Genomic DNA, 144,179 nt, shown 5'->3' with positions numbered 1-144,179 from the left:
AGACCAAATTTGTAGGCAGACTGCTGCCAATTGTAATAGAAACTATAATTACAAAATGCTTGCTTGAAGGGACACTCAACTGCCCAAACACAAAATATATAAAAATCACTGTTTGGTAGATATATCCCAAGGGAAAACATACATTCATTTAATTATGCATTTTTTTATTGAGGGTAAATATAAAAAACATCTTGTAAAATGTGCTTTTCTCTTGTTTGTTGCCATTGCGAATCCTCCCCTTCTAACCCCACCCAGACTTCCCGAGCTGTCCAATCACAGACTTCCCAATACAACTCAATGAGAAATCCTTGCAAGGCAGGTGCTCTGAGCAAATGCTGCCTCTTGAGTTTAGCTCATGTGAGCTAACCAAACTAGCCAGGGGGTGTAAGCAGGTAAATTCATAAAAGTGTCAATATCTATTGAAATCTGCACTTCTTGAAACATTAAATAAAGAGGATACACTCTGCACACAAAGATTTTCAGAAGGCTAAAGTGCTTTAGGGATCTGGAGTGTCCCTTTAAGTACTAATTTGATAACTATGGAGGAGAAGGGGTTATGTACACAATACCACAATATTTAAAACATAGTTAATACATTAATATTCTATTAATAACTAATTTGTATCATGCATTAAAGTCACATTATAGTATGACCATTTTAACTATTTGCTTGCTGGCTACTTATCCAGATGTAGACAAATATTGTGCAGATTTGCCTACAAAAAGCCAATGAAATTATTTAGCAAATTTATGTTCTACCAGATTTATTCAGAGTGAATCTGTTTAAAATTATGTGTTTGTAAATAAGGGAATCCTGTATTTCACACCGAATGAGCACATATCTGTAGATGTGCTCATTTGGTTGTAAAAACTGAAAATTCATCCACATTTGCCCATTTAAGAATTACAAATTTGGTTGCAATTCAATTATTTTTCATCAAATTTTGCTGATGCCAACTGCATTCGGACTTAAGTGAATAAATCCCGGAGATTTCTCATTTTACTGCTAACTGTCGAGAACGTGCAAGTAAATCTTAAATTACGCCAAAGTAACTGGGCTGAGATGGAGATTTGCAATTTCACGGCCAATTTTCCACAATTCTAGATTTTGTGAATATAGACTGCCTAGAAGAACACACACAAATAAAATGTAGTTTATTCATTCAGCTACGAATTGTGGAGAATTGATTATGAAATTGCACATTTCAAGCCAAAATGGCTGAATTGTAAAAATGTGGCTTACAAGATCTTCACTCCAATGGAGGCACAGCCCTCTTGCACTCCAATGGAGGTATAAACTGTGGGCTTTCACACCTCCTCACAAAGGCACAACCTATTGGTTCTTGCACAACTATCGATGTTCAGCCTGTGATGTACGGCCTGCTGGATCTTGCTCAACCATGTATGGATGCACGGCCATTAGGCTCCCGTACCCCCACGTAAGCAGGGCCATGAGTTCTTACACCGTCACAGAGGCAAGGTTTTGGCCTGACATGCAGCTATGGTTTGCACGCTCTTTCAATTACCTGGAGGCATGGTTTGTGTGTTTTTGCATGCAGACAGTGACATTATTTCAACTTCAGAGGACCATAGCACGTGCCAAAATACTGGTGCAAGAGTGTCCATGGAGGCACGGTCTAGATGCTTTTGTCGCAACATGACGTCTCTATGCACGCATGTTCTTGCAACATCACAGAGGCAATTTCTACAGGCTATTAGCCCATATGATGGCAAACCTGAATCACTATGTGTCTGTTTGAAATAACATTAAGGCAATGTGCACAGACACCAACAGGAGTAAAAATACAGAAAATGCTGCCACATTCACAACAGAGACAGAGCAGTCTGAAACAGGAGCATGGTAACGGGGCTCAACATCGGTTCCATTATCACCTTGCAATCACATTTACAGCGGGTCTTAACAAACACTATTTACAGCTGCAGATCTGCAGCACAGTCAGCATCATAGATCAAACAGTTTATTCCTAGCACAGCAGCAGCCCCTCTGCTGAGGGCTTCCATAAACTGGCCTCTTTGGTAACAAGCATGATAAAATGGATCATTCCTTTGGGAATCCCTCTGCTTGCTCCCTGGCAGGCCCAGTACATGGGATGAAACATGACCAATCCTTTGCTAATCAGCAACAGGAAACCTTGCGCCAGCCCTTGCCATTTATTCTGCAATCCGTTATACAGAGAACATTCTGCTTGTTGTAGTACCCTTTTACCAAACCCACGTCGTTGACAAATCAACTTTTTTTTATATGAACATAGAAAAATACGAATTCTTGCATGAAATGCCTGGTTCCGCTAAAATATTAATTTCACAAATGCATAATTTCTTAATTCAGTACTGGGAGCAGATCAGAGCGATTTGTTCTTATTATTTTATAGTCAAATATAATTATTGCATTATAAGAGTACTAAAGGACACAACAGTAGGTGTTCAGACAACCAGCAAACTACAACTCCAATGAGCCTTTCCTAATAATTTGCAGTGTGCTCGGCTGTTGATGTGGGAGTTGTAGTTCATGAATTGATTCTCTCCACCGTGGGCCTTTTCATCGCGTGAGTTCCTAACTATCTTAACCCTGCATTTTTGGTATCATGTGCGAGATATGTATAAAAAATGTCTGTTCTGAAAAGTGGTGGTGGTGGTCACCAATGTAACGTGCCTGCTGGTTCCACTGGTTTCCATGGCGATTGCTCCACTTCTTGTACTGTAGACCATCTTTCAGAATGTGACACTGGATTATCATAAAGACTTGATGAAAACGTATATATCTGTAAACATTTTTTTTGATACTTTTATTTTTTTTTATTTCTTTAGGGCAAATCTTGTATCAGTTTTAAATTAACGCAACATGATCGACACTTCAATCTGCCAAGGTTGCACAACCACAAAAGTTACCCTGTTCCGGAGAGTGACAGTGGCTACATTAAGTAAAAAGGGTTGTGTGTAACGTTGTCAGGTTCACGGAGTACAGTTGGCCCATTAGCTACTATTATTAATAATAACTCATTTAAGACCTTCCTCAGTCTGTTTTTTTCCCTTTGCCTTACAGCTTTCTCCATCCTATCTTCCTGGAATGTCTCCCTTGTTCCATATTCTGATACCTTCCCTCCCTCCCCAGCAGCGAAACAGGAAAACGAACAAGGATGAAGAAGGAAAAAGCAACAAAAAAAAATCAAAGCTGCACATATTGAATCCAGATGGTTTCTGTGCTCAATACACCCTCCACCCCCTTTGCCTGCAATTTAATTAAATTCCCCCAGACAGCCAGAGATTTTTTTTCCCTTTTTTTTTTTTTAAATGATCAAATTTCCCTGGCTCCACTCCTAAAATGCCCCTTCTCCCCACCCTTCTGATAAATGGCCAAATGCATTCTTCCTGTAATCACTACTGCCAAAGCCCAAGTAGGGCAGCTCACTCCCAGAATCCTCTGCTAGGGAGAGTTCTGAGGTCTAGTGGCAGGCACATTGTTCCCAAAAGACATGAGCCTCTTTTACTTTAACCCTTTCACCCCCACCCTGTTACGGGAATAGGCAGAGATCAGAAAAAGTCTTTACGGAAGTATCGGCTTTGTTATTAGTTCAATATAATTATTAATATATTTTTTTACCATAATTTTTGGAGTCATTATGAGCGACTCGGATGTTAAGTTCGTTGGACACACAGGATCCGTCCTTTTTGAGATCAGTGAGTTTGAAATGAAGCGTCTCTGTGTAGTCTGGGCTCCAGCATCATCTGTAAACAGAGTTGTGAACTAATGAAAAGCGTAGAAGCAAAATCAAATATACAGTTTTAAATGTTCCCAAAAGCCTCAAGTTCACTTAAGGTTCAACGCAGGACCTGATGGCAGACAGAAAACACCTGACCTGTGAAAATCGACTCTGGGATACGAAGACTTTCTTGGCAATAAAATGATGCTACTGACTGTCGGTGAAAGGGTTAATCCTTCCATTTCTAGAGAGACCAGAAAAACATTACACAAGGCTGAGATCACTGCAACGTTTATCTGGAATTACAAAAATCAGTTGGGGAAAAAAAAGGCATCCTCCCTGGCTTAAAGGGGTGGGCAGAGAATTATATTGGATATATATATATATATATATACATATACATATACATATATGAAAGGGCTGTCTAGGGGGAAGATTTAAAAACTGGAGTGCTCCGAAAAGTGGTGCAAAGTTGTTAAAGAGGAACTATCACTACGTCAATTTTAACACAACCTAATAGCTAAATAAGATAATTTTTTTTAAAAATGTTCTATAGTTGTACATATATAGGAAAAAGCCCAGCTGTATGTAGCATTCATATGCTGCAGAATCACCGATTAATAACTTGATGCTTCTCCTGCAGGGCAGTATTTATCTTGTATATGTAGAAGCGGTATGTGCCCAGAAAAATGCAGGATAGCTCAGAAACCTGGTCTGCATTGCGACTTATCCACTTTTAGAACTTTGCAGTATTTTTTTTTTTTTTATCACAACAGTTGTATACATTTTCTTCTAATGGTTTAGACAGAGAGAAGGAACGGACCCGCTAAAGTACACTGCCGCGATATAAATTACATTTCACTTCATCTAAAGCAGCCTTCGGTGTAATGAAAGATGTATTTAATGGAAAAAGGATTGAAAAACGAATTAATTTCGATGATCCCCAGAGCACTATTTGGCATCACTGAGAGTACGAAATTGTTCCTGACCTCACTGTTTTCTGCAAGTTCAGCACCTACCTGAAAAACAATCATGCAATATATCACTACATGGGGCAGCTGCGAACTATATACATCGTCATAGGAGGGACACTTTGGATTTAAGGGGTGTGGTTTCCAGTGTGAACTGGGGCAGAACTCTTACAGAAATAATTTTAGACTTAAAACTGGTTAAGTTGTTCAGTCATTAAGAGTAAGAATAAGGTATTATGTCCTGAACGACATGGGCTTTAGCCCCTTAAGGACACATGACATGGGTGACATGTCATGATTCCCTTTTATTCCAGAAGTTTGGTCCTTAAGGGGTTAACGATGTTAGGATGTTAGGATGTAATGACATGTCCTAACGTCTGTGCCCACACCACCCCCGAGTTATTCTCACATACTCATGCCGGATCCGATTGGGGGACCACCTGGCAACCCAGGCAGTCCCCCAGCAGGTAATTGGTTGTGATCTGAGTCATGTGACAGCCTGTCGCCGTGATCACTGATACAATGTCAATAATTTGTATCATGGACTGTGACACTGTAATGTGTGTGAAAAAAAACACATGTTCGATTCTATCAGACAGCCACTAGAGGGACTTCAGGGTTCTTAAAATCCGAAAAAGTGTTTCAAACAACTCTGGACGTCTTCACGCTATGCATGAGCACCTCCAGCGTCGCCGGAATCCCTATAGGAAAGCACTGAATAATGCTTTCCTATGGGGAGGTCTAATGCAAACGCTGCAATTGCCACGCATGCGCATTAGGTCTCCCCCACCGGCTGACATCAGCGGGGGAGGAGCACGGGGGGCGGAGCCTGACCCAGCGCCGAGGGACATGGGATGGGGGTGGGAGGCAGAGGGGCACTGCAGGATTCTACAGTGCCAGGAAATCGGATATGTTTTCCTGGCACTGTAGAGTCCCTTTCTAGTTTATGTTACCCTATTCCAGTTTTATCTTACCTGAGCTTATGGCTGCAAAAAGTAATTTGTATGCCAGCCAACATCTCGCTGCCAATTCATTTTTGTACGAATACAATTTCGTCTGAAAACTCTGTTTTTTATCGTATTCGTTTACTAAAACGTAAATGAAAGCCCTAGAAACGGAATATAAACGAAACAAAAGAGCAAATGCCGAATGCATTACTTTTCGTTACGTTCGTTTAATAGACTCTGTGCTGCAGGGGAATAAACCCCCACAGCACGGAGAAATAACAGTGCGCAATAAAACCAAGGAGGGAGCCGGCAGCGCTACCAGCTCCCTCCTTGTAATAAATAACTATTCCTACCACCGCCCCCCTGCATTAAAACCTATGGGGGTCACTATGACCCCCATATTAATAAAAGGGAGGTTAAATCCTCCCGCATGCCCCTACTTGCGGCATGCCCCTAATAAATAAAAACTCACTCCCCTCCCCAATAAAAATACCATACCTACCCACCTCACCCTAATAATAGTGAGGGGGGGGGGAGGAATAAACTAACCCTGTAAAATAAAAGTGGGATTTTATTTATTAGGCTCAGAGCACTTTGACTGGGTGGTTTAAGAGGTAAATGAAGAGACTGACAGGTAAGTCTCTACATTTACCTGTCAGAGCACTCTGATTGGTTGGCTTGAAATCTGACCAATCAGAGTGCTCTGTGTCATTTTACACAGCGTGTGAAAGTTCTTTAGAATTTTCCCATGCTGTGTAATATGACTCATAACACTGTGATTGGTTGCTTTTCAGAGCGCTCTGAGCCCTGTGGAGCTCATTCTGCGCCATGCCCTCCATGGGTGAAGATGGATTATATTTTTACCATCTGGATTTTTTTGTTTTGGCGTATTATTATTTTTTTGCGCTCTGGTTTTTTTTTTTTTTTTTTGATAAATTCTTTATTTATGAAGAGTTCAGATTTTTTTTTGGGGGGGTAGGGGTACAGAAGAGAAAAAGGAGGGGGTTGACAATAACGGTTTGTTTCATACATTATTTGCAGTGGTTGTTCTTGTTGTTCAAAATACAATACAACTGTTTATAGAGTTAGTTTTTGGGCGTTTGTTCATTGGCCCAGTGTTACAGATGTGTTTCGTATCGTCTTTTCTTTGTCTAATGGTTGGGGTGGGGTACAAAAAGAAAAGAAGGGGGGGGATTGGATATCCTAATATTTTGTCCTTTTGTCTATGCTCTGATGTCGTATCCTCTTACTGATTTGTGGGTCGGGTTTGTCTGGCATCTGGTGTGTGTGTGAGTTTGTGGGGGATTAGCTTAGGTAATTAGGTTGTAGCACTTCTCTGTAGTGTCTGTGGATTTTGGAGGGTTTGGGTTGGGGGGTGTGAGTCTGATGTTTGTTTGTCACTGCGTCTGTGGTGGGTTTTTGTAGCCTTTTGGAAGGTTGTGCGTGTAATCGTATGTGGTGACGGTTGATCGTGTGTGTGGGTGTTGGTTCTTGTTGGAGTTTCGTTTCGAGGTGTTTTGAGGTGTCATTGTGTGTCCTGTGGGATGGGTCTTTTTGTGCTGATCTCCCCTGGTTAGTGGGAGGGTGTTTGTTGTGTAGTGGTCCTCCTCGTGAGTTCACTTTCTCTTCCTTTCTTATGTGTGGGCTCGGGGTGAGTGCGCCCTTGGTTATTGTCTTTGCGGTTTCGGGTGTAGGTCTTTATCAATTAAGCACTCTCCGTAGAGGGGGTTTGTGGGTTTTGTGAGTGGTGGGTTAGGTTGTGTTTTGAAGGTGGTGGTGGGTGCGTGTGTTTCGCCAACTGGTGGGGATTGTTCCCTTCTTATTTCTTATGGCAGGGTTGGGAATTCATAGAACCAGGGGTCCCAGATCTTGTTGTGGTGTTTTGTAGTGTCATGGATTAAAGCGGACATTTCGTCCATTTTTATAGTGTCTTTGATTTTCCGCTTAATTGTGTCCATTGTTGGGGTATCTGGGCTACCCCATTTTTCTGCGATTGCTCTTCTGGTGGCCAGAGCTATTTTGGCGATGAGTTTGTTTTGGGCCCGTGGTGTGTCTGCCAGGGGTTTGGACAGGAGCCATATCCATGGGTCCAGCGGGATGTTAGTGTGTAAGATCTGTGAAACCATAGTAGCAATTTGGTGCCATAGTTGTGCTGTGTGGGGGCATTCCCACCACATGTGAAGGTACGTTCCCTTCTGTCCGCAGCCCTTCCAGCATGAGTCGTTATCTGACCTGCCCATCTGCTTGAGTCTTAAGGGGGTGAGGTACCACCTCATGAGGGTCTTGTAAGCCTGCTCTTTATGGTTAACGCAAATTGAGATGGTAGCTATAGCTTCCCAAATGTCGGCCCAGTCTGATGGGTCTTCTGCCGGGCCTAAGTCCCTCTCCCAAGCCGACACGTACGTGAGTGCTCCGTCTTTGGTGTGTTGTATTATGTGTGAGTATATCTCTGAGATTTGGCCTTTACGTGCTGGGGTTTGTAGGCATTGTTTTTCAAAGAGTGTCTGCTTTCTGGTCCCTCCCTGAGTTATTGTCGGGGTTTCTAGAAAGCTTTTTATTTGTATGTGGCGAAACATGTCAAAGGTGCGAAAAGGAGTGTTTTGTGGAAGTTCTGCGAATGGGATCGGGCGGCCGTCTTTGTAAAAGTGTTGTAGTCTTGTGAGGTCATTATCTTTGAAGCGGGTAAAGTCTTTGGGCGTCATGCCCGGTGGGAATTGAGTGTTCCGGAGTATGGGGGTTAGCGGGGAAATTTGGGTTGTCAGGCCATGTTTGTGTACGATTTTATCCCATACCTTAATAGTATTAAGGATTGCGGGTGATGTTTGAGGGAGGGGGGGTCTCGCTGGTTTGGGCAGCCATATATACATTGAGGGGAAGTCCCTGCCAAAGATATTGTGTTCCAGGTCGACCCATCTCTTTGCCCCTGGTGGAACGTGCCAGTTCTGTGCTTGTGCCAGCTGTGCAGCCTGATAATAATGAGCGAGGTGCGGGAGGCCCAGACCTCCTTGTTTGTTGGGTACATATAGGGTCTGTCTTTTTATTCTAGCGCGTCTGTTGGCCCATATAAATTTATCGATCTTTGACTGCAGCTGTTTGAAGTCTATGGGGCGTATTGGGATCGGAAGAGTTTGGAATAGGTATAAAAGTCACGGTAGGGCGTTCATCTTGACAGACGCCAACCGTCCTAGCCAGGATATCGGCATGTCTTGCCATCTATCTATGTCGCGGGTGATGTTTTGAATTGTAGGTGTGTAGTTCAGGTCATAGCAAAGGGAAAGGTCTGCCGGGATGGTTATACCCAGGTATTTAATGTGATTGAGAGTAAGGTCGAATGGATATATGTTGTGTATAGCTGTTTTAGTGGTGGGGTCTATGTGTATTGGTAGTACCTCCGTTTTGTTAATGTTGAGTTTATATCCCGAGACCTTGGCGTAGGCATGCAGGGCGTCTAAGAGTGGTGGTAGGGATGTGACTGGTTCTGTAATTGTTAGGAGCAGGTCGTCTGCGTACGCCGCCGTTTTGTATTCTTCCCCACGTATCGTCATTCCTTTTATGTCCCTATGAAGTCTGAGGATTTGTAGGAGTGGTTCTAGGGACAGAGCGAAAAGTACTGGGGAAAGTGGGCATCCCTGGCGAGTACCGTTATGGATTGTGAAGGTTGGAGGGCGTGTGAGTGGGAGGAGGAGGTGTGCTTGTGGTGAGGCATAAAGCACGTGCAGGGCATTCATGAATTTTTGTGGGAGTCCAAATTTTTCTAGTGTGGCGAATAGGAAGGGCCATAGGAGCCTATCAAATGCCTTTTCGGCGTCTAGTGATAGGAAGAGGGCTGGGGTGTGTGTCTTGTGGGCTGACCAGATGAGGTTGTATGTCCGTCTCGTGTTGTCGCTTGCCTGTCGTGTCGGTATGAAGCCCACTTGATCTGGGTTTATTAGTGTGGTTAGGTTGGGGCTTAGGCGGTCTGCTAGGATTTTGGTGAATATTTTAATATCCACATTTAGGAGTGAGATTGGTCGGTAATGTCCAGGGTCGAGGTTAGTTTTGTTGGGTTTAGGTAGGAGGCATATATTCGCCTGTAGCATTTCATTCGGCAGTTGGTCTCCCTGTAGTATGGTGTTATATAATGTGCATAGGTGTGGTATCAGATTGGGTGCGAATGTCTTGTAATATAGCCCAGTGAACCCATCTGGACCTGGGCTTTTGTTGGGCTTTAGCTCTTTTATCGTTCTTGCGAGTTCTTCTGGTGTTATGGGGTTGGCTAGGGTCTGTGCCGTTTCTGTTGCTAGGGAGGGTAGTGGTATTTGGGCTAGGTATTGATCTATTAGTATTTTGGTCAGCGTTGGGTGGTGTCGTGTTTCAGGGGTGTGGTCATATAGGGTTCTGAAGTATTCTTGAAAGACTCTGGCGATTCTGTCTGGGTCCTCTGTGGTGTCCCCATTTGGAGTTGTTATTTTATGTATTTGTTTGTGTTCGTTTCTTCTTTTGAGTCTGCGGGCGAGTAGTGTGTCGGCTTTGTTAGCTTTGTCGTAGTATAATTGTTTTGTCCAGAGTATCGCTTTGGCCGAGTCTTTCGCCATGTGTTCTTTTATCTCTGTCTGGCATTTTTTAATTTGTTCGTTGAGTTCTTGTGTTGGGTCTATTTTGTGTTTGGCCTCCAGGGTTCGTAGGGTCTGTAATGTTTGTTCGAGATGGGCTACCTGCTTTTTTTTGTGTATTGTTGCTTGGTTAATTAAGGCTCCTCTGATTACGGCTTTGTGTGCCGCCCATAGATTACCTTCGGAGCTTGCTGTGCCTTTGTTGATTTGGAAGTATTCCGTTATGGCTTTGTCAATTGTTTGTCTGATTTGTGGATTGTGTAGGAGGAGTGGGTTTAGGCGCCACGTCCAGGGTCTCGCCGTTCCGGGTAGGTTGAGCGTTAGTGTTATGTCTGCATGATCAGACCATGTGATGGGGCCTATTGCTGTGTTTTTGATCATGGGTGCTAGAGATGGTGATGCTAGAAAGAGGTCTATGCGGGAGTGTGATTGGTGTGGGTGCGAAAAAAAGGTGTAGTCTAGAGCTGTGGGGTGTTGAGCTCTCCATGTGTCTATGAGGCGTGTGCGTGAAATGAATGCTGAGAGTAGTTTGTCTGCGTTCGCTGTTGGTGGTCTATTTTGTCTGCAGGTTTGTGAGCGGCGTCGGTCTACCTTTGGTGATGGGGTAGCGTTGAAGTCGCCACCGATTATGGAGTGGTGAGAGGGAAAGAGGGCTAGGTGAGCCTGTATTGTGTGCCAGAATGCGTTGGTTGGGGCGTTTGGCGCGTATAGGGTGGTGAACGCATAGGATTGTGTGCCTATCTTCCCTGCAACTGTGAGGTATCGGCCTTGAGGGTCCGCTACAGTCTTCTGTATAGAGAGGGGGCAGGATTTTCTTAGCACTATGGCTACCCCGTTATGTTTCTCTTGCGGAGAGCTGGCAAAGTGGTTAACTTTGTAGTGTCGGCTCAGGAGGGGGAACTGTTTGGCTCGAGTGTAGTGCGTTTCCTGCAGTAGGAGTACGTCGGCTTTGGTTCTATTTGCCCATCTTATAAGTTGGTGTCTCTTAGAGGGGTTGTTTAGACCTTTGCAGTTGATTGATAGGCAGGTCAGAGTGGCTGGCATGCTGGTTGGTGCTGCAATAGACCTTAGCGTGTGGGTTATCTGTCTGCGGGGGGTTGTTTTGGGTTGTGGTGTGTGGGTTGTGGATGGGGGGGGTTGGGGTGGGGTGTGGGTGAGAAGCGCTGTTTTGGGGGAGTGTTTGTGTGGGGTTAGGAAGGTTGAACCAATGGGGTGGGTGGGGGAAGGTGTTGGGTGGGGCCTGGTCTTACCAGTCCGTTGCCAGGCGTCGAGTGGGCGGTGTGGGTCGGTGTTGTTGGTGTTTGAGTTTTGTGTATGGATTTGTTGTTGCCTGTATGTTTTGGTGTGTGCCAAGTGTAGGTAGTTGTGTTTGGTTGTTAGAGTTTGTGGGGAGGAAGGTAGTGTGACCGTGTGTCTCCTTCCCCTCTTCCCCGGGCACGAGGTGTCATCTCTACGGGTACGGTGTGTTTGTGGCGGGTTGTATGATTATGTGCTATGTTGGTGCCGGGTAGTCTTCCGGGTTGTATGTATGGTAGGGTTCTGGAGTTATGCTTTTTGTGTGTGTGTTTTTGTCCTGTCTGGGGTGGGGTCTTTGTTGAGTCGGCGTATGTGTTCTGGGATTTACGTTTATGGTGGTTATAAACGTTTGTTGTTATCCTCATGATGGTGGAACTCTTGTGTGGGTGGTCGTGCTATGGCTGTCGGGTGTGTGTGCAGTCGGGTGCGATTTGGTGTGTTCGTAGTTATGGCCTGTAGGCTTTGCTGACTAACCTGTCTGTGTCTATTTTTCATTGTAAGTCCCAGTTTGCATGCTGGTGTGCTGTCTTCAGGGTATCAGGTTTTCATGAAGCAACGGTGTAGCACTGGTAACATAACTTTAACAAGAGTAAACATAAACATAAACAACATGTCATCGAAACTTTTAAACATCACATATATAGTAGGTTCTTAGCATCCTAGCATCATGTGCTCGGGGTGGGTGTTTAGGTCCTGTGTAGGCTGTGGCGGGGTGGACCGTCCCTACTGCCCGGTTCCCGGGTTTCCCTTTTTTGTGGGGGGGTCATCAACCCTTTACAGTTTGGGTGTTTGTCGTGCAGCTGCACTTTAGAAATGCATGTTACCCCTTAGAAATCTAGCAAGTGGGTGCTTCGCGTCAAGTGTCGGGGGTTAACCCCTTGTTGGTTCGTGGGGTTTGTATGCTGCCCTGCGTTTCTCCGGGGTGGTGCCCTTCTCCCCCCGGCACCCCCTTGCTATAGAGCACCCTGTAGTGTCTTACGTATTGGTTTGAGTGTGATCATTATGAGCAGTAATATAGACCTTGGTGTATAGTGGTCCCACATTGGGGTATGACAGTATTTCTCTGGTGTGTTGTCCTGCGTTTTGCCGGGGTGGTGTCCACCCTTTTTCGGCACCCCTTGTCTTAAGTGTACCTGGTAGTGGCAACTGTATTGGTTTGATTGCGTCAGTCGCAATTATTAACCTGTGCATTGATAAATATTAGCCCGGTATTGGGGTATAGCTGTATATTAACTGGTAAGCCATCTAGTGTGTTGTCTGGGTGTTGCCCGCCTCCCTCCGGCATCCATTGCCTTGAGTATACCCTGTGGTGGCAACCGTATTGATTCATTGGTGTCAGTTGGGGTTCTTAGTATAAACCTTGTTGAACAGTATCCCAGGATTGGTGTATAGCATTATTGTACCGGCATGTTACCCCTCATTTAGTCGGGGTGGTACCATCTTCTCCCCGTTACCCCCCCGCCTTAAGTATACCCTGTGGTGGCAATCTTGCTGGCTCGGTTGTGTCAGAAGTGGGCCTGAGCATAAACATAAACATAACTATATGTGAACATTAAACCTTAACCCCATATTGGGGTATAACAGCGTGTTATAACATTGATACTACCGGTCTTGGAGTTATTAATGGAGTCCTTTTACCCGGTCCTTGGCGTGGGTGCCTGGGCTCAGGTAGAATAAAATGAAGGAGTCCTATGCGCACCAAGTGCTGTTGTTCAGGTGTCCTTTTGTGGATGATCTTGCGAGGCCGATGAGGCGTTCTTCTTTGACTGTGTGCGCGCCATGTTTGCGCGGGAATCAGTTCGTCGGTTTCGGCTTTCGTTTGCGGTAATTCGGGTGTCTGTCGTCGGGTATCGTAGTTGTAATCCCAGATGAGTCGCGAAATCCCGCATGTCGGAGACTTGGTGGAGGGAGTAAGTTTGATCCCCTTTTTTTACCGTGATTCGGAAGGGGTGCCCCCACGTGTATCGCCAGCCGGCTTCCAGTAGGGCCGTAGTGAGGGGCTTAAGATCCCGGCGTTTTCTTAGTGTTGAAGGGGCCAAGTCCTGGTAAAATTGGAGCTGTTGTCCCTGGTAAGTTGGTGGGTGATCTCTCGCTGCTTTCATAAGCTGTTCTTTCACCGGGAAATGTAGCAATTTGACGATGATGTCCCTTGGTGTATTTGAGTTAGGGAATGGGGGCCTCAATGCCCTGCGGGCTCTTTCGATGTAGATGTCTGGCCCTGGGGTGTCTGGTAGTAGGGACTGGAATATTGCTGTGATGGTGGGGAGTATGGCCTCCGGCAGGACAGATTCCACCAGGCCTCTGATGCGTATATTTTGCCTGCGAGATCTGTTATTTAGATCCTCCATTCCGTCTTCTAGAAATAGGATTCTGTCTTTCAGCATCCCTATGTCTTTGCTGTGATCTAGCACCTGGGTTTGTGTTTCTTTAAGCGCTCTTTCTGTGTCGCCGGTGCGTGAGGCCAGTGCCTCTATGTCACCTTTGAGGCCTGCAATTTGTTTTTCAAGAGCTGCTGTGGTGTAGGCTTTGATGTCTGCCGACGTTTCTTTCAGCATTAGCCGCAGGTCCTCTTTGGTGAGGGGTGTCGAGTGGGTGCTCTCGTGTTCGCTCTCTTCAGAGTCTGAACCGGAGTTTCCCTGGCTCTGGGCCCAAGATGGCTGCCGGTCTTCCTTTGCCCGGAACATCGTGGCCACGGATGGTGTCGAATCCTTTTTCTTTTTTGCTCCCCCCATGAAGGTAAGTGTTATCGTTGGTTGTGGGTAGTTTGGCACCTGTTTAGCACTTTTGTGGAGGCTGATGGATGCGGATTTCGTGCCCGGGGTGAGAGAGCTGAGGGAACACACGTCCTACTCCATTGACAGTTAGGCTCCGCCCCCCGGTTTTTCTTTTTTTTTAACAGTTGCAACGCGTATTATGGATTTTTATTTGGCCTTTTTTGGGGCTAAAGAAAGAAAAGAAAAGAAGACATCAAATGGTAAGTATGACATTTTATTTTACAGGGTTAGTTTATTGCCACCCCTTCACTATTATTAGGGTGAGGGGGGTAGGTAGGGTTTTTTTTATTGGGGGGGAGCGACTAGGGGCTTGGGGACACCTAGTCACTGTATTATTTGTGGTCTCCACCCACCGGTCATGGGTGGGGACCTGGGTGGGACATTAGGCCCCCCCTAATTATTTATTTAAATAGGGTCCCCACCTGCCGCTCATGGGTGGGGACCAGGGGGGACTTTATGTCCCCCCTTTAATTAATTAGGGTCCCCACCCGCCACATGGGTGGGGACCTGAGGGGGACATTAGGTCCCCCCATTGTTTATTTAGTGTCCCCACCCGCCGCTCAGGGGTGACATTAGGTCCTCCCGTTTATATTAATAGCCCCCACCTGCGGGTCACTATGTCCCGATCACTATGCCCCCCCATTTTAGTTACTTTTGTTCCCCACCATGCGGAGTTTTTGTGGAACGGTTTCACCGAGGGCTTCAGGATCCCCTTCAAAGCTAAAGGTCCGAGTGGGGTAAGCGCAAATCTTAAGTCAGTACAGGAACACCCGGGGGTGGTGGGGGAAAAGTTGTTGAAGGAAGTCTCCTTGGGAAGGATGGCGGGTCCGTTTGCGGCCCCGCCATTGGCGGATCTGCGGATATCCCCTTTGGGTGTGGTTCCCAAGAAAGAACCGGGTAAATTCCGTATGATTCATCATTTGTCGCACCCAAAAGGGGGTTCGGTAAATGATGACATTGACGAGAACCTGTGCTCGGTCTCCTATACATCATTCGACAAAGCCGTCGAGCTGGTACGGAGAGCAGGTCGGGGGGCGTTAATGGCGAAGGTGGATGTCGAGGCAGCGTTTCGGCTGCTCCCCATTCATCCGGAGTGTCATCACCTCTTAGGTTGTCATTTCGAGGGCGGGTTCTTTGTAGATTTGTGCTTGCCTATGGGTTGCTCTGTGTCATGTGCCTATTTCGAGAAGTTTAGCACGTTCTTGGAATGGGTGGTGCGCAAAGAGTCGGCGGGGGGATCAGTGGTGCACTATCTTGATGATTTTTTGTGTGTCGGCCCTCGAAATTCGGGTAGGTGCGGTCAGCTGTTGGGGATTCTGCAGTGGGTGGCGCACTCCTTCGAGGTGCCTTTAGCTGCGGATAAGACGGTGGGCCCCACTACGTGCATTTGTTTTTTGGGTCTGGAAATTGACTCGTGTGCCGGGGAGTGCAGGTTGCCGGTAGACTGCAGACTTTGCGACATGTGGTAGGCACGGCCGCAGGGGCAAGGAAGGTTACGTTGCGGGGTCTGCAATCACTTCTAGGGAGCCTTAACTTTGCATGCAGGGTCATTCCTATGGGGAGGATATTCTGTAGGAGGTTAGCTCAGGCAACAAGTGGGGCGCGGCGGCCGTCTCACTATATTAGGGTGTCTGCCGACATGAGAGAGGACCTAGAGGTGTGGGAACATTTCTTGTGCAACTTTAATGGGACGGTGTTTTTTAGGGAGCCGTCTGTGTCGTCTGAGGCTATAGGGTTGTTTACTGACGCGTCGGGCAGTATTGGTTTTGGTGCTTATTTGGCCGGGGAATGGTGCGCGGAGGGGTGGCCAGACGTGTGGTTGTCATCCCCACTTATCAGAAACCTGGCGTTTCTGGAACTGTTTCCCGTGGTGGTCGCGGTATCGCTCTGGGGAGGGGAACTGGCCAACAAAAGGGTCACCTTTCATTCAGACAACATGTCAGTAGTGCAGGCGATTAATAGCCTGTCTGCTAGCTCGCCACCAGTGGTGCGTTTGTTGCGGCGGTTGGTTTTGCTTTGTATGTCATCTAACATTGTGTTCAAGGCTAGGCACATTCCAGGGTGTAAGAATGTGGTGGCTGACGCTCTATCTCGTTTGCAGTGGGAACGTTTTTGGGGAGCGGCTCCTGGTGCAACGAAGGTGGGGCGGGCGTGCCCAGTCGAAATGTGGCAACTCGGGATGGCCTGCTTGGGGAGTGCATAAGGAAGTCGCTGGCGCCAAGCACCTGGTCGGCGTATGTTAAGGTCTGGAAGGTGTGGGAGGAGACGGTGAATCAGGTAGGGGGGGAGCTTTCTGTGGAGCGGAGACTGGATGTTTTGTTGTGGATTCTTTGCCAGTTATTCGTTAAGCAGGCCTCTCCGGCCATGGTCGACAGACACATGTCGGCCCTGGCGTTTTTATTTAAGTTCAATGGATGGGAAGACGTTACTAAACATTTCTTGGTTCGGCAGGCTATCAAGGGCTTCAGGAGAGGGAAGAAAACGGCTGACTCAAGGCGGCCGGTGTCCTTTGGGATACTTCAAGGTTTGGTGGAGCTGCTGCCCTCGATATGCCGCTCGCCATTTGAGGTTGAATTATTCGCAGGTGCCTTTGTGTGGGCCTTTTTTGGGGCTTTTCGGGTCAGTGAACTGGTGAGTGGGAACAAGGCAGGGGTTGGGTTTCTGCAACAAGAAGACGTGGTGATCTACGCTGACAGGGTGAGTATCAGACTGTGCAGGTCAAAAACTGACGTTTTTGGAAAGGGTTGCACGGTGGTCCAGTATGGGTTGCCAGGGTCCAAGGTGTGCCCGGTGCTACGGGGAGCGAGTTATTTGGCGCTCCGACCAGAGGGTAAGGGCTGTTTTTTCATACACGCTGACGGGTCGGCGTTGTCACGTTTCCAGTTTACCAGGGTCTTCCGGATAGGTCTGGGGAGGTTGGGCCTGGAGCCCATGCAGTTCGGTACTCATTCGTTTCGTATTGGGGCCGCAACGGAGGCGGCGAGGTTGGGTTTGGGTGACGATAGGATTAAAAGGATTGGTAGATGGGAATCCTTGCGTTTCCGATCGTATGTGAGACCCGACAGGTTGGTGTGAAATGAAACTTAAAAAAGAAAAAAAAAAAAAAAAAAAAAGTGCATGAAAATAAACTGAGTGGTGAGGGGTTGGTAACGGGACTGTGAGTTGGAGGACGAGGTACTAACTTTTGTTTCGTTTCAGGTTGGACAGTGTGGGTGATCGGCCATTCGTTTGTGTATTGGGCACAGAAGAGAGCTGCAGCTAGAAGGAGCGGAACACAGCTGGGCTTTCCTCGGGAGCGGGTGGCGATCTCATGGTTTGGTTTTAGGGGATTTAACTGGCAAGGTTTGAGCAGTGTTTTGTTCAGGAAATTGTATGGGGGAGCAAAGCCTGATGTGGTAGTGTTGCATGGCGGGGGGAACGATTTAGGGCTCGTCCCTCAGAGGGAGTTAGTGAGGCGGATGAAGAGGGACATGGATCGGCTGGTGGGGCTGGTCCCTGGCATTGTAGTGGTGTGGTCGGAGATGGTTCCCCGATTTGCGTGGAGGCACGCTAGGGACCTGGCTGCGGTAGCCCGCTGCAGGGGCAAGGTGAATAGGGCGATGTCAGCATTTATTAGGCGTTTGGGGGGTGTAGTTGTCCGGCACAAGGAGTTGGAGGGCATGTTGCCCGGTTATTTCAGGAGGGACGGGGTTCATTTGTCAGATGTAGGGATTGACATACTGAACCTGGGCTTTCAAGAAGGTATTGATAGGGCCCTGTTTTTGTGTAGTGGGGGTCGCGCATGTCCTTAAGGGGTCAAGGCATGTGCTATGGCGGAACAGGGCATGGTAAAGTCGGAAGTTGGCTGGAATTGGAAGTGGATAGGCCAAGGCCTAGGCCGGAGTAGGCCAGGTGGATAAGAGTGTTGGTAGGTTCAAGCTCTTCGGTGGCTACGAACCTAGGGGGTAGGGGTGTCTGGGTACACCCCTACAGTAACGTTTGGTTGGGGCCTCTTTGGTAGGCCGTGTGTTATAAGTTAAATGTTATTGAAATGTTATTTATTGTTTAAGTGCTAGGGTCATTGTCAGGGGTATTGTATGGGGGGATAGTAACGAAATGTCAGAAATGACAATGACCCTAAATTTGTTAATTTGTTTAAGATTTAATAAAAGCTGTGGACGTTATACTCCAACAGAATAACTGGTGTCCGAGTCTTATTAAAGGTAATTCAAACTAACACCTGCCGAATAACGACAGTGCCTATGTCAAGTTTACAGGGACTGACCTAATCCCATAGACTCCTGTCCAGTAGAGGATTATGTAAAAAGTAGTTTATCCCCATAAAGCAGTTCTAGTCACCAGGAAAGATAATCGGATGGGCTTTATAACATGGCCATACCATGGCTTTAATCTCTGCCTTACGGAGAGAGACGTCCTTTTTGATATAGGCAACATAGAACGAAGTGCCCTGGCTGTTTGTCTGACAGCCTTCGTGGGCTGTTTTATAGTGGCAGACATTTTTACAAATTGTTTTCGCTATAAACCAATATTTGACATGCGTGGGCTCCAGGTGCTCTAAGCCCATTGCCCGTTACAGTAATTTTAAGTGCTTATGGTGCTTAGACGGACCTTTTAATTACCCTTAGTCCAGTCTAAAGGAAGGCTGCATTACAAAGTGTTTTATAGCGATTTGAATATATAACATCTTGGCACACATTATGAAATCCAGGAGATGTTTCCCTAGGATCCAAACACTGCTAATTCTTGGTATCTTACATTATGAGCTGGAATGTATCAAAAAGCCAATACATTTTGAATGATATTTTTGTTAATCCAAATAATGATACAGTACTTACAAGCTTAATATGACGAACTGGTACTTTAGATAGAGATGGCTCTGTCGGAATTGGTACTTTCTCAATTTGGTACTTGTCTCTAAAAGGGCCATTCCAGACCCCTAAAGTATTTTAGCTCGCTGTCCTCTATTTTTTGTTTTGCAAAAAGTGCTAATTTCAATAGAACGCGGAACGCAGAGTCTAGTATATAATGGAAAGCACCAGTCTTATAATACAGGAAAGTGATGGCTAACTTTAGCAGAAGGAAGTTTAAGTCTGTTTCCTTTTATGCTGTCTTGCTAAGCATATTGATAAATGTAGTTGCAAAAACATCCCGGATGAGCAAGGTACTCAACGCTGACATAGGACTTGCTATCACAGCATTCTGTTTTCAGAACACTAAAATCTCAACTAAAACGAAACGCAATTCACTAAACAGTGAATGACCGTAATCGGCAAAAATTCTCCGACTGATCTATAATCACAACTTGGCTGAGTTAACCTGGATTTTGCAACTCGGTTGAACGTCATTCACTGTTTAGTGAATAATCCCCTTTGGTGTTCTGCAATCAGCATGCAGGCTATAGTGTTTCAATAATTAATCATCAGACTGCAATCTGTAGAAAGGCGGTTGGTGGGATTGTGCTTAGACCAGTGGTTACAGAATGCTATGAAAAAGCCAGTATCTGTCAGCTCTTTTTTTCCTGGGGGTAATCTGTCCTTTGCCCAGGAAATGCCTATGTCAGAAAGACAGGCATGTGGTGAGGCCTAAAGGCCGTGCTCAGAACAAAATCATATCACACCTCTCGTTCTAAACAAAACGCAGACATAGCCGTTCTCCGCCATCCTTGCTGCATTTACATTTCATGGGTTACTGCTTGCTGACAGCTGTATAAGTTATTCGAGAGTAACATTATACGGCGTTAAAACAGTATTATTGCATTTATTTTAATCAAATTACCTTAAAAGCCTTCAAACGTTCATTGTGGATTTCCTCTTTTCCTTTGTGGGTGCTGTTCTGCCTAGACAAAACCAAGAGTGTTTTCTAGCATGTTAACCCCATCATTATCAATGTGAATAGATGTAGTTGTAGTCTAATACAATAATATAATAAATACTTCCATTTATCTTCAGCACTGTGTAATCTCGAGTTAATGCAAAAAACATAATGACAGCCTCTATATGCATAGTCCAGGAACTGGCATTGCTCAATATGTACAGGGCTCCTGAAAAGCATTATCTAGGAAAGAAAAGTCAGAGTTGGCTATAGGCATATATTAGGGCACATGTTTCCTGAAATGTTTTTTTTTTTTAGTACGGAGCTCAAAATCCAGCAAAACTTGGCTATAGTACAGATTGTAAGGTATCACTTGCGCTTTTTAGTTGAAACCCACAAGGTGAATTATTAGCAAGGCAAGTAAAAGAGTTTTGCTTGCATTGTAGATCGCGGATCAGCTATAAACAACTTAAAAAATAGAAAGTGGGAGAAAACACAAAACCATGTGCGTATAACACCAAATATATAAAAAAAGATATATATAAAACAAATCTTGACTCAATTTTGTCATAAGGATTTTCATTTGATGTAATGTGTTGCTTTGTGAATAACCTTGTTAAATGTTTTACCTACATACAGTCAACATACTTGCATACTACTGAAATTTGGGAATCTGAATTCCCAAACATACCAACAGATTCTTTACAAATATCAAAACAAAGGGTAGTTGGACATATTTATTTACATTTATCACACTTACAGGGACACTATAGGCACTCAGACCACTTAATCTCCCCTCCTCCCGGGCTCCCCATAAATATAGAGCATGTTTCACCAGCTGCTTGAGATTCTCACTCAATTACCTCTTCATTCCCTTTGTATTTTACCAATAGCTGCTCTCTCTGTTAACTCTTTTAGCAATCACCTCCAAATTTCCCCTGCTACCTCTTGTCTCAAATCCCCATTGTATCCTTTAGATTGTAAGCTCACAGGCCATCTAGCTAAGCACTTTGTATAAAAGAGCTCCAATGGATAGATATCAGCTTACGGGCAGGGCTCTCTCTACCTCTTGTATTTGTCTGTGTATATTGTACGTTCTCCACTAATTGTACAGCGCTGCAGAATCTGTTGGCGCTTTATAAATAGCAGTAATAAATAAATAAATAAATAAATCTCTGTGTGCCGGTCCCTCTCGTTTTAACCATCCAATGTAAAACATTGCCAATTTCCAGGAACAGCAATGTTTACATTGCAGAGTTTAAATGCCTCTGGTCACGGGAGATGGGGAAGTTGGCACTCGGGAACAGAACCAGACTTAAAAAGAGGGCTCGGGTCACCTGTCCAAAGGAGCTGGTGGCTGCCTCACCCCCACCTTAGCTTGTTGCTCTTACCTGAACCACCATATAGGGAGGGTCCGAAAGGGAAGATGGGAACTAGGACCTACATAGGAGCTAACCAGATGGCAACCTGTAGGGCCACCTGACCTACCATCTCACCAGGAGGCATGTTTACTGCAGGGAATCAAGAACTAGGGGCCACAACACTATAACACGTTAAAATGACCCCGCTCACTGCACACGAACACATGGTTCTACAGAATACACACCGAAACCACCCACGTTGCCCGAACATATGTTATTTTTCTATTTTATATTGTTACGTAACGTTTCATGAAACTTGTTGTATAAACATGACTTGTTCATCGCTGCCCTGCGTGGCTATACTGTTAAATGTACATTTACTTATCAAGGACCTGCGAGTCCTACCTCTATGCTGCATTCCAATTGCTAATGGAAACACAAAAAGAAAATCCAATAAAATTCGATGTACAAATAAAATGACTCCGGTGGCTGTGACGCTGACAGCCACTAGAGGTGCTTTCACAAAAATATCCGAGTTAAACACAGCTATTCCAATCAAATGGTCTCAATAGATGGTCTCAACAAAGAGCATTTGATTAGACAGTAGTCATCAATCTTGATGACTTTGGTGAAAGAGGATCACGCTGCAGACTTGATTACAGTTTAGTTTAGGGTGATTTTTAAACTTTTATTTTACTAAAAAAAAATGTTTTTTTAATTACTTTATAAATCTAAAGTTATAATAGAATACATTTTTTATTAGACTGTTTAAGCTAAAGTGGCTTTTGTTGATGCTCTCAAATATATCTATCCTTCACCTGTGTGTTCTTTTTCCCTTTAATAATTTTTGTTGAAGCTCTTGACAAATTACCTGTTTTGGACAACCATGGTAACCAAGTCTGGAATTTTTTTTTACAACAACCACCAGGGGCAAAAAAAATGAAAATTAAGATGGTCATATACCTCTCTATCTTAGTACACATGGTGATAAGAAGTCACAATGGAGCCCTGTATGCTGGGTCACTATAAAAGACAACTAAGTCCGCAAAAGGCTCATTCACTCTATATCTGCCAAGCTCCCTCCCTGTGATTTTCCTGTTTTTGCGACCCCCTTGTTCATAGTTGTTTTCTTTTTAAAGTCCAAACCCAGAGCACCCCTCCCTTCTCTTCTGGCTTCGAACCATTTGAGGGGTGGCAGAAGCCCAGCAAGGGAGTTGGACCATTAGACGCAGCAAACAACCCTGGATCTTAGCTGCTGCGTGCTCAGCATATGTTACAGGAAGGAACTATTTTAGTCATAAGCACTTGAAAGAGAAGCGGGTCTGCTCTCCCTAGGGGAGGCAGTAAGAATGCAGGAGGCCCAAGACACAAGCCTTCACTTCAACTGGTGAGGAGCAACGTTATATGGCAAGTCTTGTACGGACGACTTTCTGCTCGTTACTCTGCAGATTTCTCTCCCAGTATAACACCATCTGTACATGGTACAATATTCACCTCCTCTAAACGGAATAGTTAACACAACATTCTTTTTAATATGCGGTTTTCTACCACAATCTAAATACTTTCCCAACCAGCACATTTCAGAACATATCTGAGATTACATCAACTCTGGGCAAATTGGAATGCTTGATTTGGCTGGACAGGCCAAGAAGCAGTTGAGTGCTTAATACGTCTGGTGGCACCTTGGTGATTTACTCCAATAAACCTGGGACCAACTTGGCAGATCTCAATCTTCTAAACACAGCAGAACTCGGGATCCAATAACGAGTCAATTGGCAGCTCCCAAGATCAGCATCTTTGGAGGAAATTACCGTGAACTAAATTGCAATAAAATACTTCTTAGTTTAATTTCAGAGCTCACTCAACACTGAAGTCAATTAATTTACTGAATACTTATTGAATACCAGTAATATTGCAATTGGTAGCCTTGGGCATCTGCAGCACTACTCCTGCTTAATTCCCTGAGGCATATAGGTAGTTAAAGGGAAACAAACCAATACAAATAAATAATCCCATTGTACAGCGCTACGGAATCTGATGGCGCTATATAAAAAATGTAAATAATAATATCAATAATAATATCTATATATATACCTTTACATGCAGGACACTATGCGTGCAGCACAAGTTTAAATTAGAAAATTACTACGTTTTACAATTCTGTACACAATAGCAGACACTGGCACCCTCTGCTGGCAGATGTGGTGTACAACTGGTCTTATGTTGTACTTCAAATTATGGTGGGGAAATCATAAAATCACGTATTAAATTATCGTTACATTGATGTCTCCTCATGAGCTGTTAGCAATGTCCAAACAATCACAATGCAACAGTTCCGATATGTTTTAACATCGCTTTCACCATTATTGGATCGATGAAAAAGACCCTATACTTAAAGGGACACTATTGTCACCAGAATAACTATAGCTTAATGTACATGTTCTGGTGCGTATAGTATGTATTTGGCAGTGTTTACATTACTGTCTAAGGACACTTCTAGTGGCAGTCACTCAGACGGCCTCTAGAGGTGCTTCCTGGGTCAGTGCTGCACTGACGATCAGTGTCTTTATGCTCTGCATGGAGACACTAAACTTTCCCAACAGATGCATTGATTCAATGCATCTCTGTGAGAGGATTCTAATTGACTAGCGTGGCACTTGGCTAAGTGAAAATATTCCTATGAGAAAACGTTGGATTGGCTGAAATCATCAAATTTGATGATCTCAGCAAAGGAGGCAGAACCAGCCTGAACCGGACGCACACGTCGCCGGAAATAAAGAAAGTTCTTTAACTTTTTATTTTTAACTATTATGTGAATAAATAATAAACATATATATATGTATTCACTTTAATTTTTACGTTTTTAAATTTCCACTAGATAGCACTTTCTTTTAGCTGGCAAGCTGTGTCAATTCATTGAGTTCCACAATAGTCAACACGAGATAATTTGAAATGTATTGTGGCCAATGTTTGGGCAATATGGATGTTTATTAAAGCTGTATTCTGAAATGCTGCCCTTATCGTCAAGCTAGGCAATTAACATTATTCATCCTCTAGATGTTTACTGTCCCTTTCATTTCATCGTCATAGTATCAATTCTCTATTTACATATGTTAGGTCTGTTTGCATACTTACTAATTAATCAGTGAAACCACGGGGAGACTAGGGATTAGCTGAGCGATCCCAACTGCTTGTGTCAACAGTCAGGTCCTGGAAGAGGGATCAGTTCCCTGGTAGAACCTACAAGAGGGACACTCAAATTAATTACCATATATTAAGTTGTTTGTTTTTGTACCCATATCCATCATTTCATACAGGGCTAGGAATTTTCTGTATAATTCTGGGATTTCAAGATTTTACAACCCGCAGTCACAGATTAGGAAAACACACATGGAGTTTACACCTTAAATAGAAAATTGTACTGAACTGATAATCAAAATTTAGGGCAATGTAATTATTGTGGAAATGCATTGAGGGCTGAAGAATGTTTTAAGTGCAAATATGTTGGCTTAAAGGGACACTCCACACACCCAAAGCACTTTAGCTTGCTGAAGTGATTTATGTTTTAAGAGTGTGTCCTCTTTTTCATTTTACAAAAAGTGTAGGTTTCAACAGAAATTGGCACTTTTAATAATTAACCTTGTTACACCTCCATGGCTGTCAATCAGACAACAGGTCCTTTTACTTCCTGGTTTGGTTAGCTGAGTAGAGCTAAATTTGAGAGGCAGAGACAGAAAGTCTGGGTGGAGTTAGAAGGGTAGGGCTTGCAAAGACTGCAGGCATGGGATCTGCAGCTTTTAGAAGCAGTTTTTCGATATACACCCAATGAAAATGCATGCATGAAAAAAAATATATATTAAAAACATTTTGCCACTGGAGTGTTAGTTTAAAATCTGCAATATGACAAACTCTTCAGTGGGTTATGAGTCAGACAACCATGCCTACCAAATACATCGTTGATAGTTGAAGGGTTACTCCAGCTCCACGTGCAGTGCGCGACAGATGTAATGTTTGCACAGAATTAACCTTACACAGCCTGGAGTAAAGTTCCGAGCTGCCTAAACTACGTGTGTCAGGGGTGTAACTAGATCATGGCACAAAAGTGCAAATATTGTACAGCGCTGCAGAATATGTTGGCATTTTATAAATGCCAGTAATAAATAAATAAATATCTCAGTATGTGCAGCCTTTCAAGCAGATTCCTTCCACCATGACCACTTCTAAAAGCAAATGTGTCATGGTGGCTGCAGTAACCCTTTAAATTGGGCGGGTATAAACCCTTATAGAAATTCATTAAAGGGACACTCACTTCATTTTAATTGTGATTTTTGGGGCACATAACACATATGCAGCCGCTGCACCCTTGCACATGAAAACGGGGTACAGTAGATCATACTCCTGCAGTCTCCCTGGTCAATTTACCGCCATGTAGGATTAAAATCACTTTCTTTATGCAGCCCTAGTCACACGACCCCTGGCTGAGACTCACACAGCCTCCCTACACACTTGCTGGAATCTTTTTGAGAGTCACAGCCTAGGGAGGTATGGATTGGGCTGCATAAACCAAGTGATTTAACTCTAAACACGAGACCATTGTGCAGTGAGACTGCAGAGGCATGATTTATACTTCAAAACTGATTTATTAAGCGAAAGTTGTTTTGATACTTAAAGGGATTCTATAGGGTAAGGAATACAATGTTGGGGGCTAATGCGCATGCGTGGCGAGCGTATTAAGCCCTTCCCATAGGAAAGCATTGTTTCAATGCTTTTCTATGGGAATTTTACTGACTCTAGATGTCCTCTGGCAGGGCATGAGGACATCCAGTGTTAGTTTGGCAACTAAAAGTCGCTTAACCACCAGGACGTGCCTCTGGTGGCTGTCTGATAGCCACTAGAGGCAGTCTTATTCCTTCAATGTAATCATTTCCGTTTCTCAAAAAACTGCAATGATTTACATTACATTGCAGGACTAAACGGGACAGGGACACTGCACCCAGACCACTTCAATGAGCTCAAGTGGTCTGGGTGCATATAGTGTCCTTTAAAGAGCATCCCTTTTTAAAAAAAAAACATTTTTACAGGTCAGCTCCACACACATAAAGCATTTCAGCTTGCTTAAAGGTACACTACAGAGTTTGGAATACAAATCTGTATTCCTAATGTTATAATGTCCCTTTTCCAAGTGGTATTGGGTGTTTGTTTGCCTCTAGGCAAATAAAGGGTTAAACTCCCCTTTTACTTATATTGTTCCACTTAGTTATCCTCCCCCAGAAACAATACAGAGGTGGCATGGCCTACTCCACGATGGTCCAATCCTACGCTCCTCAAAGAGGAGCACTGCAGACTTAATGCGCATGCGCTGTGACTGCCACACACGCATTCAAACTATCCTATAGGAAAGCAGTGAATCAAGGCTTTCCTACGGAGCTTCCAAGTAACGCGAGTATGGTTTATGCGTTTCAGTGCAGCAGAAGACCCTCTACTGGCTGCAACACTGACACCCACTAGAGGTGGGTAAACATCACAGTTTCTCACGCACCCAGGCCACTTCATTAAAGCTTTGCAATCAGTGTTCCCCCCATATATCCCCAAAGAGAATATGCAATAAAAAAAAAAAGAAAAACACGTTTTATTATATCTACTAAATTATTTAAAAAAAAAAAAATAACATATTTTTAATTAAAAGTTCTGCAAGGGGTGCCTAGTAATCTAAATACCAAAAGTAACATAACGTCTGTCCTATTGTGCTAAGTGAGAGATTTTTATTTATTTATTTTTCCCCTTCTTTGCTTTCTTTACCATTTCCCTTAGTTTAATAGTTTTTTTTTAGATAAATATATATTTATTATGTTATATTATAAATGTTCAACAAAAAGTATTTGAAAATAATGTTCCTTGAAACCCCCACAGCCTCCTGTTAGCCATGCAGAGGGATACAGGGCCATGGCTAGCACTCCTGCCTCTGATAAGCCACACAGAGAGAGAGCAGCCTGCATTGCCACCCTTTACACAGGCACTCTGCAGCTCTCTATCACACTCTGCTGGACAGACCGACCCACAGCTAGCGACTCTCTACCCCACCCTTCTCCCATCCCTCTCTATGGTACGATTACAAAGTCCTCCAGCCACTCCCTCCCCTCTGCTGGTTGCTACACGTCCGCTTCCGGTTTGGTTGCCAGGGACAGCAGGTGAGGTGGAGCGTTGCTATTTCTTTCATTCTTTCAGATACGGTCTGGGACATAAAATGACACGCACGGCGAGGGATATAAAACCACGAGCTATTTATCATCGTTCGATCGCCTTCCCTTTAAATCCCAGGTTCGGAGAGAGCTGACGTCATCAGAGGCGTGACGTCACGGCAGTGGGCTCTGCAGTGCTTATAGTTGTAGGTAAAGATGGCCGTGGAGGCCAGCCATGCCTGCTGTGTTATAGTTGCTGCAGGTAGGGTGTCTGGTTACATCACCCATGGCTCACTCTGGGCACCAAGTGGGTAGGGGGCTGCCATGTTATCTTGGGCATAAAACAGACATGGCACCATGGATACCATACCCACACACCCAGTGCTGCAGTGCAGAGCATGTTTCATTCACAGCCTGCAGTATGGCAAGGCATGCCATTACCAGGGAGGAGTCACACAGGTGGCCACAAAATTGAGATATATTGAGGTATATTATTATTATTATCGCCATTTGTATAGCGCCAACAGATTCCGTAGCGCTTTACGATATATGTTACTGCAGTACCTGCATTACAAAAAATATTTTAAAAAATGCCAAAGTTCCTTTTGTGTTGCATGCACCTCCCACTGCAGCTCAAAACATGTATATAGCATTATACAAGAAATGAAAGATTGAGGACAGCACAACCAAATGCTATGTGCACAAGTGCTACAGGAATGTATTGAAGGAGAAAGTGTATAATACAGGAGTCTTTTTGGGTTACCCCCTTTGTCAGTGCATAATGTCCTTACTGTTCCTTCACATATTAAAGGACCACTATGGTGCCAGGAAAACATACTCGTTTTCATGGCACTATAGGGTCTCTAGGTCCCCCCTCCTCCCCCCGACCCTTAGGGTCCCCCTCCTGCCGGGCTCTAGGGTGAAGAAGGGGTTAAACACTCACCTTTCTCCAGCGCCGGGCTCCCTCGGCGGTGGGGACTCTCCACCTCCTTTCCCGTCATCGGCTGAATGCTCATGCGCAGCAAGAGCCACGCATGCATTCAGCCAGTCTCATAGGAAATCATTCTCAATGCTTTCCTATGGACGCTGGCGTCACAGTGAGAAGCACGGAAGCGCCTCTAGCGGCTGTCAATGAGACAGCCACTAGAGGCTGGTTTAACCCATAGGTAAACATGCAGCAGAAAGGGTTAATCCTAGATGGACCTGGCACCCAGACCACTTCATTAAGCTGAAGTGGTCTGGGTGCCTATAGTGGTCCTTTAACGGACTTGATAGGCTTATTGGATTCACGCGTTATACTTTATACTACCTACCTTTCAACAGCAGGACAGTAACGAGGCTGGGACCACTGTTTGCTTTCCTAGATGTTATCTCTGATCAGATGTGAAATGTACAGTAAAAGTTGAAATGTGCTTATACAAAACAAGGTGATGATTGTAGGGAATATCATTGCTTCCTTAAAGAGAAATATAATCAGTTTAGTAGAAATACCCTTAATGAAAACACGCATGCATTTACTGGCAATTAAGCATTTGTTTTATTGGGGGTTTATCTAGAATAGCTTACAGAAGCTGCAGATCTCTTGTCTGCACCAGTTGTAAGCTGTCGGTTTCTGACCCAGCCCAGATTTTCCGTGGCTGGGCTTGAATTCCCTGTCCCTTGAGTTTAGCTCCCCTGAGCTAAACAACTAGGAAGTAGCAGGATCAGTTGTCTGATTGATAGGCAGGATGGCGTATCAAGGTTCATATATAAAATTGTCTATTTCTACAGGAATCTGCACTTTTTGTAAAATAAAAAAAAAAACAGGATACACTCTTCAGACAGAAAGCACTTCAGCGGTCTGGAGTGTCCTTTTAAATAGCACACAGTATACCAGTAGCCCAGCTTGAGCAAATTACCCTGGAGCCTGTCATCCAGACTGGTATATGCGTGCATCAGCTGGACACATCACTAGTTACTCATATTGTCACTTGCAAACACCACATCAGCCTAACCCCTCTTACCCAGCAGCAAACATTCCAAAGTTGGCAAATATATTACTTTATGGAACTCCTTTTTATATCCTGTCAATCAATATGTTTACTTTAAGTCTAAAGTAATATTTGTCCAGGAAACGTGGTGGAACTGACAACCAGAGCTTTAGAGTCGATAACAATTTCACAAACAAAATCCTGGAAGTGCAAACTGACTGGTGATAGAGCATAAGTACATACATATACCTCTTGTGACTCTTTTTTTGGATGAATATAGGCATGCCCCACAAGTATAAGAGCAAACATTTTGGTTTTTTTTCAGTACAAGAAAGACAAAAAAACTAAACTGGCACAGCAAGTATCATAGGCACGTTTTCTATTGCTTAGGGTTAAGAATTGGGCTTATTAACCTGTTTGTTATGGCAATTTAAAGGGAAATATCACTTATATGAAAATTACATAATTGAATTAAACATTAAAAGTGATCTATAACTTGTGTTAATCTTTGTCACGTATTACTCTTTTTCTTTTAAATTTATAGTAAAGATTTAGCAAATGACATCAGTCCAAGCACACCTTGCATTAAAGGAAGATAATGAAACATTTTCACTTTTGTTACAGAATCTGATTCCTCTGACATCATGCCATTCCTCCATGGTTTTCGGAGGATTATCTTTGAATATCAACCTCTGGTGGATGAGATCCTCAGAGCCGTGGGCATCCGTGACCCAGAGCAGCCAGAGGTCAGCGTCGCTAGTGAAAGGTAACAGAAGCTCATTGGTTCGTTTGTAAAGACATTTTAATAATCTAGTCCTTAGTTATCTGCATTCTCTTTTTCTGCTTGGTGGCAGCTACCTGGTGGGAGATGGTGACAGGTTTGCAGCTCTGAATGAATTGCTTGAAAAACTTTCCCAGTCTGCATTTTACAAGGAGGGTGTGAGCTGTTCACTGTTGAAGGTGGCTGAGCTAGGGTCTGTACCTGCAGCTGCAATCCTCCTACAGAATGGTGCGGATCTCAGCTTTGAAGGTAAATCTCATGCTTTGCCTTATCCTATTTCCTATTCAAGCCTGCATTTATTCTTTGAGATGATCTTCTATTCGTTTTTAGTTCTTTAAAATCAGATCAGCCTTCAGTTAAAATGAAATGAATTATCTGCACAACACTAAAGCATTTCGAATATAAACCTATATTCCTAATGCTTGATTGTGCCTGTCCCTAGGTATATTCAGTCCCTCACACCCTGTTTGCTGAGGGGAGAGTTGGTCGCCAGGGCACTCCTGGCACCATAACTACTAAAGTTATGATGTTTGGAATTTTCCTTTAAATCCGAATAGCAAAAGGTAGTCCAAAGTCGTTGATCTGGAAATTTTCTCCAACATGGTGATAATCACAACTTGGCTTTTTTTTTTTTGCCTATTTTTCACAATTTGAATTTTAGTTTGCTGCAATTTAGTGTATAGCGAGTAAGTGATAAAAGTCCTATTTTGATATTGAAATGGATGCTGACACCTACAGAGTTATTGACTTAATCAGGAGATGACTATTTAAAAATGCAGCTTTGTTATTCTGACCTTACTTTTTCAGTGCCCTTATTTGTTCAGTGCATAACCCTGCTAGAAACTAAATTCCTTTAGACAAAAAAACTACCCTCTTTTTATTTTTGGAATTATTTTTATTATTTTTTTTTAAATGTATTACGTATTTATTTACTACAAATTTGTAACCTGTGTCACAAGACAAAGGGAAGCAGAGATTCAAAAGAGACATTCTAGTGCCTTTTTACGTAAACAAAGCAATGTTTTTTTTTTAATTTGCATTTCAAAAGTAGATCTGAATGTTTTCAGGAAATCTGCAGGCATCAAACTGTATCTACTGATCCTTGCAACCACGAAAGGCTGATTTCCTGAAGAAAGCCCTGAAGTAGTTGGGGGAGAAATGTTCCCTTATTACATATGGAGTTTTTCTCCATTGTTTATAAACGATTATATATAAACACCAACGTGTGTGTGTGTGTATGCAAGGGTCACTCTAGGCACCACAACCACTTAATCTCATTAAAATGGCTATCATCTCTGGAGCTCTCTGGTGGGATGTCCCACTGCTTAGTGTTAAATTGGTCTTGATCAGTTTGATACAGAGTGAGACTCCAATGGCCCTAACTCTGTATCAGCCATAACAATTCACACAGGTGATTGGCAGCCGTGATAGGCTGACAATCTCAGCCTATCACCTAATCTCAGCTGACAATCTCAGCCTGTCACAGCCACCAGTCGCTGCTCGGGCTAAAGTGGAAGCACCTGGGATCCTCATTCAGTCTTAAACAGTTTTGACACTGGACTGCATTAGGGGGCACCAGGCACGATAACTACTTCAATGTGCGTAGAGTGTCCCTTTAAAATAATCTATAAAGTTGCCAGAAACCTTTTTGTATGATATAAAACTCAAATTATGCTTTCCCACCCCTAATCTAAAGCAAAAGAACATCTCGGTGGTATTAACCCCTTAAGGACACATGACATGTGTGACATGTCATGATTCCCTTTTATTCCAGAAGTTTGGTCCTTAAGGGGTTAAAGTCTAATTGATTAAGATACAGCATTTTTTTTTATAGATTTTTTGGTGTTCACACTGCATTGCTTCACTCAGTGATCGTATCCATTGTGCCTTTTGCAGATCCTGTAACATATTACACAGCTTTGCATATTGCTGTCCTCCGGAACCAGCCAGACATGGTGGAGCTGCTAATACAGAGCGGAGCTGATATTAACAAAAGGGACAGGGTGAGAATTAGACCTTTTTTATAGTGCATTATTATTATTTTAATCTGCAAAATATTGATTATATTACTATATTGTAAAGGTGTCTAATATTGACGACTATCAATTTCTGTCTGCTTGAAAATGCTTTGACAGGAAATCGGACTTATAACACAATAACCACTGTGAGCTGTAGTGGTTTTGGTGATTAGAACATCCTTGTAATATTGGAATGTTGGTTTGATGGTATTGTTGAATAATAATGCTTGGCATACAATAATTTTCGATATGCAGATCCACGAAAGCAGCCCTTTGGATTTGGCTAGTGAGGAACCAGAGCGGCTTCCGTGTTTACAGAGGCTACTCCAACTTGGCGCGGATGTAAACGCAGCTGATAGAAATGGTTAGTACCACTAAGTACCAAAGATTAAACTGAATCTGAGGCTATGCAGGCAGGGAAAGACAGGGGGAAACCTTTTCTCTCCACTTGCACCCTGTTCCTTATTTGCAGCCATCTGTTTTTACCATCCTCTTATTTTTCTTTTAGCCATCTGTAAATTAATTTCAACCCCATCCCCACCTGAGTCACCTTAATGACTTTAACTTAATTTCAACTCAAGCCCTACAATCTTTTCTTAACTTTAAGCAAAACATTATTCAAATACTGACCTACCCCTCTTTTTAATGTTGTGATGGACCGCCTGGCACCCCGACCGGGTACCTCTGTCAATCGCTGCTTCCTAGTACTTGCAAGCACCATACCCACCGTAAACCCCACAAACCATTGCAGCTTGGTTGGGGTCTCGCTGTCCTCCACCCACCCTGGACCCAAGACCAAGATCCAGCTTCCAGTGGGTAGACCATTCCTAGTACAGAGAGGCTGCTCTTACAAGAGCAAATGTCGTGATCCAAGAGAGTATAGTGATTATAGCAATCCCCAGAGTGTGAATATAGCTCTTCAATCCCCTAAACATGAGCCTAGACTTCATGAAGGGTAAAACAAATCTTGTTTAATGGTAGCCACAACTGGCCTTTTATTACAGTCCCCATGCAATGGGCACTCCCCCCTGGACTTGAGAGTAAACCACAGTAGAAACAAAAAAAAATCACATTGGTTCTCAGGTCCAGGACACTCCCATACAAAATAGGTCAATCCCTCCCCTATGCCTGGGAGATAATTGAGTCAAGCATTATACTAAACTCAATTATCTCTAAACACAAAAAATACACATTTTTACAAAAAAACCCAAATAACTTAAAACACACAAAATCCTCACAAAAGTTACATCCCCTGGTAGCCCTGATCTGGGTGACCAACATATCCAAAAATCACCAGATCAGTTCAGGAATTTCCTGGAAGTCTTAATTTTGACCGGCTGCCCGCATGGTCCCATGCCCAAAACCGTTCCAGAGAAACCGGGCTTGTGGTCGGTCTAGTTAGGTAGTTTAAAAACGAACAAACAACCAAACAGAGTCAATAGTCTTACCCTGGAGCTTGATCCCCTTGTTCGTGGGAACGTTTCCACCAAACAGCGCTTTTTTAAGTGTTGTGGAACCGAACACAGGCGATGCTGGAAGTCCAGTGGTGTTCGGGAGTTTCTGTGTCCGTTTTCAGTTTCATGAGATTCATGCCCAAACACCGCTGCCTGCTTTCATGCAAACAAGATGGCCGCCACCTCGTGGTCGTCCGTAGGAATTGCGGCCACCCAGACGAACACTTAAAACACTGCGGTGGAAATTGCTACAAAGTAGCAATTAGGCTTAACAAGCTCCAGGATGGTCTCCAGTTTGTGCGGTTGTTCGGTTCCTGAACCAAGTCTGTTCACATAGTTTTTTTTTTAAAAGGCCCATAGTCTCTTGGTAAGAGGCTGGCCAGCAGGCCCCTCCAAGAACACGTGACGAGGCTCAGTTAATCACAAATGTATTATATAGATAAATCATTAATTTGATTTTCTTTAAAAACACTGCATTTTAACGATCCTACTGCACTTACACACAAGTAAGAAGCAATCCGGAATCTTTCATTCTGATCTCTTGGGTTTGATCATATCCCATGAACTTCTGTCCAGGATAACATTATGGTATAAGTAGTTTCTCCCAGCAGCTGGTCAAGTCATGATAAAGGATGAGTGGAACTGCTTTAAAAACTTATAGCAGTCATACTGTGGGGACGCCGTTTAGTTAACTGGGCCTGAGCTCTAAGAGAGAGAGATCAGTCCACATATACCTCACACACAACTTGGATAACATTAACACTGGCACTGAGAGTTCCAGCTCCCTTATTAATATTACAAATGTTACTTTTATTTATTCATTTATTTTTAATTGTAAGCTTTTTTTTTTTTTATTTGGCAGGAAAAACTGCATTATTGCATGCGTTGGCCAGTAGCGATGGAGTTCAAATACACAATATTGAAAATATCCGGCTACTGCTGGAGGGAGGTAAGCATTCTGAATTTAATTATACCTTCTGTGTTCTGTTAATGCAAGAAGCTAGGTTACCACAATGCATAGCAGGTGGGTTACAAGAAAGAAATAGAGAGTTGCGTGTGGACCCCATCACAAACATGAGGACTTCAGATTTCTGTTTGGTATTGTTGGGCAACCTCTGGCTCCTATATACCAGGGTTCTCATTATCCCCTACCATTTGGGCTTTAAAATACTGTCCCTTTCCTGTCACTAGTGATGTCGGAGGGGGGAAAAGGTTCTGTCTATGGAGGATCCTCCAGTCTCCATAGATCTGTGTTGTACTCTTGCGCAAGATAGAGAGTGGAACGCTGACAATGGCACTTGGCAGCTGAAGCTCCAGGAGCTGAAGAGGACTGACAGGAAGAAGTTGGCGGTGGCTGCGAGGGACAGGTTCAGGTAAGTACAACCCTTCCCCTGCCCCCTCCAGCTGCCACACTGCCTGCAAAGCAGTCACCATCACGGCTCTTTGAAAATTATGCAAATAACCCGGACGGTGATGGAGCTACTTTAAGTATTTCTTTTGAAGATGTTGCTACCTTTTCCAAGTCTGAATTACACAGAAGTAGCCTTATGTAATGGGGATCAGGAGGGACCTGACAGTCAGATGGAAATTGTAGTGTATTCTTTACATTCAGAGTTATTCTAAATCATTCAAAGGGTATGGAATAATCCTTGGAGTTCTAGGAAATCCAGCAAAGAACTTTTAACTAGTACACTTTCAATTTCCTATCTGAGTATGGATGGATTCTGAAACCAGGATGTCCCATCTAATTCCTTCTCGAAGGGTTTTGTTTGTAGGTCTGATGGTGGGTTCAGTTAAAATTAAGGTGAGGTATTTCTACCTACAAAAAAAACTGAAGAAAATCTACTAGGAAATATTCTTATCATTACAAAGAAAATAAGTGTTTCTATAAGGAGAGCAAAAAATGATACATTTCTGCATCAGGATCTCATTTTCTTTATCCACATGGGCACTCATCACCACCAATCCTTCAGAAGAAGGTTGTGGACTTTATTTAGGTTCAAATTGCATCTAAGCTAATCACCAAATCTTAAGAAGCTGCAGGCAATTTGGTATGTTCTAGTTCATTTCAAGAGGCAGATCAAGCAATAAGTAGTTTCAGTCAGTTTGCAGATCCTTTTTAATGTGCTTTTGCAAACCAGTTTAGCATAGCTGTCCACCTGTAAAGAAGATTGTGCTTTGAGTTTGTTGGATTCTTAAACAATTACTGGATTCCATCTGGTAGTCAATATTTTAACCTGTGGAACCATATCCCATTAAACCTTTGACATTGAAAACTGTATTCCTGGTAGCTGTCTCTTCAACGACACAGATGGGAGAATAACAAGGTTTCATCTCTACCTTCTTACATCGTTTTTCACGAGAAAAAAGTGGTTCTCCGCCTCCAACTTGACCATTTTCTGTCCATTGAATTTAAAGGATACTTTGGTCACCAAAACAAATTTAGCTTATGGAAGCAGTTTTGGTGTATAGATCAAGTCCGTGCAGTTTCACAGTTCTTTGCCATTTAGGAGTTATTCAGACCTAGTCACACCTCTCTGTATGTGACTTACACAATCTTCCTAAACATTTCCTGTAAAGAGTCATCTAACATTTACATTTCCTTTATTGCACCAGTCTGTTTAATTTAGAATTTCTTATCTCCTGCCCTGTTAATAGCCCTCTACAGCCTGCAGGAGCCTCCTGTGTGTGATTAAATATCAATTTACAGAATAGGAAATACAAAATTCTAAAGTTAATTAACATTTGATTGAAAATGTAACTATCTTATTAATGCATACTGTTTGTCATAGCCAGTGGAGGTGTGGATAGGGCTGCATGGACCAAAATAAAAGTGATTTAACTCCTAATTGGCAGAGAATTGAGCAGTCTGACTGCAAGGGCATGATCTATACATCAAAACAGCTTCATTAAGCTAAACTTGTTTTGATGCCTATAGTATCCCTTTTAAGGAACTGATTTATATGGCTTAATGCTTTTAAGGTCAGCTTCATCAGGTCCGCCGCCACTTCCTGTACAATGAAGGCTCCAGCTACTCCGAATTTAGATTGTCTTCCTTTCACACATTTTCCAGATATTATCATCTGGGCCTCAGAAGGTACTGGGTTCTAGGTGTTACAGGTGATGGTTTGAATATTCGAGAAGTCCTGACCCTCACATTTGTGCTGGCAAGATCCCAACATAAGTACTGCTGAGCGCACAATGGGGGAAAATTAATTTTACTTATCATCCTTTTTCATGAGTATTTGAGGCAATACTAGTTTCCTTCCTTAATGATTTATTTAAATTATTTGCAGCATATGTGTATTTTGTATGGCTAGTAGTCTGCAGGTCAAGGGGCTCTGTTTACTGCTCAGGGTAGCTATCGGTAAGTGTATCATTCTCTTTAATTTGTGGAAGAATTGCCTGTCCAGTCCCTAAGAGAGGAAAGGGTTACCCAAACTTAAGCACAGCCCAAAACACTCAGGGAAAAATTAATTTATGATGGGTAAAATTCTGTTTTCTGGTGACTGAATCACTTTACATATATTATACTTTGTGACGTTTACATCAGTTTCTGCTTCTCTGGCATTTGTGTTCTCCCGCAATGCCGAATAGCACCCCACATTGTCTCTGACATTGTGAAAGCCATATTTGAAGTTTTGGCTATGCCTTATGGGAACAGGGATGTAAATTGTATTGCGATTTTTGCCAGCAGAAGATATGTTCTACTCCTAAAATCATGGGCCGTCTTGCATAGAGATTTGTAGAAAAGAGACGGACAATCTCCTTACTTCTTGTATCTGTATATTTGTGTATATCCCGTTGTCTGTAACCCAACCAATTATCATTTGCTTAATTTGATATGACTGCTTTTTAGGAATTGTTTTTAAAATAGAAAAAGTGATTATTTATTATTATTATTGCCATTTATATAGCGCCAACAGATTCCGTAGCGCTTTACAATATTATGAGAGGGGATTTAACTATAAATAGGACAATTACAAATAAACTTACAGGAACAATAGGTTGAAGAGGACCCTGCTCAAACGAGCTTACATTCTATAGGAGGTGGGGTGTAAAACACATTAGGACAGGAATTTGCAATCAATAAGGTGGGGGCTGCCCTTTAGGAGAGGGCAAGAGACAGGTATGTGAGGTAGGGGTTAGTCTTGGAGGCCATAAGCTTTCCTAAAGAGATGGGTGATCATGTTATCATGTTTCTTTTATCCAATTCCATTTTTATTTTCAGGATCTGATGTGAAGGCCACCACAAAGGATTACGATACCGTATTCACTTGCATTATATTCTTATTGGGAGAGACTGTAGGTTCTGACATAGAGGAAGCCAAACTCATCAATCATTTCTGTTTTCGAGTAACTCAGCTCCTGATGGCTCACGGGGCAGATCCCAGCGATTGTCCGTCACATGAGTCTCTCACTCACACATGCCTGAAGAATTTCAAGATCCACTTTCCACTGCTGCGTTTCCTGTTGGAATCAGGGGCTTCTTACAATTGCTCTCAACACGGCCCTTCGTGCTGGTCTGGCTGCCACATAGTCTTGGACAGATTGTGTAGTTACCTTGGCAGCTGCGAGGACTGCGATTCAGTGGACCTGCTGCAAAAAGCAGAATGTGCATTGGACCTTATGGTAGCACATTCTCCCCACATCAAACTCCCCAGAAACTTTGAAATAAACACAGCGAGTTGTAAAAATCATGCTGAGAAAGTGACCGCTTTGCAACATTCCCTAAAACAAATGGAGCAGTCTTTCCCTACACTGAAACACTTGTGTAGGGTGTACATTCGGCAGAGGCTCTGGCCCTGGCCCGTTGATGTCAAAGTAAAAGCCCTACCCCTTCCAGACCGACTAAAATGGTATCTTCTCCTCAACCACACAGCTTCCTGTTCAAATGAGGAAGATTTGTAAATTGAAAGGAACACATCAATCATTGTTCTGTAACTCATCACTGTCAATATATTCTTGCCCTTACCTATACCCACTGGCATTTGCAAACAAGTTGCCTAGCTGTAACATAAAAAATAATCTGTGCATGTGTCTGCCACTTTTCAAATCCAAAACAGAAGAGGATAAAATAAACTATTCCAATAAACCTCTACCCTGGGAGTAAAGTTTTATGGATATTTTTTTTGTTTGTTTAACTAATGTTAATTACCTTTTTTCATTAAAAGGGATTTTAAAGGTAAAGTGAAAGCATCCCCTTTAAGCACCCTATTTTTTATTCCTCCACATTTTCACACTAGAACAGCCTGATAGCTTCCAAGTGTATAAAAGAGTCGTTATTGAAGTGTTGATCTCTTCCCGGGTGTACCTTCAAGGCAGTAGCCAAAATTCCTAGCTGCACTGCTGGATTGCAATGGATGACTAAACATGTCCGAAAGGAGCAGCAGTGTGACGTGGAATTGCAGCTAAACAAACTATAGCCTGTACATTTATGTGCGTTTGCTAGCTTTTCTTGATATGGGTTCATTCACCATAATATTTCTTCAATCTGAGCATTAGCCCCCTGCCTATAGTGAATTAATGTTATGTTGGTAATTGTGAAAAATGAATTAAAAAGATCTTAAAGCACTCAGTCAATAAGAATCAGTATCTGATACTGTATCTTCTACTGGCCTTGTTGCAACCACCAACCTTTTTTTTTTTTTTTTTCTGTCTTCACAATTCTAGAGTTAAATTCCCTCTTTCCTGGTAGTCTATATTGTGATTTAGCTCGCAACATTTGTATCTATGGCATTATCAAAAATACATCACTCAGTGACTTCTCATTAAAATTTCTTAAGTAGGGCATATTTGATGGTGTTTTTAATTTTAAAAAGTAATTGTAATTTTTGTTTAACCCCTTAAGGACACATGACATGTGTGACATGTCATGATTCCCTTTTATTCAAGAAGTTTGGTCCTTAAGGGGTTAAAGGGACACTCCGGACACCATAATAATCTAAATTACGTTATTATGGTGCCAGGAGGCCACCGGGTGCACACTTACCTTAAGGGGTTAAACTGTTCTCGAATGGTCTAATCCCAAAGGTTGCCTCCAGCACCTATCTCCAGGTCCCCCAGACTGTAACCAGGCATCCTTCAGAGTCTGAGTTACAGGACGCATGGAGGGATGCCGCTTACTGGCGTGGTCCGCTGCCGTTCTAAGCCAATTAGTAGCTTCCCATTCATAATAAAAAGGTACATAGCTGGAGTCAACCTCTGGGGTTACACCGTTCAAGAACGATTTACTTTAAGTTAAAAGTGTGCTCCATTTAGATGAAGTTGTTATGGTGACCAAAGTGTTCCTTTAAACAGATATGTTAACTTACTGAAGTGATTATTGTGCAAAGTTCCTGTCCTTGCAACTATTCTTTGAAAAAATGTTTAATTCTGAACATAAATACCTTCCTTTCTATGTGTACATGGCTGACTCACAGGGCTGTAAATCAGCCAGGTTGAATATTCTTTTCTTGGCTGGCAATATCAGGAAGGAAAACAAACAAGCCACTCTGTTGGGAATTTATGTCCCATTAAATCGAGTTCAAGAAGTTGCCTGTCCCTGCTGGACTACTGCATGCTCAGTGATATTTTAGCTGCAGCTGATGGAAGTTAAAATATGCATCTAATGTAACAGCATAGTGAGGCAACTACTTGCTTAACAGTTCACCGGGTTTTTTTTTTTTATGATTTGAGTTTTAGTCCACATTAGGTTTATATAAGAAGTAATTATTTGAATGGACACTTAAAAAAAATGGATACTTAAAACAGTGCTTCAACTATTAAAGCTCTAACCCAGGGATCCTCAAACTGTGGCCCTCCAGATGTTGCTGAACTACAACTCCCATGATTCTTTGAATTGCATAGATAGCCAGGGAATCATGGGAGTTGTAGTTCAGCAACATCTGGGGGGCCAGAGTTTGAGGACCCCTGCTAACCTATGAATTTGTCTTGTTACATGAATCATCTAAGCTTACACTCTAGACTGGAGATTGGTCCTCAAATGAGAAGTATTTGATTGGATATGGTCTAGCACTAAAAAAAAAAGTAATTTAACAAACAAAATCTGTTTTGGGAGACATTTGAACCCTGGTGAATATCATGCTTCCTATGGGAAGTAATCGATTAGATAATTCCCAGCTTTCAAAGATTTTCTGAGCAAAAATGGGGGTGGGGGGGAATTTCCATTAGTGGCTGAGGCCAGTTCGGTATGCACATAACACACACATATACTTAACTTTTATGCTGGAATGTGGCAGCTATCCCCAAAGACTCTGAACCAAAAATATACACAGATGAAATCATTGGGGCCCCACCTGTCAATCTGAAATACCAAAATGCACAATACTGTTATTTAACCCCTTAAGGACCGGACTTTTTTTGCGATGTTGTACATTTGCGACCAGGCATCTTTTTACACTTTTGTGGTGTTTGTGTTTAGCTGTAATTTTCCGCTCTCTCATTTACTGTTCATATACAAATTATATATTGTTTTTTTCAGGACAAAAGGGGCTTTCTTTACATACCATTATTTATATAATCTCATGTAATTTAATTTAAAAAAAATGAAAAAATATGATGAAAAATTGAAAAAAATACATGTTTTTTGACTTTTATGTGAAAAATCTTTTATTCATCTACAAAAGCGAATGAAAAAAACTGCTAAATAGATTCAAAATTTTGTCCTGAGTTTAAAAATACCCAGTGTTTACATGCTTTTTGCTATTTTTTTGCATGTTATAGGGCTATAAGTACAAGTAGGATATTGCGGTTTCAAAACATATATTTTTAAACTGTATCAATAGTGACATTGTAACACTATTATCTGTCATAAATCGCTGAATAACACCCCACATGTACATATTTTTTTTTAAAGTAGACAACCCAGGGTATTCAATATGGGGTATGTCCAGACTTTTTTAGTAGCCACTTAGTCGCAAACACTGGCCAAAGTTAGCGTTCATATTTGTTTGTGTGTGAAAAAAGTAAAAAACTAAATTGAACGCTAATTTTGGCCAGTGTTTGTGACCAAGTGGTTACTAAAAAAGACTGGTCATACCCCATTTGCAATACCTTGGGTTGTCTTCTTTCGCAAATGGTATGCCATCATGGGGGTAATTCTCATTCCTGGGCTACCATACGCTCTCAAAGGCAACGTAACCAACCTGGTCATTTTCAATGTAAAAATATTTGACCCATATATTTGACCCTGTAACTTTCAAAAACGCTATAAAACCTGTACATGGGGGGTACTGTTATACTCAGGAGACTTTGCTGAACACAAATATTAGTGTTTCAAAACTGGAAAATGTATCACAACAATTATATCATCAGTAAACGTGCTGTTTATGTGTGAAAAATGCAAAAAAAGTCACTTTCACTGACAATATCATCGCTGTGATATGTTTTACTGTTTTGAATCACTAATATTTGTGTTCAGCAAAGTCTCCCGAGTAAAACAGTACCCCCCATGTACAGGTTTTAGGGTGTCGTAGAACGTTACAGGGTAAAATACAGTGCTAGCAAATTAAATTCTCTAGACTTTTGGCCTGGGTTGGCAGGCAGGTCCCTTAAATTGCAATCAATAAAATAACTTAATTATGTAAAAATATTACAGAAATACGCACGTAGAATTTAAATATATATGCATATTTATATATTTGAAGTCTACGTGTATATTTATATAATTATTTATGTCATTTTGTATATGGACATATGAATAGTTCGTATTCTTTTTATTTATTTATATATACATAGATATATATATACAATTTCATTCTAAGTGTATTTTGATATAAATATATATAAATATCAAAATACAGTTAGAATAACATTTCGTATAGATATATAATTTTTTTTTTTTATTATTTTTAATTTTTTTAATTTAAATTATTTATTATTCGTATTTTATAATAATATATATATACAATATATATATATATAGTTATTATATATATACGTGTGTAAATTAATTATAAGTGTATTTTTATATTAATATATGTACATATTAATATAAAAATACACTTAGCATGACATTATATATATGATATATAGACATATATTATATAGGTATAATATATGTCTATATATCATATATATATACACATATATAATAATATTTTTTTTTTATTACCTTTCACTTTAAATTTTTTTATGATTTTACAGTTGCAGGGAGACTGCCTGTCAGCACAGACAGTCCCCCTGCAGGCAGAGACTAGGACACCTATTGTGACCATGTGGTCGCCCTGTTGGGCGATCACATGGCCCCAGGGGTCCTAATCCGCCATGGGGAGACTGTCTGGGCTGCAGGCAGTCTCCCCACAACGGGAGCACCGCCGATCGCCGCCGGGGGAACGACGGCGATCGGGTAAGTACATTTTAAATTTAGGACGGTTCAGGACCGTCGTCGGTCGGCAACGCAAAAATGCCGATGACGGTCCTGAACCGTCTTGCGTCCTTAAGGGGTTAAAATACCGGTCATGGACGTGTATTTTACATCATTTGTTAATAAATTTGAAAACAACTACACCTAAATACCTCGTGCTGAAGTGAGTGAATTCTGATGGTGAAAGGTGAAGTGGATACTTACATCCCTCCATCTACATCGTGGGGAGGCACCAGTTGTGCTATTAGTTTACCACATCTGGTTAGTGCAATTAGTTTATACCTGTGATTTTTAAATAACGGTATAAAGCTATATGCTGTTTCTTTGGTCTTTTAGATTCAGAGCTGGTACCCTAATTGTTTTATCTGTATGTATCTAATGAAAGGTAAGTCTGTTGGTTGCTTAAGTAATATTTGTGCCAATTTGAGAAAATGCATGATTCCATTAATCATGTAAAATAAAGAAATAAGCAGCATTTTTTGACATTGAGTTTCCCTTTAAAGGCTTACTTCAGCCACTGTGACCACTTCTGCTTTTATATGTGGTCATGGTGCAAGCAATCTGTATGGGCAGTATTTCAGCATGAAACACTATATATAAAGAAAAATCTGTCATTTTGTGAAGGGGTGTAATTACACCTCCGGCACATGTAATTTGGTCAGCCCAGAACTCTGTTACAGATAGATTATTGTGAGTCCTGTGCAAAAATGAAATCCGTCGGCTGCACGTCTTCATGTCGGTGACAGACATAATCAGGTTCTTCCCTTGCAGGCAGACTATGAGCGCACCTGAAAGCAGAAGCCAGTTCAAACTGTGTGTACCTAATAACTGCTCAATATAATGTTCTAACCTCCCTCCTTTATGCCAGACCCTAAAACAGCCCTCAGTGAATGGGAGGAGGGCAGGCTTTAGCAGCTCATGTGTGGGGTAAAGTGGTTCAACAATGCTTCTATGAGCATTTTATTAAACCATGGGCGAAAACTAGTGTCATGAGAAGGCGGGGAAACAATCATGGAGACATTGGCTCAGCACTTGGCTCAAAGTATGTTTATTTTTAGGTGTACCCTATAGGGCATTTTGACTTTAAAAACAAATTTGGAGTCACCCTATAAGTATGGTTGTTGTTTTTTTGTTTTCACTCCCTTAATCATCACTGTAGCATATGTCGAGTTGAAATAGGCAGAGAATGTGAGCAAAAGCGGCACTGTCTGGGGACTTTGCCGAATTTGTACCTGGTCGTGACATGACCGCTTGTGGCCGGGGAGGGGGCAGGTAAAGATGAGTTTACTTACATGAACCTGTCCCACGCGGGCGCCGCCATCTTAGTCCTGTGTGGTCCTTTTCGGCACCAACATTACTGCTGTACTCTCGCGCATGCGTGAGTACAGCATTGAGGTCTATGGAGGTCCATAGGCACAGCTGCAGCATTTGACTCTTAGACTCTGCCTTGTGTCTAAGAAAGTAAGGCGGAGGAGAAATACAGAGACAAAGTATTCCTTACTTTCTCTCTGTATATCTATTGACTGGGTTGGAATTTCGGTGAAACACAAACCTGTATTCCTAACGCTATAGTGTCCTGCTACCTATCTAGTTTCTCTGCCCCCTCCCTTTACTATGTGAGGGTTTCAAAGGTAAGTATTACTTTTCAGCCCACGGCGCTCAGGTCTCCTCACTGCTTCCCACTGGGGGAAGCATTGAGAGGCTAGTACGCATGCGGGCAAAAAGCTGCATTGCGACACTCACATTCTGCTCTATGACCAGCATTTGATCTATAATCAAGTTTAACTTCTAACCAGTGTTAATTTTGGCTGGAAATTTCGGTTTAGTTGTAGTCGTATTTTAGTCATCTAGTTTTAGTTGACTAAATCTCCAGTAGATTTTAGTTGACAAGACTAAAATCTAATGGGTTTAGCTAAAGCCTCGATCTCTTGCCCCTTCCCTAGCCCATCTAGGCGTCTCTCTCCCAAGCCCCTGTCTCTCTTTTGCCCCCCCTTCCCAATCCCTCTGTGGCTCTTTGCACCCCCAGCCCCTCTGTGTGTCTTTCCATATCCCCATTTGGGGGTCTCTTCCTCCCAGCACATTGTCTCTTTCTCCCCCACGTGTCTCACATCCTCTCCTCCCTGCCCCATGTGTCTTACCCATCAGTGTTAAGTTTGGAGACACATTTTAATTTAGGGTTAGTCTTTTGACTAAAAAGCCATTTTAGTTTTAGTCGTATTTTAGTCATCTGAATTGTTTTAGTCGACTAAATCTCAAATTATAACTAACAGAGGAAGCTCCTTTAGTGGCCATCAGCAAGGCAGGCAGTAGAGGCATGTTAAACCTGCAATGTAAACATTGCTGTTCCAAAACAACATCAATGTTCTACATTGCAGGCTTGAACAAGCAGGGGGCAGGGCCGGCGTGTCCTATAGGCGACTTAGGCAGTCGCCTAGGGCGCACTGGCCCGGGGGCGCTAGATTTAGGTGACTGGCAGCAGGGAAGCTACCTCCTGCCGGTCACTCAATGCTGGTCAATGTAGCGTGTAGCGGGCTACGGGACAGGAACTTCTGTTTCCTGTACCCGGCCGCCGGCAGAATGACAGGAAGCGCTCACTCAGTGGAAACGCTCACTCAAACGACCACTGAGGGGGTGGTGGGGGAAAGGACCACTGAGGGGGGGAGGAGGGGTAAAGGACCACTGAGGGGGGGAGGAGGGGTAAAGGACCACTGAGGAAGAGGGGGAAAGGACCACTGAAGAGTGGAAGGACCACTAAGGGGGTTGGGAGAGTGGGGCAGATGGAGGACCACTGAGGGGGAGGAAGGGGAAAGGACCACTAAGGAGGTGGGGGGGAGGACGGTAAGAACCACTGAGGGGTGGGGGAGGGGGGGAGAGGGTAAGAACCACTAAGGGTTTTGGGAGAGTGGAGGACCACTAAGGGGGTGGGGGGAGATGTTAACCACTAAAGGGGGGGAGTGAGAAGGGGGGACTGCAGAGGGACAGGGGGCAAGGGAGATCACTATTAAAAAAATTAAAAATAAAGAGCTGCTCCCCTCTCAGTTCCTATCCTACCCCACAAACCCTCTCTTTTACACTACACACATATACAATGCATCCCTACTCACACACAGACACACGGAACACACAATGCATCCCTTACACGCGCGCACACACACAAACAAACAGACACACACTGCATTTAATTACATACACAGAAACACATCTTGCATCCCTTACACACACACACCTTGAAACATACAATGCATGTGAGAGAACTTATGGGTGGGCCTTGTAGGCCTTCTCACGGTCAGACCCCGGGGGCCCAGATCTTGTTAATTGTTGTGAGTGCTGTTACAGTCTCCAGAGAGCCTCTTCTACACCAGACCTGTGGAGCCAGACTGCAGCCTGAGACCATCATCATCCTCTTGTCCTCATCTGGTTGTAAGTAGGCATCCAGTATATTATTAGTGACACTAATCTCTAATTTACCTCACATTAAAGGGACACTATAGTCACCAGAACCATTACAGCTTAATGAAGTGGTTCTGGTGTCTATAGCCTGCGCCTGCAGGCGTTTTAATGTAAATGTTACACTTAAAGTGCAGAAATCAGTTAAAGTGCTGAAAATGATTTCGTTTCTCAAATATTTCTCACATTACCTAGGTAATCTGCACATTACCTACTAGGCACTCCTTAAAGTGCAAAAAAATCATTCTGTCCTCCATCTCTCTGAGGGGCTCACATCTCTGGAGGACACCATGGTGTGTACAGGCTGCTGTTCTGTTCTTGTCTGGACCACATAGTCACATACCTCTTCAGTTATCCCAAACTGGTAAGAAACGAGGAGCCCCCACCACCACAAGAAAGCGAGCTCTTTGGTCTCATTCTCCTCAATGAGAGAAGTATTTCTCGGACGTACGGAGCAGCATTGTTAGTAGCCAGCCCCCCTTTGAGAAGCAACAAGCCATGCGTCTATGCTTTGAGAATTAGATGGTGGAGGGCATTGAAAGGAACTTGCTCACAAAAAGAATCGACACAGGCTCACACAGAATCTTTCTGCCTTCAGACGAGAAGTGAATTACTCTGCAGAGACTGCACTGAAAGGGTGAAACAGGTTCTGCTGCTAGGACGTTTTGTAAGAAATAATTTCCTCTTTACCGAGGGAAAGAAACAAACTTTTTCACTGAAAGGGTGAAACATGGTTCTGCAAGGACGTTTTGTAATAAATAATTTCCTCTTTACCCGAGGAGAAAGAAACTAAATTTTGCACTTTATCTAGACAGAAGCAGTTAATGTGCACATTACCTAGGTAAAGTGCGGAAAACTCTTGATTCCTCACTTTAACTGAGCAAATCAGTTAATTTGCAGATTAACTAGTTAATGTGCACATTAACTGATTTCTCACTTTAACTGTAACATAAACACACACTGCCTTTTCAGATAAAAGACACTTTGTGCAGAACTGGCGTTGTCTTATATGGCAGAACATATGGGGGAGGCGGGGGGAAACTTGCACCGGCCCGGCACAGGGGTAGTGCACCCAGACCACTTCATTGAAATTAAAGCGGCACTATCACGCCGAACTCAGGATCTGTTATTCATTTCTTCCTATCTGCTCTGGTTTTCTTTAAAACTTAAGACAAAGTAGGGACTATTTCTCTTCTGGAAGTTTCCTACGCCATGACCAGCGGAGGAGCAAAGTGTGCTTCATTTTCGGTGGTCAGAGAAATTTTCCCATAATTCTTAGCTTTCCTCCCTGTTCCTACAATGCTTCCTGTCAGTATTGCCGAACGTCCTGTCACTTATACAGAATGCTGGCAAAACTGCCGAATTGCATCCTAACAGAATGAGAACAGTTTTTCCATTTGTGTTAAAACGCAATTCGGGACTTTGTTTGTATCGGAATTTAAATCGAATGAATGAAACTCCGATCCTATTCGTGCTGTGGCTGCATCTTGCAGCCGCTTAGTAAATAACTCCGTAATTCCTACGGTATCAGGGAGCTATCTACCAAAAGGCCTAAATTGCCTTTCAGCCACATTTACTAATACTAAGTAAAGATTTCTATTAAACAGTGAGCAGCCTGTGGAGAGCCGGGTGAAGGCCCCTAAATTTGAATGTGGGGGGGGACCTACTGTCTTAATAAGGACAGTAGCCCCCCCCTCCCCCCCCAAATTCTTTTTTAGGACCCCCACCCGCTGCGCTGGGGTGGGGGCTGGGGGGGAGACCCCTTTTTTTTTTACAACAGGGACTTCATCTACCCACACAAAGATGGCGGCGCCCAGAATATAGATTAGGGCAGAAAATAAAGATAAAAAATAGGTAATTTGGGGGTGACTAAGGGGTCAGTTAGATGTAGTGGGGTCGGGAGGGGGGATTTAAAAAAAAAAAAAAAAAAACGGGATTCAGCCATGACAGTGCTGCTTTAGGTAGTCTGGGTGCCAGGAGGCCTCTGTGAGCACTCTTACCTTAAGGGGATAAATTGTTCTCAAACGGTTTAACCACAAAGTTTGCCTCCAGCGCCAAACTGCATGGAAGTGCAGAGTGTTTCCTGTAAATGATGGACCCATCTTAGATGGATCCATCAAAGAATTAATCATGAATTCACAAATAATAAAAGAAATCGAGTTGCAACATAAAACACCAGCCAACAATAAAAGACATTTTTCAAAAACACACTAAGTGGTAAAATTCTGATGAAAAAGAAAAATCCCAAATTATGTTGACAGATAACCAACCATTTACAATGACTGACTTGAAGCACTTGATGTCCATAGCTGAGCCAAGATACTCACTGAAGAATGAAAAGTATAACAGAAATGAAATGCCGGTAAAGATTCAAGGTGGTTCAGAAAGTAAAAACTATGCTGTAACCAGAGAATGTTGGTAAATCACTCTTATTCATTACTGACTGCTAGTCCGGATTAATAGAGTCACTAATGACTCTTACGTGTCACTTCATTGGCAATGGGTGGACAAAAAGGCCGTTGGTGTTGAAATACAAAGGTGATGCAAGGATCCCACACATTCAAGATATACGTTTCTAGGCATGCTTGATGACTAGGGGATAAGCAAAGATCGAATGATGATTGTGCTTAGAGAAAGAGGAGCAAACATGGTGAAAGGAATGAGACTTGCTGAGATTTCAGACCTCAGCTGCATGGCACACACCCTGTAACTTGTGGTAAATAATGGTCTCTCAAGCTAGAGAACTGTGATTGACATTGTTGCCATGCTAAAGAACCGGGCAAGCCATTGCCACCATTCGTCATTGCCAAGCAACGACTGAAGAGCATTCAAGAAGACCTTGGCCTGCCCAAAACCAACCAGATTCCATCCAACACAATGGAACACAACACTCCACGTGCTGCAAAGGATTCTTGAACAGAACCAAGCTCTTAGCATCTTTTCAGGTGAACATGGAGGATATTCTTGTCCTAATGCTGATCAGTGGGACATTGTAGCCAATCTCTTTGAGACCCTCCTCCCAATAGAAGTGACACTAGAGGTAAGTCATCACAACTCATCTTTATCGTCTGTGATTCCACGTGTGAGAGAGCTGAAGATAGTTTATTAAGAAAATGAAGGGCCCACTACACGTGGCATTAAAGCACTCAGGCAGGTCATGAGGGACAGCTTCAAAATGTCATTTTGAGAAACATGAAGAGAATAAAAATATGGTGGTGGCATGTCTTGTAGTTCCTCGATACAAAAATCATGCTTTGTCTTCTGATAACGTATTGGTCAAGTCAAAAGTATGGCTCACAGAAGATATTCAATAGGAGGTGCAGGTTCTTCTTACTGGAAAGTCATGCTACAAGCCTGGAAGAGCAGGATGCTACAGAAACAAATTCCCAAAATGAAAACATGCGGGGAAAAAACAAGAGTCTTCATCGTGGCCAAATTGATGCCATGTTCAATGTTTTATTGGGGCCTTGTGTGGGGGATTTTCTAACTGTACCAAAGTAACCCATAATGATGAGCTCCATCTCTGTTTGAAGAAACCAGTGATTGATAGAAGAAAGGGCAATCCACTTCAGTGGTGGAAGGAAAATGAGGCATGCCTCAAAATACTTGCTTCTTATACCAGAAGATACCTTTGTTCTCCACCCTCTTCTGTACCAAGTGAGGGTGTTTTCAGTGAAGTGGCTGCAATATATGAAAGAAACAGAAGTAATTTAACAAGAGAATATGCTGAAATTTTGTGCTTTCTGCATTCCAACGTAGTCCTACTTAACTGGGAGTATTTTAAAACAAATTCTATAGTTTTAGATTAGATTAGCTTAGTTCTAAATCCTGGCTCGCCTTCTCACCTGGAAGCTATTCTGCAGTCTCCAAAAGCATGGTGGCAGGTCTGACAAAGCCTCCATCCCTTAATCCAGAACCAAGCCTGCAGGGTCGACTCATCATAAGCTGACTGAGCTGGACTGCTCCGGGGACTGGTCCTGTTCCGTGTACCCATCTCTTATATTTGTATGGTATGGCTATATTGCCATAGTTATGACCGCATTGTCTCAATTGTTATTATTTTTATTGTTTAGTTTTATTATGCCCATGTCTGGTTGGTTCTATAATTTTTATTGATGCAGAGTGCAAACCCAGAGCCCTTCACTTTACTCGGATATAATAAGTTGGCTGAGCCACATTACTCGACAGTTAAAGGGACTCTCCAGTACCAGGAAAACATATTAGTTTTCCTGGCACTGCAGGACCCTCCGGTGCCCCTCTACCTTCCACCCCAAGTTGCTGAAGGGGTTAAAACCCCTTCAGTGACTTACTGGAGTCCAGCGCCGATGTCACTCGGCGCTGGGTCAGGCTCCGCCTACGCCCTCCAATGTCCGCACACACGCATTAGACCTCCCCATAGGAAAGCATTGAATAATGCTTTCATGGCTTTACTATGGGGATTTCAGCGGCGCTGGAGGTCCTCACATAGCGTGAGGACGTCCAGCGTTGTTTTAAACCACTTTTTGTGTTCTATGAACACGGAAGTCTACTCTAGTGGCTGTCTAGTAGAAGTGGTCTGGGTGCCTAGAGTGTCCCTTTAACTTTTAATCTTTATCATATCACATGTGTTTAAAGGGATACTATAGTGCTAGGAATACAAACTTACTCGCACCCCCTTAGTCAGGGACGTATTAGTCACGAGGCAAACAAGGCATTTGCCTTGGGCGGCATTTTCCAGGGGGCGGCAAAAAAAGCCGCCCCCAAATGCAGAGGGCAAATGTCTTCTTGGCCTTGCGGCTAACTAAAAATCCGGACGGGATGCTGGCCGGCTGGGCGGCGCTGGCGAGGGAGCACTTTCCCCTGAGCTCTCTGCTCAGCTCCCTCGTGCGCCCCAGAGTGATGCCGGGAGCCGGAATATGACGTCATATTGCGGCTCCCGGCATCACTCTGCTTCGCGCGAGGGAGCTGAGCAGAGAGCTCACTAATCAGTGCTCCCTCGCCAGCGCCGCCCAGCAGCCACTGGACCCCAGGGAAAGGGAGAACCCCCAAAGGTAAGGAGGCTGAGGAGGTTGAATTAAAAAAAAAAAAAAAAAAGGGAGTGTGTTAATGTGAGTGTGTGTGTTGAGTATATGGGCATTTTGCTGTAATGCAAAATTGGGAAAGACTGTAAGCTTTACTCACACTAATTACATTAGTATCTATTTGTAAAGACTGGCTGCTTTATTTCCACAAAGTGCTCCAGTGTGAACCTCCACACAAATTGTGCAAATCTGAAATGTCTGTGGCTTTGTCTAACAGTTCCAGGTTGCCTGTGTAAATTTTGTTCAAGTTTTGTATCTACACAGACTGTTAGTGTGTGTGTGTGTGTGTCTGTGTGTTAGTGAGTGAGTGTGTGTTTGTCAGGGAGTGTGTCTGTTAGGGAGTGTGTTACTGTGTGTGTGTGTGTCTGTTAGTGAATGTGTCTGCTAGTGAGTGTGTATGTCTGTTAGCTAGTGTATGCGTGTCTGTCAGTGAATGTGTGTGTGTGTATTTAGAAGGCAGGGAAGGAGGCGTCCGAGTTTTGTCATGCCTAGGGCAGCACAAAACCAGGATACACCACTGCCCTTAGTGTAAGGCTTAATAAAGCCTTTCTGTAATAACCCAATTCCAGCGCCGATCTCCCTCGGCGCTGGGTCTGCACTCCGATCCCTCCGCTATCACCCCATGTGGGGGCAATAATGCACAGCGAATGCTGCAAACGCATTAGGCCCTCTCCATAGGAAAGCATTGCTGCACCCCGCTTTCCTATGGGGATTTGACTGACGCTGGATGTCCTCATGCACAGCGTGTAGATGTCTGTGGCCCAATTGTCTATTTTGCTATATAACAGATTGCAGCAAAACAACGATGATTCAATACATACTTATTAAAAATATAAAATGTATGGACTGGATCATCTTTGCTTTGCTGCAATATGGCATTCATATTTTGTGGATTTACATTGCCACTCAATATAAGAAAGGTGTACACACACAAAAAAAACCCCAAGCAATAAACATGTTCAGGTAATGGCAGATTTGTGTAGAAATCGTTTTGCCTACTCAACAGAATATCGGTACCAGTTATCGTCAAGAAAGGCAACTAATAATCACTATTAGCTATGGAAGAATTATATTGGTTGATTCTTTTTTTTTTTTTTTTAAAGTAGAAAGCAGTAAGGTTTTTACTACTTCATCTTGAGGATCATCCTTTCCGTCACCAGACAGTGAAATAAAAGGTCTCAAGATTTGAAGAGGGACCTTTAACGTGATCAGATTATTGAAAACTGGAATCTGCTAGTATAACCCATAAGGGGACACTGGAGGCACCATAACTATTTCATCTCATTAAATTGGTTACAGTTCCTGAATCCCCCTGGTGCTGTCCCTCTATTCAGTTAAGCCATTTTCAAGCAGTTTAACACTGGACAAGTGTCCCTGGCTTCCTATACCCAGTCCCCATTAGAGGCATGGCTAAGGCAGAGATTACGAACTTTATTACAGCCATACCAAATCATACCAGCATTGGCACTCTCTGCCAATCACAGCCACCCACTGCTGCTCAGGCTTAAAAGGAACACTGTAGGCACTTTGACAACTTTATATTAATAAAGTTGTCAAAGTACCAGCAGTGCTGTCCCTCTCAAAGCCCTCTAGGTAATTAGAGGGCTTAGAAGCGCGGCCTCAAGGCACACTTTCAAGCCTTCTTGGTATGACATTGGACTGGCACGCCTCCAGGATGACGTCATTGAAACAGGACGCAGCAGCGCCAAGGGAGACTCGGCACTAGAAAAAGGTGAGTGATTTGTTTTATGAATCAGAGAGCAGATTTAAGTTAAGTGTATACCTGTCCAAAGAAACCAGAAGCAGAATGAAGGTCCAGCTCTAAATACTATATAACTATAAGTGGCAGAGGATTTAGCAGACACTGCAGGGGTATGATCTATACAGTAAACTTGCTTCATTAAACTAAAGCATTTATGCCTATAGTGTCCCTTTAAGAAGCACACTTATTTCATTTACTTTCTAACAAGCAATAGTCCAATTTATCCCTTAAAATCCAGCACTTATACCAAACACCCAAAATACTCTGTATCCATGTAGCACTTGTTACAAATACTTGCTTTCTACCGGGAGAGATTTGGCTATTTTTTGCATTAGAAGCAGCATCTTAATTCACGCTTGCAGATATTCCACATACCATCAATCGGTGCGATGCAATCACACTGTAAACTCGCACATAACATTTCATTTAGCAGGGTGCACCTGAGAATGCTTTCCTTACATTATTTTTAAATTTAATATGAGGTGAATATTTATTAAGTGCTTAAAGGGACACTTCACTGAACAAATACAAAATAAATTTAAAACTCACTGTTTAGTAGATATACCCCATATGAAGACGTGCATTTATTTAATCATTCCTTTTTTCATTGGGGATATATCTAAAATCAACTTGCAAACTGCAAATCTCGTCTGCTGCCTTTGCAAGCTCTCCCCTTCTAACCCCGCCCAGACTTTCTGTGGCTGTCCAATCACAAACATCCCAATACAGCTCAATGAGAAGTCTTTGTAAGTCAGGTGCTCTGGGAAATTGCTGTCTTTTGAGGTCAGCTGCATTAAGTTAACGAAACCAGGAAGTAGCATTACCTGGTGTCTGCTTGAAAGCCATGGGGGTGTAACCAGCTTCATTTATAAAAGTGTCAATTTCTAATGAAATCTGCAATTGCTCTTCACACAAAGCGTTTCAGCAAGCTTAAGTTGTTTAGGGGTCTGGAGTGTCCCTTTAAACACAAGTGTCATTTTTATTTATCCAAACTCAATGAGTTGTGTGGGGGAAGATGGAGTGTGTGTGTGGCTTGCAGTATGGGCAGCTGTGAGTTGTGGATAGCTGCAACTAGTGTGTCAGTGTATTGAAGCTGTTTGTTCCAGTCTCCCCATTCATTGCAATAATTGGTAAATAAACCAAAAAGCTCCCTGTCTCTTGCCTATGATACCAGTTTCCTGGTGGTCCAGAATGATCTATGATCACGGCCCTGCTCTCTGGCGAACCAGTGCGGTATGTGACGCAGCTCCCAGGTGATCCAGTGAGCAGAGCTTGTGGTATACTCTTCCAGTGAATGCAGATCACTGTAGCAGCTCCTTCTGGTCTGTGAGGCAACACATCAAAAGCAATGAGGTAGTGTAGGTCCTGTCCAGGAGATCTTATGGCCCTGTCAGCCGGCACTTCAGCAGCATCAGGGTGTTCCTGGTCACACCGATATTCTCTGTGTACATGTCTATGTCCCCCAATATCATATTACATATCCGCAATATTACTAAAAATGTACTTACACGCTTGTGTATAAATGTGACCTTTTACACTTTACAAATTACACTTTAGGAAATTAAGGAAATAAATCAAGGGCCAGTGTATACATTTTAGCAAAGGAAAAATAATTTATATTAAAATATTTTTCATCAATTTCAATCTTTGTATTGACCTTGTATGCATGCCAGCCATTGCTTTACAAATGACGACTGACCCACTAAAATAAGCCTTTCTTTTACAGTGACAAGATAATGGCACATTTTCTTTTTTTTGGGGGGGGGGGGGGGGGGGGGGGGGGGGGGGGAGAGAGACAAAAGCAAGTCCAAACATCTTCATTTAAAATTTGTTTAAACACAGGAATGAGTAAACGGTCTCTGTATTGTATGGCTAAGTGCTTCGCATTGTCCTGAAGGGACATCTGGACGCAGAAAGTGCTCTACAGGATTAAGTTTCTTAATGTTCTGCCAAGCGACTGATTGCTCCCCTGTTATGACACAAATCTGTGCCAGCTCTGCCCGTAACGTTGCAGTGAAGTCTTTTATTGGCTCATTTCAGTTCATTCCTGGCCCAGAGCTCCATATTTTCAGTATTTTGGCCAGTGTACCAGACATTTTTGCGATTCAGCATGCTGCAGATATCTTTTTTTTTTTCTGTTCTTTTTCAGGAACCATAAGATTATTTTTTTATTAATTTAAAAATAAAAAAAAACAGACAAGTCTTGGAAACGATTTTCCAATAGCTTATCTCATAGCAATGGAGAACACATGATAGATTTCTTCAGGGAAATTCTCTTGTTTCTCTTGGGCCAACAAAGAGAGGCCAGCCTGTTTAATGATCTTTCTCAAAACGTCCATATCTCTGCAGATGCTGCTGTCCACATCATCCAAGATGACACCTTCCTGAGTTATGTTGTCTTTGATGACAATAATGCCATTCGGCTGTAGGCCAGATTTGCATCTCTTCAAGAACTCCACCAGGTGAGCGTCTGTCAAATGTCCTGCCGCAGAAAAGATGGGTTAAAAAAAAATAAAAAATCAGATGAATATAAAACAAAGTGGCAAAAATAAACATGAGATCTTTGAACTGGATGTTGACAATAGAAAAGAGACATCTGTCTCCTTACCAATAACCCACTGTATCCAGATTAAATCGTAGCGATTTGGCTCTGGTGTGAACTCTTGTAGGCCACAGCAGTAGAAGTTCCCGATTCGTTTTGCATCTTCACCAAGATAACTCTTCGCTTTGCTTAAAAAATCATCTGTAATGTCCACCATGTCCACCGACTTGAAGACGGGTAACAAAAGACGCTTTGTGATCCGGCCAATTCCTGCGCCACAGTCCAGAGCGTACGATGTTCCAATCTTGTGTGATCCATCCTACAGAATTTTCAAGTGAGAAACTGTTTTTAGTTTGACAGCTGTTATCGCAGTGTTTTCTCTTAAGCTCCACTGCTACTAGAATATGAAAGCACTACAATGTATCTTCTCAATATATGTTTCCTTAAAGCAACAGTATATGAATCCAGACCACTTTACTCAATGAAGTGGTCTTGGTGCCGTATGCCCCCACCCACCCCCTGTTTTAACCCTGCAGCTTAAATCATTGCTGTTCTGCGGGAACAATAATTTCTTTGCAGGGTTAACTTGCCTGTCCGTCAATATGACAGCTAGAGACGCTCTCATGAAAGATTAAAATCCTGCTATTTTAATCAAATGATTGGTACAGGGCTGCATTTTGCCGTACATGCCTATGGAAAAGCATTGGATTGGCCGAGATCATCAACCTTGATGATCTTAGCCAAAGAGGTGGAATTTTACCAAGGGGACTGTCAGTGCGACGGAGAAAATACCTTTAACTCCACTAATAAAAGTACATATTACCATGTACGTATTTTTGCATAAAATTAAATATAAAATAATATATTGTAAACAGTAATGTCACTCATGGAATCTGTATTTTTGTGAATACCCTTCCTAGATGGCAGCAAAACTTAAAACATTTAATATCGTCACATAACTGATAACAGTTCATGGACTTGCTCTTTTGTTCTATAAATAAAAGTTAAAGTAAAATAAACAAAACAAGTTTACTTACCTGACCATAGCTCCTCCCACCCTCTTGTCAATCAAGAAGATGTAGTTTTACATTGCTAATGCCTGTTTCAAGATGTGCACACACTGTGCAATTTCCCACTTCCGATCCAATAAGCAAGACGGCAATTGGGGACATAACCGATAAACTTCTCCCACCAAAATGGGAGATTCTCTTGATTGGTGGAGACTATTGGTGGTCTGGGAACCATGCATATCAGTAGTGTTTACATGGATGAATATACCAAATATAAAATAAATCCAAAAATTGGAAAAAGAAAAAAAAAAAAGCCCCCAAAAAATGTAATAAAGCACTAATTTGAGTTATTACCCTACAGACGCAAGATATGGTTTAAACTTCTAATTTTAATTCTATAATCCATGAGTGCCTGTAAAGAAATTAAGTCTATGACCAAGTTCAGCGAATTGAAAAATGTGAAATTCTGTCCCGGGAAATTAGACTGTGTTTTAGATAGAACAGTCTGTCCCAGTAATCACTCAAGTGCCCTTGGATTACACAGCTGAGCAAGCAGAATGTGCATTTGATTCAGCCATCTAATTTTAACAGTTTAGAATCTAAAACACCAGACGTTAGCAACGGGTGGAGACATACTCACTCGAATAAACCTTTGCAGAAACTTTTTGGAACCGCTGAGATCTATACTGGATATGTGACCGTATCCTCCCAGCATTCCGTCCACAGTGGCTGGGACATCTTTCCAGTACTTTTTGGCTTTGCAATAAAATTGAGACTCATCTTCCACTAGTTCAGTCGACATGATTTAAAAATCTGTTACATACAAAAAAAAATAAAAAATAATAAATGTTGGACATTGTCCATGTAAAGGAAAGCGGATTTTAAATCATGCTGCATTTTAGTTTTCTGACAGTCAGGTCTGTTCACATTGAAGAATACGGATCCTTGCGTACTTTGCGGTACGCGCAATCAGAAAGGGCTCGGGCTTTGGTTTTAGTTTCAGATAAAAAACAAAAACAACAACAAATCTACTGCATACCTGGCAAGCTTTGGTTCTTTAACTTCTCGAAAAACTTGCTTAGCTGATGAGGTTTGGTCGGTCCTGTGGTGCACCATTAATATAAAGGCATTAAGAGTTTCAACCTGACCCCGTGAGTAAGTGCTTGCCGTATTTAAACAGAGGGTTAGATTTCACTGTGCCAGAGTGTTTCGGAGTCTGCAATGCAGAGAATTAACTGACAGCTTATTAATGGGACCGTCACCCTCCCCACCCCACCACACCTCTATTTTTACAACTCAATGGTTTACACCACTTGCTGACAAGCAAGGCGTACATGAGTAAAATGCAGTTCAGGAACTTTTAGGAGCAACATGATAAGCTCTGGTGGAGCTGTAAAATGCTAGGCAACTTTCTGAAACACAGTGAAGTAAGCAGTGATTAGTTCAGGATTCACATAATACGTCACTGAGATGCTAAAGAGCACAAACAGCCTATGTGTGTGACCTTAGTGAGGTTAGGGGATATTAGCGGTTCCATCTGTTAAAGTTAGCAAAGGGACACAAACAGTCAGCAAAGCTCCCTAAAAATAGTGATTATCTTGCATTACAGTGTTCACACATACCTTCCACGTTACTGTTCCAGATATAGAAACTATCAAGTGTTAGATGGAGAAAAAAAATGATAATATATAAATGGAAAGGAATCTATAGGCTTTGAATAGCAGCAGCCAACTGAGCTTTTGTTTGTCAGTTTAGGGAATGCAAATCTATTTTGTGCTGTATTTAGAGGAATGAGATCAGACCAGGAATTGTTCCAGTAAAGGGGAATGACTGCTAGTCTCAGTATAGCCTGGTATGGAATGAGAGATTATCTGATGATATAAATGTACTTGGATGGGCACCGGGAGGGTGGGTGTACGTAGCCATGGTATTGCATAGTGTATTGAATGGGTGATTTTAGCGATCATTCAAATTACAATGTAATCAAATGTTGCCACAAGCATAGAACTGGTAATATAGTTTAGCTAAGCACTTTGTATAAAAAAGCTTCAATGGCTAGATCTCAGCTTACGGTTAGAGCCATCTCTACCTTTTGTATTTGTTTGTGTATATTGTCCATTCTCCCCTAATTGTACAGCGCTGCGGAATATGTTGGCACTTCATAAATACTAGTAATAAATATAACAAATGAACCGAAATAGGGGATATACTTGCAATTCCCCAGAAGCTACAATGCTGTAATGCGCTTAATATTTAATTATACTGTTTCAGATAGAACTGCCACTAAAGTCAGTACTGCAGAGGGCATATAACTAGTAGTATCTGGGGCAGGTGGTTACCCCAAAATAAACAATTTAGAGGGCTGTCTGACCAGCTGTTGAATCAGATTAGAAAATAGTTGAGGGTCAAACAAGCCACCATACTGAACAAATTCAACATATGGACACATTTGCTGTTATCCTATATATATACAGCAGGCAGGAGTACAGCAGAGGGAATGCTCAGCTCCTAATGTGGGAGTGTAGGAATAAACAGTGGGCACAACTTAATTATTATTGTACATATTCAGCGGTGAACACACTTATTGTGGATGAATAACAGAGGACTAACCTGATTATTTATCTCAATATACAACAGCATGTGCAAATTGTTATAGAGTGGGCATTGACTAAAATATATATTAATATAGCATCATGCACAGTCTCTGTAGCAGCAGGCAGAGTAGAGGTTATTAAGGAGTACAGATTTGGGCACACTGGAGCGAGCTGAGTGGGCAAACAGCAGCATTATACAGTGGCTGTTATTGGGGTGTAGCACTTGGCACACTAGCGGGTATTAGGGAGTATGACAGTCCACACACAGTAATGGGTCTTGGGGTGTATGACAATGGGCACACAAACTTTGATTGGGGGTCAACAGTGGGCACACAGTAGATGTTATTTGGGTGTAGCAGTGGGAATGTAGTAGCTGTTATTAGGGTACAATATCTGTTACTGGTATTATAGCAGTGGGCACACAGTAGCGGTTATTGGGGTTATAGCAGTGGGCACACAGCATCGGTTATTGGGGTACAGTATCTGTTGGGGTTATAGCTGTGGGCACACCGTAGCGGTTATTGGGGTTATAGCAGTGGGCACACAGCATCGGTTATTGGGATACAGTATCTGTTGGGGTTATAGCTGTGGGCACACCGTAGCGGTTATTGGGGTTATAGCAGTGGGCACACAGCATCGGTTATTGGGATACAGTATCTGTTGGGGTTAGAGCTGTGGGCACACAGCTGTTCTTGGGGTTATGGCAGTGGCCACACAGTAGCGGTAATTGGGGTTATAGCAATAGGCAAACAGTAGATGTTATTGGGGTACAGTAGCTGTTGGGGTTATAGCAGTAGGCACACAGCAGCGGCTATTGGGGTTATAGCAGTGGGCACACAGCAGTCATTATTGGAAAACAGTAGCTGTTATTAGGGTTATAGCTGGGCACACAGCAGCGTTATTGGGAAACAGTAGCTGTTATTCGAGTTATAGCTGGGCACACAGTAGCTGTTATTGGGGTACAGCAGAGGGCACACAGTAGCGGTTATTGAGTACAGTAACTGCAATTGGGTTTATAGCAGTGGGCACACAGTAGCGGTTATTGGGGTACAGACGCTTTTAATGGGATCTAGCAGAGGGCACACAGTAGCGGTTATTGGGTACTGTAGCTGCTATTGGGGTTATACCAGTGGGCACACAGTAGCGGTTATTGGGGTACAGTAGCTGTTATTTAGGTTATAGCAGCGGGACACAGTAGCTGTTATTGGGGTACAGTAGCTGTTATTTGGGTTATAGCAGTGGGACACAGTAGCGGTTATTGGGGTACAGTAGCTGTTATTTGGGTTATAGCAGCAGGACACAGTAGCTGTTATTGGAGTGTAACACTGGGCACACAGTAGCTGTTATTGGGGTGTAACACTGGGCACACAGTAGCTGTTATTGGGGTGTAACACTGGGCACACAGTAGCTGTTATTGGGGTGTAACACTGGGCACACAGTAGCTGTTATTGGGGTGTAACACTGGGCACACAGTAGCTGTTATTGGGGTGTAACACTGGGCACACAGTAGCTGTTATTGGGGTGTAACACTGGGCACACAGTAGCTGTTATTGGGGTGTAACACTGGGCACACAGTAGCTGTTATTGGGGTGTAACACTGGGCACACAGTGGAGGTATACTAGTTATTAGAGTGTAGCAGTGGGTACACTGTATCTGTTATTGGGGTGTAACACTGGGCACACTGTATCTGTTATTGGGGTGCAGTGTCAGTTATTGGGGTGTACTAGTTATTAGAGTGTAGCAGTTAGTACTGATTACATGTTATATTGAGTGTATATGGTTCTTGAGGTGCAGTGCCAGTTATTGGGGTACACTGTATCTGTAATTGGGGTACACTGTATCTGTAAGTGGGGTACACTGTATCTGTAATTGGGGTGCAGTGTCAGTTATTGGGGTGTACTAGTTATTAGAGTGTAGCAGTGGGTACACTGTATCTGTTATTGGGGTGCAGTGTCAGTTATTGGGGTGTACTAGTTATTAGAGTGTAGCAGTGGGTACACTGTATCTGTTATTGGGGTGCAGTGTCAGTTATTGGGGTGTACTAGTTATTAGAGTGTCGCAGTTAGTACTGATTACATGTTATATTGAGTGTATATAGTTCTTGGGGTGCAGTGCCAGTTATTGGGGTACACTGTATCTGTAATTGGGGTTATAGCTGTAGTTATAAATCCCGCCTCTTCACCGCCCGGAACCCCCAGCACTCACCGTGACCCGCCGCCCGCCAGGCCCAGCGACTAATGAGTCCTAGGGGGCGCATGCAAACTCAACACCGCCAACACTTCCGGTCTCCGAACTCCCTGACCAATCACATCGCCCGCAGGCAAAGTAACCAATCACATTTCAACTGCCAACAAGCCAAGCGACCAATCGGACAATCTGCTCCTGGAGTGGCACGGGAACCGTCCAATCAGAGAGGAACCGGCTACAGAGTGCCAGGCTGGCCAATGCCGAATGGAGCTCCGGCTCTCAGTGTACTGCACTTCGCAGTCTCACGCTGACAGCTCGCCTATTCACTAAACAGCGAACTCAGAGCACAGTCACAAAAACCTCCGGAAAAAAAAAATCTCAGAGTCAGCTATGTTTTCAGATGGGCTGCTGTTGTCTTAACCCCTTAAGGACACATGACATGTGTGACATGTCATAATTCCCTTTTATTCTCGAAGTTTGGTCATTAAGGGGTTAAAGGGACAGTTTTGGCACCATAACCACTTCATCTAAATTAAGTTGTTATGGTGCCAGGAGGATCCCGGGCGCACTCTTACCTTCAGGGGTAAACTGTTCGCGAACGTTTTGTGAATGGGGAGTCACTGATCTGGTGGTGCTCTCAGCCAATCAGCGGCACCCCCGCGCTTCCTAAAAACTGAGATTTCAGAAGCCGGATGCCGTCTGGGGGGAGTTGAGATCGGCACTGGAGGCTCACTTTGGGGTTAAGCCATTCAGGAACGGTTTAACCCCTTGAGGTAAGAGCGTGCCCGGGGGCCTCCTGGCGCTATAACAACTTAATTAAGATTATTATTATTATTTTATTCTTTATATAGAGCCAGCAAATTCTGTAGCGCTGTATAATGGGATGAAGTTATTATGGTGCCTGGAGTGTTTCTTTAAATTTGAAATTCACCTTGAAGTCACTTTGAATTCTCACTTTAGCAAATATCTCTGTTAGACCTATTTAACCCCTTAAAACCGGAGGGTGTACTATTACGCCCTATTCTAAGTGTCTCTAAACGCTGCAGGGCGTAATAGTACGCCCTCCGTTTTTTTTTTTAATTACCCGGTCGCCGGCGATTCCACTCTGGCGATCGCGGTTGGACTCCCAGGAAGCCCCCCGCGGCAGATCCGTCCTCCTGCAGCCCCTCCGGCCATGGGAGAGTGAGGTCCTTGCGAGGTAGTCTCCCTGCTGGCTGGAAATAAAATAAATTAAAGTTAAAATAGTGTAAAAAAAAATATATATATACTTAGATCATATATATAAATATATATATATATATATGATCTAAGTATATATATACAGATATACACACACACACACACATACACTGTCTAGGTGTATTTTACTATTAATATATATATATATATATATATATATACAGGGAGTGCAGAATTATTAGGCAAATGAGTATTTTGACCACATCATCCTCTTTATGCATGTTGTCTTACTCCAAGCTGTATAGGCTTGAAAGCCTACTACCAATTAAGCATATTAGGTGATGTGCATCTCTGTAATGAGAAGGGGTGTGGTCTAATGACATCAACACCCTATATCAGGTGTGCATAATTATTAGGCAACTTCCTTTCCTTTGGCAAAATGGGTCAAAAGAAGGACTTGACAGGCTCAGAAAAGTCAAAAATAGTGAGATATCTTGCAGAGGGATGCAGCACTCTTAAAATTGCAAAGCTTCTGAAGCGTGATCATCGAACAATCAAGCGTTTCATTCAAAATAGTCAACAGGGTCGCAAGAAGCGTGTGGAAAAACCAAGGCGCAAAATAACTGCCCATGAACTGAGAAAAGTCAAGCGTGCAGCTGCCAAGATGCCACTTGCCACCAGTTTGGCCATATTTCAGAGCTGCAACATCACTGGAGTGCCCAAAAGCACAAGGTGTGCAATACTCAGAGACATGGCCAAGGTAAGAAAGGCTGAAAGACGACCACCACTGAACAAGACACACAAGCTGAAACGTCAAGACTGGGCCAAGAAATATCTCAAGACTGATTTTTCTAAGGTTTTATGGACTGATGAAATGAGAGTGAGTCTTGATGGGCCAGATGGATGGGCCCGTGGCTGGATTGGTAAAGGGCAGAGAGCTCCAGTCTGACTCAGACGCCAGCAAGGTGGAGGTGGAGTACTGGTTTGGGCTGGTATCATCAAAGATGAGCTTGTGGGGCCTTTTCGGGTTGAGGATGGAGTCAAGCTCAACTCCCAGTCCTACTGCCAGTTTCTGGAAGACACCTTCTTCAAGCAGTGGTACAGGAAGAAGTCTGCATCCTTCAAGAAAAACATGATTTTCATGCAGGACAATGCTCCATCACACGCGTCCAAGTACTCCACAGCGTGGCTGGCAAGAAAGGGTATAAAAGAAGAAAATCTAATGACATGGCCTCCTTGTTCACCTGATCTGAACCCCATTGAGAACCTGTGGTCCATCATCAAATGTGAGATTTACAAGGAGGGAAAACAGTACACCTCTCTGAACAGTGTCTGGGAGGCTGTGGTTGCTTCTGCACGCAATGTTGATGGTGAACAGATCAAAACACTGACAGAATCCATGGATGGCAGGCTTTTGAGTGTCCTTGCAAAGAAAGGCGGCTATATTGGTCACTGATTTGTTTTTGTTTTGTTTTTGAATGTCAGAAATGTATATTTGTGAATGTTGAGATGTTATATTGGTTTCACTGGTAAAAATAAATAATTGAAATGGGTATATATTTGTTTTTTGTTAAGTTGCCTAATAATCATGCACAGTAATAGTCACCTGCACACACAGATATCCCCCTAAAATAGCTAAAACTAAAAACAAACTAAAATCTACTTCCAAAAATATTCAGCTTTGATATTAATGAGTTTTTGGGGTTCATTGAGAACATGGTTGTTGTTCAATAATAAAATTAATCCTCAAAAATACAACTTGCCTAATAATTCTGCACTCCCTGTGTATATATATATATAATTATATATATATTTATATATAATATAAAAAAAAGTAAATACGTTAAAAAATAAAATAAATAATTAAAAATAAATAACTAAAAAATATATAGATGTGTGTTATTTCGTTCTAACTGTATTGTGATATTAATATATATATTTATATCAAAATACACATAGAACTAAATAATATATATATATCTATATACATAAATATATACGTATATATCACTATATATATATATACCTATATATAAATAAAAATATTTTTAAAAATTATATATATATATATACATATATATATACACATACGCATATATATACATATATTAATTCTACATATATATTTATGTCATATTTTTACATAATTAGGTATCTTAATTAATTACAATTACCGGGACCTGCCTGACAACCCATGCCGAAAGTATAGGGAATTTAATTTGCTAGCACTATATTTAACCCTATAACTTTCCAAGACACCATAAAACCTGTACATGGGGGGTACTGTTTTACTCGGGAGACTTCGCTTGAACACAAATATTAGTGTTTCAAAACAGTAAAATGTATTACAACGATGATATCGCCAGTAAAAGTGAAGTTTTTTGCATTTTTCTCACACAAACAGCACTTACACGGACGATATTATTGCTGTGATACTTGTTACTGTTTTAAAACACAAATATTTGTGTTCAGTGAAGTCTCCCGAGTACAACAGTACCCCTCATGTACAGGTTTTATGGTGTTTTCAAAAATTACAGCGTCAAATATAAGGCTTGTGTTTCATTTTTTTCACATTAAAATTCGCCATATTGGTTACGTTGCCTTTGAGACCCTATGGTAGCCCAAGAATGAAAATAACCCCTATGATGGCATACCATTTGCAATAGTAGACAACCCAAGGTATTGCAAATGGGGTATGTACAGTCTTTTTTAGTAGCCACTTATTCACAAACACTGGCCAAAATTGGCGTTTTTTGAATTTTTCACACACAAACAAATACTAACGCTAACTTTGGCCAGTGTTTGTAACCAAATGGCTACTAAAAAAGACTGCACATACCCCATTTGTAATACCTTGGGTTGTCTACTATTGCAAATGGTATGCCATTATGGGTGTAAATTTAATTCCTGGGCTACTATACATTCTCAAAGGCAACGTAACCAATCTGGCAAATTTCAATTTCAAATGTAACGTGCTATATTTGACCCTGTAACTTCCCAAAACACCATAAAACCTGTACATAGGGAGTACTGTTTTACACGTGAGACTTTGCTGAATACAAATATGTGTATTTTATTGCAGTAAAAGCAAACAGTATTATGACATTGACAGTTAAAATGTCATGTAGAAGAAAAATAAATTCTTATTTTCTCCCATTTTTTTCATATTAAATTATGTTTCATAGCGAATTATTTGATATTAAATGAAAGCCCTGTTTCCCCTAAATAAAATGATATATAATACGGGTGGGTGCATTTAATATGAAAGAGGTGAATTACGGTTGGACAGACATATAGCGCAAATGCCAGGTTTTGTCTACGTTTTGTTTTGTTCACAATGTGTACATTTGGCTCAGTCCTTAAGGGGTTAAAGCTGCTTGAGAAACTATTCCAGTCCTGCTAGACTATTTTGCATATTTGTAAATGTCCTGGGATACCCCCTTCGTGTATACTTTTTTTTGTTGTTGTCTCTCTGCAATCAGTGCCCCTTACACCGTTTTGTTGGAGACACTAAAACAGTTGCTCAAATTTGTATACCCATACATACTCACACAAAAACATTCATACGAACACATTTGTATATATTCCAAGTGTCCCTATTTTAAGCCCAAATCCCTCCCTCTTTTTTATAAGCTCCACTTTGTTGTTGTGTCTGAATGTATAACAGAGCTCCACAGCAATAATACTCAACATAATGTGTCTTTAAACTACAATCTTTCTACAGTCTTTAGAAATCAGCTCCTTTAAATAAGATCCATTGTCCTTGTTCTGAATTAAATTTTATTTGTATACATTGTATAAATTGTTATTAGTAAGTCACCTAAAATTTCTAAGAAATAGCCCAGCCACTTTCACACCCTCTTTCACTATTTGTTTGTTTTTCTTCTACATATTTGATCATTAGTGAATTTTCAGACAACAAAAATCACAGTGCAGTATACAATTGTTTTCTACTGAAGTAATTGGGGTGTAACACTGGGCACACAGTAGAGATATACTAGTTATTAAAGTGTAGCAGTTAGTACTGATTACATGTTATATTAAGTGTATTTGGCGGGTACACTGTAGCTGTTATTGGGGTTACAGCAGTGGGTACACATTAGCTGTTTTTTGGGTTATAGCAGTGGGAACACAGTGAGGCAGTATACCTTTTCGAGGATGGGTTTTTACCGCCTGTGGTCGCCCCTTCCTAGTTGTGCCCAACCCTAGGGTGATTAAAGCTGCTAGCCAGTGACTATAGTCGCTTGCAGAAGGGCAATAGTGGTATCACCCAAACAAACACTAGTTGAGACTTAGTGAAGGGTGAAATAGAAATGTTTATTGCAGGCAAGATACACAGTATTTATGCACAGACCGTGCAGGGGTCTCTATCTACAGCAATACAAAACATAAGCCCACCCCAGCATCGCTGTGTCTGGGAGATAATGGTATCTCCCGGACACAGGAAGTTGAACACACAAAACCCCCCAAAATATATACCATAAAGCCCACACATGCCATACATCCCCGTACAGCTCCTGGTCCCAGCTATGATCCCTGCAAATTATCAGAGCGATCGGATGTACAGAGCCCAAAAAAATCGTCATATAAAGTCTGGGCTTGAGGCTCTGTACATACCCGAAAAAAGCTCCACAGAACCACTTGGTTTCGGACGGTGATTCAAATTTCATGCCTAAGCCACGCGGCGGCCAATCAGGAGAAAGGGCGCAAACCAATTTGCACCAATCGGCGCTCAGGGAGGCCGATCAGAGGGTAATTGCTGTGTATGCTTTGATCGTCGTCTGAACATCCTTCCAGAATTTTAATATGTGGCATGACTGAAAACAATGTAAACGTGTACCCCTCTCCTTTTGACATCTCCAGCAAATTGGGGATGCATTTGGAAATGCGTGTGCCAATCTATGTGGAGTCATGTACCAGTTCATGGATAGCTTATAATGTATTTCCCAGTTGTGTAAGCAATTAGAGGCTCTAGTCATTTGAACTAATAATCTTCCCCAGTCTTCCACATCAAAGCTTTTATTGAACTTTGTTTCCTAATTAACCATGTATGAGAGTTTAGGTGGTCCGATTGTACTTTGAATAGCCCTATAGCACAGTGACATTTGTTTCCTTGGCACCTTAAATTCCGCCCCACGCTCTAAGGTTATCCTGCTCATGTCCGCCAACTACCGCCAATTCTGTAAAGGATTTAAACCCTTATTTATTTAAGATTTGGTTGACCCTGGTGATGCCCACAGTCCTCCAGCCTTGTGAATGTAAATCCACAGTGCACACTGCCAACGTTGTTATTGGCGCAAATAGTATGGGCTGCAGCGGATGCAAACACCCAGCCACATGTCTTTTCCACTTGAATAATGTGAGTTTAGTTTGGGGTGTACAATCTGGAAGCGAGGTGCGGTTCCTATCCCATTGTTGGGAGACATGTGTCTGCAGCTTGGCCCACTCACACACACTTTCTGACAGACACACATTAACAGGCACACTGACAAACACTCTTAATGACAGACACACACTCACTAACAGACAGACACTCACACACACAGTGACAGACACACAAACACAGTCACTGAAAGACAGACACACACACACACACACTCACTGACAGCCACACTGACACACACTTTCAATTACACTCTCACTGATTTGAAACACACTCACTGACAGACACACTCACAAATTAATTTTATTTATTATTTTCTTAGGTTCATCCAGCCTCCGAACCTCTGGGAGAGCTGGTGTGAGTCCTCGCCCTGGGGACCGGTGGCTCCTGTAATCTCTTGCTCCCTAGCACTCTGTATAGTGACATCATATTCTGGCTCCTGGCATCACCGCAGGGTGCGTGAGGCAGTAGTGATGAACTGGAATAACACAAATATCAATTCTCCTTTGCAGCGTGCCTCCACTCTCCCCATCATTATATTTTGTCAGAGTAGCCACCTGCCGTCCAGGTAAGCAGGGGCCTACTCAGCCTTAGTGAATAAGAGCCCACTTCAGGGATGTCCTGAGATGGCCAGCCAGCCACATACTGGACCCCCTGTGACTGGCACTTGCGACCGCTGTAGTTCCGCTATTGGCTTTCGCCTCTTGGCGTCCCTACCTTCTGGCGTCGCACTCCTTTTTTTTTATCTTAGTGATGGGCTTTTGATTGTGAGCTATGTCTTCTAATGAACAAACAAAAATATTATAACGAAATAAAATATTAAAAACATTGTCCCTATTATATTAAATGTCCACAATATTTTTGTTTTATTTAATTGTCAACCATTAATCTTTTCTGCTGTAAGAACAATTGTAATCATTGCTCATATTTTATTAGAAATGGTTTAAAGGTTTTGTTGCCATAGCAGCAGTAAAAAAAAAAAAAAAACGTAAACGCTTCCTTATTTTTATTTGTTTAAGACATTTGCAGAACGAATTATTTTACATAACTGTTTAATTTCCTTTGCTGTAACTGCCATGGCACTCGGCTAATGTTTTGCCTGCGAGCGAGACTAATAATACTTGCCAACTGCCCTGGATGTGACAGCACAGCTCTAACTGGCAACCCCTGTCCCACCAACTTAGATTATGTGTTTGTATCCCAGTTTCCAAGTGCACAAAAAAAATCCCTCAAAACTGGAGCAATGCAGCCACTGTCAAGGTGTAGCGGTACTTACCCTCTCCAGGGGCCGGGCAAGGTCCTCCTTCTCCGCCGCACGCCGTCCTGCTTCTGAAGGGGAGGCATGCACGGACCATGAGAAGCAGCCACGTACTGGTACTGGGAGCGCGCCGTGCATAGCGGGCGCGCATTTAAAGGGACAGCGGGAGCAAAAAAATAAAAAGTTATCCCATTGGCCCATGTCATTCCACATTCCCCATACTCTCACGTATTGGGGGTGTGGATATGACAAGGGCCAATCAAATCAATCTAATAGGTATTTATACTCACCTTTCCCTTAGCTCCCTGCCCTATCGTGGTTTCTGGTTCAGTTCCCTTTAGTGCTTGTATCGTTCAGTTGTGGTTTTTTGGTGCTAGACCTTGGCTTTGTTCCTGACTCCGTTTTCTCTTTATCCTTGCTTGTCTTGTTCGCCGGTTTGCTCTCCTGTGTACCAGTCCTTGGCTTGTTCTAGTTTACGCTGTCTCTCTGCCCCCTTGAACTTGGCTCGTTCTGGACTCTGTCTTCTTGTCCTCGTCTAGTCCGGCCATTCTAAGGTACGGTAAGACGTTTCTTGTTTTCTTGCCTCTAGACTATCTGGACTATTCTTGCGTGTTGGGGTATATTACCGTGACACAAGGTCACGATACAAGATCCAACACGCTAAATTTAAGTCAGTAAATAGAATACTGAAAAGTGGACAGAGAGTGTAATACTAATTCTTACTGAGGTTGGACATAACCCAACAACAGGCCTTAGAGGGGCAAAAGGTAAAAGGAAAGTCAAATTGAAAACCGTGATTAAAGAAGCCAGGGGTTCACAGAGATGATAACATAGACCTGGGGAGGAAATACAGAGAACAGAAAGAGGGAAAACCAGCTGGGTCATTAACATGAATGGTTATCTGAGAATTGTATAAATGTTTAACGGGCAATAAAATGCAATAAGACGGTGGGGCACCCGTGAAGGCAGCTAAAGAACAGAATTCTGTTTCTATTTGGACGGAATTCAAATGTGCCCAAATGTTCTTCCTCACATGCATAAAAATGGATGATATTGTATGTTGAGCGTTTAGTGTCGGAATTCTGCCATAGGTAAGTGAAACAGTGGCGGCCATGTACAGATATTCTTTGCAATGTTTAGCACATATCTGGGTGCTTGTCTGGGTAATTTTCTCCCAACATGCGCACATTAATGTGACATCACTGATAAATCCCAGTTACACAGCACATACTATATACACGCTCCAGATGAGCTCTGACCCCACCTTGTCCAAAAGACATTTTACATGAGCATCCTAAGTACTATAACCACTACAACCCACTAATTTCGACCAGCTTGTCCTTGCAGTCTGGACTCGTTTTCCAGATCACTACTTCCACATTAGTGATAGCAATTCTGTCAATCTTTGGAGAGTTTCAGCTAATTCTCCTTTAGCCAATGAATTCCATTCAGTTGGAAAAATTCATATAAAGGAGAACTTCTTGTTTAGCCATATCGGAGACGGGGATTGCAGCCCCCCCAGGGGACCCAAATTAGTGTGAAACTGTTTGTAAAAGAATATACTCTTGACAATGGGCTGGCGCTAGGGAACTCCTGGCACTTTACGCTCTACAGTAGGCTGTAGTGGTTATGGTGTGTAGAGTAAGCCTTTTTTTTTTAGCAAAACTGAGAGTTGTGCATCACTGGTATGGTCCACTGGTAAATTTTGAGATAAAAACCTGTCATTCTTTTTTTTACTAAAAAAAAATAATACAATTTCCAATTATTTTCCAAAAAGAGTAGTAGACACCTGGATCAGCCTTCCAGTGGAAGTAATGAAGGCTAACACAATGAAGGAATGTAAGAATGTTTGGGATGTATAAAGAATAAGAGGTTTAAAAAAAAGTCCAGAATCTCATCATGAGCAGATTAGATGGGTTTATTATTATTATTGTTATTTTTTTATCTACCATTAAATTATACTGTGTTAGAGTTTCATGTTATTAAACTTTCTCCTGTGTAGAGTCCTACATTTAGCAGTTTAAAGCAATGTGAAGCTTACTTTGGATTGGAAACTCTTTGTCCACTATTTGCAACCATGACAGCAGAGTACAACACAATCACACCCCATAACTGGCTATCACACCCACTGGCATTTAACACCTGAAAACAGAAAAATGAACAGAGGATGGAATCGAACACTAAAAGGATTGGAATAGGGAGAAAAATAGCCCCTTTAACAACCTGCCAGCAAAAAAAAGAAAAAATTTGTAAAAATGCAGACAGGTACATTTTTGTTACCAATCAGCGAAGAAACAGCTTGACAGGTAGGTAACAAAAAACAATGAATACAGTGGTTCTCAAGTTTTGCAACACCCGTGGTAACTTGAAACCTTAGCCTAAACTGTCAGAAATTCAAAGAGAATTTTAGATATTAGATGAAAATTGCTGAAATGAACAAAATTAATCACTTGAACATTTTTCCTGTACCGTAAAATCTGAAATTAATTTAGAATTCCTGATAATTCACACTTTGGTGAATAACCTTGTATATATTTTCATGGTCTGATTGTAAGTTTACACTAAGACGTTTATTAACAGATATTTCAATTTAACTGAAGATCTGCCTTGCGAAATTGAGGATAAAACAGTAGCATTGTAAAGAATTGTGTTAATGAGTTTTCAAGTCATCATAAATCTTGCTGTTTGGTGAATATAAGTGTTTTTTGTGTTTGTTTTGTGACTGCATTTTAAATGTTGCATGCAATGCTTTGGCTAAGTTGTCCTGAACGTAGTTCTGGTTTGTTAACAAGGTTTCTGGGTTAGTGTTTTAATTTTAATGCTCTAGAGCAGGCTTCGCCAAACTTCCGGCCCTCCAGATGTTGCTGAACTACAACTCCCATGATTCTAAGCCTATCTATTTAATTCACAGAATCATAGGAGTTGTAGTTTAGCAACATCTGGAGGGCCAGAGTTTGGGGAAGCCTGCTCTAGAGGGTTAATTCAAGCACCATTACCACTACAGTAATTTGAAGTGGTCATGGCGCCTGGAATCTGTATTTACACAATTTGATGTGAAGCTCTGCACATACAGAAATTAACCCCTTAGCTGCCAGATGTGTAACTCCACCTTTGGCAGCTAACCAAATAGGAACAGGCTTTCAAGATACACGATGAAGGCCTTTCACAGTCGAAACGTCAGCAGTCACAGCAGGCTGGCATCAGACAGACAATGGTGGCACGATCGCATCTATGCCACCCTTGTCCTGCTCTCAGTTAGAGGCCATCTACCCTGACGTTTTTTTTTTTTTTAAATTCATTATTTTTAATATGAGCCAAAGAGGCAGTACATGCATCAAATGTAATCTGTAATAAACATATATGTGGTGCTGTAAAGGTTCAAAAGGTACCATCACAGGGATACAAAACAGAAGGCATTAATGCTAAACAATTACGTGAGCCAACCTAAGTGGGCAAAGTCGTTTATCACAATATCATGCGCCATCTTGACTGTGCCGATGGCTCACATTAGTTTTAACTAATATTTAAATGATAAACTAGGATGAATAGGGAAGGGGAATGAAGAGGGGACCGGAATACCCACCGCGATGGGGATCTTACATTGAAATCATGCTCCCTAACTATAAAGATGCACCATATTCATGCCACAGTGTCCACAGTTTTTCAAAAGAAGGTACAGTGTTATATAATGGTGCCATCAAGTGGTCCATCCATTACGTGATTTTCTTGAAGCTCTGCCCTCACTTCATTTATTAGTGGAACTGACGTCCCTGGCCAATTGCAATATTTTTTTAATGTGCTCTGGAAATTACACTATTGAATTCTACATAGAAAATCACCTATAAAATGTGTTAACCTATTTTTTGCACGTAATGCTTCCTTGTCTTTTACATTTTTATTAAAGATTTAGCGATTGACGTCACAATCCAGTTTCATCTAAGCACAATCAGAGCACACAAGTATTGGAGAAGCCGATACAGAAACATTGTTTAATTTCTCCTCTTGTCTGGATCCTTATAACAGAGGACAGAGCTTATAACAAGGATTGACAGGGAGCTAAGGTGGAGGCGCTCAGTTCAATGATAAAGATATGTGGATTTCTACATTTATTTTATATTTTTCACATTTGGATCTTCTGTAAAGCGGATAAGTCACCGTCTGGGGTCTTGCAAAGATCCAGAAACAGGGACATTGCCCCAAAGGGTCCGGTGGCCGGAGGGGGGGAGGTACCTGAACCACCTGTCACCGCCATCCTCTTCCGTCTGCTCCACTTCAGCTGATGTGAGTGCTGTACTCTTGCGCATGCACGTTTGAAGTCTATGGAGAGACCATTAGATCCTCCATGGAAAGAGTTTAATTTCCCTGCAGCGGTCAATGATGACGGCTAGGGGAAATTACAAGTTTGACGGCGGTAGCTCAGCCTGGTCTAAAGCTTTGTCAGCTGTAGGAAAAACACTGAGACAAAGTAGTCCTTATCTTGTCCACGGTAAGATGTGAAATCTTTTTAGTATTGCTTAACAACTTTCTGGATCCCACCAGGCTCTCTGCACTACATCAGGACTTCTCTAACAGTAAAATACAGATATCTCTTTAGATCAAAGCAGGACCGCACTCATTGACTGAGAACATCAGCTGAGCACTCTTGGACAGTGAGTGTTTTTGAACTGGGCCTGCTTTGCTCTAAAGAGAATTCTGGCTTCTCCTGCTGAAGACGAATAGATGCTCTGGACACATCACAGGCGCCTAGTAAAATTCACGTGAATTGTCAAATCACATTTTCACATCTTACCGTGTGATGGCTCTAAAGCACTCTCGGTGCCATAACCACCACAGCAGGATCTAATGGTTCTGGTGCTTGGAGTGTTCTTTTAACTTTCTCGTTGACTAATAATACCATACGTTACATATATTTTGGACTCAAGCAAGGCATGCAAAGAAATTGCTTGTGGGTATCACTCTTCTCATTGTTTTTCATCTCTTCCCTTTCCCAGATTAAAAATAAAAAAGTTGTATAATGCAGCCTAGACATAAGAAGAAAGCAAGACTGGTGACCCACAGAAGTAATCATGTTGACAGATGTCTCTGGAAATAACATAAAAGGTTTGGATGGATTCTACAATGAATTGCGTAGAAAATATCCGAACACTTTCAATCTTGCCACTGACCTGGGAAAAGGAGACAAAGCGATACAAAGGCTCCCACAACTTGACAATGCAGGATCCCACACATCAGTTGGGGTTCCACCAAAATTTCCAAATCCACTTCCTCCTCAAAGATGGTCTCCTGATAGCTTCCTCTACAAAGTACAGTCTCAGAAAACTAAATTTGGACAAAGACAAGAAGAAGAAACGTCTCATTCCAATGGTTTATCAGTCATTATTCAAGATAAAACTGTTTCTGTTCCATCATGGAGAAGAAGAGATTACGTGGGAATCCACAGTCAAGGCTCTTTTCGACTTCCCAGTCTCAGGAGTCAAGTTGAACAAAATAAAGTGGAACTGAAGAGTAGACTTAACACCACAAAAAGTGAGAATGAGCCAAAGAGTGACCACCAAAGTACATCATCCAGGCTAAATGGTATTGCCAAAGCAGAATCCTCCGTTTCAACCAAGAACATTTCCGACAAAGACATCCTTCAAAGTCAACCGAGACCCTCTCCAGTTAAGTCAGATCCTTTGGGAACTATCATGAAAGAACTTCTACCCAACAAACCAGGCAGAATAATAAATGATCAACCTAGAACTAACAGGAACACTTATCACAATAATGGTAAAACGCCTTCATTATGCATAACCTTTCGTGTCCTTGACTAGCATATTAGGTGATAGAGCTTATAGCTACTAATTATATTAAATTTATGTTCTTTAGTAGCTATAATTAGCTATCCAGTTCAACACACGGCTGTTGTAATTATTATCATATTTTAAGAAATAAACCAACAGAAATCTCATAGAAATACAGAATTAGAGTGATAGAAAAATTTAATTGCAGACCAACTGTATTTTAGAAACGGTGTTGGTACGCAAAAGTATTCTTATATTTTCTAAATAAAAATAGTTAAAAGAATTATTTTACCAAATTTGGAGCGTTGTGTGGTACAAAGCAGAGAGGGGAAAATTCAGGAAGACTGCGATTATAATGTATTCAGAATTCTTATATACATTCTACTTGATTTTGCTGTAATGCAAAAATAGTTTGGAGTAGGTGACTGAAGTCCCTAAAAAAAAAAGTTAGGTAATCCCCTTCTGCATGTGAGTCAGAACACTGATTGCCTCTTCCAATGTACAGCTCAGGTGCAAATGCGAATTGCAAGTGGCACCTGTGCCTCACAATGTTTATCGCATTAGAGACAGGGGTCCTGAAACGTCTGTATTTTGGATGCTCTGTGAAAAGACTTGGGCTACACTCGTGGGCCCCTATAGCTAAGCTGCGCTTTGTGGATGAATACTTTGAACCTATACCGTTGCACATCAGATTGATCCCACCTATAACCGTAGTCCAGAACCAAAATGCAGTCAATTTCTCTCCGCACAAGAGATACAGCAATCCCAGACGATCATTTTGGTCTTCTTTAAGTGTAGCTGAACTGGGAAGGATCTCCAAGTTAATTATGCTTCCGGTTTGGCTACTTTGGTCCTAAATCTGAAATTCACATTGACATCATTTTAAATTCCAATTGCTGACCCATAGCTGTGTACAATCCATTTATGAATGTTATACCATGCAGGTATTGGTACAGTATGTAGAATGTTGAATATGCAGTAATGCTGTTTTAAACACTATGTTATTCTATTTTATTCTCTCTCCTATTTCCAGTTGGCTCTATGTCAGACAGTGACTCTGGCAAGTCTGCATGTGCACCACTTAAAATATTCAGGTAACAGTCTCTTGCTTAAAGCATAGTAGATGTTAAAGTAGACAGTGTAAAAAAACACATAAAAATAGTTAAAATGGGTGATAATACAAACTGAATATTAAAGGGACATTATAAGCACCACATCAATTTTAGCTCAATGAAGCAGTTTTGGTGTATAGATTATGCCCCTGCAGTTTCACCGCTCAATTATCTGCCATTTAGGAGTTAAATCAGTTTGCTTATGTAGCTTTAGTCACAACTCTCTGCATGTGGCTTACACAACCTTCCTAATCACTTCCTGTAAAGAGAGATCCAATGTTTAAACTTCCTGTAACGTGCATTCTGTATCATTTGGAATTCCTTATCTCCTGCTCTGTTAATAGCCTTCTAGACCCCAGAGAAGCCTCCTGTGTGTGATTACAGTTTCAATTTACAGAGCAGGAGATAAAAACTTCTAAAGTAAGTTAGCATCTGATTGAAAATTAAACACTTTTTTAATGCAGGCGCTGTGTGTCACAAATAGGAGAGGTGTGACCAGTGCTGCATGGACAGGAACAAAATTGATTTAACTCCTAAATGGCAGAGAATTGAACAGTGAGACTGCAGGGGCATGATCTTTACACCAAAACTGTTTTGTTAAGCTAAAGTTGTTTTGCTGCCTATAGTATCCCTTTAAACACTTTATTGGACAAACCATTTATCGTTCATCCATTTATATTTAGGACTCTTTCATTATATATTAATATATTCCCTTTTTTTGCTCTTTGCTTTTGCAGTAATTTATTCTATGTTTAAAATGGATTTGACATTTTTTTTATTAATATATTGAAAATGAAAATATTGTCAAAATTCTGTTTGCATTTAGGTGTTTTTCTTTTTAAAATTTGTCTTTTTTTTTTTAATTATTGATTTGTAAATGTATGGACTGCTTTGCCTTGTGTGTTAACGAAGGCTCAGTCAGAATATATTTAAGTTCCATGCATGAGCGCTGTCCCTTTATTTCACATTGCATTTATTTAGTTATAGTCAGCCCGAGGCTAGCCAACAATAAACCTACAGTTACAGAACAGGAACAAATAATTATATTGCAACCAGAAATAGAAGTCCATAATTGTCCTTACATTTACACAACAGTAATTTAACCCCTTAAGGACCAAACTTCTGGAATAAAAGGGAATCATGACATGTCACACATGTCATGTGTCCTTAAGGGGTTAAAATGGAAACTATTACAAAAAATAGAGAGAATAGCAATATATAACTTTATTACGAACAAAGGACAATAGCCAGTTTATATGTTCATTAAAATTGTGACATTTTTTGTGAATATTTCTGTTACCTGGTTTTGTTTTTCCTTATTGAAATTTACACCTAAAAAATGGGATCTAAGGTATCAGTAAATGTTTAACATAAGAAAACAAACAACATAATATTAAAACTGCAAAAACATGTTGCATATTTAATACAAAAAATAAAGGGGAATGTTAAATCGTTTTGATGGGAATTGTTCTGTGCTAATTGTTATTAGCATGATATTTTAGCAATTATTTGACCTTTTTGGTAGTGTAAAACATCACCCTTTAGGAATATTATGTGATTTTTTTTTTTTTTACATTGTTTCGCAATTTTTAGTATATTTTTAACTGTCTTTTAGATTTTGGGGAAGAAAAGGAGAAGAACATTTTGTAACATATAGCATATAAAAATGTTAAAAGTAGCTTATTTTTCCAGAGATACTTAAAAATAAAAAAAAATAATACAAATATAAAAAGTATTTTTTTAATTTGTTCATTTGTTGTAAAAAATGTAATGTGTTCAATTTTATATTGTACAAACCAAGCCATGCATTTTACTTATATATTGTAGGGAACATTTGACATTATTTACTGCTCCTCTGCGTATGTGCAGAACTTCATTTTTTCAGCTCACTAATGGAAAAAAGAATTAGTAGTAGTGATGGGAGTGAGCGCAGGACTTATCTTTTTGTATTTGTATTTACTTTGTATCACACAGCCTGGTTACAATGCTGCTGCCCATCCCATGTGTTCCCTATTATGGGTTAATAAGTAAATAGGGGTGTATATAAAAAATACCCCTCTCTGTCTCATTAGAGATATCTTTGCCAGAAGCTCAAGGAAGCAGGCTGAAGGGTCAGTGTTAGGACCCGCTTTAGGGGGGTCTGCCTTGACGTTGGCAGGCGGGCATTCCCTCCAATGGCCATTGGAGCAACTAAATGACCTCCATTTGTCTAAATATACATAGGGATTAAGGAGAGAGCGCAGGTAACTTTTTCTTTTCACTATATATTGGGGCTGATGTGTACTGTAGTCATTGCTGCCATCCCAGAAGTGATGGGAGTAAGCGCAGGACTTATCTTTTTGTATTAGAATTAGTAAGGCTTTAGTTAATTTATCCTCTTTTGCATAATTTACATGTAAATATATACTTGTGTTTTTAAGACCAAAATCAAGGAGTCCTCATGGTCCTCCAGCCTCAAGTGATATTATCAAGAAGTTCTCAGCCAAACCCAAGTCGACACATGGACCAGTGAGAGCTAACCATGGGGTTACTTCTGAAACACAAGTCCTCACTGCTAAGTGTGTGAAAGAGTGAGTATGGGCCGCCTGGTTTGCGCATATATAAAATTGCTTTTCTCACCCCTCTGAGTGGTATTTTGTTGTAATTCTCTTTCGAGTCCTCTGCCTCTACTGGGAGTCTGATAGTTCTGCCCAGTATCTTTTCTGTTCCTAGAACTGCACTCTTCTGGACAGAGATCTCAGATATCCCACCTGAAATCTGCTGAAGCTTCTCTACCAACTTTGGGTTCACACCTTCGAGTGCTCCTATCACAATTGGGACTACTGTTGCCTTCACTTTCCACATCCTTTGTAGCTGAACCTTTGGTATTTGTCTTCCTTCTCATTTCCCTTCTTCTTGATGTTATGGTCATTGGGTATTGCCACATCCACCACCATTTCAGTCTTCCGTTTATTGTCTACCACCACCATACCTGGTTGGCATACATATAGATGTCCATATTTATTATAGAATATTATAAGGTGAAGTGCACCAGTAGTCAAAATACTCACATCCATGTAGGCCCAATTTTTTTTCCAGGGAAGTATTAATACATAAGGGGACACCCCAAGCACCATAGCCACTACATTTGTTCATTCTAGTATCCTCAGTACTGGAATGCAAGCCGTATCGAATCTTGTAGGAGAGGGAGTCAATTTGATGCTGCCATTAGAGTAGATTCTTCCACAATTCTTGGTTTAGTAAATTAGCCTGCAAGTCTTGAAAAAAGCTGCCCTAAAACATGACTTGATAAAGAAAATCAGAAGAAAATACTCTCATATATTGTTGTATTCACTTTCTTTCTTCATCCCACAGAATGGAACCTGGAAATATTTTAGAAAAGATTTATCTGGGCGAGTCAAGGAAAAGTGAATCAGTCCGCTCCAAAGAGAATATACAGCCAAAGTTAGCTGCTCCTCGGGTGCGCTTTGAAGATGAATCTGAACAAGAAGCAGAGACTCGTTACAAGGAAAGATGTCTTCTGGAAAAGAAAGAACCCTCCAGAAATGAAATGAAAGATGTAGAGAGTTATCCGATGTATGTGCAAGAAAGAGTTAAGAAAGCAGACTTTAGTCAAATTACTTCTAGATCTCCACAATATGAAAAACAACAGATAATGGGGAATCAAACAGTAAATGTACCTTACAGACGTCAACCATTCCCACCGAGTGTAGCCAAGAAAGTTTTAATTGACATTCCAACAAGTGGTCATCCCATTAAGCGATCACTCCGAGTTGAGGTGTCTCCACCTGGAAAAAGTATGATGGATAAACCAATGTCTCCAAGATCTCATAAAGAGACAGCTTCCCTTGAAGGAATCACCATGTGTTTTTCCAGCACTGATGGACAATGGAAGGGACAGGAAGAGATGGTCTACAGGAAATCCATAGAGGAAAACAGAATCCATAGGAGCACCTCATCAATGGAAACCATAGAGAGTGGAATAACTGAGGGTACTGGTTTGTTTTGTTCTTATATATCACATAAATATCTTGATATAAAAATGAGATGTCCACTCTTGCAGAAGGTGACAAATTATTTTTTGAAATATTCTAAAACCTTCTTATAGGTTCATTAGGACATTATAGTCACCAAAACAACTTTAACCGAATGAAGCAGTTTTGGTGTATAGTCTCACTGTTCAATTTCTAGTGATTATTTTTTACAGTGAACTACAAAACCTTTTTTCAAAAGGAGGATATTCTTGTTGACGTAATAGAATTACTACTTTTTCTTGCCCAGTTTCTTTAGAATCCAACAAAAAGAGGATGGAATGGGGTGGTTCTGGATCTTCAATAAGCAGTGGGATGCCAGAACTCTCTTCTGTTGAAAACCATGATACCAAACTGGTTCACCAAGCACGGGGAGTTCACCTATCCAAAAATCTGCAGAAAGGTATAGTATCCTGTTTGCAAATACTCTGCAGGTATTGATAAACCAAAGACTGTAAATATTGTTATATTGCTAATTGTAAGCCAAAATATTCAACAAATTAGGTTATTCTGTAAAGTGTGAACAGTCAGACAGTCAAATGTCAATCTAACTGGATCTTTGGTTTAATCAGTATCAGTAAACAGCATAGCGCGCCCATATCATACATATTACTACAAACACAACAACCCTCAGGATTGGGGTTATATCAGTTATCATAAGACAAATTAGACATTCACATAGAGATTCTTCCCGGAGGTAGTCCTCTGCAGCTCACACGTTGGTTGGGTGATCAAAGTCTTCCTTAGCGCAGATCACTCTCACTCATCCATAGCTATGTAGCGATTTCTTGAGAATCAGAGCTCCACCACCGGGTTTCCTAGCATGCACTTTGATTCATTTTAAGAAACAGGATGGAACAGAACAATAAAAGGGATCTGCATCAAAGGGAGGTGTCCTACACACAAGGCCACCATGTTTCATCATAGAGTGATGACACTTTGCCTTTTCTTAATTGATCAGTATCAGTATGCCTCTCCCCTCACACATAGCCTCCCCCTGACAGCTTTCATACACATAAAGTTACACACACTCACACACCTTATATCACACATGGAGTTATTCTCACACACTTCCAGTCACACACATGCAGGAGCAACACAAAAACTCCCATCCATCATGCAGCCCCCATACCTCATATTACACATACAGCCACACTCACGTACAAAACTCATATGACAAACAGAACCTCCCCACAACCCACACAGTCTACTCACAATTTCCATCACACACTCACATGCCACCATTCTAACACATCTCCCAGTACACATTTGTAGCCATTTGAACACATTCCCATCTCACATAGGAGAGGTTGGTAAAGGAGACTGCTGGTGGGAAAGGTGAAATTGGTGGAGGGGAACTGATGGAGTTAGGATGAAAAAGCCTGATGGGAAGGAGAAAATGCAGAATATTGAGAATGGGCCTGGGAGATGTAAGACTGGGAACAGCGAGTTAGTAGTGTGTGGAGATTGGGAAATGAAGGCAAGAACAGCGTGAATTTGGAAAATGTCTGAGAGCTGGAGATAGCAGAGAGAAAAACAAAGAGACGGCCGAATTAAAGGAGCTATGGGATTCACAAGGGAGCAGTGGACATTATTCACTGCACTGGCAACAAAATTATACAAAACACCCAGGCAATAAGGCTCCCAGGATCTGCGTGAAGAAATTATGAACAGAAATTCACACTATTTAAGCTGACCTTTTTTGGAAAATTTATTTTTTTAGCAGAATACGATTCTCAAAAATCTGAAAAATACTCTTTTATTGTAATAGACTTTCCTTGAGTTATTTAGTTATCTAGATTGTATATTCAACAATATAATGGCCACTAAATATATATTCCCTGAAAAGTGAGTTTAAATAATAAGATGCGCAAAATAAATATTATCAACAAACATCAACAAATATTATCAAGAAACATTGTTTTGAATTGCTTTTTATTAAAGGGACACTATAGGCACCCAGACCACTTCAGCTCAATGAAGTGGTCTGGGTGCCAGGTCTCCCAGGTTTTAACTCTTCAGATGTAAACATAGCAGTTTCAGAGAAACGGCTATGTTTACATTGCAGGGTTAATCCAGCCTCTAGTGGCTGTCTTCCTGACATCCACTAGAGGCGCTTCCCCGACGCCCAATGCGAAAAATCGCATTGAGCATGCAGAACGTTCATAGGAAAGCATTGAGAAATGCTTTCCTATGGGTGTTTTTAATGCGCGTGCGTCGGAGAGGGAGGAGAGGTCACCAGCGCTGAGGGAGCCCGGCGCTGGATAAAGGTAAGTGGCTGAAGGGGTTTTAACCCCTTCAGCCCAGCGGGAGGGGGCCCACGAGGATGGGGGGACCCTAAGGAATATATAGTGTCAGGAAAACGGATTTGATACTACACACATTAAAGGGAAACTCCAGTGCCAGAAAAACGATCCGTTTTTCTGGCACTGGAGGGTCCCTCTCCCTCCCACCCACCAATCCCCGGTTACTGAAGGGGTGAAAACCCCTTCAGTCACTTACCAGGGGCAGCGACAGGTCCCACGTCGCTGCTTCCTCCTCCCCCGCCGCTCCTCCTTCTGGTTACGTCGGCCGGTGGGCGAGACTGATCTCGCCCGCCGGCCGAGGAGACCTAATGCGCATGCGCGGCAATGCCGCGCATGCGCATTAGCGCACCCCATAGGAAAGCATTGAAAAGGAATTTCAATGCTTCCCTATGGGGAATAGAGCGACGCTGGAGGTCCTCACACAGCGTGAGGACGTCCAGCGACGCTCTAGCACAGAAAACCTGTGCTATGAAGCAGGAAGTGTCCTCTAGTGGCTGTCTAATAGACAGCCACTAGGGGAGGACTTAACCCTGCAAGGTAAATATTGCAGTTTTAAAAAAACTGCAATAATTACACTTGCAGGGTTAAGGGTAGTGGGAGTTGGCACCCAGACCACTCCAATGAGCTGAAGTGGTCTGGGTGCCTGGAGTGTCCCTTTAATTATACAATGTATATTACAATAAATATATGAATAAACTTTCACTATGAAATAAATATGGATAATATCTATGAAATATATTCTTTGTGCAGGAATATTGTTTACCGTAGATAGCCTTGAGAATTGCAGAGTTTCTATAGCAGTTGCGAAGGTTTTTAACAAGGAGGCAATTTAAACTAGAGTCTTACAATCTCAATACAATGAGGTCAATGCTAGTAAATATCACCTTACTCTGATCTGTGCAGAAATGCTCTTTTGCCATAAATAATTCCGTACAACCTATTTCATAAAAGCGCTTGCCACATTGTGTATTGTGCATACTATCACGGTTATTTACTAAAAGAAGAATTCAAAGTTAATTTCAAATTCAAAGACAAAATACAGGTGATACTCGAAAAACTAGAATATCGTGCAAAAGTAAATTTATTTTTTTAGTAATGCAACGTAAAAGGGGAAACTGATATATGAGATAGACGCATTACACGCAAAGCAAGATAGTTGAAGCCGTGATTTGTCATAAGTGCGATGATTATGGCTTACAGCGCATGAAAACCCCAATTCCACAATCTCAGTAAATTAGAATATTACATGCAATCAATAAAACAAGGAGTGTACATAGAACAATATCGGGCCTCTGAAAAGTATAAGCATGCATTTGGACTCAGTACTTGGTTTGGGCCTCTTTTGCAGCAATTACTGCCTCAATGCGGCGTGGAATGGAAGCTATCAGCCTGTGGCACTGCTGAGGTGTTATGGAAGACCAGGATGCTTCAATAGCGGCCTTCAGCTCTTCTGCATTGTTCGGTCTCATGTCTCATCTTTCTCTTGGCAATGCCTCATAGATTCTCTAAGGGGTTTAGGTCAGGCAAGTTTGCTGGCCAATCAAGCACAGTAATCCCACGGTCATTGAACCAGGCTTTGGTGCTTTTGGCAGTCTGGGCAGTTGCCAGGTCCTGCTGGAAAAAGAAGTCAGCATCCCCATAAAGCTCGTCTGTGGAAGGAAGCATGAAGTGCTCCAAAATCTCCTGGTAGACGGCTGCGGAGTGGCAGATCCGGGGTGGTGGTGTTATGGCTTACTTAGCTGATTAGAGTGGGACACTGTGAGCCTAGAATATTGCACCTTTTCACAATATTCTAATTTACTGAGATTGTGGATTTGGGGTTTTCATGAGCTGTAAGCCATAATCATCGCACTTATGACAAATCACGGCTTGAACTATCTCGCTTTGCATGTAATGCGTCTATCTCATATATTAGTTTCCCCTTTTACGTTGCATTACTGAAATAAATGAACTTTTGCACGATATTCTAAGTTTTTGAATATCACATGTAGCCGAACTGAAGACAGGATTGACTTGGATAATTTTTCTAAGTCAGCTATTTTGGCCTATATGTCAAAATTTACTTTGAATTACCTTTAATTTTTTTCTAGGTTACATAGTAACATAGCTGAAAAAAGAGACTTGCGTCCATCAAGTTCCCATTTGATTTTTACTGTTGATCCAAAAGAAGGCAAAAAAAAAAGAACCAGTTTGACGCACTTCCAACTTTGCAACAAGCTAGGGAAAAAATTCCTTCTTGACCTCAGATTGGCAGTCAGATTTATCCTTGGCTCAAGATGCTATTACCCTACATTGAAAAAATGATATCCTTGAATATTCTGTTTTTACAAGTATGCATCTAGTAGCTGTTTGAACATTTGTATGGACTCTGATAAAACCACTTCTTCAGGCAGAGAATTCCACATCCTTATTGTTCTTACAGTAAAAAAATCCTTTTCTTTGCCTTAGACAAAATCTTCTTTCTTCCAGTCTAAACGCATGACCTCGTGTCCTATGTAAAGTCCGGTTTGTGAATTCTCATTTAGTATATAACCCTGTATGTGTGTATGGCAGCAGTGCTGTACTGTCTATTCCTAATATGTATGTGTCACAGCATTGATGGAAAGGCTGATTAATAACAAAATCAGGTTGTCCGAGCTCTCACACAAAAGTGGGACCAAAATGTTTCAACATCTGCTGTAATTAAAATGTATTTTATGTATCTATCCTACTACCGACATAATTAATGGGAAGCGTTATATCATTTTCAGACATAATGATACTAGTGAGATGTCTGAAAATGTTGTATATATATATATATATATATATATATATATATATATATATAATATAATGTCATTTTTCATTGTTTAATTTTCTCATATTTTCCCAAAAGGTGCTGGAGAAATGTCTTTTTACAGCAAGATGAAGAAGAGCTTACATGTCAGAATGAGGTTGAACTCTGATACCAAAAAGTTGAGCGGAAGTAGCCAATCAGAAGGCAGTGATTTTCTGGAACTCGGCTCTCAACACAGCAGTCTTCTAGAATCGGATCTGGAGCTGCATCATTCTTCAAAGGATAGCAGGTAAAAATTTAATTCCTATTCACAATTTAGAATAAGTGTCTCCCATGTTCACACTAGATATTACCAAATCTCTTCTAGAGCAAACACTCCTTTTGATCCAACTTGGCTATTTGGTCGAAAATGACTGCAATTCATTTGTGTGAATTCACTGTTTATTGAATAAACACCATATGATTTGCCCTGGAATAAACTGGACCTTTATTACAATTAAAATGACACATGAAGTATTTTTATAAGTAAAATATTCCAACAAAACCCATACCTTTAGATTTTTTTAGTATATAGGTATTCAAATATCAAAGATATGTCTTTGGTTTTTACTGTATGTATTGGGGCTGATGTGTACTATGGCCGTTGCTGCCGCCCAGGAGTGATGGGAGTTTGAGCGCAGGACTTGTTTTTTTTCTATAGGTATTCAAATATGCCTACTAACCCCAGTACTTACATCCCATGTATTAGGGGTAGGTAATCTTTTAAAAAGCACTGTGAAATTCCTTGGTGTTCCGGTCCTGTTTTGTTTTTTTAAACTAACTATGTTGCCATATGTCTTGGGTATGGGTCCAGCAGATGCTCTGTAGGGATGCATTTGTGGTTATGTGGACCATGTTATGATGTGTATGTGCATGCGCAGTTTGTGGTATTCTTGTATTTGTGGTAGCTCTCCAATGCACACTGCCAGGGCACACAGTTATACATCACAGTTGCACATGCAGATGTACATTTGTATACAAAGATGGGTTGCTAGAATAGTTTTAATTGAGGGCTTAGTGGGGGAAAGCGGGGATATTTAGTTGTTTTGGGGGGGGGGGGGGGGGAGGGCTGTTGTGGGAGCAAGGTGGGGAGACAGAAAGCCATTGACCGTTTAAAGGACCACTATAGGCACCCAGACCACTTCAGCTCAATGTAGTGGTCTGAGTGCCAGGTACCCCTAGTTTTAACCCTGCAGCTGAAAACATAGCAGTTTCAGAGAAACTGCTATGTTTACACTCCAGGGTTAATCCAGCCTCTAGTGGCTCTCTCCCTGACAGCCACTAGAGGTGAGTAAATCTCACTAAGATGATGCTGGATGTCCTCACGGAGTCCAGCGTCAAATAAGATCCCCATAGGAAAGCATTGAGTAATGCTTTCCTATGGGCGGATTTGAATATGAGTGCGCCTCTGGCCGTGCATGCGCATTCGGCTCCACTCGGGAGCTGGCGTTGGCAGAGGGAGGAGAGGTCACCAACGCCGAGGGAGCCCGGCGCTGCATTAAGGTAAGTGGCTGAAGGGGTCTTCACCCCTTCAGCCAAGTGGGAGGGGGGCCCCGAGGGAGGGGGGGACCTATTAACCCTATAGTGCCAGAAAAACATTTTTTTTAATTGATATGCTTTCCTGAAGAAGTGAGTTTTCAGTGATTTTTGAAGGATATTTGACATATTTGCCATCATTCCTACTGAATGTATCTAGTACTATATAAATCCTAATAACAATAACCCCACAATATATTTTATACCTACTCATTGGCTAAAAAAAGTAATATGAATGAGAAATGTCAGGCACTTGTCTGTCAGGACACTTATTAAATACATTCTCAATCAGTGAGTCTATTTATATTAATAAGTATTTTCGTATAAAGATGCTTCAGCTTGTGCCACGTTTCTGTCAGAATATGAAGATATAACAAACAGTGCTTTCTGAAAAATGAGATGTGGTCAGATAATAGCATTCACATAAAAACTGAATAACTTGTCAAATAAAGCTGTTCCCACCATTTTCCTCCTGAGAGATAGGCTTCAGAGAACATTCTATTTATTATACTACTACTTATTGATTATAACTTATTATAGCCTAGTTCTGACATCACTGCTCATTGATTATAAGTTATTACAGGCTAATTCTGACATCACTGCTTACTGATAGTGTCATTTCAGGCTACTTCTGACATCACTGCTCACTGATTATGTTATTACAGGCTAGTTCTGACATCACTGCTCATTGATTATAAGTTATTACAGGCTAGTTCTGACATCACTGCTCACTGATTATGTTATAACAAGCTCGTTCAGACATCACCGTTCCTTAATTATGATTATGTTAAAGTGGCACTGTCGCCCACCCTCGAAAAGTTAATATTTCATAAACATAGAATCTTATGAAATACTCATATTGACTGTGTCTCACTGAAATTCCAACCTAGTCAAGAGATATACACAGACAGTATGGACTACTGAGACATCGTACAGACTACGGATGGATTTGCCACAAGGCAACCAACTAGCCTATTCTCCTGCTGTGTGGGAAGATTTCCCCCTACTCCAGCGCTGAATAGAGGGAGGGGAAAGCTCCTCGCTTGTGATATATTGGAGTGGAAACGCTCTAGTGCATTTTCCATCACAGCCCGGAACGAGCTGTCTGCATCCACTGGGGGTGCATACACGCTGCATCTCCCACTGGACTGCCAGGGAACAGCATTCTCCCTTCCCTGGCCCAAACTTTGCTTCAGGGAAGGGGGGGAGAATATACTTATATTCAACACTCGTCACCTCCACCACAGGTGACGACCCCACTAAAGCCCCTGTTATCCCAGTATAGTCCCTATTACCACAGTATTTCCCCCTTCATCCCATCACAGCCCCTGTTCCAACACTTTAGCCCCTACACCCCCACCACACCCCCTGTCACTACACTTTAACCACTATCCATCCCACAATAGTTCCTAAGGTATACATTGTCTATAACAATCTCTTGGTAGGCTGAACTTGATTGACACATTTCTCTTTTCAGCCTATATAACTATGAAACCAAGACTTTTACAGAAAACACGGTAGATTGGAGGGAATTTCGGGAGAGGGAGGGGGCAATATGGATAAATATCACACAGAGACCTCACAGAATAACACTGTACTGTAAATCAGGGTATGTGTGATGAGCCTCAATTTCGGCGCCTATGTATGAATGGTAACAATGGATGTACAAGTTATCTGTTATTACTAGATCCCATATTTTAAAACACTAATTGCTGATCGCTGCAGAAATCTTCTTAGGAACACGATCACAGCTGTTGCATGTTTTTACAGGGTGCCTAATACTTTAAAATCCGCCTTTGGCTAAAAGACCAGCCTCAGTGCAGTTATAATATGCGACAGCAGAGCGTGAAGTTACATGATTTTTTTGTTGCTGACTATTTATCCCTATTGTCAATCCTATTGTTATTTTGTCTAGTAATGGTCTCCGCATTGACTAATACTAGCAGGTATTGTTATAAACCACTAGCTGATGAATTCTTGGCTTTTCCAAAGCATGTTTCACACTGATGCGCTACGGAATCTGATGGCGCTATATAAATAATAAAATAATAATAATAATGTTCTGTTTCTCTTTAGAAATAGTATCTTCTCTGTTTGTGTAATATTCATTCTTACGTCACTTTCATTCCAAGGCTTTAAAGTCGTCTAAGAAAAATTCACCTTGAATAACAATCTTACTCAACCATAATGTTACCAAATGCAAGTCAGGAATTTCACCACGTACAAGACAAAATCTCAGGGCCGGATTAAGAGCCCAGTGGGCCTGGTGCTGACAATTATGAAGGGCCTAATTACAGAATCTTATCAACAGAAAACCCTAAAACAGTCATACCTGTCCTCTAACACTCGCTGGTCCACTCCTCTCCTAACCTTCTTACTAGCTTGCAGAAGCTCCTGTTATACAGTCTGGGACAGTGGAAAGGTGTATGTAGTGAGTGTAGAACAAAGGGAACATACCACAGTGTTAGAGAGACTGAAGCAGTAGGAGCGTTCACATACTGCCAGGGGCGTACCTAGAGCATTTGGCACCCGGGGCGGACCCTGAGTGTGGCATCCCCCCCCCCCCCCATAATAAAAATGTAAGAAAACACCCACAATTTTTTACTGTTTGAATGTGCGCGCAGCTCTTGCCGCGCATGTGCATGTGGCTCCACTCGGGAGCTGACGTCGGCGGGGGAGAAGAGGTCACCAGCGCCGAGGGAGCCCGGGTGCTGGATTAAGGTAAGTGGCTGAAGGGGTTCTAACCCCTTAAAACCCATTCAGCCACTTACCTTTCTCCAGCGTCGGGCTCCCTCGGCGCTGGTGACCTCTCCTCCCCCTGCCGACGTCAGATCCGAAGAGCCGCGTGCGCATTCAAACTGCCCATAGGAAAGCATTACTCAATGCTTTCCAATGGACGTCCAGGGTCTTCTCACAGTGAGTTTTACAGTGAGAATTGCGGAAGCGCCTCTAGCGGCTGTCAGTGAGACAGCCACTAGAGGTTGGATTAACCCTCAGTGAAACATATGTTTTCAGCTGCAGGGTTAAAACTAGAGGGACCTGGCACCTAGACCACTTCATTGAGCTGATCCTTAGAAATAGCATAGGAAAGGGATTTGGGTTCAAATGATGAAGCGGCTAGGGCAGAGGTTTTGTAGAAGGGGGCCAGGGCAGGGGTTTTGTATAAATGTGCCATTTTTGTAGAAGGGGGAAGACCAGTGCTTTAGTAGAAAAGGGCTGGTGAGAAACTTCTAGAAAACTCCTCCCCTGCCTCTTTGTACAAAGCCCCTGGTCTCGCCCCTTCTAGAAAACCCCTGCCCTTCGCCCTTCATATAAAAACCCTGGACACTGATCACATAAATTTCATACACGCCCTACACATAAAAACCCTGCACACCCCCCTTAATTAAAAAAAAAAAGCTGCACACCCCCTTAATTAAAATAAATCCTGCACACCCCATAATAAAAACCCTGTACACCCCCTTAATAAAAACAAAAATCTGCAGTGCACATCCTCCCTTAATAAAATACTGCAACCCCCTTAATTAAAAAAAAACTGCACCCCCCCTTTAATAAAACCTACCCCCCTAAACAAACCTTCCCCCGTGCTGCACCCCCTTTAATTAATCCACACCCCCTTTAATTAATCCACACCCCTTTAATTAATCCACCCCCTCTTTAATTAATCCACACCCTTCTTTAATTAATCCACCCCTTTTATTAAACCTCCACACCCCCTTTAATTAATCCACACCCCCTTTAATTAATCCATACCCCCCTTTAATGAATCCACCCCCCTTTATTTAAACCTCCCTGTTTAATTATTTAATTAATCCACCCCCCTTTAATTAATCCACCCCCTCTAATTAATCCACCCCCTCTAATTAATCCACCCGCTCTAATTAATCCACCCCCTCTAATTAATCCACCCCTCTAATTAATCCACCCCCTCTAATTAATCCACCCCCTCTAATTAATCCACCCCCTTTAATTAATGCACCCCCTTTAATTATTCCACACCCTCTAATTAATCCACCCCCCTCTTTAATTAATCCACCCCCTTTAATTAATCCACCCCCTTTAATTAATCCACCCCCTCTAATTAATCCACCCTCCCTCTAATTAATCCACCCTCCCTCTTTAATTAATCCACCCCCTCTAATTAATCCACCCCCTCTTTAATTAATCCACCCCCTCTAATTAATCCACCCCCCTCTTTAATTAATCCACCCCCCTCTTTAATTAATGCACCCCCTCTTTAATTAATCCACAACCCTTTAATTAATTCAGCCCCAGACATAAAATAACTACTTACATTTTGATGATGCCTTCCTCGCCTCCGAGTCCAACCACTGGGTGCCTCACCGCCCGGATATTGGATCCATCCGCTGAAGATCCGTGAAGGCGGACTGACGGCGCTGGGCACGTCGTCATCACGTTGCGCAACGCCGCCGCCCACAACGCTCCTCCCCCTCCTCCTCATAGAAGAAGGAAGTCCCGCCGGGCCGCAAAGGTGCTGCGGCTGTGCGCAGCGTAATGATGGGGGGTGACACATGACACTGGAAGTCATGGCACCTCCCTAGTCAGTGGCACCTGGGGCGGGCCCCCCCCCCTTAGTACGCCACTGCATACTGCGCAAAGTCAGTTTTACCATAACTAATTTCATTGTCAGCCAGTCCACACCCGTTGTATTCCCCTACATCCGTCTTAAGTTTCCATACTTAAGCAAGAGCATATGAAGAGGAGTAAAAAAAAAAAAATGTAAAAAACAATATACCTTTAAAAAAAAAAAAAAAAAAAAAAAATGGTCCTATTCCATGGACATGGGCCTGGAACTGCAGCTCCATCAGCCCCTGTGTTAATCCGGTCCTGATTATAGCCCTTATAATCAAACATCAGCCCCTATCTCTCACTGCAGCCCCTATCCATACTACGACCTCCAATTCCCCACTACAGCCCCTACTCCCCCACTTCACACTAGTTAGTGGCGAAACGCGCGTCAAGACAGTTTCATATGAGGGTGGCTTTGATCTGGGGATGATGCTGCAGCTTTTCTAACGATACTTTGGATTGCCACCCCAAATTTATTTTAACAATTATTCTATTTCTATTTTATTTTGCTATATTTTTTCTCCTCTTTTATCACTTACTACTTAGTTATCTCTTTTCAGACAGTCAAGAAGTTGGGTTAGAATTTACTTAAGGGGTACCCTCGAAAGCACGATAGTTAGTATTTAACTTCAGTTATCTTAGGGGTGCCCACAAAGGCACAATAGGGATTTTAACGTCCTACCCTCTGTATCTAGACATTCGATACATTTTATAACTCTTTTCTCCCCTTGCCTTTTCTGTCTTGATATTTGCTTGGTAGTTACACTGTATCTGCAGTGGCTACGAAATTCACGGCAGTTACACTGTATCTTAAAATAGCTACTATACTTACTACGCTTACACGCTTGTTAGATTTTGTGTTATATATCATCTAATTAAGTATTTTGTTTTTAGACTCACAACGCTCACTGAGCCTTTTTTGGTCCAAATAATTTTTTGCACTTTTTTCTGGATTCCTTTTAGTTATGCTAACAAATGTGAAGTTTTAATTGTATATATCTTAGATTACTTTGGGTTGCTTCCTATTATGAAAGTTAGAATTGGAGCGAATTATCTCCACTTTCCTTTCATATAACAGTTATATTGGCAATACAAATCCCACACAGGTGGAAATTAAGGAGCACTCCCTCTAATTACCACAGCAGCAGCACACACACAAGGAAAGGAATAATAACAGCAAGATAAAAAATAAAAAAAAAAGAGGGAACAAGTTTTAAATAATAAACAGCAAACAAATAAAAATATTGTTACAATTGCACTTGTAAAAGGGTGGGATATATTAGGCAGGAAGTGAACAGTCAGTTCTTGAATTTCATGTTTTGGAAGTAAGAAAAATGGACAAGCGAAAAGATCTGAGTGACTTTGACAAAGAGACAAATAGTGATGGCTAGACGACTGGCGCAGAGTATCTAAAAAAACGGCAAGTTCTGTGGAGTGTTTTCCGTATGCAGTGATTAGTATCTACTAAAAGTGGTGCAAGGAAGGAAAGCCAGCGTCCGAGTCATGGGTGCACAAGGCTCACTGATGCAAGGGGGGGGGGTGAAGGCTATTCCTTCTGGTCCAATCTCACAGAGAGCAACTGTAGCTCAAATTGCTGAAAAACTTAATGGTGGCCATGATTGAAAGGTGTCAGAACACACAGTGCATCGCAGTTTGCTGTGCGTATCAGCAAAACGGTCAGAGTGCTTTCAATTTCAATTAAAGAAGGATGCCTGGTCTGATGAACTGTCTTTTAGTAGAGGTCGATGGCCGGGTGTGTGCGTCATTAACCTGGGGAAGAGATGAAAACAGGATGCACTATGGGAAGAAGGCAGGCTGACAGAGACAGTTTTATGCTCTGGGCAATGCTCTGCTGGGAAACCTTGCAGAGGCGGCTCTCTAATTAGGCGGTTTAGGCGGCCGCCTAAGGCCTCGCGCTGGCTGGGGCCTCGCGGCCGCCTAAACCGCCTGTTGGCAGAGTGTGTCAGGTCCTCGGTCAGTGACCGAAGACCTGACACCAGGAGGGGGCCCGGCGGCTTGCCCGGTATGCCGCCGGGTGCGAGGCCCCTCCTGGCTGCCGGCCAGCCACCGCAGACACTGGTCTGCAGCTCCGCAGTGTGCAGAGCTGCAGACCATGTGACTCGCGAGAATTGGCCAATCAGAGCGTTGCCGCGGGTTACCACGGCAACGCTCTGAAATCTCGCGAGATTACACGGTCTGCAGCTCTGCGGAGCTGCAGACCGGAAGTAATGGCCACCGGACCACCAGGGAGTCCACTGGACCACCAGGGAAAGGTAGGCTCTCCCTCCCCATCACCCCCCACCACCATCACCACCCCCAGCCGTACCCCCCACAGCCTCACCACCCCCATCACCCTCAGCCTCACTCACCATCACCCCCCACCACCCTCAGCCTCACCCCCCCTACCCTCACCATCACCCCCCACCACCTTCAGCCTCACCCCCCCACCCTCACCATCACCCCCACCACCCTCAGCCTCACTCATCATCACCCCCCACCACCCTCACCATCACCCCCCACCACCCTCAGCATCACCCCCCCACCCTCTCAACCTCACACCCCTCCACCCTCAGCCTCACACCCCACCACCCTCAGCCTCACCCCCCCCACCCTCAGCCTCACCCCCACCACCCTCAGCATCACCCCCACCACCCTCAGCCTCACCCCCCCACCATCACCACCCTCACCCTCCGCCTCACCCCCCCACCATCACCATCACCCCCACCACCCTCAGCCTCACCCCCCCCCCCTCACCATCACCACCCTCGGCCTCACTCACCATCACCCCCACTACCCTCACCATCACCCCCACCACCCTCAGCCTCACCCCACCTACCCTCACCATCACCCCCCACCACCCTCAGCCTCACCCCCCCCCACCCCCCTCAGCCTCACTCACCACCCTCAGCCTCACCCCCCCATCCTCACCATCACCCCCCACCACCCTCAGCCTCACCCCCCACCACCCTCAGCCTCACCCCCCCACCCTCAGCCTCACCCCCCACCACCCTCAGCCTCACCCCCCACCACCCTCAGCCTCACCCCCCACCACCCTCAGCATCACCCCCACCACTCTCAGCCTCACACCCCACCACCCTCAGCCTCACCCCCACCACCCTCAGCTTTACCCCCCACCACCCTCAGCCTCACCCTCACCACCATCACCACCCCCAGCCTCACCCTCACCCCCCACAGCCTCACCACCCCATCACCAACCATCACCCCTCACCACCCTCAGCATCACCACCCCCACCACCCTCATCATCACCCCCCACCACCCTCAGCCTCACCCCCCCACCCTCACCATCACCCCCCACCACCCTCAGCCTCACCCCCCCTACCCTCACCATCACCCCCACCACCCTCAGCCTCACCACCCCCACCCCCCTCAGCCTCACCACCCTCAGCCTCACCCCCCACCACCCTCAGCCTCACCCCCCACCACCCTCAGCCTCACCCCCCACCACCCTCAGCCTCACCACCCCCAACCACCCTCAGCCTCACCACCGCCCACCCCCCTCAGCCTCATCACCCCCCTCAGGCTCACCACCCCCCACCACCCTCAGCATCACCCCCCACCACCCTCAGCATCACCCCCCGCCACCCTCAGCATCACCCCTCCGCCACCCTCAGCATCACCCCCCCGCCACCCTCAGCATCACCCCTCCGCCACCCTCAGCATCACCCCCCCGCCACCCTCAGCATCACCCCCCACCACCCTCAGCATCACCCCCCCGCCACCCTCAGCATCACCCCCCCGCCACCCTCAGCATCACCCCCTCACCACCCTCAGCATCACCCCCCACCACCCTCAGCATAACCCTCCGTCACCACCCTCAGCCTCACCCCACTCACCATCACCCCCTCCTTCTCACATCACCCCCTCTCACATTACCCCCTCTCACTCTCACATTTCTCACTCTCACTTTACCCCCCTCACTCTCACTTTACCCCCCTCACTCTCACATTACCCCCCCTCACTCTCACATTACCCCCTCTCACATTACCATCACCCCCATCCCTCTCACATTACCATCACCCCCCGCTCCCTCTCACCATCGCACCCCCGCTCCCTCTCACCATCGCACCCCCGCTCCCTCTCACCATCGCACCCTCTCACCATCGCACCCCTTCTCCACTTCAAGCAGCTACCCCATACACATAGGGTCTCAGACAAAAACGCAAACATGCTCACAGAGACATACATTCAGACACACAAGGATACTCTCTGTCAGACACACTCTCAGACACATACACAGGTAGACAGCGCATCAATGTGTATATGTGACACTTTTTTGTTAGTGGGGCCTCATGTTTGCGTTTCGCCTAAGGCCTCATAAAGTCTAGAGCCGCCTCTGAAACCTTGGGATCCTGGCATTCATGTGTACGTTACTTTGACACTTACCACCTACCTAGAGATGGTTGCTGACCACGTACACCCCTTCATGGCAATGGTGTTTCCCTAATGGCATTGCTAATTTTGTAGCAAATCAATGTAAATTTACCTTGTAACGCCCCCCTGGTTGTTAATCAGGCAAACAGTCCTGTTACAGTGTTAACTCAGTGGACCTAAACTAATTAGGCAGCAATTGCCCTCAGCACCTCCCTTGCAAAGGCTTCTCTTTGAGCTGCATTGGGAATGCTGTGATTGGATCTGCAGTTTTGCAGTTTGTTTAAGATACCCCCCAATGAAAAAAAAAAAGTGTATAATTAACCCCTTAAGGACACATGCATGACATGTGTGACATGTCATGATTCCCTTTTATTCCAGAAGTTTGGTCCTTAAGGGGTTAAATGCACGACAGTTTTTTTTTAGTGTACAGGTCACATCACAGTACAGCGTTTCACAGTGCCAAACAGTGGTCTGTGACTCTTTCTGTCTGTCTGTCTGTCTGCCTGCCTGCTTGCTTTATAGCATATAAGTGCAGAACATTGAATGTACCCCTTTATCCAAACACAACCCCTTCATGTTATGTTTACCGGTTAACATTGTAAAGCGTTTCATTATCTGTTCTCTAAAAATCGTGAGATGACTTTTAAGGCGACAGACAATTGTTTTTTTGTTTTTTTTTTATGGCATTGTAATATAAATTCTAGCTAACCGTGGGTACTCTGCTTTATTTAACTCATAAAATCTATACAAGTTAGATTTTCACTTGTTATATATTTTCCCATCTTCCTGACACCCCCACCTCTATTTCCAGCCTTGGGCTTTAAGAAGCTTTGAAACAGGATTATATGAAGTTAACCAAATTCTTCCTCAGCACAAGGGGCAGCTAATAAGCTCAGTATGAAGGGTTTAATCATTTCCTATTCATGTAAAATCCACTGTCATTCTCCTTAGTGGAGAAGGAACATATCCCTGTAATATGAAGCATGGCACAGAGGGATTTAGTTGATCCATATTCCCTTTCTGTACATAAACGAGGACACTTTATACTGCTATTTGTAAGGAAATAACATAGCTGTTGAAACAATTTAGTTGTTTTTATGTTCACACTTCTGGGTTGCATGTTCTCTCCCCGGTAGGACTAATTATCTTTTTTTTAATCCTTCTAAGCCTAATAAGATAAATACCAGTAATAAAAACAACATCAATGATGCAGTTGTCAATTTTGTTGAATTAGAAAATGTGTTCTTAAATGTTTTGAAGAAAAAAAAAAAAGGTTGTCGTTCAATGAAAATCTCATCCTTTTAGAGCGTCACGATTCACACCAACCAGTCCTGTTTTAATGAAAGAAAAAATGCCGGATAATACAACCAAGCAGAAGAAGAAAATGGAAATAACCTCGAGGGCTGGCACAGAAAGTGCAGACCCACCATCCCCAGCTAAGGTGAATTTGGAAATATTCAAAGACATTTCTACATACCACCCACCATTCCCTATTTAGGAGGGACAGTCCCCATTTTGAGCCCAAATCTTAATGTTCCTCTTTTCAATCCCATTGACCTTCTTTTCTTAGAGCTCCATTTTGTTGGTGTGTCTGAGGGTATAACAGAGCTCTACGGCAATAAAATTCACAGTGATGTGTCCAATGGTGTATTTTGGATCTGTGCTGCCCTAAACATAAAGGAACTCGGCACCCCCTAATTTAAATTTGCCCCACTCCTTCCTGTCAAGGTCACACCTCTTCCTGTTAAAGTCTAACACACACTTTGACTGACAGACACACACTCTCAGATACACTGACATACACAATCACTCACTCACAGACACACACTGACACCCACACACAATGACGCAGACATACACACACACACACACTCACTAACAGGCACAACACAGGCTCCCTCACAGACACACACAGTCACTTACACACACACACACATTCACTAACAGACGCACACAATCACTTAGACACACAGGCTTACTCACAGACACACACTGACGAATATACACACATTCACTGACAGACACACACACTGACAGATATACATACACAGACCCACTGACAGAAAGACACACACACACTGACAGCTAGACACACACACACACATTTTTCCCCAACACTCACAGATTGTTATTTTTTTAATTTTAATTTAAATCCACCCAGCCTCCCTACCTTTGGGAAAGCTGGGTGGATTTTTTTTTTACCTGGACGTGCTGCGAGGGAGGGAGCGCTGATTTATGAACTCTCCTTGCTCGCGTGCCGCAGAGTGATGTCGGGAGCTGGAGTGACGTCATATTTTGGCTCCCGGCATCACTGCGCAGAGTTATACCACCCATCTGGCGCTCAACTAGCCACCTGCCCTGGGGGGCCCAAAGGTGGCCAGTCGGCCAGCTCTTAGGCCCGCTTAAAACAAGGCTACCAAGACATAAGTCTGGGCATTTGGCGGCTGCGTTATTTGCCTGGAAAGTGCCACCCAAGGCAAATGTCTTGTTAGCCTTGCAGAAGATATGTGTCTTCAATTTACAATGAACATGTTTAGAGATCAGTCTGTGTAAATAAGGTACATTGCTCTTGTTCCAAGTTACATTTTTGTTGCATAAATTATTTTTAGACAGTCACCTATAATTTCTCAGAGCTGCCCGCCCCTGGTCAAACCCCCACTCACCACCCTGAAATGCGAGACAATAAGGTGGTTGGCTATTGGAGAGAATAAATTGAAGTTGAAGGTCTACTTTTTAGAAAGGCTCTAGTTTTATCGATTGGTATATCGATTGATATCGTTTCGAGAAATCCCTGTGCTTATTGTTGTCATGGATACCGCAGTTAAAGCATGGGCAGCATCGGCAATGTATATACACACTGGTTGTAGTTTTTATAACTATCTGGTTTCTCTTTGGGAATAACATGGTTAATGCTACTATTTGTTAACAAGCTGTTTTTTTTTTTGTTTTAGGCTTCTTTTTTTCACATGAAGAGGATGACATCGTTCCTAAAGAAAGGCCGGGCCAAAGATTACCAGGTCCACGTACCAACTCCTCCACCACAGGACTCCAAGTAAAAATCTAAGAAATTAGATTCATAGGGAATTGTGTAATATTGTATCACTGATTTTAAAGGTTTAAAGGAACGCTCCCACCTCCATAACATCTTCATCCCATTTAAAGGGACACTGTAGGCATAAAAACAACATTCGATCTCTCTTTTTAGGAAATGTTTAGGAAGACTGTGCTAGTCACTTGCAGGGAGGTGTGACTAGCAGTGGTGCATTTAGGATTTGTGCTGCCCTAGGCAGAACGGTGCTCGGGTACCCCCCTCCCGCCCCCCTAATTAAAATTTTCCCCACCCCTTCCTGTCAAGGTCACACTTTGACTGACAGACGCTCACTCACTGACAAGCGCACACTCACTGACAAACGCATGCACTCATTGACAGACGCATACACTCATTGACAGACACACACTCTCATATACACTGAGAGACAATGACATACACACACACTGACAGATGCACACTCTCACTGACAGACGCACACTCTCACTGACAGACGCACGCACTGACAGATGCACGCACTCACTGACTGACACATACACACTCACTGACCGACACAGACACACACACTTACAGACACACACACACATTCACTTACAGACACACAGACACTTACAGACACACACACACATACTTACAGACACATAAACACACACACACTTACAGACACATACACTTACCGACACATACACACACTTACAGACACATAAACACATATACATTTCTCCCAACACTCACAAATTATTATTTTTTTAATTTAATTTGAAATCCACCCAGCCTCCCTCGGAGAGCTGGAGTGGATTACTTACCTGTCCAGTAGGGCTGCTGGTCGGGCAGGCAGGGTGTGGATAGGCTGAGTAGGCGGTGAGGGAGCTTTAATCTTCATGCTCAGCTTCCTTGTGTGCCGCTTAGTGATGCCGGGAGCCAGAGTGACGTCATATTCCGGCTCCCAGCTTCATTAAGTGGCTGTCAGGATCGGGACAGGGATCCAACACGCAGAGTACAAACAGTAGCCAGATACGTATACCGGACCTTAGAATGGCCGGACTAACGTAAGTAGTACCGTATAGAATGGTCAAAGACAAGCCGAGGTCGAGGGTAACAGAAGACAGGTAAGCGAGAGACAAGCCGAATCAAGGGTAACAGAGATAAGCAGAGTAAGGTAAACAAGCCGGGTCAAAACCAAAAGGGATAATAGAATACACAAGCACTGAGTGACTAGAACAAGCTAGAACCACGACAGGGCAATGAGCTAATGAAGGAAGCTCTGTTAAATACCCTGTTCAGAGCAGTAACCACACCTCCGAGACGTCCTGATTGGTCCTGCAGCAATTGACTGACAGGTCGATCCGGGGGAGTGTCCTGATGATGACTTCCTGCCTAGATGGTGTAAAAGGCAGTCACTCCCTCGCGGCCGGCCTTGCATGACCGGATAGACCGCGGGGAAGGGAGTCATCAGACCGTCTGGATGGTGGAACAGCTAAGTCTCTACCTCTTTTGGAGGTAGAGATCACAGGTACCCTGACAGTACCCCCCCTCTCAGATACGCCCACCGGGCGGAATGAACCGGGACGAGATGGGAAGCGAGAGTGATACGCCCTGCGGAGACGGGGAGCATGAACATCCTCCTGAGGTACCCAACTCCTCTCCTCAGGACCATATCCCTTCCAATCAACCAGATATTGTACTCTCCCCCGGGAGATTCGAGAATCAATAATAGAGTTGACCTCATACTCCTCCTGACCCTCCACCTGAACGGAGCGAGGAGGGGCTATTGTGGAGGAAAATCTGTTACATATGAGTGGTTTCTGCAATGAAACGTGAAACGAGTTCGGAATGCGTAAGGTATTAGGAAGAGTTAAACCGGATTGATACGGGTCAGCACCCTGTAGGGTCCAATATACCGAGGAGCGAACTTCATGGAGGGCACTTTTAAACGGATGTTCCTCGTGCTCAGCCATACCCTATCACCTGGAACAAAGACCGGAGCCGCCCTTCTACGTTTATCAGCGTGTTTCTTGACCAACATAGAGTTGTGCACAAGGATTTGTCGAGTTTGATCCCACAACTTCCTCAAATTGGCAACATGAACATCAACCGATGGCACCCCCTGGGAAGGAGAATCCGAAGGAAGAATAGACGGATGAAAACCATAATTCATGAGATTGTTGTGTGCAAACTCCGCCCAAGGAATCAAACCGACCCAATCATCCTGGTGTTCAGAAACAAAGCATCGTAAATATTGTTCAATTTTCTGGTTGGTACGTTCAGCAGCTCCGTTAGACTGAGGATGATAGGCAGAAGAAAAGTTTAATTTAATACCAAGTTGAGAGCAGAAGGACCTCCAAAAGCGGGAAACAAATTGGGAGCCTCTGTCCGATACAATTTGAGAGGGTATCCCATGTAGGCGAAAAATCTCCTTGGCGAATATCTCTGCCAATTCGGGAGAAGACGGAAGTTTAGGCAGGGGAATGAAGTGTGCCATCCTAGTAAACCTGTCAACCACGGTGAGGATAACAGTCTGTCTTTTAGAGATAGGTAGATCGACAATAAAGTCCATGGCCAAACAGGACCATGGTTTCTCTGGAACCTCCAAGGGTTGCAGGAGTCCACATGGAAGCGTATGGGGTTGTTTGGTTTTAGTACAAACTTCACATGCAGCGATGAACTCCTCAACATCCCTCCGTAAAGTAGACCACCAGAAGTCCTTAGAGATCAAGGCGTAAGTTTTGCGAATACCAGGATGTCCCGCCATCTTGCTATTATGTAAACACTGTAAAAGTTCCAGTTGAAAAGCAGGAGGAACGAAATGACGACCCGCAGGGGTCTGTTTAGGTGCGAGATGTTGCAACTTAATGATCTCGGCCAGTAATGGAGAATGAATCCTGAGATTCATATTAGCAATGATATTGCACTTCGGAACTATAGAAGAAAGAACTGGTTCAGGTACAGTAGAAGGTTCATATTGGCGAGATAATGCATCGGCTTTAGAGTTTTTAGAACCAGGTCTGTAAGTCAGTACATAATTGAAGTGAGTCAGGAATAAGGACCAACGAGCTTGTCTAGAGGATAAGCGCTTAGCTTCCCCAATATATGACAAGTTTTTGTGGTCTGTCAAAATCGTAATAGGGTGTAGGGTCCCCTCCAACAAATGTCTCCACTCCTTTAACCCCTTAAGGACACATGACGTGTGTGACACGTCATGATTCCCTTTTATTCCAGAAGTTTGGTCCTTAAGGGGTTAAGGCTTTAATGACTGCTAACAGTTCCCTGTCTCCGATGTCATATCTGCTCTCAGCCCCAGAAAGTTTCCTGGAAAAAAAACCACACGGGTGTAATGGTTTATCTACCGCTAATCTTTGTGACAGAACCGCACCTACTCCTGTCTCAGAGGCATCGACCTCGAGTAGAAACGGCAAAGTCGTATCAGGATGGACTAATATTGGAGCAGAAGCAAAAAGTTCTTTGAGCCTCTTGAAAGCAGCGAGAGCTTCAGGAGTACATGTCTTAGTTTCTGCCCCCTGTTTGGTCATATTGGTAATGGGCGCAATAATAGACGAGTAACCCTTAATGAAGCGCCTATAATAATTGGAGAAACCAATAAACCTCTGAATAGCCTTGAGTCCCTTAGGTAATGGCCAATCTAAAATAGACTGGAGTTTGTCAGGGTCCATCTTAAAACCTTCCCCAGAAATCACGTAACCAAGAAAATCTATCTGAGACTGATCAAAGCTGCATTTTTCCAATTTACAGTATAGACCATGTTGCAGAAGTTTCTGTAATACCGCTCTGACCTGTCTATGGTGAGTTTCAATCTCCCTAGAGTGTATCAGTATGTCGTCTAGGTAGACAATGACACAATCATGTTGAAACTCCCTAAGTACCTCATTAATCAGATCCTGAAATACTGCAGGAGCATTGCAAAGTCCAAACGGCATAACTGTGTATTCATAGTGACCGTACCGAGTATTGAACGCCGCCATCCACTCGTGTCCCTGCTGGACTCTCACCAAATTATATGCCCCTCTGAGATCTAACTTGGTGAAGATTTTGGAGCCCTTAAGACGATCAAATAACTCGGTAATAAGTGGAATAGGATAGGCATTTCTGACAGTTATTTTATTCAAGCCTCGGTAATCGATACAAGGTCTCAGCGTGCCATCCTTTTTCTTAACGAAAAAGAACCCAGCCCCGGCCGGGGAAGAAGACCTCCTAATGAATCCCTTTTCTAAGTTCTCCCGAATATACTCCTCTAGAACTAAGTTTTCCTGAACAGACAAAGGATATACATGGCCCCTCAGAGGCATAGTCCCAGGTAGGAGCTTAATTTTACAATCAAATGGCCTGTGTGGCGGCAAAGAATCGGCATTCTTCTTGTCAAATACTGCCTTTAAGTCTAGGTAAAGGTCTGGTATCTGTCTTTCTGTGGACTGAATAGGAGTCTCAGGTATGTTAACATTAGCTAATGGAGAAACCTTGCATAAACACCTATCCTGGCAACCCTGGCCCCACGAGAGTATCTCCCCTAACTCCCAATCGATAATAGGGTTATGTTTCTTCAACCATGGGTACCCCAGAACTATGGGAACGGAAGGGGATGAAATGAGCAAAAGAGATAAATTCTCCACGTGTAGGATACCAACATTTAAACTAATGGGTATGGTTTCACGAAAGATAACAGGGTCTAGTAGTGGTCTACCATCTATGGCCTCAACGGCCAAGGGTGTCTCCCTTAGCTGGGATGGGAAATTGTTCTTAATAGCAAAGGCTTGGTCGATAAAATTCTCAGCAGCACCGGAATCTATCAATGCCATAGCCCTTACTACTTCCTTCTCCCAAGTTAAGGAAACTGGTAGCAGAAGCCTGTGATCTTTATAATAAGGAGTAGAGGACAAAATAGAAACACCCAAGGCTTGTCCTCTAGAGAGACTTAGGTGCAAGCGTTTCCCGGACGGTTAGGACAGTTCGAGAGTAAATGACCCTTGGCTCCACAATACATACACAAACCCTCTCTTCTCCTGTACTGTCTTTCCTCCTCAGAGAGGCAGGTATAACCTATCTGCATAGGTTCAGGAAGCAAAGATACCGTGGAGTCAGGACTTGGAAAAGCGGGGGCTAACCTAAAAGAAGGTCTCCGGTTCCTCTCTCGAGTGTTCTGTCTCTCTCTTAAACGTTCATCTATACGAGAGATGAACGAAATTAAATCTTCTAAATTCTCAGGGAGTTCTCTGGTAGCAACCTCATCAAGGATTACTTCAGATAGGCCATTCAAAAATACATCCATATACGCCTGCTCATTCCACTTGACTTCTGACGCCAGAGACCTGAACTCTAGTGCATAATCCACCAGTGTTCGGTTCTCCTGTCTCAGGCGCAACAGTAATCTGGCTGCATTAACCTTTCTACCTGGAGGATCAAATGTTCTTCTAAAAGCAGCTACAAATGCGTTATAGTTATACACTAATGGGTTATCGTTCTCCCATAGTGGGTTGGCCCATCTCAGAGCTTTCTCAATAAGTAGGGTGATAATAAATCATACCTTTGCCCTATCTGTAGGATAAGAGCGGGGTTGCAATTCAAAGTGGATACTAATTTGGTTTAAAAAACCACGACACTTCTCAGGAGCCCCACCATAGCGTACTGGGGGGGTAATGCGAGAAGAAGCACCCACTGTGGCTACCTCTAGACCTAAACTGACAGGAGAAACAGGGGTATTACGTATCTCCTCTGGTGGGTTATTGGCATGAGATAATAGAGCCTGTAGCGCAAGCGCCATCTGATCCATTCTGTGATCCATGGCTTCAAACCTAGGATCAGGAGAAGCCAGCTGACTGTTTGTACTTGCAGGATCCATTGGCCCTGTCGTAATGTCAGGATCGGGACAGGGATCCAACACGCAGAGTACAAACAGTAGCCAGATACGTATACCGGACCTTAGAATGGCCGGACTAACGTAAGTAGTACCGTATAGAATGGTCAAAGACAAGCCGAGGTCGAGGGTAACAGAAGACAGGTAAGCGAGAGACAAGCCGAATCAAGGGTAACAGAGATAAGCAGAGTAAGGTAAACAAGCCGGGTCAAAACCAAAAGGGATAATAGAATACACAAGCACTGAGTGACTAGAACAAGCTAGAACCACGACAGGGCAATGAGCTAATGAAGGAAGCTCTGTTAAATACCCTGTTCAGAGCAGTAACCACACCTCCGAGACGTCCTGATTGGTCCTGCAGCAATTGACTGACAGGTCGATCCGGGGGAGTGTCCTGATGATGACTTCCTGCCTAGATGGTGTAAAAGGCAGTCACTCCCTCGCGGCCGGCCTTGCATGACCGGATAGACCGCGGGGAAGGGAGTCATCAGACCGTCTGGATGGTGGAACAGCTAAGTCTCTACCTCTTTTGGAGGTAGAGACCACAGGTACCCTGACAGTGGCACGGAGGGAGCTGAGCAGGAAGAGCTCAGGTGAGTATGCTCCCTCGCTGCCCGCTGTCAGCCTCGGGGGTGTTCAAAAGTGGGCAGCCAGCCAACTCTTAAGCCCCCCAGAACACGAGGCAAACAAGGGAGATGTCTGGGCGTTTGGGGGCAGATGCCTTGTTTGCCTCGCGATAGACACGTCCCTGGTGATTAGGGCTGTATAAAAAAGTGATCTAACTCCTAAATGGCAGCGAATTGAGCAGTGAGACTGCAGGGGCATGATCTATACACCTAAACTGTTTGGGTGCCTTTAGTGTCCCTTTACGTTAACGGTTTAACACCTATGTTGGTCCTCTGTAGCCGAAAAAAGCTGCCCCTGGCATGTTTCCTCTGCTCCTTTGCAGTATGAGGACGGTTTTGACAGGCGATTAGTTAAGAGTGTCACTGACCTTCTCAGCCTATTACTGGTCTCCCATTGAGAGCAGCCATATATACTATTTTCTCAAAAGACGGCTGTGATAGAGAGAGCAAGGACGACTATATAGTGTTTACCCATCCGCGTCCATCTACAGCCAAGGGCAGCATGTAAGCGTATAACAGTTCTCAAAGCAATTAATTATATAATATAGCTTAAAGGAACACTCCAAGCACCATAACCACTACAGTGCCCTGGTACGTCCCAAAGTGAGTAGTCAAACTGTTTGCTAATGGTTTGATTTCTTACCTGGGATATATTTAATTGAACCTAGCATGACAAGTACATCTGTCATGGTCCGAATTTGGATATTTCTCTTTTGGTTCTCTCTCATTTTCGTTTTTTTCCACTAATGTGTGAATTTTAAAAAATGCAGGTCAATTGAAAAGTAATTTTAAATTTTACTCCAAAATTGGTGTATTCGAAAAAATTCTGCAGTCAGCAGTGGTTTCAGTTACCGTAATTAATTTTGGCATAATATTTTAAATTTAGTTTGGATTCGCTTTGAATTCCAAACAGTACACATTAGTGAATATGTTCTAGACATACTCGCTCTCTCTTTCTCTATCCCTCTCTTTTTTATTTAAAGAAACTTTGTGCTTGGCCCGTACAAACGTCATTTAAATAAAGAGCTATCTCTGTAGCAGACAAAACCAGATTGAATGGACTACAAGAGAGCAACACGGATGTCATATGGAACTAATGACTTATCCCAAATATAATATGCAGATTTCAAACATATAGAAAACTGAAACTCAAAGCATGTTTTGCAGCAAGTATGATCGTATTTTCTTGCATTCTTTTATATGTTTTATCCACTTTACCAGGCCGCCTTTACAAAGGATGGCGAACACCAATGCAAACAAGATTAAGACTGAAAACGAGCATACAAAACTCTCCAGTGAAGGAGCTGCAAGGCTGCTCACTATTCACCCAGATTCCAGCAGGGTGGTGGAGCTGCAACGGCCCAAGAATGGATTCCGCGGCCTGTATCTTGCTAAGAATAGCGAGCACCGTGATGCAGGTGAGAAGATACTTAGCGTCCCCTTGTGTAATCCTGCTTATCAGCTCCACACATGCTTAGATACATCGTTCATGGTCTCTTACATTCCCTGACACAGGAGCCGGATAACCGTGCAGAGGTTGTGTGACGGTCACTGTTCTTATTTACAGGCAACTTCAAATCATTTTTTAAAAAATATATGTATTTACTCTTTTTACAAGCTGCCATTATTTTATAATAAAATAATATAATTTGTTTGGAATAAAAAATTATGATACAAAATTAACCTCTTCAATGAAACATGGCGTCTAAATTGACATACCTATGGACTTAAAGGGACACTCCAAACCTGCAAAGCACTTTAAGTTGATGAAGTGCTTTATGTGTCTAGAGTGTGTCCTTTTTTACCATTTAAAAGAAAAATCATATATCAATAGAAACTGGTACTTTTCTGAATTAACCTTGTTATCCCTCCCCTCAAGGCTGTCAATCAGACAACTGTCCTGTTACTTCCTGGTTGTTTAGTTCAGTGGAGCTAAACTCAAGAGGCAGGTCATTGCCCAGAGCACCTGCCTTGCAAAGACGTATCATTGAGAGAAGTCTGTGATTGGACAATCACAGAAAGTCTAGGCTGGGTTAGAAGGGAAGGGCTGGCAAAGGCAGCAGGCAAGAGATTTGCAGCTTTTGCAAGCTGTTTTTAGATATGTACCCAAATAATAAAATGCATAATTAATGCATGCATATTTTAATTGGGGGTATATTTACTAAACAGTGATTTTTATTTTTGTATTCGGGCAGTGGAGTGTCCTTTTAATTATGCAACTAAACAGTGAAATAATCTGATAGTGTGGGGGTCTCAGTTGATAACACTATAAATTCTAACAACTGTAGTGTGGTAGTACAACCACCAGTATACACGTCTCATGTGTTTAATGTTCCCTATGTTTGTAAGTTGTATGGAGGACAGTCTGGTAAATTTAAATATCGGGGGTAATCAAAGCAATGATCAGAAAATATGGCACCCCACAATTATTTTCATCACTCACTAACAACCTTAAGATGTTCCGACCATCTTAATAAATTTAGATCTACTTTCAATAATAGAGAATACTGTGTAAAGGAAGCATTGAACAACTGGAAATTTAATTTTATGTCTGACACCTCCAGTGGCCATATGTGGTATTACAGCAAGCACAATTGCTCCCAATTCTTCACTCATGTTATAGATCAGCGATGGGGAAACTATAACATGAATGCCACAGCTGGCACCTAAAGGCCTCTATGTTGGCACGCAAGACATAAACATGCCACATCTTTTTTATAAACACTCTTCGGACACACTGAGTTATCCCCCCATTCTGGGTTAGGACTATGCTAGGACTACATTTTTTACAATAAACTTTCCTGACTATTTGTGTATTGCAACCTTGTAGTTGGTACATCACACTTTTGATTCACAATTAAATTGCCATTTATTATCAGTAGTATTCCAGCAGAATTAACCCTCTACACAGGGATGTTGAACATGCGGCCCCCCCAGATGTTGCTGAACTACAACTCCCATGATTCTTTCAATGAAACAGATAGCCAGGGAATCATGGGAGTTGTAGTTCAGCAACATCTGGGGGTCCGCATGTTCGACATCCCTGCGTGACCTTGGTGTGTCAGTTTTCGATAAGGACAGTTTTTCCACCTTGTTCCCGTTGAGATTCCTACCTGGATTTATGTGTCCTATTGAAACAACTCCTATTTGGTTGATTATAAGATGTAGATTATAATTTATTTTTCTAAATTATATTGATCACTTGATCAAAATTGTTTTGTTTCCTCTTTAATGTTTATAAAATAAGTGTTAAAATGATCATTGTAAAAAAACTGTTCATCTATGTTTTAATTGGCTTGATGAATACAAACAACACTTTTGATGGTGTGATCGTTTAAATAAATATTCGGCTTTTCTAAAACCGCGCACATGCTAACGAAATGTGCTTTGAATGCCAGCGCTCTGTCAGAGATAGCGCCGTAGGTTATTTTTTTTATTCCTGACGGCTGAACTCAGATGTTTGAGACGCATGCTTAGGAATCTCGTAGCAGAGCCCAGCACGAAATATAGGGGTTGTGTATATAGGTGTTCTAAAATCGGAACAATCAGCAGGAACATTCCATTCGTTTCCATAGTGATTTTTCCACTTATAGAACTTTTAACATTATACACAACCCCCACGGAAATATCTGATTGAAGTAATGGAAAGGACATGTAACCTTGTGTCCAAGGATCCAGTTAGGGGTACTACATGTATATTTTAGTTATACCCTTGAATAAATCTGAGTCACGTCACCTTAATAGGTAACAGCTGCTAATGAAATGAAATGAAGCATGCTGGATTTGAATATTGTTCATGCTAATCCCAGGTAATGAGACCCTGCAGGCTTTTTTACCATCTCCGTTCTAACAAGGGACTAAAATATACCCAGCGCTACATCCTCAAAAGGCCGTTACTGTGGTAGCCAAATGTTGCCTAGCAACCGCAATGGAAACAAGGGATTGGAAGAGACATTGAGGTGAAGGACAATGTTGCCTGTTTGTGGACGCGATGTGTTACTCTCCTAAAAGTAGATATATTTATAATTTGATTTTCATGGTATAGTACAGTAATGGCTTATCTCGTGCTGCAGATTTTTTGCGAAGCACAGCTTAAGGCTGGCTGAGAATTCTGGGGAATGTAGTTTGCAAACAAGTGCAGTTCCAAGATTAGCCATCATGTGTTCAGGCCAACGGCAATTCAGGAACTCTCAGTGCCATGTAATCACCGAACCCCTTCAGTGCAATTTATAGCTAAAAAAAAATTATGTACAGAATAGCTCTGTAGGGACAGAATTTTTTTTTTTTTTCCACTTTAGCCGTTTTAATCTGAAATGTGATATTCTTCATTATCAGTTAAAGGGACACTATAGGCACTCAGACCACATCATTTAAATGAAGTGGTATGGATGCCATGTCCTCCCCACCCCTCCCCTCCTTTTTGCCATACGAGAATCGGCTTTAGCAGAGTAAAACTTTCTATCAGATGGTCTAATAGAGATCATCTGATTGGTGAAACATGGTGTTTTGCTGCGCATGCGCACTAGCCTCCCTATACTTTTTTATGGCAAAGCATTGGATTGGCTGAGATCATTGATCTTGATGATCTCAGCCAAGGAACTGGGATGGCAGCTTGGAAACACAGAGAGAGGCTGGGGACGGGGAGAAAGGCACACACAAACAAGCTGGGGGAGAAAGAGACACACAAATGTGCTGGGGGAGAAAGACACACAGGGGCTGAGGAAAGTAAGAAACGCACTTAGGGGAAAAAATGGTGAATAAGATATACTAAAGGGGGTAAGACATTCAAAAGAGTGGATAAAATACACAAAAAAGGGTAAGAAAGTTAAGAGGGGAATTAAGGGACACACAGGTGAAGATGCATTTGAGAACTGGGGAAGGGGACCAAAAATCCTTGCACTGGCCATGCACCTGTCAGTTAAACTAGAAGCAGCGTTGGGGTCACAGAGCACCGCAGATTGTGTAGTGCGCATAATCCCTCCTCGACCCTGTGTGTGAAGTCATGCGTAAGGGTCAGAGGGAAGGAAGACAGAAGCGCACCAGTATTAACCCAGTATTAACATGCATTAAATAGCTAAAAGGCCATATTTTCTCTCGGTGAAATGAGTGCGGCCCACGCACCCAAACATATCTGATGAAGTTGCCCACTGCAGAAACACAGCTGCCCTATATACACAAACTCTATATCTCCTGCTGTGAGATTCCAAAGCATGTGTCTCAAACATCTCAGTTCACCTTTCAGTAACAAAATAAAAACCTGCTGAGCTATATCTCATCTATGCCTGCCTACACACTGTCCTAATTCCATTCCTCCCAATGTTGGAGCGCACGCTGTTTTAGGACACATATCTTATAGCAATGCATCCTAAGAAGCTTTTATTTGAGAACGCAATTTCAACATAACTATTAATCTGACAATCTCAGCCAATGAATGTCCCTAAATGTTGCACAAAATCGATATTACTAAAGTGGAACAAGATCTCCTGCTTTAGTGATATCGAAGAGATGGGAAGGACCCCAGGAACCTGAGAGACCCAGGTACGTGTCAAACAGTTCAAAAATGGTTTAATTCTTTACCATGGGATGGCACCATAATCACTACAGTGGGCTGTAGAAGTTATGTTGCATGTGGTGCGCCTTTAACTGATACTTGCTATCTTTGTATTTGTGGCTGACTGTACCTTCACTCCAGTGGTTCCCAAACTTTTTAGGTCCACAGCGCCCTTAATATTGCAGTATTTTTCCAGGGCACCCCAAGTCAAAATTTCTAGGTTGCATATCTGTACAGCGCTGCGGCATTTACTGGCGTTATAGTGCAATGTACAGTGTAGGTGTTTAAAGGGGTGCTTGTATATAGTTATTGTGTTTTAATACAGGGGTGTGTTTGTATGTAATGTTTGATTGCAGCGGTGTGTCTGAATGTAATGTTCACTTATAAATGCGGATGTACATTTGTGTGACACATTTGTGTTTGAGTGAAGGAGTGTGTTTGTATTTTTTTTTTGTTTGAATGCAGGGGTGTGTGTATGTAATATTTGAGTTAGATTGCAAGAGTGTGCTTGTATGTTGTGCTGGTGTTTAACTGCATGTGTATGTATGCACATATACTACCACACACATATATATATACTTATTATTATTATTATTATTGCAATTTATATAGCGCCAACAGATTCCGTAGCGCTTTACAATATTATGAGAGGGGATTTAACTATAAATAGGACAATTACAAATAAACTTACAGGAAACAATAGGTTGAACAGGACCCTGCTCGATCGAGCTTACATTCTACTTACACAGATATTCATGCACATTAACACACAGATGCATATAAATACACCGACACATGCACACAAATTCATATAGACACCGACACATACACATAGATAGATACAAACCGACATATACAAACATGCACCCTGACACACACAAACATTGATACATGCCCACACCATGAGACAGATAAACATGCTGACATACAAAAACACACACCCTGACACAAAGATGCACATACACAGATGTGTGCGCAGGCACCGAAGCTCACTGATATATATATATATATACACAGAGGCACACCCTAACACACACACACACACTCACAAACACCCTGACACACACCCCCCGCACACTCATACTCACTCACACACTCATACACATACACACACTCATACTCACACACACTAAAACTCATACACACACACACGCTCACACTCCCCTCATGCTGCGGCTGCCTACTCCCGCGCTGTCTCCCTGCAGGATGCTGAGAGGAAGTGACATGCTGTAATTTCCTCCCAGCCGGCCGACATTACAAGGCTCTGGTCTTAAAGGACTGCGGCACCAGACCAGGCCCCTGTTCAGCAGTAATGTTTCCCCGGTGCTATAATCATATCACTGGGGAAACATTCCGCTGCACCCCTGTGTGCACGTCACGGAGCCCCAGCACACAGTTTGGGAACCGCTGCTTTACACTATAATAAATGTGTTTAGAAAGAAGTCTGTGTAAATATGATACATTGTTCTTGTTCTAAGTTACATTGTATATGCATACATTTTTATTAGTTAAAGGACCACTCTAGTGCCAGGAAAGCATACTCGTTTTCCTGGCACTAGAGTGCCCTGAGGGTGCCCCCACCCTCAGGGACCCCCTCCCGCCCGGCTCTGGAAAGGGGAAAAGGGGTAAAACTTACCTTTTTCCAGCGCTGGGCGGAGAGCTCTCCTCCTCCTCTCCGCCTCCGTTCCTCCCCGTCGGCTGAATGCGCACGCGCGGCAAGAGCTGCGCGCGCATTCAGCCGGTCACATAGGAAAGCATTCATAATGCTTTCCTATGGACGCTGGCGTGCTCTCACTGTGATTTTCACAGTGAGAATCACGCAAGCGCCTCTAGCGGCTGTCAGTGAGACAGCCACTAGAGGAAATAGGGGAAGGCTTAACTAATTGATAAACATAGCAGTTTCTCTGAAACTGCTATGTTTATAAAACAATTAGTTAACCCTAGCTGGACCTGGCACCCAGACCACTTCATTAAGCTGAAGTGGTCTGGGTGCCTAGAGTGGTCCTTTAAACCCAAAAATAAGCGGAGGAATCCCAAATGATTTTAAATCTTTTTTACATTTTTATTAGTAACTGTCTTCTAAAATTTCCCAGAACTGCTCAGCCCCATGGTAATACCCCCACTCACAACCCTAAAATGATAGTGCCCCTCTTTATCCATTTAAAATGGTGGGAGTAATGCCTATGTTTTTAATTATGTATTACTATTTGTTTTTCCTTTCTCTTGTTCCTGTCCCACTTAGTCCTGCCATGTAAAATATTGCAGTTTCTGAGAAGACTCCCTCTAGTGGCTGTTAATCAGAAAGCCACTAGAAGCACTTCCTGGGTTCTAACGGACTCCAGGTTGGCTAAACGATGTTGGACGTCCTCTCACGTTCTGCATGAGGACATCCAGCGTCAGTGAAATCCACCTAGGTAAGCTTTGAAGCAATGCTTTCCTATGGGAAGGGTCTAACGCGCTTGTGGCGCTTGTCGTGCATGCGCATCAGGCCTCCCTGTCGGATAACATTGGAGGAGGTGGAGTACCAGCCCACAGCCAATGGACATCAGTGCGGGAATCGGGTGAATAAGTAAAGAGTTTTTAACCTTTTGCATGCTGGGAGTGGGGGGATGAGGGAGGGGGGTGACCGGGGGGCACTATAATTTGTATTCCTAACACTATAGAATCACTTTAATATTAGGCATTGTAGTTTTCTCCCTGCAGTGATTTTATTGGTGTTAGCTGTACAAATATGTACTACAGGGTACCAAGTCTTATGCTTAATAAAAGTAGAAGATAGGGATTCCTAAATCAATTCAAATCCCAAACCATTTAATCGCCCCCTGAGGTATTAAAATGAAAAAATTCATCATTAAGACAACCATGAGAGTGAATATGTAACAGCAGATAGACTACGAATTTCACTGATACACTTTATGTCTTAGGCTGTCAACTCACATACATCTGATTTTTAAAGGAACACTGTAGGTACCTTAACTCATTTAAGTGGTTATGGTGCCTGGACTCCCCATGTGCCATGCCATGTATTTTTTTTTTTTTTTACACTATATAACCAATGAGTATGGACGTGGAAAGCTTAAAAGCACACCCCAAGTTCTGTAACCTATACAGATATATGATGAAGTGTTTGGGTGCTGATTCCACTTTTTTTGTTTGTAAAACATTTTTGAGCACTCCTTAATTGCTAACGTGATGACGATGAAGTTTCACTTCGACTTTATTTGTTCAAATTTGTCCAACCACAGACAACATCACAGCAATAATGGACTGCCAGCACTGGGCTGAGAACCACTGCACTTAATTAGGTTAAAAAAAGCAAAAGTAAAATATAGACAGAATATGGTTTATTCAGTAAACAGTGAATGGTGATGAATCACACTGGACAAAGTCAGGTAGTTTCGCAGCTTGGCTATTTGGTTTTTATTTGCTCAGAATACATTGTCTAACAAATAAACAATTTTGGTCTTTCACAACATGAAAAGAAAAAAAATATGCATAAAATATCGACTGAAAATGTCCTTTAAAAACGTGTGCATGCGACTTTCATATGGCAACCATGAACTGGGGGAATTCAGCCTTGTAAACAAAACCATATCTCAGATAAAGGGTTTAACTTTGACTGCTTGCTGAACCAAGCAGGCTGCTGTGCGAGTCCATCTATTGCTCAGGGTTGATCTCTAGGGAATGCTGCCTTAAATAGGTTGCTAGTTAAAAGCCCATATGTAACGAGTTAGTCGTTCCTTTCCCATTTTATGCATCAAATTTATTAACCGAGCTCTTTGTCAAAGGCTTGACCTGCTAGCAACTAGTAAAGTATTATAAAATCTATAGGTATTGCAATTTTTAGAGGCGTCTCTCTGTCTGTCAGTCTATCTCTTCATCCATGTTCCTATGACAATTGAGGGATTATCCCATATGTTAGGAATATACTGTGTTTTATTTGACACTGCTCTCAGCCAATCAGTGGTGCCCTAGGGTCTCCATTTGTGAACAGTTTAGCCCCTAAAGGTAAGCTGGCACCATAACAACTTCGTTCCAATGTTATGATACCTGAAGTGTTAATATATCTTATTTTATTAAGGTATTCGTTTTTTTTGTTTTTTTTATGGTTTAAGGCAGGGGTGCCCAAAAGATAGATCCCCATATGTTGTAGAACTAGAACTCACATGATGCTTTACATGCCTTTAGCATGACAAAGCATCATGGAAACTGTAGTTTTAAAAGATCTTTGGACACCCCTGGTTTACAGGAACATGATAGTGTTAGAAATAAAAACCTTTACTCCTAAAGCTACAATGCCTTTGTCTCTAGCTCTTTACAGCCCCTGTCCCTTTCAGAATTATACCATTATGAAATACTCATTTTGGAGAGGCGGGAGGGTGACAGTGTTGCTTTAAATATGGCAATTCCATACCTCCCAACTCCAACATCCTGCGAATTGAGATGCCAGTGGGAGAAGGAAAAGGGGTGGGCCACTGACGCAATTGTGTCACTCCCTCTGCCCCCGTAGGGGGCCCGGAAAATGGGTGGGTCCATCAGTCAGGACAGCACACTGAGGGCAGACCCTACAGGGAACACACTTTCAGCGCTCCCTGCAGGGTCCTAGTGCTCTAATCATAGCGCAAGTGTGTCTATTAATGCACTCTGTGACGGAACGCTGGCACTCCGACTGAGTACCTCCGCCAATTGATGCTCCTAGTGCTTGCTGAGGACTCCTAACATTCCACCAGACACCTTAAGCACTGCAGACCCCACTTCCAGCAATGCAGCTGCACCAGGGTCTCACCGTCCTCCACCCACCCTGGACCCAAGACCAGGATCCAGTTTCCAGTGGGTAGACCTCTCCTAATCCAGAGAGCGTATCAGGAACAAGCTCTTACAAGAGCTTATACTCAGGGGAGTATTGTGCTATAGCAATCCCCAAGAGTGTAGTTATCCCATCCCCCAAGCATGAGCCAAGGCTTCAAGAAAGGTGGTTTGGTTTTTCCATGGAAGTCACTTTTTAACGTGTTTTTGCAGGGCCCATACTCCTGGGGCAAGAGGCTGGCAAGCAGGCCCCTCCAAGTACCAGTGGCGAGGTTACTTTCACCACACACTCTATGAATGTTGGGTACAGTTCCCTGGTGTCCCCAAAAGCCACTTTTCTTGCAAATTCAAGACAGTTGGGAGGCGTGTAATACCACATTAGGATAGCAAATAAGGGAGTTATTCTTCATTTTGATCTTTAGCTGTTTAGTAGGTAACTCCCTTCTTTTGCACCCTTATGTGTGATTTCCATTATTTAAGGATAGCAAATTAGGGTTCTATTTAGCAGATAGATGGTGTCTTCAAATATGATAATCCCACATAAATATAGCAAATAAGGGAGTTATCTACTAGACAGTTCAAAGATCAAAATTAAGAGGTGTCATTAGCCAACCAGAACAAAGATTCAGTGCATTCTGTGTACTTTAATGTCTCTTTAAGCTTACTACACAGAGGCAGCCATCGTTTTTGCCCCTCTTTTAGCAGATCCCCCATATTACTATAAGAGATATTTAAAATCTCCCTATGTCACGAGGGCTCATTTTAGGAGAGCTAATGGAAGCTACCTAGTCTCTGGGTTTCCTGTAGATGTAGTACATGTGGGGAGCAGAGCCTGGTGAACAGACAGCAGGTAGCAGTCAGACCGTTTCAAAATGGTTTGACTACTTACAATGGGGGGTTGCCAGGGCACTTCTAGCGCCATAATTACTCCAGCATGCCATAGTGGTTATGGTGCTTAGAGTGTGTGTTCCTTTAATGAGGGGTGGCAGTAATCTTACGGTAAAAGGGAACTCTCTAGTGTTTAAAACAAATGTATTTATTAGAGTGTTTATTTAAAGAAGGTCCTGCTTAATTATTCACTAACTGGTCCTAAGTTTACACTCCGCCTTCTAAACCTAAATCCAAGGGGTATGGTTATGTTTTTTTTGTTGAAAAGCCTCTAAATGTTATAAATAAAACTATAATTGTACTGCAAATATGAGATGCTGAGTGCCTCCCGAAACACTTATAAACTGTGAACAATATTGTGAGTGTGCAAGTCTTTGTAAAAACTAGTAGAGGCATTATGAACAAATCAATTCATTTAATAAAGAAATTTCAGTCAGGTAATAGTTAGTGGCAGTGTTAATATGAGAGAAGATGTCCAAAAACAACAACAGATCATGTAAAAAGTAGTTTTGGAAATGTAATTTGACTCACGTTTTAAAGAGCATCTTCCTGCTCTGTACCCTATACATCATATAATGTTAGGAGTTCTATTAGCACTTACACAAATGTTAAAGAAGAGGTTAGACAGATTCCAATATTGGTGATTTTAAAAATATAACAAACTAAATAAAATATATGAAGACTTACAATGTAAAATGTCTGATGTAATGTTGAAAATGTTGAAAAAAAGGAAAATGTCCACTGTAAATAAAATTGAAGTCTTGGTGCCACATTCTTGATCACACCATGGTGGCTTGGCAGTAAACATGGATTCTGGTTCCAGTTTTCCTGGTTTATGGGTTAATCCCACAATGCTTTGCACCAACCAATGATGGCTTCCAAGGGAGCTGTTACATTGTTTTGAAATACACATTATAAGTCAGCTTCAGAAACTGAGATTATGTAGAAAAATCTCAAACAGGATTTTCGTAAAGATTATCAAAAAGTATTTAAAGGAACACTATAGGGTCAGAAACACTGTCATGTATTCCTGGCCCTATAGTGTTTAAACTACCATCAAGCCCACCTGGCCCCCCTAAATATATTAAAAGCTTACCTTTATTCTAGTCTGCTGCTGGCTCTGGCCCTGATCTTCCTGCTTGGCTGACATCATCAGAAGTTATGTTCTGAGCCAATCACAACACTTTCACATAGGATTGGCTGAGCTTGTCAAGGAGGCAGATCAGGGGCAGATCCAGAACAAGCCAAACACAGCCCTGGCCAATCAGCATCTCCTCATAGAAGTGCATTGAATCAATGCATATCTATGTGGAAAGTTCAGTGTCTCCATGCAGAGGGTGGAGACACTGAATGGCAGCACTGCCCCAGGAAGCACCTCTAGTAGCCATCTAAGGAGTGGCCAGTGGAGGTATCCCTGGGCTGTAATGTAAACACTGCCTTTTCTCTGGAAAAAAAACAGGGTTTACTGCAAAAAGCCTGAAGGGAATGATTATACTCACCAGAACAAATACAATAAGCTGTAGTTGTTCTGGTGACTATAGTGTCCCTTTAAATATTGTCAGAGACCTTTACCTGGCTTAACTAGGCATTCATATTCATTTGATACTACTCCTTTGACATTATTTACTGTTAGATTGTAAGCTAACAAGCTATATAGCTAAGTACTTTGTATAAACATTTAATGACTAGATCATAGCTCATGAGCAGGGCCATCTCTACCTTTTCTATTGGTCTGTGTATGTTGTACCTTCTTTTTCCCCAACTGTACAGAGCTGTTGAATAGGATGTTACTTTAAAAATGCCAGTAATAATGATCCATTATGTTCTGTCTTACACACGGATATAGGAGAATACTTAAAAAAAAAAAAAAAAAAAAAAATCTAATTTAGGAGAGACAAAATATAACAAGTTATATCAAAACATTTGGAAATTACTAAGGTTGTTCATTAACCCCTTAAGGACACATGACGTGTGACATGTCATGATTCCCTTCTATTCCAGAAGTTTGGTCGTTAAGGGGTTAAAATGAGAATTCAATGCAAATTCAAAGTAAATGGTAATTAGGACAAAGTATAACAGGCTTAAAATAATTTTTTGCAGTTACGCTATTTTGGCCTTAAAGGGACACATCACTGCCCAAATAAAAAAAAAAAAAAAATACAAAAGTGTCCTTTGTGTAGATCTACCAAGACATACATGTCTCAGTGCAGTGGTTACAGTGTACAAAATCAGTGAGCTATCTCCCCTTTTCTTTGAGAAAATGTATGGATAAACAGTGATTTGATAAAACAAAAAAAAACATGGTGGTGGTGATTTATGGTGGTTAGCTGTCCCTTTAAGGTCTGATTCCTCCCCATGACTATATTTTAGTAAAAGCACCTATATATTTGGAGTTCTCTAAACATTCAATTATTTTTGCTGCTGGAGTTTTGCAAAAAAAATGTTTTACTAAAATCCAAAGCCCGTGCAATGCAAAGGATTGTCACATGGTGGCACTGTTGTATTTGCCTTTGGAGCTATATATTAAAACTCTAAGGTCAATTATTTTTTTTATTTTTTTTTAGTTTAACTGCAGAGTTGAAACTTTTTTTGTGGCTTCTATACCTATGTGTAGAAAAGTCTTATTGGAGCTATCACGAATCAAACCTTGCAACAGGTACAGAGTTAATGTGCCTAATTTTTGGAAGGTTCTACGCACATTGTGGCAGATATTTGTCAATTGAGTTAAAGTCACTCTGTATCTCGGCAAAGAATTGAGAAGAATATTTTGCAACACCATTAAGTATTGTTAGCATTTATAGAACACCAACATATTCTGTAGCGCTGTACAACGGGTAATTTGGTAGTTGTTTTCTAGAAATGCAAATATGTTGGCTTTTAGTAAAACAATCTTTGCAGTATTGAAGACGGGAATCTATTTTTTTGAGGGTTTATTAACTAAACAGTAAATTGTGGAGAAATTCTAACTTTGTTGAACATTTTAGGATAAAGTATCTCAGCTACAAAAACTTTTTAGCGAGAAACACGAGACATTTCCACGTGCCCCACCCGGCCCCCCACCCTGTGCAAAGGATACAAGGAGAAAATCAAATCTTTACTTGGCGATGCTATCAAAAATATAAAAGGTGGGAATTATTTATTTAAGAATTGCATCCAAAAATCTGCAGTTATTCATGAAATTGAGAAAAGTGGAGGAATAACTGAGGAATCAAGAATTCTAAGCCAAAATAGCATAACTAGATAAATTCTCGACTATTTTTCCTATTGGCGCTATCGGCCCAATATTTGCAATTCCTGTGTCAATTTTTCGCAGTCCCTTGTTTAAGTGAATACATATCTCACTGAATCTAGTGCTGACCATATTTATGAAACCTAGAATGGAAAATGTATTATAATTATTATAAACCTCCAGTTCTTAGTTGGCTAATAAAACCGTATGCAGGAGAGAAATTAGGCAGTTATATGACAGATCGAGTATTGCAGAGTTCCCCAAGTCCAGCTAAATATGAGTTAAACAGTTAAAGCACGATTCCTAAATGAATGAATATACTCCAAGTATAATATAAAGCTTGGAATTATGAAATATTACTTAGATTAGTTCTATTGTGCTAGAATTCTGTGCCAGTTCATTGTAGGGGTTATGGTGCTGTGAGCCTATGGGCGCAGTCCCTTGTTTTCTGTCAAACTGCTTTAGTTTGGATCTACAAAAGTACTATCTTGCACCCCTAACCTGACCCCACTGCAGCCATGCGTATAATGCACAAATTACATATACTACAGGCTAATTCGCCAACAGGGCTCTGTCTATCATTGCCAACCCGGCTGGGAAGATTCAAACTCATAATGCTGAAACGTAGGCTGAGGAGGTGGCTTTGGATGGAGAGCATCCAAATTGCTCCAAATGCTTATGTAGAAAATTGAAGGACCGCACATATAGACTCATTGCACCATGATACTAAAAAAAAAAACACAAACACAAAAATTAATAATGAAAATGCACTTAATAAATGGGAAATATTGTGGTCACGCTGCTACAACACTAGTGTGGGCTTTCTCAATGCACCAAACCCAATAAGACATAAAAAAAGACACAGACATTGTAATTCACTATATAGAGAATTCAAAGTAAAATCTTATTTAAAACCAAAGTATCAAATCTGGAAGCAAAAACGTGAAAGTGGACCACTGATTTACCACTCTCATTTCACAATTTCTTTTTTTTTTCACCGTTACATATTTTTGTCATTGCACCATAACCACATCAATTAGTTGCAGTGTTTATAATGTACTAGTTTCAGTGTGGTGTTTTCTATTCCTTTTTCTTTAAATGGAGATTAAAAAGTTACACACTGAGGCTTTTATTTGTTGCTTACGTATAAAACCAATTTGTACACATGTTGCCAAACACAGAGACAAGAAAAAACAAATGGTTTTGTGCTTAAAGGTATGATGTTGTACTTGCTTATATATCTCCCACATGCTTCTAAAAATACACGTAGCTCCCATCATTTCAAATGGAAAAACAGGGACCCGTGGTGTCGCACCCGTAGGGCTGCCACAGTGGCAGTTTCCCTCAGTGCAAAATTCTTAGGGACACAACATTTAAAAAGAAAGTAGAAATAATAAATATAGTGCTCCCTTCCCCTCACACAGAACATCTCCCAATGTTCGAACAATCTAAAAAGTTTTTCAACGTATAAAAGTTGCAATGTAACATTTTACCGTAATTTTCTTGCTAATTACAGCCATACTGTCTACATGTAATCATTATCGGTGAATTATAATGCCTATTAAAAGCCTGATTCCAGTTTGAAGGTACCGTCGGAATCACGCTATTAGTAGGCATTATGTAGATGCCTATTAAATGGTGTCATAACCACCTCATGCCTAAAGTAATGCCTGTGGACTATACACATTACTTTAGGCGTGAGATGGATTTGAAAAATTACCCAAAGCAACTTTCATACACATTACGGAGATGAGGGGGGTAGGGAAGGAAGAGCGAGGCTATCTAGGCGCTCGTTAAGCTAACAGTCCACGGGTTGGGGGTTGCAATACTTGTCTTGCCCCGGACACTGCAACCCACACTACGTCACTGAGAGGGACACTTTAATTTTAGGGGTGTGAGTGGGGGTGTAGCTAGGGGTTCTTCTGAGAAATTTGAGGTGACTTACTAATAATTTATGCAGCTGAAATGTAATTTAGAACAAGAACTATGTACTATATCCTATTTACACAGACTGATTTCTAAACACATTTATTGTAGTTTAATCCCTTAAGGACACATGAGATGTGCGACATGTCATGATTCCCTTTTATTGCAGAAGTTTGGTCCTTAAGGTGTTAAAGACTGTGAGTATTATTGTCGTGGAGCTTTGTTACACACTCAGACACATTAGCAATATGGAACTCCTAGAAAAGAGGCACAGAGAGATTTGGGCTCGAAACAGAGACTGTTCTTCTAAAAAGAGAGACCTATTTAGACGTTTAAAAAAGGGAGTTGAGGGCACACCCAAGACATGCATTTTACAGCAATGGTGCTGCCATAGAGAGCAAAATGTATGCAAAATATAGATTAAGGAACAGTGCACACACAAAAATACAATTTAAAATTGTATAAGGTTACTTAAGGTCACCTAACTCAGCAAACAAATATAGATTTAGTTCAATCATATGGCCATATTGTGTTAAAGGGACTCTATAGGCACCCAGACCATTTCATCTCATTGAAGTGGTTTGGGTGCACTGTTATTGATACATTGCTAGAATTACCTTGCAGGGCTAACTCTATCTCTAGTGGCTGACTTTTGGTCCGCTAAATGATGGTGGACACCCTCGTGCTCTGCATGATGACATCCAGCGTAATTTAAAACCCCATAGTAAGGCATTGAGTCGGTGCTTTCCTAGGGGGTAGTCTTAATGAGCTCACCGCCCAGGTGAAAAGTTAAACAGATCCCAGGTAAGAAGTTAAACAGTTACTAAACATTTTGACTACTTACACCGGGGTAGGGCCAGAACACTCTTGGTACAATAACCTCTACAGAGTGGTGTAGTGGTTATGGTATTTGAAGTATTCCTTTATGCAAACAGTGTACAAAAAAATGGGTACACAATTCAGGAAATAAAAACAGGACAAACTGTGAAAGACTTATTTATGATTTGACAATATAATAAAAACATACAATTAAAAGTACATGCAGATTATTACAGTAACACACAATTTCAGACACAATAGATATAGTGTAGTTTAACAATTAAAGGGGATTTTCAAAAGTGATGTTTTGTAACTGGCAGTCAAATGAGTTTATATATAACTCAGTTAATTACGTGGCTTGCTAACTCTTACTCAAATTGTAGGTATAGAGAAAAGGAAATGTTAACCCTGTCTCTGCTGAGATATGCGTAATACTCCCAGCAGGCAACAATTGAACACTTATCACTAATAGCCGAAGCATAGTAAGATGTCACCTCCTCCGTCAGTGAACAATTGTAAACTGAATATATATATATTTAGATTTGTGCATGCCAAGAAGATTCGTTTTTTTCTGGATGCCCAAATTTCGGGCCATATCTTTGTTTATTTGGCTTGGCAGAATTTAGGTTCTGACTGTTTCAGGAACTGACTAAGACAGGGATAGGCAACCTTCGGCTCTCCAGATGTTGTGGACTACATCCCCCATAATGCTCTTACACACATAATGCTGGCAAAGCATCATGGGAGGTGTAGTCCAAAACATCTGCAGAGCCGAAGGTTGCCTATCCCTGGACTAAGAAGAACCAAAAGGGAGCGAAAAATGGGCCAGTTGGTGTACTGCAAAATATATACTTAATATAATATTTTTCAATGCTTCTTTTTTTCCCCTTTATATATTATTATTATTATTTATATAGCGCCAACAAATTCTGCAGTACTGTATAGATCATTTCTTATTAAACCTATGAATAAAATCAACTTTTAATGGCTGTTACTTAGCCATTAAAGGGACACTATAGTCACCTGAACAACTTTAGCTTAATGAAGCAGTTTTGGTGTATAGAACATGCCCCTGCAGCCTCACTGCTCAATCATCTGCCATTTAGGAGTTAAATCCCTTTGTTTATGAACCCTAGTCACACCTCCCTGCATGTGACTTGCACAGCCTTCCATAAACACTTCCTGTAAAGAGAGTCCTATTTAGGCTTTCTTTATTGCAAGTTCTGTTTAATTAAGATTTTCTTATCCCCTGCTATGTTAATAGCTTGCTAGACCATGCAAGAGCCTCCTGTATGTGATTAAAGTTCAATTTAGAGATTGAGATACAATTATTTAAGGTAAATTACATCTGTTTGAAAGTGAAACCAGTTTTTTTTTCATGCAGGCTCTGTCAATCATAGCCAGGGGAGGTGTGGCTAGGGCTGCATAAACAGAAACAAAGTGATTTAACTCCTAAATCACAGTGAATTGAGCGGTGAAATTGCAGGGGAATGATCTATACACTAAAACTGCTTTATTTAGCTAAAGTAAATTAGGTGACTATAGTGTTCCTTGAACCATCTTTATTTGGTGCCATAGGCAGAACTCTGAATCATTGGTTTGTGACGACTACATTTTGTCTCGAAGTTTGAAAGTCTGTGCAGTTAACTGATTGGCCCAAATTTGGACAAATTGTAATTCGTAACAGAATTAAATAACCAAGTCTAGTATATAGTCTAGTATATATATAGTCTAGTATATATATATATAGATGCATATATTATATATGTCTGTGTTGGTGATATATTTACGATATAGTTGTGATATATCTCCACCCCCCATTACAGTTAACCTCTTTATCAATCTCAGCTTCACATAGTGACCATTGCATTACTTGTGATTTATCTGTTTGTTGTTGTTTTAATCCCTGTATCTCAGCCCAGGAGTGACTTATCTGGTTTAATGTTAATGGTCAGAATGCCTTTGACTTGATAACAGCTTGTCATTCCACATTGCCAATGGTCCAACATAAATAGATTACACGTGTCCCAGTCTGCCCCGAAATTTATGGTAGTTACACTCCTGGGCACTAGTTGCTATTTGCTCTCACTACATAGCTGTCCCCATGAATTCAGTCCCTGATAATTATATGTTGAGAGAGGAGCTGTAGAGACAGAATTGCACAGTTTGTGTCTCCTCAGCTCCTCTCCTGATGTACAGTTTATTAACAAGAGAGGGATGAATTAAAATGGCACCAAATGCATATAATGGCTGATGCCAGGGGAGCTGCTACAAAGGGGCCTGCAAAACGTGGTGTCAGTCATATTACAGAGAATGCACAGTGATGTAACCCACTGTGCAGTAAGGGGCTTGAAAACATGACATTAAAACAATGGATAGTTCATATAATAAATAAGTATATGCATATTTATTTGTTATAAGAGACATTTGTGCTAAGAGCCATTATCCATAAAATATATACAGCTTTATTTACTGACCTAAGTGTCACATAGCAGAGGAATGATGGCCTCTGGGAGACACGTAGGTCATATGTTGCACTGAATTCAAAATGTATAGAATGGTTCCGTGCTTTTTGGTGGATTGCTGCAAAACTGCAAGCTAAGTACTCAAAAGACAGGTATAGGTGAGAGCCTGTTGGAGAATTTTTGTGGGTCAGCTAGTCAGTAATGGAATCTACATTGCCACATTGAGTGTCTGGGGTTAGTGGTGTGTGCTGGGCTTCTGGTATCATGCTGACCCATACCTACTATGCGTTCAAATATGCAACTTCCTGAACCTCTTGATGAATACTGGGAGCTATGTAGGACAACAAATGAGCAGACATCAGCCTATATACTCTGTGTCCATGCATTCCTGTTGGATATCTGCATAATTGTAAGCTAGAAGCCCTTAAAGGGACACTACACTGCCAAAACAAAAACCCCAAAAACTTAACATTACTATATAGTAGATATACCCCAATTAAAACATAAATGCGTTTAATTGTGCATTTTTTCATTTTTCATTGTGGTAGATCTAAAAAGTTGCAGGTCTCTTGTCTGCATCCTTTGCAAGCCCTCCCCTTCTTCCCCAGCCCAGACTTTCTGTGACTGTCCAATCACAGACTTCCCAATGCAGCTCAATGAGAAGTCTTTGCAATACAGGTGCTCTTGGCAATTGCTAACTCTTGAGTGAGCTTAACTACCAGGAAGTAACAGGCCCAGGTGTCCAATTTACAGCCGGATGGGTGTAAAGAAGGTTAACTTATAAAAAGCAGATTTCGGTTTCTATTGAACTCTGCACATTTCAGCAAGTTAAAGTGCTTTAGGTGTGTGGAGTGTTCCTTTAAGGCAAGTAAGGGTGAGAATGTCTTTTGTAAGTTTTTCTGGAACATCTACATAGTTCTTGCAATTCTCTTGTACATTCTCCACCAGGTTAGTGGAGAATTAGTTAAATGACTAAAACCCTGCCTGTTGTTTAGAATAGCCCAATGGGAACATCTCAGTCGTAGTCTCTTTAAAATAAGTAATATGGTTTATTGGAGATTTTATAGTGTTGTTCTAATGGTAAACAATTTGTAACAAAGATATTCAGATATTACAATTGGTAAAATATGTTATGTACACGTCTCCCCAAAAAATTGACAATGATTTTTACTATGCTAAAAGTTAAATAGGATGATATAATATTTTCACAGCAGTATCTATAACTCATTGCAGACTCAGCAGGAAAACCTTGTATGAGCAAGTTCTTACCATATTCATCTGAATCCTTCACTCCCCAAAGTGACATTATTAAACTAATATTTTCCAACATATCGCAGCTATGTGATTCCATGACACGTGTGGGTCCCGTCCCGTTCCCCAAAATTAAATGGATTCATGGCTTTATGGTAGATCTTTGCTGATCCTTCCTGGTTACTTTACCTATAGACCATAAAATCCAAAGAATTTACTGGCAGTAAAGACCCATTCATTGAACTGTTTACCACAAAGCAGTAAGATAAACCCTTGTTTGCTTTATCTTGCAGACTGAGATAAGATACTGAAATGAACAAACCAGGTATGCAGTTTTCAAACACAATGTGTTGGATTGTAAATGAAGGGGCTCTTTGGCCTGGGAATGGAGACTTAACAGAGCAAGGTTTACTGCGATCAATAAAAACGCACTTACCTCCGCTGAACTTCCGTGTTCAGGGACTTTGTCACCACCCCAGGATTATTATTTTTATATTTATATAGCGCCAACAAATTCCGTAGCGCTTTACAAAGGATGCCTCTGGCATGCTCAGACATCTACCAAAAAAAAGGCAAATGAGAGCACACACACAAATGGCATTGACAGGCTTAAGGAGTTACACCAACCTTTTTGTTTCCTTGTTTTTTTTTTTTTATAGTGTAATATTTTTAATACAGTAAAAATTAAATAACAACAAAGGGAACACTCACAAGGAAATAAGCACCATTTAAAAATCATATCAATTGTGCAAAATAGCCCCAAAGTGCCCAGTCCCACAGGACAAACAGCTGTCAGTCCCTGCACCCCAGGACACCACCTCCTCCAAACCCGGAATGCCAATGACAAAGTTCCGAACCCCGGACGAAGCCGTGCTCCCCGGGCACCAGCTGCCCAACGCGCCCTATCTCTATGACGCCCCCAAGTGCTGGATCCCTCCCCATCCACCCGGCACCCAAACTGGCCGACCCGCACATCCCCCTAGCACACGCACATGCACATGGGCGAACAGGTTTGAATGACAAACACCACGACTCCCAGATGCCCCCCCCCCCCACTCGCATGCACAACCAGCACATTCCTTGGTGTTTTTTTAAGGCATAATGCCCAGGGGAATTATGCCGTAGGTCCCCCACCCCAAAAAACACTGAAATAACTACTAAAATAAATCATTTACTTACCTGAAATCCAGCGCTGGTCAAAGCTCCCAGGGCATCTTTCTACTCCCCGTCTGATATCACGGCAACCATCGTCAGCTCCAATCATAGGCCTCTCATAGAATTTAACTTTATAAATCGCTGAAAGAAGAGGGCAACAGAGCGACATGTTTTTATAAAGTGAAACCAATTAAAAAAATATGAAAATTGTGGTGAGGTTTCCATTTTATCAACAATACATGAAAAGTATATTATTAGAGTTTTAACCCATTGTCTGCTAGCTGCTAGAAAGGGGTTAAAGGTTCGACACCGTTACCATCGGTTTATCTTTCCATACAGTAACTTTCTAATCCTAATCGGACAATGTGACTTGTTTGGGAGCTTTAAAATAGCAGTAATCCTGTCTAACATGGCCAGTGTTACAGCGCAGGCTAAATTCTCCATAATGCCGCATTTTTAGGTCTGCATTTAAACTCAGTGATAATGGAGAGAGAGAGAGATAAAATAAACGCTGCGGTTCTGCTTTCCGGGAAGAGTAGATTTTTATCCCTAATGGCTGGCCAGATGCCAGACTGCTTTCAAAATTCTTCATGGTGAATGGATCGTCTCCTAAATGCACTCCGATCGCTGAGATAGTCTTTCGCGCCAAACTGCAGCTGGAATTCAGGTTCAAGCAGCCAAAAAAAAAACACTTGTTCACCTCTAGGAAGATAGAAGTGACACAGTTGGTTGGAATGATTTGCCTGAGGCTCACAGTTCTAGGAGCGTGAATTAGCTTTGTCCGCTACACTTAATGAAGTCCTTCCTAATGCCGATAAATCATGCACCATGCAGGTTGTGAGTGGTTATTACATACCCCAATTCCAAGAAAGGTTGAAGTTCTCAACCTCAGTAGAGTTGACGTCCTTACTTTTAACTCAATAGCACTCATTGTCCTTTTAGATACATTGTTACATCACACTTTAACAAGTCACAACTTATATAAAGGTTTTATGTTAAAAAAACACTTATAATATGTATCCCACTAAGCAAATTTAGAGTTATCGATTTGCATTAGCTTGGCATTGGATGGATACTCTAGGCATTATAACCAGTTTGTCTCATTGAAGATGTTATAGTGCTTGGAGGCCACTGGCAGTGTTGCATGTTCAGGGTCAAGCATTAGCTCAAGCAGCACAGAGGGGTCAGGCTGTGGCTGTCCAAAGACTCTCATTCAGTCTTAAACCTTCCAAAACATGCATACCCCTCACCATTGGAATCCTGTGATTTGGGATGCTGGCGGGTGGGGTAAAAGTGGGCGGCCATTAATGTGAATTACGTCACTGGTGCCGCTCCAAAGCTGGTAGACACACTTAGAATGGGGGTGGTTCCCCCAGAAGAACTGTGAGGATAGCCCGCCAATCACACAGGCCAACCCACTGAGGGCAGGCCATGCAGGGAGTACTGTTCCAGTAGTAAGTGCCCTTAAATGTGCTTGTGCTTTACTTTTTGGGGACAGTTTCCTTGTGTCCTCAAAGTGAGACACCAGGGAACAAATCTGGAACAGTGGGACAGGATCATAAAATCGGCATTGTCCTGTCCTAACTGGGACGGTTGAGAGGCCTGAAGATGAAGTAGTTATAGTGCCTGAAGTGTCCCTTTAATCTCAACTTTCCTTGTAAGTACGGAAACGTTATATAAGCAATGATTGGGACCCATTTGTAAACAGTCAAGGAGCAACCTTCAAACTTTTTTTGTGCAGACCCATCTGCCCCTAAACCGTATTGTTTCCATCACTCATTCATTAGCATCTGATGGTAAAGCCTAACATTCATTATGTTATGTAGATCTCAATTTTTAAATGGTGGATCACACAGGTGGTACCAAAGCCCACCAGGCAATCTTATTACATGGGGCATCCGGGGCCTTGAGGAATGATGAGAGGGCTGGAACTTTTAGTTTGTTAGGTAGTTTGATGCAGTTCACAAATGAAGAAGTGTTAAAAAAAATTTGAAACTACAAAAGTTGACATAGAATCAGTCCTGACGCTTTAGGTTGATATTTTATGGAGTTAAAATGAGGTCAACAATTAAACTGACACCGTGGCCGAATTTACAAGCATCTCAATTATATATCATTTAGTCTTGATCCATAAGAAGGCAAGAATCCCCTTTAAGAAAAATATAACAAATTGAGAGGAGGGAAAACATTGGGGAGGGATGTCCTTGATTTCAAAAGGAAGAGCTATGCTACAATGTATGTAAATATGGCAAGCACTACATTCTCCTAACAAAGATATTATAGTAACATTCTGGTGACATTTTTTACAAACACACATTACAGTGTTATTTGACCTGTTTCTTTTTTCTCATTTTCGTCAAATTTACTGTATGCGACAAAGATTTATGCAAAAGATAAAGGATACCATAAATCTCTAAAACATGTCTTAGCCTTTTTAAACGATAAATTCTTAGAAAACATACGTACACAACATTGCTGTTTTATCCCATGTTCATGTACTAGCTATGCACCCTATGTTTCAAATACATATTAAGCTTTTTTATGAAAAATGTAAAAAAATAAAAAAAATTCAACAAAGGTATGCATACTAATTAATTAATAAACATATATGTGTCTTAAAGGGCCACTCCACACCCATAATTCACTCCAACTTGTTAAATTGCTTTATGGGTGAGGAGTATCCGATTAAAAAGGCACTTTGTAAAACCGATTTTACTGATTTTTATGAGAAATCATCACTTTTATTAATAAATAATGGCACACCCCTGGCTTTCAATCAAACAGCCAGAGAGGTATTTTGAGCAAACGGAACAGGCAGAAGTGCTCTACTTGAGTGTGCCTGCCTCCCCCCAGCATACCTTTTTTCAGACCTCAGATCAGAGTAGCGTTCTTCCTGAATATAGTGCACTGTGTGTGCATGTGTGCATTAGCGAGCACACGCATGGGTCAACATGTGAGTACAAGCTGGTGCGTGCGAGCGTATGAGAAAATAGTTTCAGAGGCTTCTCAATGAGAAGCCTCTGACTGTTATTTCTCGTGAAGACTCAGTGGAGCTAAACTCAAGAGGCAGCAATGGCAAAGACTTCTCATTGAGCTGCATTTGGAATTCTGTGATTGGACAGTCAAAGAAAGTCTAGGCTTGGGAAAAAGGGCAGGGCTTGCAAAGCTCCTGCCCTACTTCTGTTTGAAGGCGAATCATAACCTGGGAGTTTGAGGCAGAAATGCCAGCTACATATGTTTTTAAACTACATTTCCCAAGATGCTCAACCCAACAGCTTCAATCTATACAGTTCATGCGATGTGCAATTTTATTTTCCTAATGCGTAATTTAAAAGATGTACATAAAAAAAACAAAAACAAAAGAAATGTCAATGATTTCTTCCTGGTAAAACACTTTCTAATGAAAGTAATTTAACATGGATGAAATATGGAGACCTAGTGATACTTCCAGTGAGTCTGACCAGTTTTTTTCTGCAGAGAAATTCCTCAGAATTCCAGACGCTACCGACACAGTGTATATATGTTCTCTAACAACCACCAGAGCAAAGCACTTTAGAAGAGTCATATAAACTTTTGTCGAAGGAACTTTTCTTGTTTAAAAATGTGCTAATTTATTTAGCCCGTTCGTCCGCTGGAAGAAACTATTTTCTAATCACTCATCTGCCACTATACACTCAAAAGTAAATTGTAGTGAATTGAAAAAAAGTGAGTCTGTCACCAAAAATAAACTTTATCTAATCTACTTCTACATCCCTCCCTGTATCTGAACCTCTTTTTAAAAATTTGCCCCTGAATGCACTAGTTTTCAAAAAATACATAAGATACTTTTCTGTCCTCATGTACAGCCATGAGGTTGACAAAGCGTGACAATGGGCGGAGCTTAAAGCCCAGTTTGGTTTTAGTTGCTAATCAGATTTACCCACAATCCATCAGTACAATCAATCCCACAGTAGGGCAGGCGGTAGACATCATGGGCAGAGATGGCTGCACCCACATTTTGGCACAAGAGAGAATAGATAATAAATATAAACAAAGACAAGTGGCAAGGGAGGGAGTGTAGTCGTTCATTTACAGGCAAAATAGGAAAATGAAAAGCAAAACAAAAAAATATGATAGGGCCTAAATGCTGGGAAGGTATCAGCCCACTGCTTTCATATACACTCTGATATTAGCTTATGAAATGAGAATATAGTAGGGTGGGTGAAAAGAAACAGTTCTGCCTGAAGGATTAGCAGGTTAGCCTTCCTTGAATGCATAGTTTTGCAAAGTGCGCTATGCAGTGTCCTAGTGCTACGAGCATGGCGCAAGCGTGTGTAATGATGCACTTGTGCAATGCTTTTTGGGGACAATTTTTCTGGAGTCTTTAACTCCTTAAGGACCAAACTTCTGGAATAAAAGGGAATCATGACATGTCACACATGTCATGTGTCCTTAAGAGGTTAAATGTCGGAGACCAGGGTACAAAGTCGGGACGGCAGAACAGAGCCCTAAAATCATGACTGTCCTGCCAAAATCAGGGAGGCCTGCTATTATTTCTGGGTGAGGATTAGCAGATTGATACTTGATAAGTCTAAGTTACGCATTATCGTAAACAATTGGGTGCCAAAGTCAGACATCATTGTCATCATTGTCCCATGTTCTTAGAGTGTTCTTCTATAATGAATCCCTTTTGAAAAGGGGATCTTAAACAAAATGTATCGATCTTGTAGATACGATAAACTATAATTTCATACAGTACCCTTATAGGACTTCTGATTTTAATCTTTACTGGGAGCCTGAATAAAGGTTGTATACTGAAACTTAGGGAGCAGGTAATGCTACAACACGTTAGGACCGGCCTTTCATGTGCATTGGCCAGTGATCCCTGCATATCTAAGGCATTGCTTCACTTCCCGAAGCCCTCTGGGAATGCTTTGCACGTCAAAGGGTTCTGGGATAAAAGGAGATTTGCAGAAACTTGCTGTGCTTCATGATCTTACCACAAGTTCTTTCAACAGCCAGTTTTTCAGTTTTGATGGCAGGCAGAAAAAAAAGTTTCTCCATCAATTCGATCTAATTTGATGAGCCGAACATGACAAGATTAAATTACTTTAAGGGGGTGGGGAATAAATTAAATAACAAAAATAATTAATAAACGAGATACAGCAGGGAAGAATAAGGGACCGCTTTTAAAGAAAGGCATGCGATTTAGTTGCTGATCTGGCAATCGTGTTAACAAGGAAATCACTTTTTTTCTTTAAATATAATTTTTTTGAAAGATATTTTTCCCTAACAAAAAATAAAAAAAGTACAAATAAGGCAATAGATATATATATAAAAAACCTGTAAAACAGCTAACTTATCAACAATTCATTAGACTTTATGTATACCTTTCTTACTCAGTTATATATACACCAACTTTTAATTTTAAAAAACTGCTCTATTGACGTACCTTTCCTCCTCTTCTCTCTCTGAAAATATTAGGCCAAGATAATCGAGCTGGAACAATAGCAAATTTTGCGTTTTATTTTCTACAATTTGGCTAATTTGGCAAACAATACACAATTCCCTATATCAGTTTTCCAGTTTAGTAAATAAATCTCTAAATATCACTTTTTTTTTCCTGAGCAGTATGAGTCATGTATTTTTTTTTTTGTAAATCTTTTTATTAAGCAATTATATGTCATATACGGTAATCAGTATGATTAAACAGGTGAAACTCGCAGGTTTCTATCAACTGTAAGGTAAACAGTAAGTCAAAATGCAGAGGTCTCAGCATTAGTGTTAGCATGGAGGCTCGCAGGACTCCGTATGAAGAAAGAATATCTTAAGTGTGAGATGAAATAGTACAATAACATGGTTCACGGGAGAAAGGTAACATACAGGATGACATTTTCAGGGTAAGCTGGAAGTATCATACAATACAATGAAATGTCGTTAACTGTTGCGTATCGTTATTAGGCACAGTAATCTGGAAGCTTATCATAATCATATGCGGTGTAGGCAGTGCCAGAGGTACAAGACAGGGTGAAAGCGTTAGATTGGGAAGTCGATGGAACAGACCAATAGGTGTCCCGCCAATCCCTTTCTACTGTGGACTCCCGGGACAGCGTTAGGTTCTCAGGATAGTCCCTGGAGGGTGGGGGTAATCATAGTCGAGAATCTAATTGGGTGTACCCATGGTGCGCACCTCCATCTCCATGTTATAAGCGGGTCTGATAACGGTCTCCCTTCCCAACCCTCCCAGCAGAGCCTGTGATACGCGAGTGTCCCAGTATGCAGTTGACCTGTTGTCCTCATTGATAGTGTAGCAAGCTCGCGTTGGTGCATATGACTAAGTGGTGGTCTGTTTATCCGAATAAGCTCAGTTTTGAGTGTGGTGCATGTCTATATGGTTAGCGCCGTGTGCTGTGGGCCTGAGCCTTTCTACATCTCAGGGTAAGTCGGGGTAATGCGTGTCGCTAAGTATAGCTCCTGTTCCCAGAGTACGGGGGGGTGTCCGAGCCCTGCGAGAGTTAAGAGTATACGTTTCCTAAAGGTGTAGTGTGTTGTATGGGTAGTTTTATATCCCTTAAAGTCTGGTTTATGACCTCCTGGTCTCAGTCCCCCGGTCCGGATCTTGTGGGGATGGAAAGAAGGCGAGAAGGGGATAGGTGGAGATAAAAAGGGGGAAAGGGGGAAGGGGGAGGTGAGGATAAGTAGGAGGGGGTCTGGCTGCGTCAAGTGGGTCCCACAGCCATTGCCGCTCCACTAGAGGTTGCGGGAGTGGTGTCCGATTGTCTATATCGAGTGATGTATGTGAACCATGGGAGCCACATTTCCAGATGTTTCGTTTCACGGCCTGTCAGGGAGGCCTGCATGCCTTCCGCCTCATATATATCTTCGACCCTTCGGATCCATTCCTTTTTAGTAGGTGGATCGCGTTGTTTCCAATGTGCTGGGATATTTGCTTTGGCGGCGTTAAGTAGGTGGCGTAGTATGGATCGTTTGTATGTCCGGATAGACAGTGTCGATATGTGGAGTAGGGCTAGTTCCGCGGTCCATTCCGGAATGTCTCCCAGTATGTCGGAAATAGCGTCTTTAATCATCGCCCAATATGGGACGATGTCCCTGCAGTCCCACCAGATATGCATAAGCGATCCGCGGTCTGTCTGGCATCTCCAGCACAGTGGGGTGATCGATGGATAGATCCGGTGGAGCACAGTCGGGGTCCTGTACCAGGAGGAAATCAGTTTGTAATTAACCTCCTGATAAAACGAGCTCATAGAGCTTTTCTGTTGCCAGAGTAAGGCCGTGTCCCACTGTGCTGGGGTTAGTGACTTTCCGAGTTGGGTTTCCCATTGGCGTTGAAAAGTGGTGGCCTGGGTCGAGTCTCCTATTAGCAAGTGTTGGTATAATGTCGAGATTGCGTGCTCTAGTTGCTCGCCTCGGTCGCAAAGACCCTCAAACCAGGTGAGATCTCGGTGTAAACGATCCCTGTGTGGGATTGAGTTATAGTAGTGTTGCAACTGCAGGTACCTAAGTACCGCGATAGGTGTCCCGGGGTGTGTACCCATGAGAGAGGTGAAATCACGTAATTTGCCCCCGTCAAGGACCTGGTAGATGGGGATATATTCCCTGTCGCTCAAAATGGGCCATGCACCCGATGGTATACCTCCAGCAACCTCCGTGTTGTGCGTGAGTGGAATCATGGGGCTAGGGGAGGGTGAGACGTGGCTCGCACTCCTCAGCGACTTCCAACCAAGTAACGTCTGTCGAATCAGGCTTCCTTCTTCCTCGTTGGGCGTTCGTCCCTTTGGGTTCCCCCAAACCTCCACCTCAAGTGACGGTCCCGCTAGTCCCCTGTCTAATGTGACCCATTGTTTTTTCACTGGGCTAAGGTGCCAGTCCAGAATCCGTTGCATAATCGTAGCTTGATGGTATTTCTTGATGTCTGGAAGTGCAAGCCCTCCATGGGGCCTTGGACGGCATAGGATATCATGTCGGATCCTGGAACGTCCTCCGCGCCACACGAACTTGATGATAGCCGTTTTTAGGGAGGAGAAAAAGGTGCTTGGGATAGCCAGCGGAATCGTCTGCATGAGGTAAAGGATCCTTGGCAAGATATTCATTTTGATCACGGCTATCCTGCCGTGCCATGTTAGATGAGGATGAGACCACCTTTTCAGGTCTATTATAACAGATTTGAGGAGGGGGTCAAAGTTGAATCGGTAAGAGTCCTCCGGGGCCGTGGTTACCCAGACTCCCAGGTACTTCATTCTGCTATGGCACCATGTGAAGGGGAATTGCTGGCCCAGGGATATATATTCTTCTGTAGGAATTGTAATGTTCAGGACTTCGCATTTTGAGAGGTTAAGTTTGAAGCCTGAAATGCGGCCGAATTTGTCAAATTCTGAGAGGAGATTAGGAAGAGTCGTCCTGGGATTTTGTATGAAAAACAAAAGGTCATCCGCGTATGCGGCTACCTTGTGGTTTGTAGTCTGCCATGTGTACCCATGGATGTCCGGGTTCATGCGGATCGCCTGGAGTAACGGTTCTAATGACATTGCGAACAGAAGGGGGGAGAGTGGGCAACCCTGGCGCGTGCCATTATTGATCGCGAAATCCGCGGTCGTGGACCCGTTGACTCTCACGGTAGCGCGCGGATTACTGTATAGTGCCGATATCCAGGTCAGGAATCTCTGCCCACATCCCATCCGTTGTAATGTTGCCAGCATGTATTTCCAGTCAACCCTATCAAATGCTTTCTCCGCATCTGTTGAAAGAAGTAATAGTCGTGTTTTGGTCGTTCTGGCATGTTGTTGGATGGAGAACAGGCGAAGGGTGCTGTCTCTCGCTTCTCGTCCCGGGATGAAGCCCGTCTGGTCCACATGTATTAGGTCCGGCAGAAGGTGGTTCAATCTGCTCGCCATGACCTTTGTAAACAGCTTGGTATCAACGTTCAGAAGAGAGATGGGGCGGTAGCTGCCGCATAGTAGTGGGTCCTTTCCTGGTTTAAGCATAACTGTGATGGTAGCTGCTAAGGACTCCGCACCCAGGTTCCCACCCTCGCCTACCGCATTGAGCGCCTTCGTCAGCCAGGGCAACAAAAGGTTAGAGAATCCTTTATAATATCCGGACGAGAAGCCATCCGGTCCCGGGGCTTTGCCTGGCTTGGACGTTTTGAGGGCCGCCGCTAACTCCTCCACGCTGAGCGGAGCGTCAAGTGCGTTCGCTGGGTCTTGGTTTATCATTTTGGTGATCGTGGTGGACAAGTATTCCGTTATGCGCCTAGCGTGGTTTCCATCTTGTACTCCTTGTTGGGGTGGGCGTAGGTTATAGAGATTTTGATAGAATGTTCTGAATTCGTCGGCTATCTTTTGCGGGAAAGAGGACAATTAGTTTGAAGCTAAACGCAATTTCCGTATTTGCGTGCGAGGCATGGGGCCTTTCAACAGCCTTGCTAGGTATTTCCCCCCTTTATTGGCATGGGCATAATAAAATCCCTTTGTACGTTGTATGGTACGAAGGTGTTTTTTAGTGATGAGCTCCTTAAGTCTCCTCCTGTGTTCCATCAATTCCCCATAAACGCTGTGTAGCTGTGAGCGTTTATGTTGACCTTCTAGTGATGATATCTTCTGGTATAGGTCTGCCATTTCAATCATATTTGCCTTTCGTTTATGCGAAGCGATGCGTATAAGTACCCCCCTGATGACACTTTTGTGGGCTTCCCACACGGATATTGGAGAGGCGTCAGGTGTATCGTTCTCCCTGAAGTAGTGTTCTAGGTCCTGCCTTATCTGGTCCTTCACGGTGGGGTCTAGTAGGAGTGCCTCGTTGAGTCTCCATGTCCATGATGAGGGGCGGAACAGGGGGGACTCCAACTCTATCCAAACCGAACCGTGGTCCGACCATGTGGCGGGGTCCATCTCGGATCTAAGCAGGCGGGTAAGACCTTCTTGTGCGATGAAAAGGTAGTCTATGCGCAAGTAACGGTTGTGGAGGACAGAGTAGTAGGTGTAGTCTTTGTCCGACGGGTGGAGTGTCCTCCAACAGTCGGCCAACCGTAGCTCCTCCAGAGATCTGCGGATAGATCGTAAGCTGGTCTGTGGGACGCAGCTATGCCCCGATGAGGAGTCCAGGAATGGGTCTAAGGGTACATTGAAGTTCCCCCCCCACAACTAGAATACCATCCGTGAAGTCTTCCAGTAGATGTAGGGCGTTTCGAAGGAAGGGAGCTTGCCGCCGATTGGGGGCATAGATGTTAGCAAAGGTATATATCTTATCAGCAACAATCCCTTTGATGAAAAGGTATCGTCCTTGGGAGTCTTGAGCACATTCAAGTTCCTTGAACTCGAGTTCAGCAGCCAGGAGGATAGCCGTACCTGCCTTGTGGGCCGTCGGGTGGTTGGAGAAGAAGTTATGTGGGTAGTGTCTATTTTGAAGTGTGGGCGCCGCGCCCGACTTGAAGTGAGTTTCCTGAATCATGGCTACTGATATGTGTTTTTTCTTTAGTTCCCTCAGAAGGTGCGACCTTCGTTCGGGTATGTTAAGGCCTCTACAGTTTTGTGTGAGGATCCTAATAGGTGAGTCGCGGTAGGCCATTTTCGTTATATATTATGGTTAAGAGCCGGAGACACCTCCGTATCTGGGCTAAGTCGTATTCCCAGGGGGGGTGCAGCAGCTGAGTTCGTCGCCTTGACGCAGGCCAGGGGAGAGAGGGGGGGGGAGGAGAGAGGGGAAAGAGGCAAAGGAGGGAGGGGTGGGAGACAGACGGGGTAGGGTCAAGTAGTCAAGACCAGGTTCCGGATCCCAGGAGGATGGCGCCCGTTTAGGGCTGATGTAGGAAAAGGGAGTTTTTAGTGTCTAATGCGGTCTTTCAGTAAAAGATAGAGATATGGATAGTAGATCTCGTGCTGCAACTAGTGCTAGTGGTGCCTCGTTCCGGTACCTGCCCAGGAAGGGGGGGGACCACAGCCTAGCTGCTCAACTTGTAGCACGAGTGTATGGTGTGGGAAGCGCGGGTCAGGCTCCGCCCAAGAGGGTAGGTCTAACAGGTGAAGGGATCGTCCGCCCCGTCCGGCCCCTATCTGCAAGCATTGAGTTAAGTGTGTCTGAGCATAATCAATGGGGACGTCTATGCTTCCTAGCGGCATAGGGCCAGTGTGAGGAGGCCGAATGCCCGTGAGCGTGCCCATTCCCAGCCCCCGTGGACCTCTCATAACCCCTATACAGATTGTAGTCATGTGTCACATATCACAGGACGGTGGGGGGGGGGGGGGGAGGGGGAGGTCTCCGTGACATCCCAAGTAACGCAATCACAAGCATTTTATCCAGCTGGCATAATGATAATGGGTCCGTCTATCCGACGGGTTTAACATACGATTGAGCAGATGCCAGTCCCAACAGTGCACGGTCTCAAGGTCTTAGTAAAGCAATGCAATAACAGTATGCGTAGGGGGGCAAAACATAAGGTATAAGCCTAGACGTGGATCAACATAGTAATATAGGTCCCCCGAGGTGGCTCTTCGAAAAAAAAAAAAAAAGGGGGGGGGGGGGGAGGGGGTGAGGGGGTGAGGGGTGCTGGGCATCAGATTGGTTGGCATCGTGTATGGGTCGGGAGTGGGGGGGGAGGGAGAGCCACGATAACACTATAACCTCACCGGTGAGCCGGTAACATCCAAGCAGGGAAAACAACATTGCAGGGAACGTGTAAAACAACCCCGTTGCTGTCCCCCACCCCGTGCCCCGTACCTTAAAACATTTTGCAAATACATATGAGTGGATAGATGGAGAACGTTATTAACAAAAAATCATATCTATGTGGCAGTATGGGGGCCAGAGGTCATAGGGTCCTATACATAGCCCATGTCGTATCTCCGCCACCATGCCACCCCACCCCCCTCCAGCAACAAGCGTTACCCGGGCGAGGGGGGGAGTCATGGCAGGGGACACACAACATTCCCCCTATGCCCACCACCCCACCACCCACTCCCGAGAGCATTTACCAGTATACATATGTTAGCCGTTCCATCCCCATCTATCAGCATTTCGTCACCAGGTGATGGGAGCACATTCGTAACCGGGTGATGTGAGAGATTGAACTAAGATCATGCACGATGTCCCCCATACACCCCCCACCCCGCACCCCGCATCTAAAACATTTGTAGGCAAGTGAAAACTATATAACATAAAGAAGGCGAAAAAAATATCTACGTGGTGGTATGAGAGCCGGTCCTCTCAGGGTGCTGTCCATAGTCCATGGGGCGTAGCTGTGGAGCTGAGTCCCCCCCTGGGATCCCCCCTCCCAAACCAGCGTGCCCCAGTCCCAGTGAAGAGGTTTCGCTCCAGATGAAACAGCGGGAAAGCCCCCGTAAGGAGCGGTGCCGGTAGACCTCCGTCAGGTTGAAATAAGCCCCCCCCCCCCCCCCAAAAGAAAAAGGTGGCCCAATGTACCTGTAATTAGATCCCGCCTCGAGGAGGTCCAGGTTAGCTGGGAGGCTGGAATCAATAGCTGTACGAGGGGTTCGGGAGCAGTGTCAGGATACGGCTCAGAACCAGGGTCCAAGGAGAGTGAAGCAGGTCTTACTCTTCCGGAGAAGTCGGGTTGTGACGCCGTCTGGAAGGCTGGGTGGAAGGAGATCGGGCTTCTCTTCTCCGAGACGGTCTCGGTGGTCTCGTCGAGGGGGCCGCCGGGCCCAGGATCCAGTTAGGTACAGCAGGAGGGGGAAGGCCTAGGTCTCCCATGAATCGAGGAACATCTTCGGGCCACCGAATAGAAGTCCATCCATTGCGATGCCTGGCCATGAGGGCGAAGGGGAACCCCCATTTGTAGGCGATGTCACGTTCCCTCAATGCAGTAGTCACAGGGCGGAGGGCCCGCCGGGCCTCTAGGGTGATCGGGGAGAGATCATTATAAAGTGTGACTTGCGTGCCTCTATAAGGCCATGTTGGTCTCTCCCTGGCCTTCCTCATAATGGCGTCTTTAACAGGAAAGGAGTGGAGACAGCATATGAGGTCTCTCGGCCCATCCTCTGCAGATCTGGGCCTAGTAGCCCTGTGTGCCCTCTCAAATTCGATATGTTCTGGGGAGGTCGGCTGCAGGATGGTCTGAAAAAGTTCAGTAAGGATATCGATAGCATTTTCTGCCGTACCTTCAGTCTCAGGGACTCCCCTAATGCGAATATTGCACCTCCTGCCCCTGTTATCCAGGTCTTCAAGGTGTCGTCTCATCGAGAGCAGCATTGTACCCTGACGGGCTATTGCGGTATCCGCGGACATTTGATGTGTTGTGAGGGCCTCAACGGCCTCCTCCGTGCGGGCAATGCGATCCGCATGGGATGAGACTTCCGCTCGGAGTCCCGCTATCTCAGCTCGAAAGGTCTCCTGTATAGTGGAGGTAAGGGCTTTCAGGTCGTCCTTAGTGGCCATAGAGTCCGTTAAGCTCCTCAGCCTGTCCTCGATTCTTGCGAGGGCTGTGCTGTCTGTCCCCGTGGGGGTTGTCGGCGCCATCTTGGGGCTTTCCCCCTCTCCGCTTGCGCCCTGTTGCGGGAGCAGAAACCCGTCCAGGGGCCCCTGCTGTTGATTCCTGGGGGTCTGGGGTTGTTCCGGGCGTTTAGTGCGACCCATTTGGCTCATGTGTGTCGCTTTGCAAAGCTTTGTTGGGGTCGGACGGAGCGGAGCTCACCCTCTATGCGGCCATCTCAGTCGGCGCCGTAACCACGCCCCCCTGAGTCATGTATTTTATATTTTCTGAAAAATTTATAAAATATTAAATAAAGCATGAAAAAAAAATGTAGTCTGTATCTCAAACTTGTATTTTCTGTTTGCTAGAAGTTTTCCTCGTCTTTCTTCAAAAAAATACCATTTTTTTTGTTATCACAAAATTCTTAACTTCCCCCTGAATTTTTTTTTTTTTTTTTTTAAAGGAACTTTAGTTTTATTTGCTAGCACTCCCACAGCAGGTGACGAGTGCCAATTATCACCTATTTCATATTTTGGCTATTGAAACTTCCCAGTTTAAACACCCTCCAAAAGGCATTCTAGCAGGAATGAACGTGGTCTCTTTTATAAAAAGAAAATTAATGTATATTTTAGCGCTGAATTTCATTTGCCACCCGGAGCTCAAATTATTAGACTAAATATTATTAAACTATTGTCACATTATAAGGTTTTGAAATGTAGCTCTATCACGCCAGACCGATTTGAAATTCTCTGTAAAAATAATAAACCAGTAACACATTTATTATCCCTAATTAATGTACATATCCACTGGACATTTTAATATTAATGTTATTAAACATTTTTTTTTTTTTAAATGGATGTAGCAGGAATAGCATTTTTGGAGACATTTTTTCTGGAGTCTGTTTGTCTGTCATATATGTTTATATATGTCTTTTTTTAACAATTTGACAATTTGTATTTAGTTTTCTGGGGTACAGAATAAAAGAGAAGGGGGGGGGATAACGTTGCACTTGTCGGTCAGGTCAGTATTCACAACTTGCATAGTAAGCACATTATATACATGTCATTTGATTGTTTAACAGCATCCTGGTACACATGTTTTATATATGTCTTTCTAATTTTGCATTACCATATGTAACTCAGTTAAAAAAATAGCAACAAGGCTTTTGATCTGATCAGTATTCAGAGTTTATGTGTTTATTTGTAGATGTTGTAACGGTAACAAGTTCTTTAAGGATTTAATGCTGTGGCTCACAATAGATTTACTCTATAACTTAAATTGCAGTACAGTAATTTTGCAGTACAATGTTTGGACCCTTTTTGCTGCCTTCGGGTTTGTCTGATTAATTTTTTTGAATCTGTTTGTGTGCAAGTCTAATAGTATTTATTACTAATATTCATAAAATATGGAAAACCTCACACAATTGTTGATTGTTGTTTTTAAAAAAGAAAAAATAATAATAATTATGGGACTAGAAAGGTTTCAGATTCGAGAAACCAAAAAGTTGTCAGTCCGTCATGAAGGCATGCCACCTACAAATTGTCATAAAAGGAACACTTCAAGCGCCATAATTACTAGAGCGCGCTGCAGTGGTTATGGTGTCAGGAGTGCCCAAGTGCTCCTCTGTTGTAAATAGTTACACCATTTTAGAATGTTTCTACTTGGAGTCCACTGTGCATCACTCTGCTAACAATGAACAAACAATGACGAGCTGGAGGCTCCAAAGCCGGAGCTTCCGGTAGCTCTCCTGGGCTCAGCTCTGCAGTGTGGAGCTAGTGATAACACTCTATTGCTGTTCTGTGTTCGGTTTCAAAATGAATATATGTTTGGTGGAACAGTATCTTTTAAGACAAAAATTATATGCAGTCCAGTATCACTCATTTCCTGTCTGTCCTCCTCACTGACTGATGGTTGGCCTCACTCAATGCCTGCCTGTCCCCTTCAATGACCGAGTCTCTGCATCACTCAGTGCACGTCCTTACAACTCAGTGGCAGCCGACCTTTCACCCTTGTCTGTGACAGCTTCTTTCCCATCTTAACCTTATAACGTTTTCTTCACCTCCTGTCAGGATTATACGTGGTACAGATGAGCAGAGCCTTTGCCTCGACATTTCCACCGGGAATCCTGCAAGTGGGAGATGAAATCATGGAGATAAACAGAAGACGGGCAAAGGACCTGAGTTTGGAGGAAATCAACTGTCTTCTTGAGGAGAGCAGCTGTGTCCTACTTCACGTGTTCCCTGTGGCCGCTGGTTCTTCGTAAAGGCCCAGTTCAAATGTGTGGCACATATGATATGCCCATTGTTTTTAATAGCTTCTGGTATCTAAGAGACCAGACACTGTGTCTGAAATCCCCTGCCAGAAAGAGGGCCTTTCATTTTCATTGAAATCTAACATATTTCTGTAACGAATGGTGAAAAATGCATGGGCCACTAATTCTCCCTGAGATTAGTGGACGTTGAAGCTCTACCAGAACCTGCTGCCACTTTAAAGATGGCTGCTGAAATAGTTGCTTCCCAGGGCTGTAACAACCTCTTATCTCAGGCAGCACTGGAACAGTTATGTCCTTAGAATAAAGTCCTCCCGTTAGCCCCTCCACTACCTTAACACACTATACATTAACCCATACTCTACACTTAAAGTAAAAAAAAATTTTTTTAAATAATGTTTTGTAAATATACCCCCAATGAAAACTTGCATGCATTTAATAACGCATTTTTTAAATTGGTGATATATCTAAAAACAGCTTGCAAAAGCTGTAGATCTCTTGTCTGCAGCCTTTGCATGCCCTAACCTACTAACCCCGCCCAGACTCTCTGTGGCTGTCCAATCACAGACTTTCCAATGCAGCTCAATGAGAAGTCTTTATAAGGCAGTTGATCTGGGCAATTTC

At 42.6% G+C, this 144,179-nt stretch overlaps 3 protein-coding genes across 6 annotated transcripts; 2 read left to right on the top strand and 1 right to left on the bottom strand.

The window, feature by feature from the left end:
- Positions 1-27,599: 27,599 nt before the first annotated feature.
- Positions 27,600-38,993, top strand: ASB6 (ankyrin repeat and SOCS box containing 6). 3 transcript variants are annotated; one of them, XM_063432649.1, is made up of 7 exons: positions 27,600-27,662; positions 30,248-30,389; positions 30,478-30,653; positions 32,301-32,407; positions 32,678-32,786; positions 34,739-34,825; positions 38,108-38,993. In XM_063432649.1, exons 2-7 carry the CDS (start codon positions 30,268-30,270, stop codon positions 38,785-38,787), a joined length of 1,281 nt encoding a protein of 426 aa, XP_063288719.1. In that variant the 5' UTR covers positions 27,600-27,662; positions 30,248-30,267; the 3' UTR covers positions 38,788-38,993. The 3 variants fall into 3 exon arrangements, with proteins under 3 accessions (XP_063288719.1, XP_063288720.1, XP_063288721.1); XM_063432650.1 differs by lacking the exon at positions 27,600-27,662 and adding an exon at positions 27,842-27,863; XM_063432651.1 differs by lacking the exons at positions 27,600-27,662; positions 30,478-30,653 and adding an exon at positions 27,894-27,915.
- A 16,108-nt stretch (positions 38,994-55,101) lies between these two features.
- On the bottom strand, positions 55,102-61,948 carry NTMT1 (N-terminal Xaa-Pro-Lys N-methyltransferase 1). 2 transcript variants are annotated; one of them, XM_063432646.1, is made up of 5 exons: positions 61,865-61,940; positions 58,104-58,280; positions 57,705-57,877; positions 56,121-56,373; positions 55,102-55,994 (listed from the first exon to the last, which is right to left on the bottom strand). In XM_063432646.1, the coding sequence occupies exons 3-5, from the start codon at positions 57,864-57,866 to the stop codon at positions 55,738-55,740; spliced, it is 672 nt and encodes a 223-aa protein (XP_063288716.1). In that variant the 5' UTR covers positions 57,867-57,877; positions 58,104-58,280; positions 61,865-61,940; the 3' UTR covers positions 55,102-55,737. The 2 variants fall into 2 exon arrangements, with proteins under 2 accessions (XP_063288716.1, XP_063288718.1); XM_063432648.1 differs by lacking the exon at positions 58,104-58,280 and having other exon boundaries at positions 61,865-61,948.
- Positions 61,949-71,899: 9,951 nt separating this feature from the next.
- LOC134572961 (uncharacterized) lies at positions 71,900-98,943 on the top strand. The gene is made up of 9 exons (XM_063432303.1): positions 71,900-71,972; positions 74,658-75,435; positions 76,483-76,543; positions 78,982-79,131; positions 79,916-80,553; positions 80,843-80,995; positions 85,774-85,963; positions 97,538-97,673; positions 98,842-98,943. The coding sequence occupies exons 2-9, from the start codon at positions 74,733-74,735 to the stop codon at positions 98,941-98,943; spliced, it is 2,133 nt and encodes a 710-aa protein (XP_063288373.1). The 5' UTR covers positions 71,900-71,972; positions 74,658-74,732.
- Positions 98,944-144,179: the final 45,236 nt, after the last annotated feature.

Source organism: Pelobates fuscus, chromosome 9 (assembly GCF_036172605.1).
Source record: "Pelobates fuscus isolate aPelFus1 chromosome 9, aPelFus1.pri, whole genome shotgun sequence".
Classification (NCBI taxonomy): domain Eukaryota; kingdom Metazoa; phylum Chordata; class Amphibia; order Anura; family Pelobatidae; genus Pelobates; species Pelobates fuscus.
The sequence above is the reverse complement of the archived record's forward strand: the minus strand, read 5'-3'. Positions and strand labels throughout refer to the sequence as shown.

Excerpts from the sequence above, each read along its gene's own strand:
- ASB6 (XM_063432649.1), top strand. The coding sequence starts at position 30,268 with ATGCCATTCCTCCATGGTTTTCGGAGGATTATCTTTGAATATCAACCT. Across the intron at positions 30,654-32,300 it reads TGCGGATCTCAGCTTTGAAG|ATCCTGTAACATATTACACA; the intron begins GTAAATCTCATG and ends TGCCTTTTGCAG. Across the intron at positions 32,787-34,738 it reads AAACGCAGCTGATAGAAATG|GAAAAACTGCATTATTGCAT; the intron begins GTTAGTACCACT and ends TTTATTTGGCAG.
- NTMT1 (XM_063432648.1), bottom strand. The coding sequence starts at position 57,866 with ATGTCGACTGAACTAGTGGAAGATGAGTCTCAATTTTATTGCAAAGCC. Across the intron at positions 56,374-57,704 it reads TTCTGCAAAGGTTTATTCGA|GATGGATCACACAAGATTGG; the intron begins GTGAGTATGTCT and ends AAAATTCTGTAG. Across the intron at positions 55,995-56,120 it reads CTGGATACAGTGGGTTATTG|GACATTTGACAGACGCTCAC; the intron begins GTAAGGAGACAG and ends TTTCTGCGGCAG.
- LOC134572961 (XM_063432303.1), top strand. The coding sequence starts at position 74,733 with ATGTTGACAGATGTCTCTGGAAATAACATAAAAGGTTTGGATGGATTC. Across the intron at positions 80,554-80,842 it reads AGAGAGTGGAATAACTGAGG|TTTCTTTAGAATCCAACAAA; the intron begins GTACTGGTTTGT and ends TTTCTTGCCCAG. Across the intron at positions 80,996-85,773 it reads ATCCAAAAATCTGCAGAAAG|GTGCTGGAGAAATGTCTTTT; the intron begins GTATAGTATCCT and ends TTTTCCCAAAAG.